The sequence below is a fragment of the Phalacrocorax aristotelis genome, chromosome 17, assembly GCF_949628215.1.
Source record: "Phalacrocorax aristotelis chromosome 17, bGulAri2.1, whole genome shotgun sequence".
NCBI classification, from domain to species: Eukaryota; Metazoa; Chordata; class Aves; order Suliformes; family Phalacrocoracidae; genus Phalacrocorax; species Phalacrocorax aristotelis.
This window is the reverse complement of record NC_134292.1, coordinates 10,238,380-10,380,558: the sequence shown is the minus strand read 5'-3', so window position 1 is coordinate 10,380,558 and position 142,179 is coordinate 10,238,380. Positions and strand designations below refer to the sequence as shown.

Genomic DNA, 142,179 nt, shown 5'->3' with positions numbered 1-142,179 from the left:
CTCGTAACTCCGGCCTTTTATTGGGGCACCGGTTCCTCAGCCAGGCATCTCATTTACACCCTCGGGTTTGAGAGAGCTGGTCACCTCTCTGGGTTTATTTTGGTCCGGCATGGTCTGGTCCAGCACATCTCGAGTTACTGGTGTCCCTCCCCCAGCTCCACCAGTACCGGATTCCTGGTGACACTGGATACACGGGGCTCAGGCACTGCAGTCCCTTCACAGGTCACGCTCGCTGGCAGTTGTACCAACGCCGTTCGCACATGTACGCCGCAGACCTGCTCGCTTTCAAGCCATTTTCCAGGACCAAACCACGGGAGTGACAGCCCAGCTCACAAGGGCAAGCCTTGCGTTTGCAGTGAAGGGTTTTGCAGTGAGGGAAAAGAATTTGCCCCATTAATTCCGCCCCAAACCCACCTCCCCTATAGCAAAGCATCCCCAGCAGCTTCCAGAGGCGCTTCCTTTGGTTAATTCCTCTCTTATAGTAAAATCACCATTAAAAAAAACGCAGCACGATCAAGCACCGAGCAGGTGATGGGATTGCCACCGAGGGGGCTGCAGCCTTCACCCAAGCGCATCGGGCTGCCGGCGTGCAGGAGCTCCTGGGGCAGCACCTGCCGCTTCCTCCTGTTTCAAACCCAGACACGCCAAGAGGAGCCGGGCGGGTGATCGCACAACGTTCTGCTCCTCTTTGGGGGCTGGCGCGGCTAACGACCACGGACTCGCGGGAGAAGAGCGAGCGCAGGGAAGGAGAAAGCCCGACCGCCGCACAGCTCGCCGGGAGAGGCGGTGAACCACCCACGGAGGGAGCGGGAGCGAGTCTTGCCCCACCGTTTGTCGTTAGCAACGCCCCACCTCGCCAACACCGAGCTGCATTTTCACAGCCACGTGCCACCCGTGCTCACCTTCCCCGCCCTGTGCGGCGCGGGCTTCGGCTCCGGCGGAGGCTGCAGGGGGCTCTGGGGCCGAAGCAGCGGCAAGCCTCAATCCTGATCGCTGCTGAAGAGCACCAGCAACGCAGCTCCGGGCCGAAAGCGCGATTCTCCTCTCAAGAGCCGACAAGCACTTCATCGGTTGCAACCCATCCTGTCACTGATAGCAGCACTTCTTAATTTTTAAGGTGTGGATTTCTGCCCAGACCTGCTGTACCAGTTTAGGTACAGAAGTACCATTATCTAATGACACACCACGAGCTGCTTTAAGGGGTTTGTTCCGGTTTAAATTTAAATTTCTGGAGAGCCAGACTTTTGACATGTCCTGCAGCCTGCTGCTAGGCTGGGCTTTAAAGTAAATCCGAGTTAGGGGCCACCTAGCACCAAGAAAACACCAGCATTTCATAACACCCCATTTAAAATCCTGTGCTAAACAATAAGCATTTAGGTGTCTCATCCTTCACGGGATGCAATGAGTATTGCTCTGAGCTCCTCACCGGCCGCTGTAACATGTGTTAAACAGGCTGCTGGCAGATGCTCTTCCTTGCCCTGCACATTGTGTGAAAATGCTAATAGCCCCACCTCTCCTTCAGAGGAACAACCTCGCGCAGCTACGCTCTTAATCGGTTGCCTCTAAGGCAACCACACGCGCGTGGGCAAGGCTCGGAGGCAATTCCCAGCTCGTTGCCAAATAGCCAGCAGCAGCACCGGCGCTGCCCGAGCGAGAAGGGTTTCGCCATGTGCAAGTAGCTGCATCCCACTGCGCCGCCAGCTGCTATTTGCTCGAGCTGTTTTCCTTAATGAGGGTTCCCTTGTTGTGGAAGAAAAGGCTTCCAGTTTATCAGTCAACAACCGTCACGATAAATCCCTCTTAAATGGCACCGGTCCGTCACAGGGGATCACCAAGTTTTGTTTCACGCAGCCCTTGCCGTGAATCTCACCAGCGCAACTTCTGGAAAATGGAGGAAATAACTTCCAGGTGCAAATTCAGCTACTGAACCAGGATTTTCTGCCCATTTCCCTACAGGTTTGTTGACCAGCTATTAAATATCTTACTATGAGAAACAATTCTAGCAGTCTGCAGATACAAGGAGCATTCATAGAATCCCATGAACCATGAAATCACAGGATACCAGGTTGGGAGGGACCTCGAGGACCATCCGGTGCAACCTTTCTTGGCAAAAGCAGGGTCTAGACGATGACCTTGAACGATGTGGGTTCATAAACCTTTGCTGCTCCTGAAAATGACATTTCAGAACACCTTGTAATAAATCAAAAACTTTATTTTGAAGATATATTATAAATTTACAACACACATAACATCGGCCTCTTCAGTGTGTATGTGCGAGCAGGTTGAGAGACTCAACATTCATTCTGGTCTCGCTCGTGGGTACGACTCCACACGCTACAGGAACGCAATCGTTGCGGTCCAGACAGGTCTGGCTCTGCGAACAGCCCCGATGACCCCCAGGACTGTGTTTCAGTAGACAACAGGGAATGCTTAAAAGGGTAACAAATTGGTAGCATTTCTTGCCTTTTTTTGCCTAGAGGGCTACTGTACGAAGCAAGAGGAGAGGGAGAGGTCAGCGACCCACGCGAGCGTGTCCAGAATGAACCCTGAATTCCTCAGGCTCAGTGACGTCCGCCCTAGTGAAGCTTCATAACAGTAACGGTACATCTCAGGAACAGCTGTGCATGCCACACACCAGTGTCGGTGCCATAGAAAAATTCTCATACGCTGCACCTAATTATTTTATACACAGGTGAAATGAAAAATGTTAAGTCAGTACCTCGCAATATAATTTTACTGGTGCTGCCTTGTGGTAAGTGCTGGATAGCGAATCACATTCTTGTACAGTTCATTAAACTATGATAAAAATACGCAAATTAAGAATCTCTACAGGCCTCTGCTACCTGCTGCAAAGACACTTTGTTTTGCGGGGCTTAGTTTAAAACGTGATCTAATTTCTTCCCTCTCCCCAGAGCGTGATATAAAACCATACCCAAATTCCGTAAGAATTTAATGCATTTACATTTACTGAAGTTCACATGCTGCAAACTGGATCTGCATTGAAGATCATCAAATCTAGGGCAAAAAAACCCCTTCTGTTATACCTAGATGTCAGGATGCAGGTGCGAACCACCACAGGAGAGCACGGTGACGCAGACTAACATACACCGCTTGCTGCTTCCTCTGCAGGAAGGCGAGGATCGCCGCCCCGGCCCAGCTCACCGGCCATCCCACCTCCACCCCCGGCCAACACAGATCCTTCGGGAGACTAACCGGCCCAGAGAGGAGGATGCAGTCAGTGGTTTGATGATGCCTCAAAGCACAAGGACTTGTGATCGGATGGAAATAGCCAGCTGCAAGCGCTGCTATTCCGCTAACTAGTAAAAATGCTAGTTATTAAAAGTAGAAAAACAGGGTATTTACTTTGGATGAGACACTATCCTGCGCAGGCTACTTTCATAAAATAGCCACTGAAGTGGAGATCACTGGTAACCTCCGTAGCTCTTCTACGGGCAATATTTGCTGACAGTGTTACTATACATTCATTTGGTGCAATGCTTATTTAAACAACTTTCAAAATACCTTAAAAGATCCTCAGCCCATGAATCGCAAGGCCTTAAGAAAAATGATAAGTCGTAACAGTCCCAGCTAAAGAGGATTTCAATAACCACTTAAGTGTTTCTTGGATATAAAGATCAATCTCCAAAAGACAAGTTTGGTTCCAGACGAGCGAGGAAAGAAATGGGGGTCAAGGTTGTGGGACGCGTCTGTGAGGCTGCGAGCAGCCAAAAGCAGCGATTAGCTGGAGGTTCAGCGCTCTTGCAGGGGCGAACCTCGCGCCATCCCAGCAGAGCAGGAGACGCCGACGACTGCTTTAGAAACCGTGCAAGTTAATTTTCCAGCTGCACGGAGAACAGAAGCGTCCTTCAAGTGGCGTAAAGATCAGCGAACTGTGAAGTTGCTGGGTAATCTTGTGTGACCCTTTCCATAGGGTGATGCAGCAATCTTAAAGGAAGACTCACGCCACTCTCACAAGGAGAGAAAGACTGGCAGATCCTCTGGACTGGACCAGACACCAGAGGTTTATTAGGAGAGTTACGCTAGCTCAGCCTCACAGGTCGAGACAATCAAGGTCCAAGCTGTAACGTGGTCACTGGCATTTTTCCCAAATACATCCCTTTAAATGCAACCCCTATAAAGAGAGTATAAATACCAAGCCCTGAGAACAACCTTCCATATATTACATTTCTATTAAAAATATCAGTGTTTTGATGACAAAATTATAAGTTACACATATTTAAATAAATAGCTAGCTTTCAAGAGTCATGTAACATCAAAAGGCAGAAGATTGTCTGTATCAACTGACGGGGCGAAGAGCGAGAACAGTAAGAAACAGTCACTGCGCTCTATGAGCCACCTACCACCCCACTTCTGTACTTCTCCTGGATTTCACAGGCTTCCAAATATTCCCTCAACCATGTCTGAGACACTTAAATACGACAAGTCTTTGCTAACTATAACTTGAACACCAGAGACACAAGCACAGGACTTGAACCTGTAAATCCTTACTCCTGTGAGCAGTTCTTTCTCACAAAGACTTTTTTAAAATCAAAAACTTCTACTCCCATGTGCTTTGGGACCTCTCCCTGGCCTACAGACCAGATCCACCAGTCCTCTACCCTTCGGCCACGGCACAGGACAGTTGATCACCAGGCAAAGCTCTTGCCACACACGCTCCTGCCTGGAGACCCGTCTGCACATTCTGACTCAGCAGCAGAGATCTTAGCTTTTTCACAGGTTTTGTAAAGACTGGGATAATCAATGCCTTTGCACAGTGGAGTTAACTCCCCCCTCCATTTACTGCGACGGAGTAGCAACACACCCCGGTGTGACGGGGACACACAGCTCCCTAGTCTGCTACTAATTCGTATCCTAACACCACCACTGATGGCTCGATCCATTCCTCAAGTGCTTGTTTAAACCTCAAGGGTAGTTTTTGTTTGGTTTAAATCAACTCCACTGCTTTGCTGCAAACAACATGCCTCTGAAGCTCTGGCCTCTTTCAGCTATTGGCCACTGGCAGTTCTCGAAAGGCAAGCAGGACTATGTTAAAGCCACACCAAGCAAGACGACTGTTTGGTAGATCAGGAAGAACAGTGTCTCCAACACTTCAGCTGTGTAAGTGTTGAGCTCTGGAATAACGAAATCCAGGAATAACCACGTATTCTCAAGCCTTCAAGCATTTTAAAGACGCAATATTCCTTTATCCGCAAGGCCTCTAACCGCTGCTGCCACATTGGGTTGTGCTGTTGAACCCGGGCATTCTTACCTCCTTCTATTACATAAGCATGATTCATGTTACTGATGCTTTTTCCTCACTTCATAGAAGGTTCAGTGGCACCGATTTGGTTCTGGCATACCAAGGGAGGCGGCTCTGACAACCTCTATCACCCTGATCAAACTGATGCTGAAGAACATGCACAGTTCTGTAGCAGGTCCTGGCCGTATCATGCTCTGATCCTGCTGCTGTGGGGCTGATGCAGAGATACACAAGCAGCAGAACCTCTACCCTTAGAAGCACACAACTCTGCTCCTCCGAAGCAGGTCAGACACCGTGTATCAGGAACGCGCCCAGCTTCAACCCCCTCAAGGGTGGGGAGCTGGTTCAAGTTCCTCACCCACGTTGCCCTGGCCGCAGCAACAGACCGTCCTGGGGGCAGCTCCTTCTGTGCCAGTACAGGCAAGAAGGGTTGCTCCCTCTTGCCATAAGGCCAGCCCCTAGGTTCTGCCAGAAAACCAGATGCCAAACTTCTAGATGACTCTAAAGTGGACAGACGGTCCTTGCCTGGTCTGTCTGGAAGCCCTACAGCCACTCCAGAGTCTGATCACGTATCACTGAAATCAGAAGAACCATTTCACCTTCACATTCTTCAAAGACCAAAGCTGCTACTGAAGTATCTGTTCGATAAGTCTGAACCTGCACTTATTCATACAGAAGCCAGAAAACCCCCCCACCAGACTACAGGGTAGTTTTTCCCAGCTTTGTCTTCTACAAAAACTTATTAAATGGAATATTTACAAGAATCCTGACTGGTAGAGAAGGACATGTACCTCTAAACATTAAGAGCCTCAAGTAACAGTGTCTTCTGGTAGTATAACAGGCAAAAAGCTTCAGGGAGTAAGAAAAAAATAGAGAAAATAATCAAAACTGTTCATAACACTACAACATTCAGTCACAGCTACTCAGGAGTAGTGCTGAACTCACTGGGTTGCAGGGTCAGGTTCCCAGCTCTTACAGTTATAGGACAAGGTTACAGTTTAACGGTCACACTGTCAATGCGTTCTTAGCAAGAGTCCAGGAAAATGGCTTTATCGTCCAATTTGAACAGAAGAAGCATTGCTATAAAGCTTGGAATTTCTAAACGTAGAAGATCTTTCAGGAGTCATGAACTGGAAAGCTTAGAATGAACTTATAAACGTAAAAAAAAAATCCTGGGATAGTAAGTCAAGATAAAATCTCATGCTGTTTTGATTTCCCCACCCTTCATATTAATTATGTGAAATTGGCAACTTCGGTGCCTTGACTGCATAACAGCTTAGATTAGATGCCAAGTTCAGGCCAAAACTTGTTGCAGGGTTTCGGGTTGCATCTTGTTACATTTTTGTTTAATAAACCCAAGGGCACAAAAAAAAAAACAACCCAAGCCCCAACATCCCGCCCCACACTTAAAGGTGACTTGCAGAGCTCTTCAGGACCTCCCTACTCGACAGAACACCTTTGTGCTGTTTAAGGACGGGGTCTCCATCTGGTTACTCTGCGTTTGAGAGGCAGGTCTTGCCCAGCCTGCCGCTCCAAAAAAGGGCTGTGAAACACGAGACAGAGCAGGGATTATGGCAGTGTCAGTCATGTTTCACTAACTTCAAAACAAAACCCATTTTTGTTCAGACTGTTAAAAAAGTAACCCCTGCAGAGCCTAACCCTAACAAAAACCAGCTGGATATTCACCAGCGAGTTCTGTTCCTAAAAGCTCACAACTCCTGTCTAAAATCTCAAGTCAGTCTTCTAATAAAACAGGAAAAAGGCAGCCCGACATTCTCGGTATTTCCAAGGTGAAAATAAGCATCAAGAAAAACCACTTCTACCTCAAAGAAGATAATTTCAAGCGTGCTTTTAAATACGTTAAGCGAGATAAAAACCTCAGCGGTTTTGCTTTTTACAGATCACCAATGAAAACCCCATGCAAATTAGCTGCTGGTTTGTAAACCGTCTGAAAGGAAGTCAAGAACCACAAAGATCCCCCCTTCCAAAACCGTGCACATAAAAATGGAATAACCCCCACTACGTGAATGCATCCCTCCTTGCACTGGGATATGGCAGAGTATGAACTTACGAACCGCAGCCTACTTGAGAATCCATGTCCTGGTGTAGCGAGTTCTGTCGTGAAAGAGATACTGCACCTTTAATGTAGCTGACAGAGAATCTCCTACAAGTATAACCACTGTGGGACTGCAACGACACTAACGCAGAAAATAAATAGGAAAAAGTAATGCTATTTATTAAAGGAATTCCATCTCTGAATTGTTCTGTTTAAATTATAACGCAAGATAAACAAGGTTGGATAGAAATGTGCTTGCTCTCCCAATATTTGGACTTTTAAAAAATATTTCCTAAGAATCCATTTTAAAAAAGCATTTTATAATTTGATATAGCCATAAATTAATACTGTATGGAGATGATGAATAACCTAAGCTAGTGGTCAGTGACCTTTTGTAAACACTAGCCAGATGCTAGCAAAACTGGCTAGAAAACTACTGCCACAGGCCTTTTTAACAAGCATAATCATATTTCTTTCCAACAATCAGATTCTTAATTGTTTTCACAAAACCTTTTCCTATTTTTTGATACACTTTATTTTAAACCTAATACCTGAAAACAGAAACAAGTCTTCAAACCTCTTCCACTAACACTAAATCCACAAGGCAATTTAACTTCAGTTGGCTGTAACTACATAAGCTCTCGTGCGAGACACCCGTCCAGGCAGGATCACCCCCGCTCCCCTCCCCTCCGCCCCCCTCCCCAGACAATCCATGCACCCTCCCTTGGAGGAGAAGGTGAAGCGAGGGGCAGTAGGAAGTGGCACAGTGGACTGGCATTCCTCTCTACGTGCGATTCAGCGTCTGGAAGATTCGAGAGATCTGTAGCATGACGGGCCCAGTTTCCGGGTCATTCATCCACTGAGTGCTGTTCAAGGGGTTTTCAAGCATATCCTCGAAGGCTGCCAAGAGATGGAGATTGCAACACTCGGTTAGTCCGCTAGCCAAAGGCTTCAGTGCTTGGGATGCTTCAACAACAGAACAGTTTGGGCAAGCGTCCCCCAAACATGGTGGAAACACACGTCACACATTTACCATTTGCACTCCTACGTCTCCACGGACTGGGATGCTACGGGCCCTTACGCCTTCCCCATTCCTCAGCATTAAATTCACTGCAGACAGAGGCTGATTAAATACTCAGCCTGGATCGTAGTCCATCTTACAAAACCTCAGAGACATGGGTTTGAAGAACTAAAGCCTTAGCGAACGTCCACACGCAGTAGCAGGGAACATGCTACGCAATTCATCCATTTACGAAAGCCCATCTGAGAACTGGGTCATTTGCTGCCAATACTCCTATGGGAAGACTATTCTACAACTCCAGTCCTCTGATCCAAGATTTTCTGCATCCCAGCCTAGATTTCTTTATAGCTAGCTCTTTTGCACCACTATCTTTTCCCTGCGTGGTACTTCACCAGGACAGTTCACAGAAAGCACCGTCACCCCCTTGCCCCCGTTACCTCTGCTTTCCTGTGCCGCACTTCGGCTGTCCTATGGCCACTCTCTCATAACATCTCTGGAGAGAAAACTAAGCCAGCAAGATAAGAAACAGGTATACCAAAGGCTACCCAGGAATAAGCAGCGGAGCCAGCAAAAGTGTAGCCCCTTAAGTCTCAAATCTCAGAGCTCTATCATTTCATAGAGGTCCCTGGAGCCAAAGGGAAGCAGCATCTTCCCTCTGAGCAGCGAGTGCTTTCTCCTTCCTGTGTTTAGAGAGCTGAGGATGTCAGGGAGGCAGCCAGTTCCACCTGCCTAGACATAGGCAGAAGGGGAAAATCTGTCTGTGCAGAACAATTACCTCCATTTCTGAACAGCGACAGCAATCCAAATATTTGAGTGTTTTTTCCTTTCTACGCACAGCTGTCTTTACAATAAGCTTTGTTGTTTTGTTTGCTTTTCTTAGAAAAGTGAAAACTAGCACATTTTTACCTATGCTGAAGGAACCAGACAGCTACTGCAAGAGCTAAGCTGCAAATTTGGCAGAAAAATGGTCCAGGCAATAATTTATAAGCCTTATGACAGACACTGAGCTGGACTACTGGACATTCGGAGCAGTCATTACGGAACAGGACAGAAAAAAAGCAGTTGCACATCTGACCTATTCAGAAGTCACCAAAATGTCAGTGTTGTAGGAGTCTGGCAGACCGGCACCAAGGTCAGTGTCTGCATTTTCCCAGGAGTGTTAAGTGTACGAAGCTCCAGCTGACATCAGTGGGAGCTGTAAGTACCCAGCACCTCCGAAAGGCTCATCATTAATACCCTGCTCAAGGTCATGCAGCATGCCTACAGAAAGCCCAGAATAAAGTACAGATCTCACTTTTCACCACTTTATTCTTTTACACAGGCTCAAGAGCTTAAAACTGAAGATTTATCAACATTCTGCAAGTATCTAATTAAATACAAACATTCATTATTAGAAATCTGTGACATAAGCAATTTGCAGATGTGTCATTAGGAATATATTCTCTGGTGTTCATCCAAGCTTTACAAGCACATATAATGGCATTTCATTTTCTATTTATATTCTGAGCTGCAGTGTGGAACCCTCGCTGGAAACGAAGAGACCATTTGTTCAGAAACCAGGGTGGGAAGGTTCTGCTCTTGGATTTTTTAAAGGCTTGCAAACTCTCCTAATTACATTTAAAGCAATATTTTTAAACGCTCTCTTGAAAGAGCTGCGCGTACACCCTTTATTTAAAAGCAAGTCTTCAAATAAAATTTTGAAGCCAAAGACTAAATGCAGAACGTTTTATATACATCACAAAGCCAATGTCATTCTTCTGTATTGTCCTCCAGCGTCAGAGACACCAATTCATCAGAGATTTATGCTTCACTGTCAGGCTCATCAGCTGGGCACTTGCTGTGCTCGCAGCCTTCCTGACCATGAACACGCAGACTTTACCACGGAGCTGAAACTCAAGCAGGGGAAGCGTATTTTCACACAGGTTATCTCAATTTGATAGGCAAGGCCTTAGCTTGGACTTCTTGTTTGGTTACCCTTCCACAAGTTATCTTCCGTCTCAGTGATCAGGCCTCAGCACACAATAAGCTGTGCAGCAGGAGACAGCCTTGTTTTTTCTGTGAAATAATCAGAGTTCTAGACAGACATTCCTGATTTTTCCCCTCGTGGCCAAAGGGAGCACACAAAAGGTCTCCTAAATCCACAAAAGCATCGCAGCCAGCAGCTATTAAAGTTCTGAGTTCACCAAGTGTAATCCAATAGCTTGGGGAATTAGTATAATTTCTGGGACAGCCCCAAGTTCTGTGCTGGCTTTAGCTGAGTTGCAGTATGAAGCCAACAAACAATACAGCTGCTGAACGCGAGGAGAAGGGTACGGAGCCACACCTACCCCAAAGTGTGCTGTGACCATCCAGTCTCTACTCTTATTTGCTAGCAACTACAGAGACAGTGTGTGTATATATATATATCAGGAATCCAAGCAGGACTTACCTAGTAGAGTTTTAGGGTTGGTTAGTCCTAACTGTACCACTGGGTTTTCTAAGATGGCTTGGAAGAGAGGGCTATTGGTGTCAATTCCCTTATCTAAGTCCTCTGGAGAAGGCTTTCTGTCTCCCAGCAGCCATTCACACTGAAAGAAATCACCGGGCACAAGAGATTTAATGATTGGGTCCATCAGATTAAAGCGTCTCAAAAGTTTTGACAATGTGGCATGTTAAAAAATATTTTTTCCTCTCACAGTAAAGACCAAGCTATACATTTCACACCGGGTCACTATCCAGCTGTGTGCTGCTCCCACACCTTTAGTTCAACGGAAACAGAGGCAGTGCCTGGTACAGTAATAAAATTATACCAGCTTTGGATGTTTCAAAGCCCAGGGAAGATGCGCGTTATCCTACTTATGCACTGACTCAAAAGAACCCCGTCAATACGGTTACAATGCGTCAGCCTGAAGTACCATCCAGCCCGATATCCTCTAACAGTAGCTGGCACTGGATGCTCGAGAAGGTTCCTTGCCTGCCAGCTGTGTCCACATAACTTCCCTTAACATATCACCCACTAGCCAGGGACAAATGAACGTTTGAAAACCTTCATATTTTTTGATTCCATAACCTGTGGATCACATTGCTGCAGAATGGTACTTTACATACTGCATGGCTTGAACCTCTTCCTTGATCGTTTATTCCTGTCCTTTAATCAGTCATTTGCTATTGGGAATACCTTTTCCTTTCTCATGATAGCATCATCTCTTTTACAGGCTCTAGTGAGGGAGTTTTGCAAAGGCTTTTTGAAAGTCCACATACGCTATCCCAACCAGACCAGCCTCAACCTCATTCACGCTAAATTCCTCTAAGTCTAAAACCTTTGTATTCTAGCTGCGTGTCTAATTTGGAAGAGGCACAGAATATATAGTACTCATTTCACCTCCAGCAACAGTTGGGCTTTATGACAGATCAAACCATCAGCCAGTTCAACGGTGAAAAGAATCAGTTGAGCAGACTATTACAGCAATAAGGAACAGAAATGGCACTGTACTCACGGCTGCATTTTGCTGGTTGTTGTTTACTCTGAGTGCATCTACCACTTCTTTTTCATCAAATCCCATCTCCATCAGGGCAATGACAGCCTGTATCAGATTTGCAGTTTAACAAAAGTAAAACAAAAATGAGAACAATCACATCCTTTCACCTCCTGTGCCGGAGCTTTTAGTGGGGTAAAAAAACCCCATTGTTTCCATTTGCAGACCACTAAGTAACCTTAGCTACAAACTTTTCAAATACTCTCTATCAAAAGTGCCTTTATTCCGGAAGAATAAATCTTACGAGTGAAGGCGGTTCCTATCCTCAGCCCTGATAGCTGAATGCAAGGCAAAGAGCAAGCGTACCTGGGGTAGAAAGGAGAAGAGCAGGATAGAAACACCTTATTTTAGAACCTCTCTCATGTCACAAAGCTTTTGTTCACATCTTACTGACAGCTCAAGCTCCAGGTTCATTTGCTGTTCTATTCACTCAATTTAATTTTACTTCCTGGATTATTATATTGCTAGTGAGCATTACGCATTTAGACAAGCGTACCCAGATATTGTTATGAGAATGTTTAATCATTTAGAAATTGTACCCAGGTCATCAAATACATTGGCAGCTTTTGACCGAAATCACAAGGAACAGCTACTTGTAAAAGCAAAGCGTTGGACTCTAAAGAGCACCTCCTGGTGAATTACAGTGTGATAACAACACATATTTTCCCTTCAGCTAATACTGTGTCCTGAAAAAAGGTTAACTTCTGCATTTGCTGCAAGACTTAAATCTGCTGGTGATACTTTTCCTCGCTCCCTGAATACAATAACGCTCTTCTGTCCTTTTCTACAGCAAAAGGACCTACTCCTGTCCTGCAACCTTTCCTTCCCAGACAGCAGTCATAAAAAGCAATGCCAGGAGCCTGGCAGCTCATTTCAGTCCCACCGGTTAATTTTCAGGTGCAGAAGTAACAGTGTCAGTAGTTTAGACACTGTTACCTGAAACAGCGACGCATTAATTAAGTAATATCCCTTTCAGCAACCTAAATTCAAACAGTCCCTAAAGACTTCCACTAAAATATTGTCAAGGCAGCATAATAGCCATCTACCCAGATGTCCCATTTCGTTTATTAACTTAACATTTCTTTCAATTGCATGATGCCCACACGGTCCCTTCCAACCCTAGCAGTTACATAATTAAACAGCACGTACCCGTGGGTCTGGACGAAACTCTCTTTTCCTCCGGATCTTCTTGAATATTTCTGTCAGCTCATCCTTGGCCTCTTCCCCACCCGCTTCTGAACTGGGACCCGCAGTTGCTTCAGCAGAGGATGCACCAGCTTCAGCTGTGGCTTCTGACGGAGTCTGACCGGGCAGCGGAGCATCCACTGCAGGGTCATCTGCGTGTTCTATCAACCACTCCATGGCCTGTGTCACTGACATACTGAAAAGCAAATTAACATGCAAGGATGAGAAACACTCCAGAGGTACAGTAGTGTTCCACACACATTTGCCTTTGCATTTATTCCCTTGGTATCCTGACTTGCACGTTAATTAGTATCTGAAAAGTCATAAATAAAGTTTTGGAGCAAATCTCAAAGCACCTTAATTTTCTGTGCATTCAGGGCAGCACAATCTTCTCTGAAGCCAGGAAGACAGAGGAATGAAGTCCAGCTTGGACAGCTGCAACCCAGATTTTAAAAGGCATTTCTGAGGGAGTCATCTTATTCTCCACATCATCTGCTTTATTTCACAAGAAACACTATCTGCAACTATTGACAAAACCGCAAACTAAGCACGTTCCAAGTTTACGTGGAACCACCTCTCAGAAGCAAGCTGCTTTGTTGCTTCAGGAGATCTATCTCAGCCATCCATCCAGTGATCAATGAATGCCATTAAAAACCACAAGAAAGAAAGAGGGTGAAAACATTACATGTGCGCAGTATGCCTTGAGAGAGCACAAAATTCAACACAGGCAATTGCACTTGGACACGTACCAAGAAGTCGCCTGTGGTCCCTCAAAGGAGAGGCCAGGCCAAGGGAACAGAACACCACGGTCATAACACGGTCACCTGCTGTCCACTGCAAGTGCTCTGGCTAAGGGCTCTCAAGAGCACCCCAACACATCTCTTCCCAATGAATACGGGGGGAGGAAAGATAACGATAGGGCAACCGAACGTGTGATTTTGTTTGGTGCACGGGAATTACTACATGTTCACAGAAAGGAGAGGAAAGCCTTTGCCTATTTGGCTTTTAAGTTACAACATGAAAGATGGAGGACATCAGGCGAGAAAGTCTTTCCGAGCCCAAAGGGAGAGAAACTGGAAAAGAGTGACAGGAATATGTTGTGGATTCTCTATCATTTGAAATTTCAGAGAATGGCCTAACAAACCCCTCTCAGAAGTAGGCAGTACAGCTGATTCTTCTTAGAGCACGCAAAGAACTACGTTACCTCTTATTTTCCTGCAGTTGCTATCTGGACTTTACAATATTCCTTGAACGTTTTAAAAAGATGCGCACAGAGTATTTTTCTACAGCTGAAGCACCCATGCGGATGGGCTAGGTTTGCTTTTTCCTCTGTAAAACCTGAATTCTAAAGCGGAAGAAAGCATGACTTTAAAACTTGGAAATAGCGCCAGCCTGGCAGCCTTGTGAACCGCAGACGAGCTATTCTTTCCAGAGCAAGTACAGCACTGTTTCCCCTTCCCTGTGCCACCTGCCCCTGCGTGCCGCCCGAGGCAGCGCTGTTCTTTGAGTTAACGCTTTTTCCAACCTAGTTTTAGGTGACCCACATACAGAGGCTTTAGAAAAAAAAAGTGATTTTTTTTTTTTTAACTGTATCAAGTAGTTTACAGGCAGCGTGCTGAGTACACTTACTGATTTAATCGAAGGGCTTTGACAGCTCTGCTTTCTGGAAACCCCATTTCTGTAAGCTGTCGCAGAGCTATCTCATCCACTCTGTCTTCCTCATCCTCATCCAGCATGGCTACACATACACAAACAAAACAATGTTCAGATTGACTTCAAGCTAAAATAAAACCCTTTCTCAATGGAATGGCATGTGTTAAGTTCAAACCCCATTCTTCTCTTCCATCCCTGCTTTTGTTTCTGCCCCAAATTTGCTATCTCATCATTTGATTTGCTGCACGCAGCTTGGTCAGGCTCAGATAGATACTTCCAGGACAGAGATGATGTCCAGATGTGTTCAAGATCTCAAATGAAAGACAGCTAACTCTCACATTATCAAGGTATTGCCACACAAGTAAATACATAGGAGATTCACTGAAGATCTGTTTATCATTTATCTAGGAAGTAAGTTGGATCCGGTTGTAGCAGATCTCAAGGGCAAGTATTTCCCACAAACCGAATCAACAGCTACACCTTCTCCTCATTTTACTACCACTTGGGCATTTTCAACTATTTTTACCATCTCCTTGGGTATTTTCAACTATTTTTTACCATCCCTAAAGCGCAACTCAAAGTTTTACAATTTTTTCCACTACTAATGGAAAGATGTCCCTGCTCACTGCAGGGGGGGTTGGACTAGATGACCTCTAAAGGTCCCTTCCAGCCCAAAGCATTCTATGATTCTAATGATTTTATTTTTAAATGGAACTTCTCACCCATCTCAAAGGGACCTTATAAATTCACAAGTTTTTTTACAACCTACACCCAGAAGGCGAAATCTTTGCCACAAAGTTTGCAGTAGCTTTGCAGTTACATTAAGGTCTGGACTTCACTCCGCAAGCCCACTCTTGTGCTATGGAAGCAAACAGGTTCCCAGGATTGAACTAGTAACTATAAAGGTATGTTCATACCATTTGCCTTCTTAAACAGTTCAACTGCATCTGGGTTCAGTGCTAGCAATTTCTGTGCGACTTCTATGAGAGACACTAGTATCTTTCGGAGCTCTGTCTGGAACTGGAAGAAAGGAAACTGTCAAAATATTTAGACAGGAGGTTACCAGGCATCATTAAATCTTAATGTATCTATTGTTAGTGTCTCAGCAGTAGTCTGGCCCCCAGTACAGAAGGTTGCTTTATCAAGGCTTTATTGTCATCATTTAGTCTCTCAAGAGCACTGGGCCTTTCCTGTGAAGTGCTCGGCCCTGGGGAGGCCCCACCTTGAATGCTGGGCTCAGGTTTGGGCCCCTCGGGACAAGAAGGCCCTTGAGGGGCTGGAGCGTGTCCAGAGAAGGGCAGCGGGGCTGGGGCAGGGTCTGGAGCACAAGTGTGCTGGGGGGCGGCTGAGGGAGCTGGGGGGGTTTAGCCTGGGGAAGAGGAGGCTGAGGGGAGCCCTTCTCGCTCTCTGCAACTACCTGAAAGGAGGTTGTAGCAAGGCGGTGGTTGGACTCTTCTCCCTAGTAATAAGTGATAGGACGAGAGGAAATGGCCTCAAGCTGCACCAGGGGAAGTTTAGGTTGGATATTAGGCAAAACTTCTTCACCAAAAGGGTTGTCAAACATTGGCACAGGCTGCCCAGGGAAGTGGTGGAGTCTCCATCCCTGGAGGTATTTAAAAGGGTAGATGTGGTGCTTGAGGATATGGTTTAGTGGTGGACTTGGCAGTGACAGGTTAGCAGTTGGACTCGATCTTAAGGGTCTTTTCCAACCTTAACGACTCTATGATTCTATGAAAGGCTACTGGGCAGAAAGGTCCTTTTACCTCTGCCACAGCTTGCTGCCCAGCACCACCACAAGATGTGCAGCGCTCAAGAAAAGTCATTGCTTCACAGAAACGCTTTGACTCCAACCATGCAGAAACAGTGTAAGATGACAGTCACAGTAGCTCTGTACCAGTGCTACTTGCTTTCTGTGAACCAATGAGCCCTCCTGGTCTACCACGTCTCATAATCTAAATCTGAACAACATAGGTCAAAGCTATTTTCTAAACCGAAGCATCAAAAATTCCTTTCAGCTGGACATTTGTTTTTTTAAAATGCCACGCTCAGTAGGTCATGTTGGCCATTAAACAGCTTGAACGCCAACCATCCCCTGTAGGTTACTAGTTAGGTAACTCTGACAGTATGTAATATGTAGGCAGACTCACTTTTTCATGCCCCTGCTAGTACAGAAAGGTAAAAGTAGTCCCCGCACTGCTGAAGACAGTTAGAAGCATTACAGACTATCAGCACTCAATTATTGAAGTCAAAATTTATGCAGTATTTCTCTTTTCAAAACCACAGAAGAGAAAAACCACGGCAAACACTTGAACTATTTAAGACTGAAGAAATAAAAAACCCCGACTTCACATTGGCCAGATCTTGGATATGTTTGCTGAGGCTCTCCCATGGACAAATAAAACATTTAGAATCATAATTTAGAACATAGTGATTTATTATCATCACTAAATAGTATAACCTGTGTCTAAATCTTAAGCTATCTACGTAACAAACATTATATACATTTAAATTTCTCTTATAGAGAAAAGAAAAATCACATTTGCATGTAAGAAAAGGTTATACAAGACAAACGCCTGCTGGGATGTTAGTGTGCGAGTTAAAGAAGTCAAGTCTAATACTTACATCCCTCATGTTGTGATGGGCCACAGTGCGGTCTACATTGCGAGAGGGCAGATTTGCAGTTGCTTTGAGAATAGCATCCTTATCAGGAGCTTTCTGTTCTTGTTTCCTCTGAAGGATACGAAACATGATCAGGTTTCATAACCCATTATCCACAGAACAGAGAACACAGCATAGCTAAGAGCAGTTCCATATTCTTCACCAAGGTATCAAGCAGTGCTCTGTAACTTGCAACTAAGAGAAACAGCAGTCTAGCAATATGATGGATTAATAGCACCAGTATAACTTTGCAATTATAGAGCAAAACTGGACCTGTTGGGTTGCCCCACTTTCACTCCTTACACCTTTCTGTTACCTCAACGCACAAAGAAATTCCAGCATAAGGAGGGAAAATGATGTATCAAACCCAGAGGGACTTCAGAGGCCTCAGTGCTCAGGACCATATTCTGCTCCACACGGCCTGCTCATTGCATGCTCTCTTCAAACCCATGGTTTGTTGGGAGATGTACCAGTGCCGTACACAGCCTAACACTTATCTGCTTAACACTGGAAGTGCTTCACTGCTTGCAAGTATCATGCAGAGATATACGGTGCCTTGGATTTTCAGTACATGCTTATAGTCCAGGATAAAATATAACAGGGTATGAACTACAAATATTTCCCAGTCTTATATCTTATGCTCTTACAGTGACATTCTGCACAGCAAGACCATACTGAGGAGAGAGACATACACCAATACCTACAGAAAGCAAGAAGAAACAAAGCTGTGCAAGTGGAGAGAGCTAGGAATTCACAATGTCAAGCACAAGCATTGCTCGAAGTGTTTATGCTATAACATCAACTGCACTACCCCTCGTGCATAAGCGTCACCCTGGGCGTCACTGACCCTCAGTAACAACTACATTACAATAAAACAAAATAATAATAAAAAAAAGAATAGTAAGGGGCCAACACTTCAGCTCTAGAGACCTGGTTAGAGGGTGACAAGCCACACATAGCTCAAGACAGAAGTCAGCCTGACAGCAAGTTGACATATTTCTATTGTGTTTTCAAGCAGAGACAAAGCAAAGCACCAGCTGAACTATACTTACAACGGTTATTAGACATTTGTTCAAAGATCAAATCTATACCACTTGCACAGTGAATCTGCGTGTCTTATTCTAAGGGAAATGTTCTCACAAAGTTAAAAATGTAAAATTAGCTTCCTCAAAGTTTGGAAGAAATATGAAGTAATTTCCCTAGAATTTAACTGGCAGCATTTGTCTCTACAAGCAAGAGGAGTACACCGCAGTAATCCTTCCCCATATCATTAATAAAGCAGTTAATCAAAACAGCCGAGCCGAGAAGCCTTTCAAACTCACTTTCTCCTCTGCTGACACGTCTGCCATTTTGGGGAGCGGAGGTGGCGCACGCTTCTTTATCAAAAGCAAGACATCTAGAAAGAGAATGATACTGAAATACATTACAAAGTAACGTGAAAACAGTTCTTGCAAGATACTTCACACATTCAGTTTTTCCTGCAGGTGAATTTTGTACTGATTGCACTGTAGGATCAGACCTTTTTTCACACTTTAAAACCTGTATGGCTTTACATGCTCCCCTTCAATGTTTGCAACTTCTTAGGCCACAGTGAATTCAAAACATGGTCCGTTATTAGTTACACTTTGTTTCTGGTTTCTTCTCACACCACCACCGTTAAAGAAAGGGTGTTACAGGCTCCAGTTGTCTTGTACATTAATAGTACAGCAACTGGCTCATGATAATAAGAAAACATCAGCACTCCAGTGCTTCTACTGAGAAGGAAGCAGTAGAGACAGGCCAGGGATGGCTTTTGGTCTAAGTTGGGGTGTTCCAACTGCAGCAAGGCAAGCACCAAGCTTCAACAAGAACCTCCAGTATCGGGCTTCAGCACGCCTTTGTGTGGGAGTGGCAGTAGAGTGATTCACGGTCTACAGCAGAGATGCCTCACTGGTAGCCCACAAGGGCAAGTCTCGAGGGCAACAAAAAAGCCTTCAGGCTCAGATATCCCACATCGCCTGGCATGAGCTTGCTTTGGGCTTTTAAGACTAATACTTTCCCCTGACAGGGCACCCTTTTCCTAGAGATCATGTGATGCTTTACAAGTTCCTAGCACCTCAGTCACTACCACACACCTTCTAAGGGTGGAAAGATGCAGACACACTGCTTAGAGCCCAAAACATGCCTGCACAGCATCTGCAGTCCTTCAGCCAGCTACGGCCTGACGTGCAGTTTTAGTCCATTGTATTAAGCAGGTGAAAAGCAAACAAAGCATGCTTGCACAACAAGTTTCCTTGGTCTGGCTCAGCACTTGACAGCCAAGAGCAACAGCTGGTGAAGGCTGTTAACCCTCATTTGTCCAGCTGATCAGAATGCAAAAGGATCCACATGCTGACTCTTGGCTGCCCTGTGCAGTCAGCTGGTGGCAATCAGCTGTTGGCTGTGATCTCGTCTCCCTGACAAGCAAGGCACATGAAAGGTAGAGCACATTGCAGAGGGAAAAGGAGTGAAGAAGCATTCGCGTGACAGCTTACTATGACTACACAGTTAATACCGCTTAGCCGCTGCAAACTGCGATTCAAAACTCCGTAGGAGCCAGCACCTCGCCTAGAAATAATACACCACCGATCAGCAAAAATGCTGTCCCTCGCCTTTGCCTAAGATGGTGCTTCTCAGCTCCTGTTCAGCTCTAAAGGTGATAGGTGACACTGCCTTGGAAGAGAGACCAAATGGCTTGTGTTCACGGCAGCAGTTCTCCAGCCTGCACGAACTCAGGCAAAACCCAGGAACTCTACTCGTGCTGAGTTTCTGGTTCAGACAACATTTCAGTGTCCAGCAGTCCTGCTTCTCTCACTTTCTGCACCACTGCCCTTTATCTCCAGAAGGCACCATTAGCTTAATCTGACTAGTAAAAACAGACTCCAGCTATCATCTTCAGATCTTCTGTTGTTCCACATTAATCCTTTACACCTTTAAAGTTCAGTAGCAAATACATACCTCACATACTCTACTGTAGCCGGTGATACCATAGTGTGATGGATTCTGACCTATGTTTGCAGAGCACAAAAGGAGATCTAAACTGCAGACACTTGGATACACTTCAGCAAACATCCTTCTGCCTGACCTGGAGGCCTCAAGATATCCCCCAAGGGCACCGGGGTTGTTTGTCTTGGAATACTCAGCCATCATAACTATTTTTGAATCATTTTGAAGGATAAATGGTGCCCTGGAGGTTTAAAATATTCCTTTAAAAAGAGATGACGTAACCTGTTTAACGTATCAGCTTAATGAATACTCCTAATTCCTTTTCAACTCTTAAAAGGAAGAGTGAAGAAAAGCAAAGTGCTCAAGGTGCTTTCTCAGCGAGGGAAGTCTTTTTTCCTCTTCCTTTTTGCCACCTTATTACTTTCTTATGTCAAAGCAGAGAGCAGATATTAAAAATGTTACTGTTTGGAACTCGCCGAAGAGTTCAACACAATCTCATGTTTCCAGGCTGACAGGATTCAAAAACCAGACAATCTTACCTCTGTCTTGAATGTTTTCCTCCAACACTGTTTTTGTGTCTGTCAGAACCTTCTCAGAAGTAGCATGTATCAACTTATGATGTGTCACGGTTTTTGGATCCTCCAAGCTCCCAGGTAGACACTACAGAAGATAATAAATATTGAAGATCAGGAGACAGAAATAAGCCTGCTGCATGAATCACTGCACTTTGCACTTAAGATTCTCCACATACACACTCTGCCATCATTTACAAGCTTCTTAATAGCTTAAGTAACAGCGCAATATGCTAGAGGCCAGTGCACAGAACATATTTTGTTAAAGAAACTGTGGCTTGAATTGTGCTGTAACGATACTGACTGTGGTAGGTTTCCACCTGCATGTCCAAGCTCCTGGCTGGGAAGAATAATCAACTAAAGGAAGGATTCTGGTGTTTCTTCCTTGATGCTGTGAAATTAATAACTACATCAGGGAGCTGGACTCGATGATCCTTATGGGTCTCTTCCAATTCAGATATTCTATGATTCTATGATTTCAGTTCCAACTGATTAAGATGCTCTAAAAAACTTCTTTAAATAGCCAGTTTCAAAGACCTGACGTTACAGCCCAATTGCCCCAAATGAGCCCTTCAAGGGCACCAGCCTTTGTGAGCAGGTTTATACTTTCACAGTACAGTGCATCTCTATCGCACTTAATTCTGAGTCCTTGGTCCTACACTCAGGCCTATGGAGATTCGGAGCAAAGCCAGGAGGCTCTAGGACCCACAGCTACATTAGCGCTGCAGCACATTGCTAAGGTCACTCACTCTTAGTGAGAAGTCTGGGGGTAGCGATTAACGTCATGAACTAAGAATGCAAATCTACGAAGAGTACCCAGTGTTTTTACAGGGGAGGCTATAATAATGCAGTATGTTCCTCATTTGTAACTAGTGTCAAAACAGAGGACAGACTTGCTGCTTCATCTAATAGTTACTATTAACACATACTGTTGGGCTAAACAGGCAACTGCCAGCAGTGATTTTGGTACACTTGACCTTAAACTGGGAGGGAAACAGCAGTTTCTGCACTTTGTTTCAAGCTGAAATCCACAGATTTGGCTGCTGGAGTCCTAACCTGCGCCCTGCTGAAAGTGCTGAACAGAAGTTACATTCACAACTTTTCTTCCCAACCATAAATATCAGCATACAGTAGATTTTTTGTATATGAATGTTGTGCTCAATTCCTTATTACAATTCTAAATTATAGGTCAATTAATTCACTAGGAAATCAAGTTCAAATCCTCCCAAAAAAAAGAGTGCATGCACACACAGGCCTTGAACCGACTCATCTTCACACCAGAGTGGCTCCCAGATCCACAGTGATAAATTTCAAGTACATTACATCAGTGCATCTAGAGGCTTCTAATTTGTTTGAGTGGAAAAAGCAAGCATAGCGGCTGCAATTCCAGAAAGGCAAAATTAAAAATAACAACCTACCGAAACCTCAAAATTGACGCTGCTGTTCTCGCCACAAACCAGGACACTTAATACTGACCTCACCTGCCCTGCTCACAGAAAACAGCTTTTAATGACACTTCTTTCAATACACGTCTCTACCAAGCCACTTCTACCGTGTCTGCAGAAGAACACGTCCACCTTTCACGTAAGAGCCGTTTCTAGAAACCCCACTGAAATCAGTCCTTTGCTTTGATGTAGCGTTTAGTCCTGCTCATCGTAATATGCATCACCAGCCTTCCTCAAAGGAATCCTTTTAGTCCATCATCACCTTTTCTGTTGCGACTGCAACCGATGGAAAACCCAGCTACCAGCCCTTTTTCCAGACATAATGCACTTGTTCTCCACACAGATCTTCAGTTCCTCATACGAACTTCTGCACGGTTCTGATGCCTCAGTAAGACTGACGTGAGAATGTTTGAGTCCTGCTTTGTAGAACAGTAGCTTCTTACTAATCCCTCAGCATATTAACTGCTGAACAAAAGCCAAAGAATGCATTAAAGCCTAGAAGCAGCTGGGAGTACCTCCTGTAATTGATCCGATAAGTTACCCAAAATGTGTAAGAGTACATCAGCGGAACATCTCCTCTCCCAACAAGCCCAAAATATCACTGCTACAGATCCTCAGAGTCAGACCCCAAAAGGAAGAACTTGAAAATGGGAGCTGGGAGGTGTATGTTTGGGATGGGATGGGACACGACACAGACCTATTATCCATTTTTTCCCTAGCACATATAAGGGGGGGATATATGTGTGTGCAATAATATTTACTAATAAGATGAAAGTGTAAGCAAAAAAATGAAGTTGCTGTTTTAAAAAAAAAGTCCTCTGAACACCTATTCTTACTTCCCCTTCCTCTAACCACTTTGTTAACAACTGCACAGAACAATAAGGCATATGTAGACAGTACATATATCTAAGGGACTGCTCAGCGAAATACTTATCTTAATATTTTAACATGCCCTGGAAATAAAGGCCATCTTAACAGACAATGCCTCTGCTAGCTCTCAGCAGCCCACCAGGAACTACCACCACTAAACATCAGATCTCACTGTGGAATCCTGCTTCATGAGCACCATGTCTGCCAAAACACAGTATTTTTTTATTAGATACAATGCTTTAAAGTGTAACTGAAAATATCTTCCTGCCCAGAGAGAGAACAGCGCTGGTGATCCACGGGAAGAGAAGTGAAGAGGAGAGGGATTCCCTGCACAGTGCAGAGGAAGCATCTGTCATGCAAGTGAAGCCCAGAACCCAGGGTGCACCGTGAGGCCCCAGGGCATGGCTGGGGTTAAGGAGCAGCACTCCCCCGGCAATCAGAGGTGCAGCATGGCAGGAAGACAAGCGCGCTCTCATCTTTTTGTACATAAGGATTGTAAGGAGAGGATCTGCTGTTTCATCATTTTGCTTCCAGCATAAATATTTGCATTTTTTTTTAACACTGGAGCTTACAGCAGGCTGCTTTGCCAGGCAGGTGAGAAACCTTTGTTCGCAGATGCCTGAGCAACTGCTGAAATTGTAAGCCTTGGTGATGCTAAATGCTATTTGCAGAGCCTGGAATCCTGATAAACAGAAAGCCTTGTGGTTTGTTTTTAAAATAAGAAACACCATTTTTTTGTTTGCTTTTATTAACAGAACATTTGAAAATAGCACTGACACTCCCTGCTATACTAAGCTTGGGTGGCTTAAACCATCCGCACCCCTCACAAAGTATGCAAAACATGCCCAGGGGCAGGAACCTACCTTATCTTGGTACTCTGAGAGCTAGCACCTTGCATCTCTGTTCCACAGATACTCCTTATCATACCTTAAAACCCAGGTGAGTATCACTGGCAGCTTAAGGAAAAGGGGAACAGAAGCACAGAAGCATTAAAAGCTTGCCCCACACTGCCACGAAAATCGCAGGTAGAGCTTATGTACCCACACAGCCCATATTTGTGCTTTATGGGTGCATGACCACAGTTTACATCAGTATTTCAGAAATACTGCTGAGCCTCAGCGAGAAGCAACCGTCTCTTGCAATGACAGCGTCAGAACCAGGCATGTCTGCAGCACCAAGGCAGTGCTGCCCTTCGACTGTCAGCGCTGGGCACAAGAATTGTGGATCATAAAAATATTTAAGTTAAGCTGGAGTTTCCGTGGCTAAGGTGACCCTTCTCAATTCTGAGTCTGAAATGAACAGTTGCTTTTTATGAAAACCACAGGAGAGCTCAGGGCTGGCTCCCGCTGTGGTGGCGGGGCCTGGCGCAGGGACAAGCGAACACTTTGATGGTGAAACTTGAGTTAAAAAATAACTAGGAAGGGAAACAACTTATCATCAGGTATTTCTTTACAGACTACATAGATAGCATTACTGAAGGCAGCAGTTTAACAACACATAAGCACCACTAAATTGTTAGAGGTCAAGACATAAAACTAGTGGGAGGGTTTTTTTCTCTTTGTCTCTAACAAAAAGCCCAATATAAAATTCAGAAAAGAAAAAAAAGACATCAGGAGTGACACCTCAGAGGCCAGTAAGCATTTGAATGCTGTAGAGGGAAAAGCAGCCACTTTCCTAGTTCAAATCTCTTACAAATATTATTGTCCTCTGCTTCCTGAAAGAATTTTTTCACTTTAGGGAACATAATAATCAGCATCTTCCAAGAGATGGCTGCATAAATTATCTCAAGGTGCTATCAAGATTCATTGCAACGTACCCACGATCAGGAGTCATGATTCTTCCATTTCTATTTTTCCCCTCCATAAAACTATATATTATCCATAATGGTTATGCAAATCCACACCATTAGCACAAAGCAGCAGAGAGAATGAAATCAAACATCATGCCAAGTTATCAATTGTCTCCTGCCCTGACTCGCACTGCAATGCGAGCATCTATTCAATTAAGTTTCCTGATAATTAAAGGCCTTGCAGCCCTGCACACATGCATGTAATCATTACCCCACCTTGTTTTGGCAGCCTTCGCACCACCCTCCTGTTTAATCACTCAGCTGCACTGGAGGGGGACAAGAGGGGAGCACTAGACCTCTTCCAGGACTGTACCTGTGTGGGGAGCCTGCGCCCCACTGCTTTCAGCAAGGCACCCTCATTTGCCCTCAGAAGGATCGCACCTACCTCAGGTGAAGCAAACCCAAATGTGGCCCTTCTCACCCCTAAATCAAAAAGCACTTACAAAGTCTACGGGACAAGAAAAACCAGTGTGTGCTGGGACCTGTAGTTTCCAGGGGTTCTTGCTGAAAGCAACAACTATCAGGCCTGAGGCAGAGGGCACCTGGGCTGCCAGCAGCCCTCGCTTCACAGCATGCTCATTCAGAAAATAAAACCTTTTACCCATCAAATGGGAGTTAACTAATGACACTACAGGTACGTTCTCCTATTGCAACTGCATTTTATGAAAAAAAAAAGTCTTTGCATGACTTTGAAGACAAAAAAACCACACTATTAACTGCAGTTTAGTAAATTGCGCTCCCAGAGACGGGAGTAAAGGCTCCTGCTTTTGTTACTCAGAAGTTACACGCCTTTCAGAAAAGCTCTCGGCAACAAATCCAGTGGGTTGTGGCTCCAGCTGCCAGACCACGCCGTGCTGGTTCCAGAACGGCAAGCTTCAGGACAGTCCTGGTTGTGGGTCACAACGTTACACGCTGTTGTTGTCAATCATGTTTTTGCTTTCAAGTAAAATGCCATTACGGCAGATCTTCAAAATTCAGTCCAATAGTTTTGAAACCACTGGTTTTAACGTTTAAGACCCACAAACACACCAGTGGTAATTGAGCATGTGAGTACAAAGAGCCCGTGCTTTCCAACTCAACTTATACAGGCTGTGCCTGGGTGTTTTCATCTAATTTCTCTTCCAGGCAGTGATTAGTAACTCACCTTTTGGACACATCCATTAAGACCTTACTGCTCAGCACACAGGGGGAGCACTAGAAGAACCTATCATCTCCTCACCAAATATCCCACTGGCTGCTGTGCCAGCACAGGGTAGGGCTGTACTAAGACTTCTTCAAAAAAGAGGAGTTCTCCACCACAGTTACTACTTTCCTTGTTTCTTAACTAGAAACGAGAAGCAAATCAGGCTACAATTTCTGAAGTGAAGCCGTCAGAGGTGAGTTCACTAGTTCATAAAGCGCGTGCAGGAGCTGGGGATCTCTAACACTACTGCAAAATATACGCCCAATTCTTCCAAAACGAGAGGTTGCAAAGTGATTTCCCTCCCTCCCCTCAGTCGTCCTTCTCCAACACACAAAACTCTTGAAACAGGCATTTTTGTTGCTATATGGAACGGCTTTACATAATTCGGGGGGAGGTGGGGTGGTGGCAGAGACGACAAGCCAGGTGAACCAGAACGCAGAAACACTTGTTTACTTGAGCTACTTTTTAAAAATATGATCTCCGACGTTTACAGGGCTTTGGAAAACCCAGTTTTCTCCGCAGGGGGCCCTGCCTGCCCTACCCCGCCCGTGGTCTGCAGCCCCGGCCCGCAGCAGGAGAAAGCGCAGGTATTTCGGCGCCTTCCCTGCCCCAGAGCCGCCCCGGGGGCCCGGGCAGCGCCGGCAGCCGGCCGGGGGAGGCGGCAGCCCCGGGGGCCGGGCCGGACACCCCTCCTTACGTGCTTCAGGCACCGCTCCTTCAGCTTCTCCACCGTGGTGTCCTCGGGGACCTCCTCCAGCCACTCGGCGCCCTCCATGGTGCACACATGGAGCCGCAGCACCTTCCCCGCGAAGATCTTCTCCTCCTGCACGAACATCGCCCCGGGCCCCGCCGCCGCCGCCGTTCCCGGTCCCCGCTCAGCCCCGGCGACGCGTCACCAGGCCCCGGGCACCGCCGTGCGCCGGGCCCCGCGCTACCGCCGGCCCATGAAGGTGACCCCGCCGGGCCCGGGGGGGAGCTCGGTGGGCCCCGCCGCCGCCGCCGCTCCTGTCACCGCCTGGCCCCGCCGGTCCCTCCGAGGGGACGGGGGCGCTCCCGCGGCCACCGGAACCGGAAGGGTGTGGCGCCGCGGTGCATGCTGGGAGGTGTAGTTTTTACCCCTTACGACGGCACCTGCAGGGATAGAACCCCGGGGTGCGGAGCGGAGATTTTTCAACGTCTGTTACCGGCTCCGCGGTGGGCGGGGCGTCCCGGTGTAGAATAAATAAAATAAAATAAAATAAAATTAAATTAAATTAAAAAGCGGTTTTGCCCAGTGCGTTGTGGGAATCGGAGTCGCTCCCTCCGCTCCGGAGCACTGTGGGAAGTGTAGTCCTCCCCGCCCGGTGCATGCTGGGAGTTGTAGTCCGGAGCGCCGAGGCCTCAGCCAGGCCTCTGCGGCCGGCCCGGGGGGCGCTCGGGCTGGCGGCGGCTGGCCGGGGGGGGCCCGGCGGGAAGCTGCCCTCCGCCCCCGGGCGGGCGGCCGGGCCCGGGCCGCTTTCTCCCTTCCGCCGTTAGAGGGGGGCCGAGAGCCGCCAGCGGGGCCGGGGAGGCGCGTCCAGGGCGCCGGGCTCGGGGCGGCCGCGTCGCCGCGGGCCACCGGGGCGGCCCCGGCCGGCAGAGGGGCGGCGGGGCCTGGGGAGCGGAGGGGACTACGGCCGCCCTCGGGGGCGTACCGAGCGCGGGGGGGGTCCCGCGGCCTCTGGCAGAGGAGCGGCCGGTGAGCAGCAGCACCGGGTCCTGGCAGTCTGTCTGTCCGGGGCCTGGCTGGCTGTCCCGGCCTGGCCATCTGATCGGGGCCTGTCTGGCTGTCCAGGGCCTGGCCATCCAGGCCTGGGCCGTCCCGTCCGGCTCTGAAATCAGATGCCCGTCTCCCATCGTTCTCACGTGCCCCTGGGTGCCGTAGGGTGCGGAGATTTGCCTCCCAGGGCCTCCCTGCAACTGCCTGAGAGGGGCTGTAGTCGGGGGGGGGGGGACAGTCTCTTCTCCCAAGTCACTAGCGATGAGAGGAAACAGCTTCAAGATGTGTCAGGGGAGGTTTAGACTGGATATTAGGAAATATTTCTTCCCTGAAAGAGTGGTCAGGCATTGGAACAGGCTGCCCGGGGAGGTGGGGGAGTCACCATCCCTGGGGGTGTTCAGGCAACCTGCAGACATGACACCTGGGGACATGGTTTAGGCCTGGGGGTGTTGGGCTGGCGGGTGGGCTTGATGACCTTAGAGGTCTTTTCCAACCTTAATGATTCTATAATGACTCTGAAAAATTGATACCTACGACTAATCCCTGGTGGAACCCTGCCCGCACACTTTCTACACACTCGATATGCTTTGGCATGTTTTCCCTGCTCGGCTTATTGCCTGCAGCCTGACGGGCAATGGGGTCTTTTGGTGTTAAATACACTGTTAAAGGAAGCTTGAAATGAAAAAAGGCCACTGCAGCTATAGCTGCTCGATTTTTATGTATGTATTAAATGGAGCCGTACTTGTCTAGAAAATATGAGGAATATGTCATTGCTTCATCTCTGAGACTGAGCGCTGTAATATTCATGTTACACACTCAGTCTGGAGTTGGTTGGTAAAGCTCTCTGGAAGAAACAAATCCAGACAGAATTAGCGGACCCAGAAAAAATAAAGGCAATAAAGTGTTATGTGAGAAGGAGCTGAGAGCTCTGGAGAGCCAAAATTCGATCCCATCAAAAAACATTTTGTTTTGGGTTGCCAAAAACAGTAGGTACCGCTGAAGCCCTGACCCAGGAGTGCATCTCGGGGGGTCTTTATGCTTATATTGCGCTGTGCCGGCAACTCCCAGCGGCCAAACGGGAGATTTTCTTTCCTATTTTCCAAGATGGGAAGGAATCCCATCCCTTTCTGCAACCATTGCTGGCGTGCCGGGCTCAGATACCAGCTCCCAGAGCCCACGAGAGGGAGCAAATTCCTCCTCAGCAAATTCCCTGCCAGCAGCAGCTCCCTTTGGGGACAGCCTGGACAAGTTTCCCCGCCACAAGTGTGGCCCTGGAGCCGTGGGGAGCCCACCGGGGCTGACACGCAGGGACGGCACAGGTCGCGGGGGCACCGGTGGGGTAACCCCAAGTCCCGCCCTTGCGAAGGGCCAAGGGGGGAGCCCTGGCTCCAGCCAGCTGCTGCTCGAGGCCAAGCACCAGCTGCCCGACACGGCCCGGCCACCGAATGAAGCCACTCTTCGTGGGCACCGGTGCGGTGCTGGGTGCCCAGCCGGGGGAGAACCGCTCCTTCCTTCTGATCACCGGCGTTATTTGCTCGCTGCAACTTTTCCCGCTTCATGGGGGGAGCTGAAAGTCCGGACGCCGACTGGGGAAGGCGACTCTCAGTGACCCCGGCAGCCACTCTCTCTGTGGGGGAGAGCAATGATAACGTTTTGCCAGGAGATATTTTAAAACAGCAAAGAAACATTGGGTAATTTCACGGCAGGCTAAATTCAGTTGTGAGCTCTTAGTGTGGGGGGGGATGCGTGGATGTTACACAGCCATAAAGGGGGCTCTTAGCAGTCACTGCTGCAAGTAGAAGCAATATTTGGAGATGACTCTGGAGCTGAGGCAGAAAAAAAGGAGATTTCTGCTTTCTGGCCATATCTTGTGTCGAAACAGTGCTTGCCTAACACAAGTGGAATACTTTATTTTCATGCTTTGAATGCAGCTTCTGTGTGCTTGATAAAACGTACCCATAAAATTGCAAATACAGAGCAATTGGACTACTGATGGCTAATGCATCATAACGCTAAGGAAATGCGAGCATTTAAAAATACCCCATTTAAACGTCGGGCATTACCTCCGTTACTTGCAGTACAGCAGAATAAATAAACAATATGTGCGTATTATGTTAATATTGTCCAAAGCAAAAAAAAAATACGAGTGCACAATGTGTTACTTGCTTTTTATGACTGATCCATTATGCCCAGAGACCAACGTGTGAATGAGAAAAGGGGGAAATCAACAGCTCTTTTCCTTTGAGAAATGGCTCCTTTTGTTTTACGTCTCCAGGTGAATTACGTTCCATGATTGCATCTAGCAGCAGGAACCTCCTGCATTACTGAGGGTGACTCGAGTCCCAGGGAAGAGGGTTGCAAAACTCAGTTGATTCGATGATCGCAGGCATTGGCCTGGGGGCTGCCCCGCGTTATGGGGGGGGGAAGCAGACCAGGGGAGGGGGGACGGAGCCCACCCGCAGTCAAACACCCCGCATTCGGGCTCACTGGGCTGTGCTCAGGGAGCAGCATAACGCTGCGAGGACCCGCTGTTGGCTGGAAGCGCTGACTCCAACAAGAGCCGAAGAGGAGGGGTGCGGGAGCAGGCACCGCTGCCTAGGGTCTCCGTTGGTACAAACTGGAGCACTTTGGGGACTGCTGTAACATCTGCAAGTTGTCTGTGGCCCTCTAGGGCGGACGTGGGTCTGAGGACTCCTCAGCACGCTCAGGATGCTGGCTGTGCCTCTCCTGGGCCCATTTCTTTTGCCACAAGGACTCCAAGAAGCTCGTTCCAGACCAGCCAGTGCTGGAGGAGTGGGGACATCCAGCTCAGGGGAATCCGCATCAGGGACCTTCCAGCAAACCCATAATCTCTTTTAATTTTCCAAGAGTGGGAGGAATAAAAGAGAGTGAAAATTACACATGCCCCCCCCCCCCCAGCTTTTCCTGGGCAATCTCAGAATTTATTGAGGCAACTCCTGTGGGATGCTACATCTTGTCATCCAAGACTTGTGTATCGACTCTCTTTTCCTGCATCTGCTGAGTGAAGAAATATGATAGCAGGAGGCATAATGAAGCAGACATGTTTTCTTCAAATCACACCAATTCTCTCTTAAGATGGGATAAAAGGGTAAAGAACTTTCCCTTCGCGATATTTTTCTCAGTAATGTCTTTTGACAATTTAATGTAGAAGTCATAGAGTAGCAAAGACAAAGTCACCCGGTGGGTGGACATCGGAGAGTTCAGTTGCCTTTGTGATGAATTGGTGATAGTACAGAGATGACAAAACAACACAGGGGGACAAGAAGGAGGCTGGCAGCACTGTCGGCAACAAGCACAGGATAAATTGAACACTACACTTCATCCAGGATCTTCAATAGTCCCAGGCATCCCAATATAATTTATGAATTGCAATTAGCATTTTATTATGGCTCGTGCTTGAGCTTGAGGCCAGGTTTTGCGAGTTGCGGAGCGAAGTTTTCATAAGTTTGAGGTACCTGTTTATTTAAATTAAAGCAATAAATATGCTCAAGAGGTTGCTTTCTTGTTTTGAAGCTGCAGAGGCTGAGAGTGTGGATTTCTTGCAGAGGCTTCTTGGGGCGCTGGCTCACATGTCTCTCCTCATCCGGGCTCTGGCAGCACATGCACATCCTGCTTGTGTTTGGCAGCCTGTCCCGGGAGTGCCGCGGGACCCGCGGCGGGATTGCCAGGAAAGCAGCCAAGGAAGCACCAGGATCTGTCTGTGCCCAACAGCTCCAGTACGGGATCTCGGCTGTGTTCATCACACCGTACCGTGGAGGAGCCGCCGCTCTCCCCGGTCTCTGAGCTGTCTCCACGTGCAGCTGCTGAGCCCTGTGGGAGCCCAATCCTGATGCTTCGGGGCCGATGGGTCCCAGATTCATTTCTCTTTTTCCAAGACATGGAAAATTTTTTCTTTTGCCCCTTATAACCTCCCCAGGCAGAGAGAGGAGGAGCAAGAACTTCTCCTGCTCCCCTCTCCATCCCAGCTGGGGGAGCAGCACCCTTCTGCTTCCCCTCCCCTGCAAACAGAAGATCATCTTAAAAAACTTTGGAAAAAAGAACGTCCTAAGTTGGAAATATCCATCAGGCTGTCATTGCCGGCGCTGCTCCAGGACCCACAGCACCCCGGGACCTCTCTGCCCCGTAGAGCTCTGCCTGCAGCAGCTGGGGCTGATACACCAGAGCAGAGACGTGCAGAACTGTTGTACAATTTAACTCCGGAATCACTCTGAAGGGCCCCTGACTGTGCTCCAAACCGCGCTGTAGGAGCCGCTTGCAGCACAGTCACAAAGCTTTTTGTGGGGATATTCATGAAATTCTATCACCGCTTACCCTGGCTGGTAATGGCCTTGTTTATGTATGGGCTCTATACCTAGCTTTGCAGCCTCTCCAAACACAATTCCATTACCGTGTTTAACTGCTCTATCAGTGTAGTACTTAGCGCTCTCTGCTTTCCAGCACAGCTCCTTAACGGCCAGGGAAGATATTAGGCACTGCAGTTTGTGAGTATTCAAAAGAAAGTTCAAATCTCACGATGTCTTTATTTTAAAATTCATGGAATTTCTAAGTACCAACTTCTAAGCCATGACCAAATAGTCATTTCTTTCTTAAACAGCCTTTTATTTTCCCCTCTCTCCCCCCACCAGTTACCTTGCTCTCACCAGCTTTTGGGACCCGCAGCTCTCTGGATGCCAGTCCCTGCCCGGCTCACTGCAGGGACCCCTATGAGCTCGTCCCCTGGCTCTGCTCGCATGGATCAGGTGGGCATCGTTACGGGGGCTCTTGGGGAGCAGGGGGTCACTCTAGGGGTTTGTCGTGGGGCAGGGGAGCCCCTGTGCCCTCCCTGAGGAGCGCCGGGCTGGGCAGTGGCCGGGGGAGCAGAGACAAGGGGGAAAAGAGAATTAGAAATCAGGGAGGTATTTAAAAGGATGTGACAGTACCTGTGTGGGAAGGGTGGCAGAATCAAGCCACTGGCGGTGCTGGGGGCGGCAGTGGTGCAATTCATCCTTCGAGTCGTTCCTTGTAACCAGTGCTTTGGTTTTTGGTACTGCATGGGTCCAGTTCACATATTTCTCTCCTAAAGGGTAAAGAAAAACCTTTCATACTTAACTTCATACTTAAAGCCCTGCTTCCCACACAACACTTGGCAGAGAATGATGAATGTCCACATCCACCCGCCGCTACCTCGTCCATCAGGTGCTGTTTTACCCGCGACCGTCACTGCCGCGTCCGGGTGGCAGGATTTGCCTCCTCTATTCCAGCCGATCGAGAGCGTTTTCTAGTTTCCTCGTACGTTTTGGCAGGATGTCACAATTTAATTGTTGGAAACGAGCAGGAAATATTAGCAGCACCGGCACAATAGGATTTTAATTTAGCTTCAGGATAGAAATGGGTCTCTAGCAGAGTGCCAGGCTCCAGGATTGCCTGTGAGTACGAGGAGCCTGGAGTTTGCCTAATAGTTTGCACAACTGGGGTAATTCTGTAGGGATGCAAGGGACTTAATTGGGCTCATGCTTAAACATCCTCGTAATGCGAGGCACACTGCATGCTCTGAGCATTATTATTAAACAGCCCATTTCCCTTTTTAATGATCATCTTGGATCAACCTAACAATGATCGGCAAATAATCCTGGACAAATAAACATCTGTCTTTGGCGTTTCCACAGCTGGGGCTGCCGCCGGGCTCCAAGTGTGGCTGGGGCAGGGGGAAAGCTGTGCCCCCAGTCCCATGGGAGCCCCTCATGTACCCTCTCCACCCTTTATCGGGCCGGGGGGCTCAGAGGTCGCAGTTAGTCCTCAGCACCACGTACCCCTTGGGACACCAACGTCTGCCCCAAACGCTGCCGGGCTGCACCCACGGGAGGCGTGTCACCGCCCGCCTTGACATTGAGGTAAAATATGGGGCATCGCTAAATTATTCAGTTGGTGAGAGGGGCTCTCAGCATGGCGTGATGCTCTTCTACAGTGTAATTAATAGTCTTTAGATTAAATATGAAATCATTCCTAGTCATTAATAATTTAGCCGCAGCGTGGCGATCTTTAGAGAGCAGCAGCACTTCATATTCTTCTCAAGTACGTTGCCTGAAACGCTTTGGGGGAAGCCAGCCGCCCTTTCATCCATCTCAATTACAATTGCTGGCTGCTCATTTCCTTCTTGAACATTGTTTTGCGAAGGTGTAAAACTCTTCCGCTTTTCCTAAGTCGGTGTTTAAAGCATCAGCGTGTCCTGGAAACGACGGGCTGGAGCTCTACAGCACCAGCGAGCCGCTGTAGCGTGGAGGTGAAGACCTCCAGCGCTTCCCAAGGTGTCCGTGCTCAAGACCCGACAGGCACCGAAAAAGTTTCTGGGTTCAGTTTATCTCAAACGCAGCTTCCACCACCCTCACTGTGGGACAGACAGACCGGCCGTGGGCCCCGAGAGGGGCCTGAGCATGCCGCTGGCCCTCGCCAATGTTGCAGAGGGAGGTGGTGGGATGGAGAAGAGCTTCCCCTGGCTGAGATGCCTGCACTGCCGCCCTGCTTTTGCCGCAGTGCCGGTAACCCCAGCCACAGCCGACCCACCAACACCAGTCCCAGCTCCACAGCACAATACTCTGGTCCCTATAATTTCCAGAAAACAGGAGCTGATCCACCGCTGCTCTGTCTCTTCCAGCCCCCAGGCCCTGCCGCTGTGCATTTTACGGGCAGGACGGTGATGACAGTTTTTGCTAATGCTGACAACTACCATAATTTAGCTTTATGCCAGCACTAAAACTGGAGAAAAAAATTAATGTCCTGGGACATCTGTGACACAGTTGCAGCTGATGGCAGATTTATGTGCAGTCCCGGTGGCTCCCAGCAAGGAAAGCACCCCGGTGCAGATGGAGAGGTGCAACAGCCCCACTCCGCTGCCCCCCAAAGCGGCTCCGACCCTGTTGGCAAAACACACGGAATCGGCCATCCCGCTGCAGTTCCTCATGAGGACAAACCCCTGCTTCACCTTAGCCCAGCACAATCAACGGGAAAAGGGCAGGGGGAAAGCCCCAGCTGCACCCTGTGACACTGGGGGGCTCCCACGCATGTGTTGGGCCAGGAGGGCGCGCACTGCCCCGCTGCGCTGGTGCAGGGGTCTGAGGATGCCCTGGAGGGAGCAGGGATGCTAAAAAAGCAGAAAAAAGCAGCGGTCTGTGCAGAAGCGTGGCTAAATCCCTCCACAGCCGGGCTCCCGCTCCCCGGCCTGCGATCGCAGCTCGGCTGCAAAAGGCCACCCGTAGCAGGAGGAACGTTTTGGAGCACCGGAGCTGCAAGGCTGGGGCTGTGCTGGCTGCCGGCAGCGGCTCTGGAGGGACCCTGCCTTTCACCGAGTGCCATAATTCCTGTTTCCAAACAGCAAACAAATGTTAGACAGCTGCTGCAGTAAAATTTGAAATCAAAGCCAGGTCCCGCAGGGATGCCAGCAGCGGCTGGGCGAGGAGGGGTGAAGGATGAGGCTGACCCCGGCACAGGGCAGGGAAATACAGACCTGGGCTCTGCAGGGCAAAGGCAGAGGCTCTGGGGGTCGCAGCGAGTCCCTCAGCCCCAGCAGACACAGGCACGAAATGTCACATCTCCCAAGGAGCCCTAAATACCCACGCAGCTGCTGTAACCTTTATAGAGCCCTCCTGATTCACGCATTAGCTGTTACAATAGGATAAACTTGTTTGCACACCTGGCTGTGTTTTAAATAGGTTTAATTCCTTTGTGCCTCTCCACAGTTTCCTCTGATGACTAAATGACTTGTCAGCTGTCGAAGACTGAATGCTGACAGCTTCAACTTGCCCCCGCACCGGGGTGTGTGTCCCCCTCCCAGCAGCATCTCCTGGGACAGCCGTGCCGCAGGGAGCCGGAGCTGCCTGGGGGTGGGTGGGCTTGGCCAAAAGCGCGGTGCTGGCCCCCAAGTGCTGCTTTCTGTAGGGTGGGAGGATGTGGGGTGATGGGGGCAAAGCGACAGCGAGAGGCCAGTGACACGTTAGGGGGTCAAACAGCCTCCAGCAGAGCCCCACGGGATCAGGCACCCCCCCAGGAGGGGCTGGCTCCCGAAGCCCCCATCAGTCCCTCTGCCGAATAACGGGATCCCCACATCCTACAGGGAGAGCGGCTGGGGCGATGGGCGAAGGCACCGGTCTGGTGCTGGCAAGGAAGGGGTGATGCTGGGGCCGGATCCATCCCCAGATCACCCCAAAGATGCTGGTGTCTCCCTGCTGCCAACCGGGGCGTGAGGGGGGGCTGGGGCAGCCGGGGCTGGTGGGACCCCGACATCCTCCCCGGCGGGGCCGGCGGGTGGGACGCGAGCGGTGATTCCTGATTAAATCAGACCCAAAAGCGGGAGGGCTGACAGAGCGGATTCCTGAGACCTGGTTCATTTTGGGGGACCGGTTAGTGATAGCCCCCCTGCATGGTACAGCGGGGGTATAAAACCAGGACCGTAAGGGAGCATATTAATGAATATGGAAACCTTCTTTTCTGGTATTGCACACTCATAAATGAATCCACTTTATAGAGCCATAGCAGAGAGGAAATGACTATTCGGAGCCTGATTTATCTGCTCAAATGCTTTGTAGTACTTCAGATTAATAAAAATATTTAATAAAGAATCAAGATGGTTTATCTGTAATGCAAAGAGAATCACATCCCCTGTATTTTTATTACTGAAAAATTGGAAGCGGGAAGAAATAATGATATAAGCTACTGTATAAATGACAAAAATACCCATTCTAGTTATATGCATTGCTGTACAATCTTTTTCTATCCTATAAACATAATATATTCTTATGCCTATTTCAACTGATTCAGTAGTCATATGCTGCATTGTGCAGTTTAATACCATCCCGTCCTCAACAGCTCTGGCAAGTGATTAAATAAGAAATAAATTTTGCTGTCATTGCATTTAAAATCAAATCAAGGATCATTTGTTACCCCAAACGAACCAGTTATCCTTCTCTGCTCGTAAGTAGGCTGCTGTTTGCTGAAGCATTTAGAAATGTATATATAGTAAACTCTTTGCATAATGGCTTGTACTGTAATATGATCTTTATGAGCCTGCCGCTCTGGAGACACTCGGAAGAACCAATAAACAGTACATTGCTTTTTTAATTTAAAGTTATAGGTATGAGCCATTTCATATTCTCCTTATATTCATCTGAGCCTCGTTGGCCGTGCCGTGGAGCCGAGGCCAAAACTTCGCTTCCCACCAGTGCCCCCCAGAGCCGGCACGGCCCCGGCACCGCGGGGCATCGCCGCGATAACCCCCCGGTGTCGCCGGCACCGGCCCTGCCCACGCAGCCCCGCCCGCCCTCTCGGGGGTCCCCGGCCCCGCCGCCCCCCGGGGAGAAATACGGCAGCGCCGAACCCCGACCGCCCGCCCGGGGCCGTGCCAAGGAGGGAGAGACAAACTGTCCCATTCGCGAGTCCATTAAATTTAATGTCGCCGCCTCATTAACAGCCCCTCGCGTTATAATGTGTAATATAAACTTACAAATTAATTGCGATACCTTCTAAAGCTTCTTTAACCGCTGCTGAAACGAAACCTTGCTAAGAGCCATAATTCTGAAGTCCATTCTTGTTCGAAGATTGTGTCTGACCAAATTTCTTTTGTTGCCTCATTATTTTAATTTCTCTCCTTCCCTCGAGAGTTGCCGTTTTTCGGCCACCCACCCATCGCCGGGATTTACCGGAGCACAGCTGCTGTTTCTTATGGGCCGCCTCATCGATGGGCGACCCTACAAAACTCTGAGGAACAGTCAGCCTCGTGCTCTGGCTGCGTGACAAAGCCCACGATGGGAACCTCTCTTCTTAGAAAGAAAAAAAAGGATATAAAATTTCGTTTAAAAAATGACCATTGTAAGAAAAAGGAGGTTGCCCGGGGTGCCCCACGCGGCGTCAGGCATCACGGCTGGCTCCCAGCCCCTCGCCGTCAGCCCTGTGTCTGCCACGGGCCCCGACAAATCCGGTGGGTAAATTATTTGTTGCAAATTATTTGCTCAGCTTTAATTATCAAGTTTTGGCACCCATTAGTTAAACCGGTTAATTTTATTACAGAGAAAACAACAAATCACATGGCTGACAATAATGAGGATGAACAGGCATTTAATTATCCTTGTTCTAGACAGAACAATTATTAATTTTAAATTGCAAAAACTCATTTGAAAAGTTTGGAGTCTGGAGAATTATCGTGGGGAGCGTAATATTGCTGCGGGAGATCTATGGTCAGCTCTTTCATTAATACCAGTAAATCAAGCAAATCAATTCCTTCACCAGCCTCTTCCTCCCCGTTGTAAAATGCAGGAATAAAACTCATAAACTTTTGTGCCGGTGTCTTTGTTAAAAGAGGCCTGGTGGCCCCAAACAGGGCTGGTCCGGAGTCCCTCTCCCAACTGCCGAGCTTGTGCCACACCCGGAGGCGTCTGCAGCCCCTCTCTGCAACGGCATTTTACCCTAAAGCAGGGGAAGGGACCCCCCCACCCTGGCAGGGCAGCCGCCGGCCCCCTGGGCGATCCAGCCGCAGCAGGCACCCACGGGGGCCCTTCGGGGTGAGCGCTGCGCCCCGGCTGCAGGAATCACCGCTCGCCCCGAGCACAACGTCCCCAGGTGAGGATGAGGAAGGTGGATGTCCCTATGTGTGATGACTAATGTCCCCAAGTGAGGATGAGGAAGGTGTGATGTCCCCAGGTAAGGATGAAGAAGGTGCAATGACCCTAGGTGTGATGTCCCCAGGTGAGGATGAAGAAGGTGTGATGTCCCTAGGTGTGATATCTCATGTCCCCAAGTGAGGATGAGGAAGGTGCGATGTCCCCAGGTGTGATGTCCCCAGGAGAGGATGAGGAAGGTGTGATGTCCCCAGGTGTGATGTCCCCAAGTGAGGATGAGGAAGGTGTGATGTCCCCAGGTGTGATGTCCCCAAGTGAGGATGAGGAAGGTGTGATGTCCCCAGGAGAGGATGAGGAAGGTGGATGTACCCAGGCAGGATGGGAGCAGAGGGATGGTGCTTGCACTCACCAGGGCGCAGCGTGGAGGATCCCCACGACTTTGGGACACTGCAGTTCCTGCCCCTCAGGTCCTGCCCGGAGCCTCTCAGCATTGAGGCAACCTGGGAGGGAACCTATGAGGCAAAGGGGAAAAAACCAAACAAACCAGCCAATAACAAAAAAAAAAGTTGGGAAAAAGAATCTGAAGCTTGAAGAAACAAATGAAATCTCATCATTTATCCCCAGTGGTCAGTGGCACAGATAACATTTTTCAAAGTGTAATTGCAGTCAATTGTACTTTCCCCCCAGTGCCCGTCAGCTCATCTTAGCTGGCGTGATAAATGTTAGCTTTTAAGCAAGAATGGATTGATTATTAATAGCTTAGATACCAGTTACAGGAACTGCAATAAAACTAGATTTTAATTTCCCTCTCTATTAAGGAATCTCATGTTTCATTCAACGTAGAGAAAATAGGGGTTTTTTTTTTTTTTTTGCAAAGATATTAGATTTACTGCCACTGTAAAAGATCATTGATGTACCGAACTCTGGGTTCTAGTTGACCAGTTTTTCAACAAAAGGCAGCCTGGTGGGTCACCGAGTCTCCCCTGCGCCCGGCTCGGCCCTTGCCGGCAGGTCCAGGCTGGGAGGGGATGCTCTGACCAGCGTCAAGGCATTACCTTGAAAAAACCCCGTGCTTCAGGTGAGCAGCCGTCTCCTGTGCCAGGGGAGCTTGCTGTTGGCGTGGGGGGAGGCGGCACCCCGGGGCGCCCCATGCCCACCACCCCTCCCCACCCCGGGCAGCGCTCGGGGCCCCGAACCTCCCGGGCACTGGTGAGCAGACGGTTTCGACAGTGTCTTTGATGGCAGCGGAGCCTGGCACCTGCTCCTGCTCCCTCCCGCGCGCTCCTGCTCGCCATTAAAACAAAAATCCCTGCAGAAAATCACTTAATCAGGGTAGGGATGTTTCGGCTGTGATTTGTGTCTAAATCAGGAGAAAAAGCATAAAAGCTGCCTTGACTGAAGAACATAGTTGTGCATTTTAATCTCTTATAACTTACTTTTATGATGTAATTCTGAATTATGTTATTACATTTGTATTTAGAGAGCACACCAGATGGTGCATGCAGTAACACTTTAAATTAGGGTTTCCCAAATACACATTAAATTTAGATTTAATAAGACAGTTATCACATGCGAATTAAATACCAATTGATTATTTATAAAATATCACAGCTCAGCAAACAGTGCGACTCGGCCGCCTTCTTGCGCCGCAGCTGGCGCAGGGGAGACGCACCTTTAGGGAGCGACTGGGACTCCTGCCCCAGCTCCTGCTGGGCACCCACGGCCACTGGCCTCCCCGAGCCCGTGCCACCTTGTCCACCAGGATGGACGCGAAGGAGGGACGCTGCCATCCTCCCCCCGGCCGGGCCAGCGCCCCGGCCACGCTGTCTATCCCAGTGTCGCCCAACCTGGAGCGGTGATGCCCAGTCCGGTGGCTGGAGGGGCTCTGCCACTCAGCTGACGGCTGTTTCAGACCAGTGTCACCCCTCGGCGCATAAAATCACGCCCCTGAAGGCACCTGCAGCCACATCAACCCGTGCACGTCCCCGTCGGCCGCTCACAGCCATGCCCACCGCCTGCAGCCCCGCGCCTACGCCGAGCTGAGCGCGTCGCTTTCGGGCAGGGAGGTGCTGCTGGCAGCCGCAAAGCGGCCCGGCCCCTGCAGCGGGTCCTGGGGGCACAGGGGTCCCCAGGGGCACGGGGGTGCCCAGGCACAGGGACCCAGCCCTGGCTCCGTGCCAGGCAGCGATCACAGCTCAGTCACCGCCCGAGCAGTTCCGTTCCCTGAGAACATTTAAGATCCTTTGCTGCCACTGATTTTTTTTATTATTATTATTATTCAGAACTGCAATATGCTGCTCATATACTCTGGGTAATTTACTTTTCTAATCAAATTGATTTCCATTCAAATGAATTCTCTTGTCCATCTCTATTCCAGTAATGTTATTTTAAGCATAAGCTGTGTCTTGGTACAAATGTATAATCAAACGGGTAGATGCAGAGGGCATTGTGGTACTTTATGGTGAATCAAATAGAAGTGACATTATAGAAGCTTTTAGGCGCAATAATTTATGTATTGTAACTTCTGCTTGGGCCCAGCAAGTGAGATTACATTCCCCTCCTGGATTTATCTGTCGTCTTGCTTTGTGGCTCGGCATTTCTTCCCTTTTTTTTTTCCTTTTTGTCCTTGCATGGAATTAGACTGATCTAATTCCTCTCCCAGAGGGAGCAGAGCCCCAGGGGGATGAGGGCTGCCGACCCTGCGGGACCCTGCGCAACCTGGCAAGGACCGGACCCCACCACTGCGGTTTTGGGGTGCTGCCCTGCTGTCATTGCCTCCATCCCAGCCCCAGCGCATCAGCCAGGGCCAAAAAATCAAGTCCCTGGCTCGCTTAGGCACCCTCCCGCAGCGCATCCCCCGTTAGCTGCTCGGGGGGCGGCCGCACATCAATTACCTACACGCCGGTGCCAGCTTTCCTGCGGGAACGTGTTAACAGCCACCGTGACACTGCCACCGGCGCTGGCTGGTGCCGTCCCGGTGCGGCCCCGAGGACACAGCCGGCCGCCATGCTTACACCCCAACCCGCCCCTGCCACCCCCCACCATCCCGTCGCCAAGCCCGGGGCATTATCGTTACTATTTTCATTATTACTCTTAAGCTACCCTACAATAACACTCCAAAGACCCTGCCTGCAGCCCTGCTTGCCGGGGCTGATTTATGCGCCCGTGGCAATCTTAATTCAGTGCCGGTGCGGCCAAGTCAGCGCCGCAGAGCAAGGCGGGCACGGCGGCGTGCATCGGGAATGATGCAGTTCCTACCCTTCACCCTTTATTTGTATTTTCTGTCCTGCACGATATATATCAGCCATCGCTGGTGCTGGAGTGCCGCTCCACAGTCTATTATAAAATGGCTTGGTGCAAAAGATGCATATAAATAAGAGAAGCCATGAAGTGTTCCTCAGCCGCCGGTGCAGGGAGCGCTCGCGGCCGTGATTTATAGCATCTGCTCGATCGGCCTTTCTGACATAAATCTCGCGCTCCTTTCACATGCACAGAGTTAGGGAGAGGGAGTGGCGGCACCCCAGCACCCATGGGCGTGCGCCCTCCCCGCCACCCCCCCTGCGCCACCCTCCCGGGCAGTGGTCTTGGGGAAGAGGAGGCGAGCAGGGATGGATGCAGCCGTACCGGGTGTCTCGGCTCCGGCCAGGCGCAGCTCTTGCTCTCTCCTCTTTCCCACAGAGCGGGGGTGGTGCCGGGCTCACGCAGGAGCTTGGTGTAGGTGGAGCAGCGCGGCACTGGGACACCACAGTCCCCAGCATCCGCTGGCCGCCTGCCAGCATCCCCCAGCTGCAAAGGCAAGTACCAACACCGTCAGCAATGGCCAACGCCTTCTGCAATGGGGCCAACGCGTCAGCAATGGCCAACGCCTCTGCAATGGCCAACGCCTTCTGCAATGGCCAACGCCTTCTGCAACGGCCAACGCCTCTGCAACGGCCAACGCCTCCTGCAACGGCCAACGCCTCCTGCAACGGCCAATGCCCCTGCAACGGCCAACGCCTCTGCAACGGCCAACGCCTCCTGCAACGGCCAACGCCTCCTGCAACGGCCAACGCCTCTGCAACGGCCAACGCCTCTGCAACGGCCAACGCTTCTGCAACGGCCAACGCCTCTGCAACGGCCAACGCCCCTGCAACGGCCAACGCCTCCTGCAACGGCCAACGCCTCCTGCAACGGCCAATGCCCCTGCAACGGCCAACGCCTCTGCAATGGCCAACGCCTTCTGCAATGGCCAACGCCTCTGCAATAGCCAACGCCCCTGCAATGGCCAACGCCTTCTGCAATAGCCAACGCCTCTGCAACGGCCAACGCCTCTGCAACGGCCAACGCCTCTGCAACGGCCAACGCCCCTGCAACGGCCAACGCCCCTGCAACGGCCAACGCCTCCTGCAACGGCCAACGCCTTCTGCAACGGCCAACGCCTCCTGCAACGGCCAATGCCTCTGCAACGGCCAACGCCTCTGCAACGGCCAACACCTTCTGCAATGGCCAACACCTCCTGCAACGGCCAACGCCTTCTGCAATGGCCAACGCCTTCTGCAACGGCCAACGCCTTCTGCAACGGCCAACGCCTCCTGCAACGGCCAACGCCTCCTGCAACGGCCAACGCCGATACGTCTGCCCAGGGCTGTGCTGCTCCCTGGCCCTCCCGGATGTGATCCTGGCTTTCCAGAGCCTCCTGCTTTCCCCCATTTGCAGCTCGTGTCTACATTTCGGGATCTATCCAGGCACCCAGGAGCAAGTTCCTGGCCCTTTCGGCTCGTCCGTGTTCGGTTGTAGCTGGGTGGCCTCACCTCCTCCGCCGCGGTGGGTGACAAGCTCCCCTTCGCCCTCCTGGGGTGGTACGTCATCAGGAGCCGGTGCAGAGCAGCACTGGAAAAGATAAACTACAAAAAAATTCAAAAAAGCAGCATAAATCTGCAGCCCAGCGGGGACTGCAATGAGTGGAACAGCTTTCACCCAATCTGGGCTTTTTTTTTCCTGCAAGGAGAGAGCTGCTGGGCACTGTGAGAGGCCTGGGTGTATTCTCCCCCCGGCCATGGAGGGCGGGTGCAGTGTCCCTGCTGCCCTGGGGCTGGTGTCCTGACCCCCGCGCCCACCCTGGCCGAGTCCCTGGGTGCCCATGGTGGGGACAAACCCACACCTGCGACAACCCACACCCACGGCAGCCCTGTAACACCCAAAAACCAGTGGATGAGGAGGTGAAGAGCCAAATCAAGGGAGTTTGAGCGGGTGCAGTGCTCCGGTGTCTCTCCCTCTGCAGCAGATCCTGAGAAAATAAAGACAGGTTGAGTCTAAAACCCAGAGCTGCCCCCCAGAAATCAGCTGGGATCCCATACAGCATCAAAAGAATAGCCATTTTTTAATGCCCTGGGGAAGAGCGCACCCATGGGTGCACCCATCGCCCTGCGGCTCAGCCTTCTCCCTCTCACCCGGCGGGCGCTGCCGAAATCAGGGCCAGGCAGAGGGAGACAGGCTGTTTTATAACAATAGCAATAAAAACCACAACATTGACACGAAGAGGAAAGCTTTCTCCATCCGCCCCACGCTCACCCCACCGGCTTCCCCGCACGCCGCGCCGGCCCCTCTCGGCTGCCGCAATGCGAGGCACGCTACAGCCCGGTCCTGCCCCCCCCCACCGCCCCCCGCACGCTTTCCCTCTGCACATTTCTACGGCAACGTCGTTTACTTGGTTAAATAACTCATTTATCTTTTTATACTCTCTGCAGATCATAATACACCCACTCTGACAATACCGCACACCAAAGACCTAATTTTAGAAATGGTGTTTATAAGTAATCAGTTTGAAATATTGGAGCGGTCGTATGATGGGTTTTTTTTTTTTTTTTTCCCCCTGAAATACTGACGTTTGCAAGAAAGCTGCTCGTAAGGAAAATTCTGATTATAACAACTCATTTAGAATAAATCAGTTTGAAATGGTTTATATAACATGGCGGTATGTGCCGTACATGAGCATCCAAGTTTCTGTGTTTTTCCTTTCGGTAAGATGAGATTAAATGAAACCCCAAATGCAAGTGGTTTTAGGCACTTTTTTTTTTTTTTTTGCTAAGCAGAGGAAATGCAGCTTCTCAGCAATTTTATGGCCAATTGGGTTGGGGGAAAAAAAAAAAAAGATAAAAATTATGGAGAGCGGAATTACCAGCCTCACAGCCCGCCCTGCTCCCAGCACCCCGACACCCCCAGCCCTCCCTTCAACCTGGGGGGGGGGGGGGTCCCTGAACCCTGCCCCGCCCACCTTGCAAGGGCACCTCAGGCTCTTGGGGGCTTTGCCACCCTTTTCCCCTCTCCTCATCCCAGAGACAACATCACCTCCTGCAACAACCCCACCCCTGGGCTGAGCCCGAGCCTGGAGCCCTGCGACAAGGCTTGGACCTCCCGGCGCTCTCCTACGGCCTCACCACCCCAGCACCTTCCCTCCCACACGCCGGCACCTCATCCGCCAGCAGCAGGGGCGGCGAACGCAGCATCTCAGAGAGCATCCTCATCGCGCGCCGGCCTCGAGCCCCCCACTGCCCGAGGCCTGGCAAACTCATCACAGGTGTCCGTGGGCTGGGTGCTGACTCCCACCCTGGAAGCGGGGCTGCCGGGCCGGGGCGCAGTAGCAGTAATTTACCTGCGTGTGTTTTCGGAGCCTGGTTAAGGTTCTCCCTTGCTGAACAAGGCAGAGAGGGCGCAGCGGCGCGGGGAAGCGGCGGGTTCGGCTGACGCTGCATCCTCCAGCCTCGGCCCTGCTCGCTGGCAAAGCGCCCGAGCGCCGGTTCGGGGGGCTGCGGATTCAATTTAAAACAATAATAATAAATAAAGCAAGCACAGGAGGGAGGGAGGGAGGAAGGGAGGTGTCCAGGAAAGAAAGCCCGAAGCCGCCGAAGCCAGCTCAGGTGAGGTGGGGGGAGAGCCCAGGGCAAGGCTGGGACCTCCGAAAACGCCCAGATTTGGGCAAAACCAGTCAGTTGGCCAAGGCTGGGGCTCGTTTCGCACCTCAGAGCGGAGCCTGGCCCCTCGGGGCGGCACGGGGCCGTGGAGCCCCTGCCGCCGCTACTAACAACCGCTTGTTATTAACAACACCCACCACACCCCAAAAAAAAAAGAAAACAGAGCGAAGAAAAGCTTTTAATTTACTTTATTATTTTGTAAATGTGAATTTTACAAAGCGTTTTACAATTAATGATCACATTGGGGTGGTTTGTTTTTTTTTTAAATGGATTTTTCATCATATGAAAACAGCTATGAGCACAGTTCCAACTCGGGGGTCTTAATCTTTTCTCTTTTTTTTGTTGTTTTTTTTTTTTTAGTTACTGATATATCGTGTCAGCCATGGCTACAAAATAACAGTCTTAACTATACAGAGTAAGAGCACATAAATACTAGTGAATAATGCACGATAAAAAAAAAAAAAAATAAAGAAGCTAGCATCGTTCGTGGCTGAGACAGCTGAGGAACATAATTCAGTGGTACTGTGAGATTTCCTTACAGCACAGAAAGTATTTTTAACAGTCATGAATTACAGTACTACTTAATACCCTATGAAGACACTTTAAAAACAACCTTGTACTTTAAGTCCTTTTTTTCCCAAACATTCTGTCCAAAGGATTAATGTTCTATTTGAATCAAGTGCCATCCAAATGTTCAAGTCAAAAATATTTATACATTTATATTCAGTTGTTATTTATTTATTTATTTATTTATTTATTTATTTTTTTTTTTGTCTGCTAAAAATAGTATTGCAAGTTTTGGCTTTTACCTTGACATAAAAATCTCAATTTTGTGTGCAAAACGCTTAACAGTGGAAGAACCTCATCGGAGGAGTTGAGGGGTTTCCAATGTGAGTGCGTTAGATGCCGGCCCCCCCGGGGCGAGCGGGGCTGGGGAGCTCCCCGCTCGCCTCCCCCCCACCCCGCGCGCTCGGGGCTCGCTTGCTGACAGCACGACCGATTCAGACAGCAGGAACACTTTGAACAGCAGTTGAAGCCCAAGATGGCTGCGGATTGGTAATGTGGTGGAGGGGATTTTCTGCCGGGGGGGGCGGCCGGGGCTCCCCCCGCTTTCCCGGTGGCCCTTCTCCGTTTGCGGCGAGCGATTTCCAGAAAAAACAAGTGATCTGAGCAAAACCCTGGTGGCAAAGGGCTGAGGGGAGGCGGCAGTCCGCTGCGTAACACCACGGCTAGGATGCTCCGCTCCCTCAAACGCCGGTTAAGCCATGGGCGATTCCAGTTTTGGGGGGCTGCGTTGGGTCGAGCCCCTCGCCTGGCCGGAGGAGGGGAGCCCCGGTGCTCCCCGCCACCAGCCCCGCACCCCCTTGGTCCCCCCGGGGGGAATTTCTAGGGCGAAACCACAGTTAGAAGAATTAAACCATCAAGGTGGCAAAAAGGACCCGCTCCCCATCTTCTGCTGGCGAGGCGGCAACGCCGGCGTCGCCCCTTCTCCCGAGCCCCCCTCCACGGAGCTCCTGCCCGCGCCGGCGTCACCGCCACCAAACCGGTGCGGGAACGTCCCCGGCCCGTGGGACACCGGCGGCGGGGGGTGGATGGCCGCGACCCCCCGGCCAAAGCTGGACCCGCAGGACGCCGAGACGCGGGCCCGCGGGGCGGCAGAAGGTCGTGCGGCCCCTCCGCAAAGCCCCAGCCCTCGGGATGGTGGCGTGAACTGGCGCTGACGAGGAGGAGAAGGGCTGGCTTCTACACTATATGGCAGCTGCAGGTAACTTGTATGCTTACACTCCGTTTTTCTTTAAAGGTGCTTGGTATAACTTTAGATATATAATATACATGTAATATTGCTAATAGTCAAGCATAAGAATAAAGGTGCAGACATACCATAAATACTGATGCTTTGATTTTACACTATCAGACCTAGATGAATGCAGATTCCTATTCACATTATAAAGCAGCCCCAAATTCTATAATTTAAAATAGTGTCGTAAACAAAGAGGAGGAAGGAGTCGGTTATGATCTGATCTTCTTAATCTGTTTCCCTTGGAAAAAAATGATCAAAAAATTCTAAGGCACTCAGGAAAGCCGCATACAATCGATGGACTGCTCTGTTCTCACCTTACATTCAGTATTTTAAAGGGGTTACTTTTTTTTTGTGTGTTTTTTTTTTTTTTTTTTCCAGAGGAATACAATCATTACCATATAACATTTTCAAACATATCATTAATCCTCCACACACAGGAAACATTAGTGCAAAATGCTTGCCCTCATCTACCAGATAAGGAAATAAACCCAACGCCCTTCACATTTTAGAAGTTTGCCTTCCTAATAATAATAATTATTATTAAAATAAACAAACCCAAATCAAGAAAAAAAAAAAAAAAAAGGAAAAAAAAAGAAAGAAAAAAACCCCAAAAATATACAGGAAGTTGTGCTAGGTATAAAAATATATATTTTCACTGTGCAACTTGACTCTCTTCAGACTCTCTGTCCTAAGCCATTCAAGTACTTCTGCTGCTGCCCCCCCCCCCGGGGTGGCCCCGCCGGCCGGGGCCGTCTCTCTGGGCGCGGGTTTGGTCCAGAATTAATACCTACAGCCACCTGCGAACCCCGGCTGGAGGGCTCGGCCTGCTCGCCAAACCCCAGCAGGTGCCAAAGAGGAGGAGGAATCCTTTGCAGTATCTTTAAAATATATAGATAGGCAGATATATGCACACAGACACACACAGAAGGGACGACCTCTGATCTCCCGGATCCGCTCCCAGCTTGCCTCAACCTTTTGGCAAACCCAAACTTTCCGGGGAGGCGATGGGGGGTCGGGGGGATCCTCAGCCAAACCCGACTCCCCAGGCCCCGCCAACCCGGCCGAGCTGCCCAAGAGCTGCAGCCCAGCAGCCGCTCCCGGGGGGACGGGGACACCCCCAGGGCCGAGGAACCGAACGGCTCCATCTCCTCGGGGGTGGCTGGGGAAGACGCCCACCCCAAGCTCAGCCCCCTGGTCCCCCCGCTCAGGTTTGTCCTCCTCCTGCGGCGCTGGACGAGCTGCACCCGGCTCCGAGCTTCGGCAAGAACGTGAGTTTTGTTTGCTGACGTGGGTAAAGTGCAAATAAGAGCCCCCAGCCATGCTCATCCCCGCTCCCCTGCAGCACCGCGCGCCTCCGCACCGGCTCATCGCGCCGCCACCCGCACCGGCCCCCGACACCGCCGCCGGCAGGGCACCCGGTCCGGCGCATCGCGGTGCGCCCGAGCCAAGCCGTGCCAAAAACCGGGAGCCGTGCAAGGCGTGAGGCAGACACCACCCCACCGTCGATACTTGTTTTCCTCCGGACAAGGAGCAGTGGAACAGGCTAAGCGCCAGACAGCTTCGTTATTAGGATGCAAAAAAACCTGCTTCAAGTATCGAAGAAAACAAAACAAATGGCCAAAAGTTGGGTTGTCCTCTCCCCCCTCCCCCTTTCCCAATGGAAATACAAAGAAGGAAGAAAACCCTGAGCAAAAGCGCTGTCTGGATTCAGGAACCAAAGCAGGAAAGAAAAGAAGAGCACAGCCACAGTAGCCTTCAAAAGTGACTCTCTGTGCACCTTGCACTTGTTCATAGTCCCAAACTTGTCAAAAACAAGCTGTAAATATCATTAAAGCACGCCGATAAGTCACAGTAAAAATAATAATTGAAAAAGAAAAGGAAAAAAAAGCCATACTCGGCTTCCACGTCACTGCCCCCGTCCCTTGGAGGCACCCGGCCTCAGCACCCCCGCGGGCGCCCGGCATCCCCCGGCCCGGCCGCAGCCCCCGCGGCGAAGCCGCAGCGAGCGGGGACGGGCAGCGGCTGCGCCCGGAGCCCTGCGGCAGCCGGCTCTGCAGGAAGGATTACGGCCGCTTTGGGGGGATTTCTGAGGGCGAGAGGGCAGGAGGCAGCGAGCAGGGGGTGAGCTGGCACCCGCTGCCCGGCCTGGCCCCAGGGGCACCCGCAGGTCCCATCCCAGTGCCTGCACCACGGAGCCGAGGCCAGCCAGGGCCACCAAAGCCAGCACAGCCTGGGGACATCAGCTTTCAACAGAAAAAAAATGACAAATAACTCAACATTGGGCTTCTCCCCCAGAAAGCCTTGTCTGGAGGATGAGCAAGAGGCGAAACGCTTCCTCCTTCCCAAAACCTCTTCACAAAGGGCAAAAAAGCTAATTTTTTTTTTTTTTTTAACCTTTTTGCATCCAGTACACTTCAAATTATTAAAAAGCGAGAGCAGGCTGCTGCTGGCCCCGGCGGAGGGGAGGGGGCAGCGGGTGAGCCCGGCACGCCGGCAGCTGCACCGTGCTCTGCCTCCGGCGCGGATGCTGCCGGGAGCTGATGCCAGGAGCTCCCGGCTCCGTGCCCTTCGGAGCCAGAACACCACACTTTCCGTGCTCGGATTCCTCTCCAAAGCCCTTCGCAGGCGGCTGAGGGGGGGCTCCTCCCTGCCACGGGAGGTGGCCCCTGGACTTGGTCCGCCTGCCTGCACGCCCCGGTGCCCCGCGGCGATGGGGTGCAGTGGGGTGACGCGAGCCCAAGAAGCGGGTGATGTGAAGGTGCAAGCAAGGAGAAGCAAACAGAAAGAAGTTGCTGGGAGGGAGGGAGGGAGAAACCAAACCCAAAACCCAGCCGTATTGGGAAAAAAACCCGACAACAACCACTACACTGGCCAGGGTCTCCACCTGCATCCCACGCAGTCCTCCCGACACGTGCAAGCCTCAACTCCTGTGGAACCATCCCTGCTCCGGGGAACTGGATAAAACTCCCCGAGACAACGGCACCGAGCCCCCGCCGGCGGCTGGGCACCGCGGCACGCTGCCCTGCAGCACCCTGCCCCGCAGCACCCACGGCAAGGGGCTCCCTCCGACGCCAGAAGCCTTTAACGATCTCCCCCACCCTGCCCCACTTGGCTAGAGCCCTTCTGCTAGAGACAAACATCGCCAGTCACAGCACTTGTACCCTAACACACCTTGCTTTCCTGTTAAGTGACGGTAAAACTTTCTTTAGAGGACAAGGTTAACGATGGCTTTACTTCTGAGCTGAGTAATGGATGGGGTGGTGATGACGGGGCGTGGTGGTGGTTGGGGGGGTGGCTAGCTTTTCTCCTCCCCTTCTTAAAAGGAAAAAAAAAAAAAGGAAAAAAAAAGAAAAAAGCTACAATCTTATAGACTAACCTCAGGAATATCAAAAAAGGAGCCCAATATTTTTTTTTTAAGTAGGTCGCCACAGACCTAGTCATTTACAGTATAACGAATGCGATTATTTCCTTCATAAATTTTAAATACAAGCAGAATAAAAATCACATTTTTTTCAGGCAACAGTAGCAGTTCAGTAGGTAAGTGGCTTGATCACATTTTTTTGTTTTGTATTAGTAATGCATGCAAGCAGCTTTAGTATTACAGATCCCTTATAGGTCACGAAACGTTTGCTCTCTTTATAAAGTCCCTCCGTAAGTACCATCTTGTCTTCTCACGGGAGTTTCGGGCCGGCTGGAGGAGCCTGAACCTTGTTCGAAAGGTTGTGGAGTGCTTTGGGTATCCGATGCCATAGCATCTGTGGCAGCTGCCTCCTGTATCACAGAGCCAGCCCCTTCGGCATCCTCGCTCTGTTCGAAGGACTGGTTGGAACCATTGCTTAGCTCTACGTTCACTGTGTTAGTTCTCAAGGCTACTATAGTTCCTGAATCGCTCCTCCTTTCTGCATAGATTCGCTGCTCAAACACCTGAGCAGTGTTGGGCTGGAATTCAGGATCCAGGGGGACACTGTTTGTGGTGGAGCCCATGACCGTGCGGTACATCTCCATCCCTTCCGGCAGCATGGACTTAATCTTCGGCAGCCAGCGTTTGCGGACCCGGCGGGCGTTGGTGCACATATCGGCTGCTATAACATTCATCTCGCTTTCCTTAAAGCTCGGGGCAAAATTCTGACAATACACTGCAAAGACAGGGATACACATAGCTGAGGATTGAGAGAAAGCAACACAAAGGTGGCACAAAGGTGATCACAGCCTCTGTCCCGTCCCAGAGACCTGCCGCAAGGCTTAGCGTGGCCTGATGCCACGGAGCGGAGGTCTGCCCGTGGGCCAGAGCTCTCGCAAGGAGAGACTTACAGAGAAGGACTCCTCAGCTCAAAACAGACACAACCCAGAAGAGATAAAACCAGAAGGCATAAAAATCCCAGGTGGCACGGGGGAGGGGGCTGGAGAAGGACCACCGCTCCCCAGGAACCCAGAGAGCCCCAGAGGTACCAGGCTCCTGCCTCCAGGACCTGGCCTCCAGCCGGAGCGCGGCACCATGGCCAAAAGCAGCAACGGGCACAGAAAAAGTCAACAAGAACTCCTCAACAGCAGATCCGTTAATGGCTCTTAAAACCACGGAGGTGCAGGCAGAGCTGCAGGGCTGGGAAATCTCAGAGCTGCTCTCGACCAAGCGGCGGAACCCGAAGGACCGTCCCCTGCCCATCCCACACCTCGCGCCGGCCACCGCAGGGCCAACCAGCACTGCATGGGCCACTGGCCCGGCCAGCGCGGCTGCTCCAGGGTCCCACCAGTACCCTGGCACGTACCCTGGAGAAGCCGGGCGATACCTTGGCTGCAGCCCTGCTCCTCCATGGGGGCCAAGCGCCTGATGCTATGGAGCAACATCATCACACTGCCGCGGTGCGTAATGATCAGCTAAAGCTTGTGCATGGGATATTTCTCTGCAAAATTCAGGCAGCAAGATGTCGTCTATGCCCTGACACGCGACAGAGTGTTGTAGGCACGGTCACTAGACAGCGATGCCCTTCCAACCTCTGAAACTCATTGCAAGCCTCCGCGAGGACCAAGGCTGGAGGGTCCGGGGCCAGGGCTCTCCAGGGCGAAGCTGCGAACAGAGAGCTGTTCCAGGAGAGCACCACGCACAAGCCGGGGGCAAGCACCAACAGCACAGTCTAGTGATTTTGTCTTTATGTATCGAACATCTGCCATCTTATCCCTTTTCTCCGTGTGCTACAGATCTCAGAGGGTGGCTGGAAGGCCCCTGGAGTTCAGCAGCACGGCAACAATTAGGGAGAGGAATGATTTACCTTCCAAATCTTAAAAATAAAAAAATAATTTTAAAAATTGCTTAGAGTTTCATTTTCCAGCGCAATAATATTTACATAAAGATTTACTATCCAGCATCCAGCGAGGGTGAGAGAACGCATTGCTTTCCACTGTGTATCAAGCCCACGGTAAACGCTGCACAAACCCATCAGGGTTTCCCACACCACCCAGCTCCTCGCTCACCAGCAGGCACCTTCTGTCCTTGTGTTCAAGGGTGACTGCAAGAGCCAAATATTTAACCATTTATTTCTGGTGCCTGCCATAAATAATTAAACTACCTTGATGGAAGTAACAAAACTCTCCTTTCTTGTATAAACACCAGACGTCGGGCACAAACATGCAGAGGGAAGGGCCATCCATCAGGGAGCCCTACACATCCCAGCCCTGGCTAAAGTTAGGGTGTCGTGTAATCATGCAAACACAGGGGATCTTACCTGCAGGAGAGCAGAAGGGGTGTTAAACAGCTGAACCTTTTGTACCCCCAGCTCTGAGACAGAGCTCAGCGGCTCTACAGACTGACCAGCCGAGCCACGCAGCGTGGTGCAGGGCTTTGTGTGGAGTTCACATGTTAAAAACAAACGCCCCTGTTGCTTTATGCAGTCTTTTAACAAGGCAATTATTTGCAGCAGGGCTCCCATTTTACATATTGGTTTTTTTAAAAAAAAGTTGTTTACAAATTATATACAAGGAAATAGACTGCAAACCTAACAGAAAGGCTGCCAGCGAGATGGCGAGCAGACCCTCCCACGCTACCAGAGCTGAAGCAGCCAGTGGATTCCCTGATTCCTGGGGCACATTTACTGCTTTGGAACCAACAGCCCCAAAAGCCCAGGGCACTGCAAAGCACGGCCGCTCTCGGGCACCACCACGGCCCGGGCACTGCGGGGCCGGCACCTCCAGGAGATGCTCAGAGGGTGTCTCTGGGAGGTGGATTGGAGCTGTGCGCTCTGCTCCTGTAAACCAGGGGATCTGGCAGAGCCCTGCTCTCAGATGGATCCGAATGCAAGCCAGAGCCCTAGGGCGTAAAAGCCAGCTCACGGAGACGGCCTGTTTCAGTGGTATCAAGTTCTGAATGGTGCCAAAAACAATTTCCATTCCCTGTTTAGAGCATCTTTCAATAAAATAATCTACTGCAAAACCGGTGCTTTAAAATATGGCAAATGAGTCAATAGCAATTATCTTTTATATTAAGATACTGCCAAACAAATTAAAAAAAAAATATTCACTTCACCTCCCCCAAATTATGCAAAATAAAAGACAAGTTAATTTTCCTAAAAGGTAATTTCACCATGTATAGTTCCCATATTACTCAACAGAGAAGGCCGTCCCTGCTTAGGTTTCGCCTTTGCTCTCGGCATGCAGTAAATCTCTCTCCTTACATTTGACTGCATTAAGAACCCTGCTGTCCAGGGGCTTCCTGCTGGGATCGCTCGTGGAGGACCGGATTCCAGTTCCGCAGCTGTTGGCGAGCGTGTTCCTGCAAGAAAGGCAAAGAAGGACCCTTACCCCGGGGCCGGCGGGGAACAGCGCATCGCGAGGGGACACCCTCCTCTCCCCTTCAGGTTCTTACGGAGGGATCACCACGTTACGTGATTTTAAGGCAAGGAATCGGAAAAATGGGTGCTCAGGTTCAAGCAGCATTGAGAAGAAGCACAGGAACTAGCGCGGCACACACGGAGGACGAAGCGCTCGTGACACATTATCTATTAATGTGGTTAAAACATCAGAAAATAAACTGAATCCCTTGGGAGAGCACAAAGAGCACGTACCGATCAAAGAAGGTGGCCAGAAGACGTCTCAGAAGGACCTTGTGTTTGACACCGGCACATAAGTGGCAATTCATCAGCTGCCCCCGGGTGATGTAAACACCTGAGCCTGGAAGAGTTGGAGAGGGAGAATTCTAAATTAAACCCTTGCCTCGCCGGCAGCACCGCCTCCGAGCCACGAACAAACCGCTCCTCCCGCGCTGGTCGGTCCTGGCGGGGGTGTGACACGGGAGCGAGCGTGTTCTTCACGCGCCGCTACGGAAGCCCGGCAAGAATGGCAGCAATTTTGGAAAAGCCTATCAGGGACCGTGATCACAGTCCCTTGGGGTCTTGGCAAGCCCCAGGTAATAATAATTCCTCATTTTATCTGTACGGAAAGGAAGTCTGTGGAAATCAAATGAAAGGACTCCCTTTTTCTTTTTTTCTTTTTCTTTTTTTTTTTTTTCCAAAGACACACAGTGCAAGGCTTTGTTCTGTGATTTTATATGTACGGATCAGATTATTTGTTCTTTCTGGAGGAAGAAAACCCCAATCCATTTGGCCTTTTCTTCTCTCAAGTGAAAGACTGTAGAACATATGATCAGAAAGAAAGGAAAAAACCCCATCTAGCACAGGAAAGGTACTTGGTTACACTACAGATCTAACAATTTCCAAAAAGCCCCAGCCCATCACCTCGTGACACTTCTGGTGAGCAGGGAATTTTACTTCTAATACACAGGAACTGCTGACTTTGAAATACCCTGCCTTTAAGGATGTTCTCCGGAAGAAAAAGGAGCTCCTGCCAAAGCGGCTTCACACGTCCAGGGGCTTGGCAGGGCTTTGCAGCAGGTTTCTTATCAAAACACGCTAACTTTGTGCGTAGCTCACACAGACCAAACCGCTCCTGCCTCAGCATCGCCTCGCAGGGGGAGGTTATCCTATTTTTCAAGCGAACTGTTATACGCGAGGGTTTTGGTATTTGCTTTTAATTAAGTCTAAATAATGGGTTGTATCTGGATCCAGAACACGCTCTGTTCTCAAGATACAAGAACATCTACTGGAGAAATAAAATTACCCCCTGGATTTCCAGGATAGCCTACAGATGATTGTCCCTGACCTTCTGGATGAAGGCAGAGCTGCAGAGCAGCCCACGCCAGCGGGCTGTGCCGGGGCCGGTGCCCAGCAGCTCCCCGAGCCCGACCCTCTGCCTGGGGAAGGCAGCTGCCGGCACCCTCCCCGCCGCCGCCGGCAGCCCGGGCCACCGGTCCTGCCCCGGAAAAAGCCAGCCTAGCTCCGGATCTCCGAGCCGTCCTGCTTCACCATGCCCCCGGCTCAGTAACTGCCCGCCAGATGCACCACGGCGACCACAGGGCTCGCTGGAGACCCTCTCGCAGACGGCCGCTTGGAGTTTGCAGAATCAATTATGGCTTGAAAACTGGGAGACAAAAGGCGAATACGCCAAATGGCGAGCTGAGGAAAACTTGCTGCAGGATCCGCAGCGTGCTCTGGGGTCAAGCCCCCCTCCCAGGTCTTGCCAGGTTTGAGACAGCGATTAGCTGCGGAGCCTTTCTTTGGCAGCAGTATTTTGAGCGATAAGCCATCAGAGGGAACGCCATACGTTACCGAGGGTAACTTCACTTTAATAAATAAAAAATAACTGAGGCCGCTGCTATCGGTTAGAGATATTAATCTACTTTTTTTCCAGATTGAAAAATGTAAATCAAGCGGAGCTGCCTCCAGCCAATTTGCAGCTCTCACTGTGAAAATAACCTGTACCACTTGATGGTTTTAAGAAGTCACACATAAAATGTAAATGGGTATAAAATTAACATTCCAAATACAAAATAAATACTTGTGGTTGTACGCGGTGTTGCGGCGTGTGTTTTTACTCCTGCCTTCCATCAAAGAGCCATCCTCCATCAGATGGAAATTTTTCTGGGCATTCCCTGAAATTCAGATTCCTTCAACAGACTGAAAATAAATCCAGGCTACTCGCCAAGAGACAAATGACCAGAAGGGAAGGGCAACCGATTTGGATTGATTGCGCTGCCACATCCCCTTTTCATACCAAGGGCTTTACAGGTATTAATTAAACCTCCCCGCCTGGGCAGCAGGTGTGAGCTGCCGAGCAAAGATCGCTTCATCTAAACATAGCTACGTCCAAGGGAAAAAAACGTCACGACACTATAAGCTGAGAGGACCAGTGCGGCCAACTGAAGCTGGGGGGAACCTATAAAAGCAGAATATAATTATTTAAACTGGGATTTGATCTGGACACCATCAAACATCCATCTTCTGTGCAGTGCTTGTGGTACCTGGGCACGGCCGCTGCTTCACAGCTACTGGATTTCTTTCTTTATCCAGCTCTACACCACCAGTATCACTAAAAGCTAAACAGCACCACCTTCCACCTCAGGTTGGCCATAAATCCTTTCTAGAGAAGCAGTGAATTTTCCCAATATTGTAAATTCCCCCAAAAATGAAAATAAGGCTAGAGGAAAGGGCCGAAACCAATTCTTTCTCTTCCTTCCTAGTGCAGTGTTTGACCGTTTAGTAACACCCCCAATTTTAAAAAAAACTTTTACAGGTTTTTCAAAGCTTGTTCACTGACACAAATTTTATCTCCGTTGCTTTGTAAATCTTATAATGCAATAGGGTTTTTTGTTGGTTTTTTTTTTTTTTTTTTAGATCTGTGCATCTAAATCAAACGCAATTGTGATGCAGCCCACACCAATCAGGAAGAACACAAGCTGGAAAATTCAATTAAAATGCTAAATTAATTCAATTGAATAAATCCTGTTAATGACACATTTTTCTATCAGCAAATTAAAGGAAACTTTGAACTTTCAGAAGATGATTGGTGATGAATAATCCAGAAAGACACAGCAAGGGCGCACAAGACGCACGACTCCCGCAATGGTGCGGGCAAGATGAAGAACGCGTTTCAAGAAGGAAAACATCAGCCACCTCCAGGCACGCTCAAGCAAAGAGAAGTTACCCCCTTATTACCTGCAACAAGCTCAAGTTTTTCTCCAGGATCTCCCTCCGAGTAGAGTTTTGGGTGACAACGGTATCCGATTTGACTGATAAGACTGGCTGGGAGAGCAACGAGATCCCGTCGTATGAGGACGCAGGAGCGGTTCTCCAGTGGGATCTGCTCTGGCTTCTCTTGAGCAACTTAAAAATTAAAAGGAAAAAACATTAAAACAGTTAATTATGCAGGCACAACAGTAACAGAAGGTCAGATTTTGACTTTTTCAGGTAGCTCTTGGAAATATTCCTCCCTCCAGAAACACAGCCGTTCGCCAGGGCTATCGAACGCAGGGCAGATGCCGCCCGACAGTGTGGGAAGATGCCCTGGTCTCCCCCACCACCTACCGCAGCAGTCTCGTATGCGCAGTCGGGTTCTGCAAGAGGGATTCTTGGAATCTAATTATGCTTTAACTTTTCCTAAGTTAATAATTTACGAAAATGGGCAACTTTGCACAGCTGGCATCGTTCTGGAAGTGCAGCATACGGAGCTGGCTTCCCCAAACCCTCCCTGAAGAGCCACAGGTTACTTCACCAGGGGTTTCTAAAACAGGTGATAAATTGCCCCAGTTTGGTAAATATCTGCATCAGTACCATAACCACTTCTCTTGATGTTTTTTTTTCCCTGCAGAAGTTAAAAGTCAGACTCTGCAGACACCCACTGCACCGAGAAAGGTCACAGCAGCCTCCCCTGAGGACGGCACCCACCAGTCTCCTCCTGCAAGCTCCAACTCACCCTGCAAAGCACCTTCTCTTATTCCACCTTTTGCAGGCTAACGTTTCCCTCAGTAACAAGAGAGACCCCAACCAACAAACCAAAAAACGTTATTAAGCTGTGGCTTCCAAACCAAATGACTGGGTTTTGCCAGGACGGAGCTGTGACTTGCCCCGACGCACTGCCCCTGGAGCCCACCGCTGCCCATCAGCAACCGGTAACGTCAAAAAGCTGAACCTACCGAGCTGTCCTCCCAGCACTGTGCACATCTGGGTCTCGTGGGCACACAGAGGATTCACTTTCTAAAGCTCATTTACAGCGCAAGTCCACAGGCTTGCTTAAAATTACAATTTTTGACAGCAAAATAGGGCTGACACGGGGGTACATCAACTCCAGCTGCACTGGGACGTGGCGGGAGCAGCCACAGATCTGAACGGCAGCCCAGCTCTACAACGATCCCACTTTTTTCCCCATAAAAGGTTTGATAACGTGGCAAGTGCCACACAGAAAATCAAACCCAGCTCTGTGCTTCAATATCTATAAATACAGAGAGAAGAAAAACCCCAGAAATTAGCGTTTCTGGACTCAAAATGTCTCCTACTCAAGAGGTGTCTTTCCCTGCAATTATTTCGGTGTTCTGGGGGCCATTTTTCCACTCTCTAGATAAAATAACAAGTTTTGCAGACTTGTTGCTGCAGTAACCGAAGGGTGATGGCTCCCGTACAATGGGAGCACTGTTCTAACTAGGACATGCCCCGCGCCGCCGCGCTGTGCTGTGGCATCCTATCGCAGGCACGGGGCTGGAAGCATCCCCACCCTCACCGCTCCCTCCTTCCCTAAAAAGCCGGACTACCAGGAGAATAACCCCTGCTTGAGGAGCTGCACCGTGGCAGAGCAGCATTTCCTTACCTGATTAAGGACCACCAGCAGCAGAACAATTCGCACGATGTTTTAAAACTAATTTCTCTTGCCATCGCGGCCCGATTATCTACGTAAAGCAGCTGGGCTTTGTGGTGCTGATGTCCTGGTGACACACAGAATTTTCACCAACTGCAGTATTTCCCTATTTAATAACACTCCCAAGCACCCGGCACCCTCTCCTTGGAGATGGGAGTCGTCATCTGCTCACAGAAAGGAGGCATCTAAAAGACCTGATGCTTTCAAACAGCGATAAACAGAGTATGCCCACTTAAATACTAGTATTTTTTTTCCAGCTTAAACAAATCAAAAGCAGACGGGCACTAGGTATGGGGCAACCAACACCCAGGGAGGGGCCGCTCTGCTGCCCTTCGCAGGCTTTTTGGCTCCGGCAAGGCGTGCTCACCAAGGGCCGCTGCAAAGTAAATGCGAATCTCGAGGGGAGAGGAGCAGTGGGTATGGAGGAGGACGCCACCGTCAGCTCCCAGCCAGAGTCCTCTGCAGGTTACACACAGGCTGAACTAAAAGGTAAAATTATATAAATGCCATATATGCCCTATTGTTCTGGTGATAAATCCCACAAACCAGAGCGGGATGTTCTCCTCTCCTCTCCTCTCCTGGCGATGAAAGGCAGATGGACGATGCTATTAGGGGTAGAACAGAATTTTGGCAAGTGCTTTTTGTGCTAAACGCACGTCCCTGAGCCATCAGGCGACAGCACAGGTGAGGACGAGGCCGTGCCCGGCGCAGGGCTCCTGCTCACCGCAGGCAGCTCGTCAGGGCGAGCGCTCCCCAGCGCCGGGCTCTCCACGGAGCCACCGCTTCAGCTGCCTGGCACGAGCAGGAAAACCATCGCAAGCCCTCACATGCTCAACCCTCTGCCCAGGTCGTGTAAAACTGCATTTTTAACTTTTTTTTATTTTTACTTTTGACTAACGGCTCAGGTCAAAAGCACCCACGACGTTCATCCCCACCGAAAAACCAGCAGGTGTTAAGCTGCTGAAGGGAAGCTGGGCAGACCGGTACGCGTCCTCAGAAAGCTTCTTAGAGGCCTCCGTTATTTTTTGAGTGGTATAAAGGCTGCGGGTCTCCAGGGATTGCAATCAATACCTCAAACAAGACAGGGCTGCGAGCAGGAGTGGCAGGGAGAAGGCCCTCGCAGCCTGTGACCCAGCATTGCTGTAATGGGAACAGACGGGAATTCAGCCTGGAACGGCCATCAGCCATGCCCTCCTCCTGCCCGCTCCTCCATCAAGGCTGCTGTCACTGAAGGAATTGAACACCTACAACATCCAACCGACAAACTACAGCGGACAAGGACAAACCTACCTGCTCTACACCGCTTTCCACAGGCAAACGCTCAATAAGAAAAACAAATTTTGGGCTAATAGAGGCTACGGTAGCAATAAGGAGACAGGCAAGAGAAAGATGAGCACAAGCACTGTGTCCACGCTACCCTCCTGGAGAAATTTCGAAGGGTTTGGTGTCAAACCTGTTTCCTGAAAGAAAAGCGGCTTTTCATGAAGAAAAAAACCTCTGCCACACTGAGACCTGTGCCGAGGGGTCGGTGACAATCCTGCCTTCAAGCAATTCTTCGCTTTTGAAGACATTTCATTTCCTACCATCGAGAAGTTTACGTTTCTTCTTGTGAAATCAAATACTTCATAAAACAAAACTAAAATTTGGGCTAAAAAGACCTAGCGTCACTCAATCTACTATTCTATTTCGGTTACATCTGTCCTTCTGGCTCGCTGTCTATAAATCTCTTATTAAACATGAGCATGAATCATTTTTGGGCTTTGTTTCCATTAAAGCATTAGCACAAATTCAACAGTACTAAACAAAAACAACTGAAGATTTAGGCCTTTCAGTGCCACCTCAGTTCAGCAGATAGCAACTGGTTATGTAAAGAAGCAGGATACAAGAGACACTTTGGTCCCATGTTTTCAAAGAAAGCCAGTCTGTTTGGCCTTTATGCTCTGAAGAACAGGATAGTATTTACTTCTAATTAATTTGTATCTTCGGAGGGCAGCGGCTCCTTCCCTTTGAATGAAAGGGCAAACAATGTGATGTATTGTTTAATACAGTTTTGTTCTTGACCACGAAAGCAGCCTACCAGCTAGCCGAGAGGGCAGGAAATCATTACAGAGGAAGCAATGAGAGCTGCCAGCCAAACACTGGTACATTTTATTTATTCAGATATATGCTTTCATCTCAAACTTACATGGACACTGCAGCTGGCAACAAGTGGTCCAGAATGGGAAATATCCCAGGTTTTCTGGCTGAAGAAGCAACCTCAACCCAACTCACCGGTCCGTGCTCGGAGGAAAGCTGGAGTCGCGGGCATCACCGGTGCTCCACGGCTCCAGGCTTTGCATGCCAGGGGTACGCGTCCTCCTTGTCCCTAAAACGCACTGTTCGCCTCAGAGGTCCGTTACACCACCGTCTTGCTGAGCCCATGATGGTTTTGGTGATGCCAGGATGGTTGCACGTCCCACCCAGGGTGCCTGGGACCAGAGGTGCTGAGCCCGCACAGCTCCCGTCGACCCTCACCTGTGATGGGCAACAAGCTGCTCGGGTGAGTGCCTGAGCTCCAGCACCGCTGGGAACTGCTGGCCACACACCCACCTCCACTATTCACTTATTTCCTTAGTTTCTGACAATCCAAACACCAGGGCTTCAAAATTATTCATGACCTCCCAGTTCCTACTAGTCTGGGTTCTCCTCTGGACCACTTACTGGATATAAACTTCGACATACCCCCATGGGTAAGAAACAACTATTTCTGTTTTAGCAACGAGACTTTGAGATACAGAAAGATCAGAGTGATGGACCCTCACCCAAAAGTTAACATTTACAGAGCCCCAACATGGACCCATAAGTCACAAGCCCTGGTCCACCTCAATGGCTACAAAACCACCTCCATCTGCTCCACCACCAGCCACCACGTAGGCAAACACATGGCTATTTCTCCGCTGTTCTCTACACGGCGAGAAGCTTCTTTTCAAATAGCAATATTTTACAAACATTTTTATCCCATTAGCCTATTTTCCACTGGCAGTGGGACTACCCCAAAAATAGCATCCCTGCTGCAGCCCCAGCATCTGCCTGCGTATGTAAACCTGTACCACAGAGGACACACGCACGCACCACCGGACAGATATATGATATAGTCCCAACCGGGATAGTTTACATTTTACAAATAGTATATTTATAACAACGTACTGGAATGTAGAGATTTGATTTGTGACCTATTTATACAGGGAAGTAATCTGGAATTAGTATAGGAAAAATATTACTGGTTTATAAATACCCCTATCTTGCCTTCGCTTCAGATCTCAGCCAGGAGTGAAACATCTGCCAGCCTAAAATTAAACATCTGTGTTTTACGGTGAGGAAACCGGGACTGGAAGTTTAACGCCAAAAAAGGCGAGGGGCTCTGCCTTCCTCGGGCCGCTCAGCACCACCGGTCCCCGTGCCGGGATGGGTGATGCCGGCGCTGGCCGGCTCCCGTCGGCACACCGCGCGCTGCCAGCAGCGGGGCTGTCTGCAGCCATGCACAGGCCCTCAACGACAAGCCAAAGGAGAAGTGCTCCGGCAAATAACCGGGGCATCCTCTTTTCACCACTTTATCCCCTTAAAAAAACCCCACCGTCTCTTTGCTCGCGAGCATCCCACTGCGCGCAGCACAGCGCCAGAGCGGCCACCGCACGGCACTGGTCCTCGCGGGATCGGATCACCATTCCCGCAGTTAGAACCAGCTACTTTATTACGGCTGCAATTATCTGGCGTCACGAGCTGTGATTTACATCGCTGCAGCGCGCCGTTCCCAGGCTTGGTTCAGGATGCTGCACGGGCTGCGCCGGAGCTGCTCATTATGGATTCTGGGTTGTTTCTTGCCCTCTTTCCTTACTGTCAGGAATCAGAGGCCAGGAGAGAAAACTATTCTCTCAGCTAATTACCACAACTATTCTATAATGGCTATTTTAGATGAATTTTTAATGAAGTGTGCTCTTGTCAGTTCGGGATTTCATAACTTTCAAGTCTAGCCTTTACATTCCAGCCATTTGCTGCATAAAGATCTCTCCTCTCCCCTGCAAACGGCGCAGCAGGAGCAGGGGAGGAGGATGGACCCTCGCGCAACTTCGCTTGCGCCTGTCAAAATTAAATTAACTGCATCTGCTAAGCAGCGAGCTTTACGAGAACGCGGTTCAGTGCAGAAAAACGCCGAGCATCTGCAAGTCCTGCTGAAACCCACTTCAGATCAGGCCCACGACGCTGTAATTAACAAGGATAAAAATACTTTGCTTTTGTTTAATATTTTCTGGAGTTGTGCAGTCCTCAGATCAGATGCTAGAAACCTCATTAAGTCTCACTCGTGTCCTCAAGGCCCACATGTTCTTGGCAACCAGACCTAGTTATAGAATAAGGAGCCATTTTACCACGACGCTCCCAGCCTGCCACAGCAGCAGGCGGGCGCGGGGACGCTGGCAGTGACACCACGGCCACCAAATGCGGCCAGAAGCAGGTGGAAGCTGAGGCACATTTTCCTACAACCCCTGCAAGGTGCCACCCTCTCTCCTGACGCCTAAACCTAACCCTCCTGTCGGCCCGTGTTTAAGACTGGGCTTACCCTTTCATTTCTCTGCTGCTCCTTTTGCAGGTCCAACTCTTTCCCTGGTCCATCACACCAGTGCCACCGCTGCAAGAGGCACATCATTTAACCAGACCTGCCCCTCGCTCCCTCTACCACCATCAAACCCCTGGTCAAGGTGATGATGTGCTCCTTGTCCCTCTGATCTCAGCTTTGGAGATTCAGGGTGGTTCTGACTATAAAAAGGGGTGCACAAAAACAGATAAAAAACCCCAGCCTCAGGGCAAGAAGAGGTTCTGTGACCCTCCCCGGGCTCGGCGGGGTCCTGCCGAGTGCCTTCCCCTGCCCCGTGCTGCCCCTGGCCTCCGGAGCGGTGGGTGATGCTCAAGGGAAGCGAAGAATATCAGCCACGAGCATCCCACCACACACTCGCCGGCGTTAGCTCAGTCAGCGCTTCAGCCGGGGAATGAATAAGTGGAGAAAAAGGAGGAAAGAAAAACAACCTCTCTAAAATTCAGGGCTTCATCGGCTGCGCTCTGCTTCGGCTTTGTTTTTGTTTTGACAAACGGGGTTCTTGGAAACCTTGGCAATCAGTATTTTAAAGGGCTCCCCCCTCCCCCAGGCCTTTGTAAGGCTGTCGGGATTTACATGCCAGGAGCAGGATTAGCTGCTTTCTCTCTTCCATCTTATGGTTTTATTATTCTGCACCTTTTGAGGGTACAGTTTATCCCAAGTAATTAAAACACAGTTAGCTGTACAAGTCCAAACCATAATGGAATAGCTTAGGTTTTATTTTTTTAATCTCTTTTTTGTGTGCCCTCTTTTCCAGGAAGCCTGATACTATAGCTGGCTTATTTAAAACAGGAAAACTCCCTTGAAATGGGCTGGTGTGGAAGAGATATTTTAGCAGAAATGTGGTATATTAGAGCCTTACAGCGCGGCCGGGCAGCGCCGTGCTCCTGACCTGCCTCCTCCCTGCATGGCCTTTGCCTCGGCATCACGACATGGTTCAAGTCTTCCCCCTACAGAAACCAAGTAGGAAAACTTTGCTGCGAGATGCCCGGCTCTGCCGCGAGGGCTGGACGGCTGCAGCATCTCCAGCGACGCCCGAAAAAGCTGCTGGTATTTTCACTTTTCCAACTGGGATGACTCCCTCACCGCAAGAATTACGTACAGCCTAACAGTTGTCCTGGGGCTGGTCCTGCCCTCATCTTCTGAATTTATTTTGCTCTGTTACTGCATGAGCTGGCCCTGTGACAGCGAAGGAACACACCGTGTCCAAGGGTATAATCCCCTTGCTCTGAGGAATAATGCTGCGAGCCCAGGCGCTGAAGGCAAACCCACATTACTCACCACATGCTCTACAGCGGGGAAGTGCAAAGCAAAATAAAAACAAAACCAGCGTGAGGGAAAACAGCCTGATTTCTCTTTTCTCTTCGGTCTCATTCTAACAGCAGCTGGGGCACGGGGCCCTGCTCCTGTCGGGTGGGCGGCCACGGAGGAGACCCCGACCTCTTCCACATCCCCTGATCCCACTCCTCCTCGCCCGCCCGGTACCAACCGCCGTGACTTGAAGCGCGGCAGAGAGAGCAGACAGGCTTTTGAGGCTCATTTTCTACAACTGGCTTGTCCACTTTTCTCAGAAAATATTTTTAATATTAAAATAGTAACAATGCTACCAGTATGCTTCCCCGCTGTCACATATGGCTTGGTAAAAACACTTGGAAAATGTTGCTTATTTGCTTGCTACTTGGCAGGGGGACATGCCAAGGGGATGCTGGGCTCCCGCTCTTTGGGACGGGATGGGGATGAGCCAGTTGTCAGTACTAAGGAAAGCCTGGCTGGCTTCAGGTAATAGAAAAGGCCATATTTGTCAAATCTTCTCCCTTGCTTAAGAATAAAATCAAACGGCTTTGAGGAAAGCACGCCAACTCTCCAACCAACGAGAGTCAAATATTTGCAAAATTAGTCCAGCAATTTCGGGCAGAACTGTAGCAGGAAAGTGGCTGCAGGCGAGAGGATGCTCCGCGCTGCCAGAGCCGGCGGGAAGATGTCCCTCCCCGGAGAGCAGCTGCCGATCAAAGCTGCCACCACAGACACCTGCAGCTCCGACGGGGAGGCCACTGCGCTGAGGCCGAGCCTGCGGCGGGGTGCCGCGAGCTCCATCTGCGCGGGATGCAGGCACGGCAGCGACGCAGCCGGGCACCTCCCGCTCCGGTCCCGAGCCCCCGGCTCCGTACCCCCCACCTGCCCCTGCTCCTCCACGGGGTCTGAGCCCTGCAAGGTGCCCGGGGGCACGGGGCGCGTGCCCGAGGAAGCCCTCTGCTGCATGGGAAGCGAAAGGGAAGGGGCCTCGTGCCTCCGCACCCGCCCCGGGGCTGAGCCGGCAGCTCCCGGCCGAGCACCACCAAAGTGAAGCCACCTCCTCTCTCTAAGGCACGCCCAGGGACTCACCTAATAGAGAAATAAAATACTATTAAAACGCCCCCGAACTGCTTTTTCCTTTTTGACAGCGATGCGCTGGGCAAGGCTGGCGAAGGGAAGGGGGGTCACTTCAGGCAGCGGGCAAAAAAGTCCTTCTTTTGTTTTTTTTTTTTACAGATTTCCTAATTAATATCTATAAAAATGATTTATTTGATGTTTTTCTCCCTTCCTCCAAATGTCATACATTCATCACTTTTTAAAAAATTTTACTCTAAAAGGGCAGGACAGAGGGAACGTCCATTGCACCTCGCCAAAGGCTGACTCCCAGACCGACCATCTAACCTCCGCCGGGCTGGCAAGGGCTGACGCTTCCCTCCCCACGGACGGCCATCGCTCTCGGCCGACCCACGGCAGGTGAGCTCAGCCATCGCCGCGGGATGGGCGTCACCACCACACCAGGCTTGTCGGCAGCCTCGGCCAAAAAGCGAAGGGCTAAGCCAACCGTGGCGGATGGTGCGGCCTCTCTTATCTGAAGAGCCTCTCAGCTGGGGACACAGCCCATGAGCGATGGCACGGGGGGACGTGCCCCGGCCGTACCCCGACACCAGCACCGAGCCCACCACGTGCGCTGCCTTCTGCGCCGTGCCACCTGAACAATCAAACGAAGCCCCTGAAGACAAACACTTGATGAACAAGGCCAAAACTACCCGCGCCGGCTGAGGAAGGACCAAGCAACCACCGAAGGAGAGCAGAAAACCCAAGGAGAGAAGACTGTCCATTACCAGAGTAGCCTCCCGAGGATTTGATGTACATCTGCCCGTACTGCTCCTCCACCATGGTGTCGTACGCCTCGTCGTCCTCCTCGTCCTCCTCGTTGTGGTAGGAGGTGGGGCTGTCGGTGGTGGGAATGCTGCTGGCGCCGGGGCTCGTCCGCTCCCCCTGCGAGTACTGGACCTGCTGGACGTTGGGGATGAGGGTGGCCAGGTTGGGCATCCCATAGTAGGAGACGCGGGAGAGCTTCAGGGGACCGGCGTTGGGGCCGCCGCCGCCTGCCCCCTCCCGGGCGCCGGGCTCGAGGGGCCGCTTGCCAGGCAGGCCGGGCAGGGCAGCTGCCTGCAGCTCGAGGTTCTCGTGTTTGACGCGCGTGAGGAGCGGGATGGGCATGGAGGGGGACATGACATAGGGCGCCGAGGCCGACTGCAGCTGGTTGCAGGGGCTCTGCGGCTCCGAGCTGGGGTCTTCGATCATGGTGGTCTGAGAGTCACAGTGGGGAGAGCTGACCTTGAACATCAAGTCCGTCCCTTTCTCCACGATGTGCTGGATCTGCAGGAAGCCCGCCGTGTACATCACCACCAGCTGCTCGCTCGCCGCCATGGTCAGCTTCCCGGTGTAGCAGAAGGAGAGGATCTGCTGGAAGCAAGCCGGAGGGACGGTACCCGGCAGCTCAAAGGCGTTTTTGCTGTTCCCACTGAACAAGTCTCGGAAGTAGAGGCTGCTGGCGGCCAGGACCGCCCGGTGCGCCTTGAAGGCTTGGCCCTTCACCACGATGGAGACATCGCAGTACAGCCCCAGCAGCCGCTGCTCGTTCAGGCAGCCCAGAACGGTGTTCCCAAAGTTGGGAATCTCTATGTGCAACATCTGCGACATGGCTCAGGATCGGCTGGAGCTCCTCAGACATTCAATGCAGGAATATCCAAAGTAGGGCACATCTGAAAAACGGAGAAGGCAGGGAGAGAGGCACAGCGTTTTTAGACAGTTCACCAAAGCAGAAGCAGAGCAACCCACCTCACCCGACATCAAAGGCTCAAAGCTAAGCTCTGAGAGCCGATGCGGAAAGGCGACCGCTTACAAAAATTACTTATCGATGTTTTCAAACAACGTTGGAAACGCTATCGGTGAATGAGAAAGGATATTCCAAAAACACAAGCGTTTTCTTCAAGTTGTGGTCTGTTTAAATAAGCACCACGGATTTATTCCCCCGGGGGTTTTACTTTATGCAGGAAAATCTGAACGGTAATGGGAGAGGAGTGAACAGTAAAGCAAACGTAAGATAGTCAGACAGATCTCGGGTAGCATTATATAAGAAACACAACAACCAGCAGCTCTGTTGAAACTACAGAAAAGATATTTATAAAACAATGTGCCCTTCTGCCTGAAATAAATACAGGATTCTGCCGGAGCGATAGCTCCCAGGAAAAAGCACTTTGAAAAGCAATCTTCCCATTTGCACCAGAAAGAGGGAGCATTTCAACAGTTAAACCCCTTCTCAACAGATTTATCCTCCAACAAAACGAGGCTTATCTCCAAATTAAGCCAGACATTTGAGCCCCAATAAAACAAACCAACGTGCCGCAGCGAGCCGCCTACCAAGTTGTCTTCTTATTTTTCTCCCCTAAATCCGAAGTGGGGCAGGGGGAGCCCCAGCCCAGCCCCTCCTGCAGCCGGAGCCCCCGGTCCCCCCCAGCCCATCGCCCCCCGGCGGGGGGTACCGGCCCCAGCCAAGCGGCAGCGGGGACCCTCCGAGCAGCCTCACATGGAACGGGCTCAAAGCGACGACGGCGATGGCTCCGGCTTTGCATCCCACCGCGGCCGCTCTCTAAGGCCAGCTGTACCTTTTGGCCACGGGGATAATTCCTCCTTTCAGCGACCAAATAAAGCCTTGCGCTGGAAGGGACCTCGTCCACAGACCCCGTGCAACGGCGGAGCAGGTAGCGCTAGTGCAGCCCGTGCACGGAAACTCCAGCGAAGCAAATCACTGCGGATTCACCGACACCAGCCAGAGCCCAAACCCCCCCGTCCCCCCTCCCCGAGCTCCATGCAAGAGTCCAGGAGATTTAAAATCCTTTTTGCCTTCAATACTACTGAAGAAAAACTATGGTTAACTAGTACTGAAAGCTCATAAGAACAATATATATATAAAAAAAAAAAAGGATAAAAAAAGAAGTTTATCTGAGAAAGATTTAAAAAAAAAAAAAGAATCTCTGAAAAGAAAATAATAAACCACAAAGAGCTGCTCTGTTCCCACTGCTGGGAAAAAAAAAAAAAGTCCTATCTGCAAGGCCACGGGGTAACAGGAAGAAAAGGGAACACACTCGGAGCCAATTTAATTGTATCTGCATGGTTAAAAAAAATTCTTCCGAGTGAGGAAGTTCCTGGTCCCCTCGCCTGGCTGGGAGCGAACGTACCTTCAGCAGCGCCCGTCCCCAGCGCGGCCGCTCGCCGGAGGGGCTCCGCGTCCCTCCGTGTGGCCCTGGCCGCCGCGCTATACGCAGCGGCGACGATGGCTCAGGGGAGGGGGGGGGGGAGAAAAAAAAATATATAGTATCAAACCCTGGGTTTGTATCTGCTGTAGCTCAAGCTTTTACCAAGTCAAATCTCCCCGGCAGCGCACAGCATCTAAATGAATAGGCCGGATGCAGATTAACATTCAGGCTGCTCTCTGCAATGAATAGAGCCCTTTGATTAGGGACCTGAAGTAAATGCCAGTTTCAAACCGAAGCTTTAAAAACAGAGAAATATCAGTGCCAGAGGAATGCTCTCAGTGTTGGTACAAGACAGACTTTTGATGAGTCACTGCAATGCAAACAAAGATGGCAGAAATACTGTACTGTATGCTGATGAAATGCTTAGTGGTGCCACGGCAACTGAGACAGGTTTTAAATTTATAGTGCAGTTTTGCATATGAATGACGCTGTAAACTGCCTCCCCTGCCATCTAGTACATCCAGAGTGTCAAAGCATTTAAACTATTCCAAACAGTCTGCAGAGCTGGCACTGCTGCTGGTTAACTCCTGCGGCCGGAGGAAGGCGCGGGGCGAGGGCGGCGAGCATCCCCCAGCATCCCCCTGCGTCCCTCAGCATCCCCCTGCATCCCTCAGCATCCCCCGCCCCACCCCAGGGGCTCCCCAAACCCGCCAGCCCAAAAGGACAGCTTTGGGAATGCTCAAATCTGCCCAAAATAAAGGTGCTCTGTGGGCAGCCACAGTTCTGATCCTCCCCCCCCAACTCCCCCACCCCCCCCAAGAAAGCCTTTCAAATGCAGGAAAAATGTTTACCCCTTGGGGAAAGCTTCTTTCAGTCTGTGGCTGAATCCACTAAAAGCAAATCCATTTGCTTAAGTAATGAAATCCTAGTCACATTGTCTCCTGGATTCAGATTTTAAATTACCTTCGCATTTATTGAGCATGTTTGGTGCTTTTTTCTGGGAAAGAGGGTGGGGCCTCACTTTGCTTACTTCTCTCTTGCCCAGAGCGTTTTTATTTCTGCTGTTGCTCTCGGATTTGTTGCAATGGCTCTGCTCGGATGGTCACACACAGTTAAAATTTAAGAGATTAAAGGCGAATCCATCCTCAGAAGCGGATAACTGTAGGGAGCGCAGCCGGGGCCGGTGATGCTCCCTGCTGGATCGTGCGCCACCTCCGCTTCCACCATCCAAATAGATGTTTGGTGCATTAAGTTCAACTCCACAGCAGAAAGCTGCTGCCACTCCCAAGCGTCTGAGGCTGGCCACCTTCCCCTGCTCTTCCAACAACCGGCACTAACACATCTGCTCTGCTCCCCACGGGACCTGCCGCCTCCCGGCGCTTGGCAGAGCTGTGACGCTCCCAGCCGAGGACCTCCAGAACCTCCATGCATTGGGAGCTCCCAACAGGTTAATCCAAACCCGGCGTAGAGGTCAATGACATCTCTGCCTGGTGTTGATGAGGAGGCTAAGGCACCGAGAGGGGACCGAGGTGACAACCTGAGAGGAGGTCAGAGAAGACATCACGACAGCCAAGCCCAAGAGCCCAAGACCTCTTCCAACCATGCCACCACCAACCAGTCTGGCCCTGGCAAATACAGATCCTCTCTGGATCTGTGAAAACTACTGAAATTCATTGTGCTTTACAAAAACATAACTTTGCCATTCAGGCACCTGAAGGAAGCCTTGTCCATGCGGATGGTGGACCGTGGTTGGAGAAGGATCTCCTCTTTCCTAACAGCAAGAGCTCCCTTAGAGCTGGAGGGGAGACCAGGAAGGCACTGGACAGGTTCCCCTTGGACTTGCTCTCAACCCGTCCTGAAGAAACGCAACAGGGCAGGATGAGTGGGACCAGCCAGGGACAGGTTGGTAGTGCAGAACAAACCAACTTAAAACAGATATCAATTATTAATATTGCTTAGAATCTGCTCTGTAAACAAGCCAGGCATGCCAGGAGGAACCCATGCCTCTCTCTAAAAACACCAAAATTGTGCCGGTTCAGGATAGGTTAAAGCTGGTGAGAAGCACCAGAGTGCCCCAGCCAAGCAAATTATTGGCAGATATCATTTAAAACCTCCCATGAGACATGACAGTTTGAACCAGGATGCTCCACGCGACCAGCCCCTCCCAGGGTATGCCTTCCCCAGGACTGCAGCCTTGGCCTGACCACCCCGAAGGGATCCCACCCCAAAACTCCCATCACTCCAGCTCCCAGTGGCCTCTTCTCCGATTCCAGCAGGTTTTTGTAGCTGCTGGTCACAAAGCTGCTGAGCGAGTGGGCGAGCTTGCCAGTGGCACCCAGTGACTGTATAAACCTCCAGTCTTCCTGGGAATAAAAGGCCCTGAAACATGCTCGCAGGGAAATGGTGAAAAAAAGTAACAGTGTTTGGTCTAGAAACAGCACCGAGGAACGCGAGCAAAGCCGTACCAGTGAGCTGCAAGAGCCCAAACCACTTCAATAAACTGTAGGCCAGGGGTGCTGGATTTTTGTTCCTTCCTCCCCACTTTGCCCCTGCCTTTTTATGACCAGACTATAGAAAAAACAAAGCAAAAAAAAAAAACTCAAAAAACAAAACACCAACAAGCCAAAACCCCCCAAAAATTCAAGAAATAAAAGAAGGCGGTCTTGAAAGCCAAGGAGAACCTGCTCACCACGAGACCTCACATCCCCTGAAAACAGCAACAAAATATTACTGTGACTAGATAGTGAATGCCGTAACACTTGATAGCTTCTAACTTAAAATTCTCCTCTACTACATATGCCTTTTTTTTAAAAAAAAAGCACAAAGCTACTTCTGAATGCTTTGAAATGGCTCCAGTCCATTTGACACGGGAAGAGCTGTGCTGCAGGAGAAATGACCTTAGCAATTACAGATACAAACTGTATTTTGCAGTCTTGTCTCCCAAGCTGAGCTGTGCCCCAGGGTGCAGGAGGAGCCCCCGGCGCCATCGCCACCCAAAAAAATCCCGTCCCCTTTGGGCTGCCGTGTCCTACAGGTGACACAGCATCAGCCGGACACCTCCTACCAAACAGGAAAACTTGGACTAAACTGGATTAAAACCAGCCAACCCACCCCGTTCCCCCCAGTCATTTGAGATATGTGACCATTCAAGCAAAACATCGTTTTGTTTTCCAATGGCAGCCTCTCTTTTCCAGCTCTTGGACGTAGCAGGACGATTTGTACATGTCTGCATGCTTTTTGTAAAGTCATAGCCTTTGTCACAAGATGTTCATAAAAAATGCAGCTGTTATTTGATACAACTTCCATGAGAGTTTGAGAATTCTCAGTTTCTGCGTTCACATGCTATTGGGGGGGGCGGGAAGCAGGTTTGCTCTTTTCTGAACTATTTCCCTGCTCCAAGGCCTGAAAGGTCGGGGCAAGGCGACAACAACAAAGGAAAAAAGCATCGACCTAGAAGAAGATGCTGGCATCAAAGCTCCCTCGGGAGTAATCAGAAATAATTAGATAATGTATTTAAATTGTCTTTTTCCTTAGCCAACATACAAAGAGACTTGGAGACTTCACATCCCCCCCATCCCCCAAATCCCACCCCAAAACCCCCAAAGCCCTACGCAGGGTGCGCGGGGCAGCAGCTGGGGCAGGACAAAGGCAGCAGGACCAACCGGGGGTGGGAGACAAAGCGGCCAAGGGCTTTCACCCCCACCCAGCCAAAGCCCCTCGAAAGAAAAGAGCTGAAAAGTCTTGCCCTTGAAGGCCCCAAAGGGTCAAAGGAAACTTCCCTTTCTTCTGTAAATGAGGAGAGAGGGGGAAAATTCCACCCTTGGATTTGAGGCTGGCAGGGGGATGTCACCCAGCCAGGCAGGGGCTCCCCAAAGCCACCCACCCATTCCCTGCCCCAGCCCAGGGGTGCCACCCGCCCAGCTCTTGCTACAGGGTTTTGGGGTTCCTCCCCCCACTTTAATGAAAAGGAAATGCACTTTTTACATAAGCCCAAAGGAAAATACGCAACAGCTAACTGCAAAACTTGGTGGCAAAGTACCATTCCCCGAGCATGAAGCCGCTGTAATGCCTTAATGAAAAGAAATAGTTAAATAAAGTCAAATAAAATGCACTTTGGGTCCACGCTGTGCATACCCCGCATGCACCACAGGTCGCTGTGGCAGGCAACTGAGAAGCAAAAGAGAAAAGTCTTTGCACCACCCCCCACCCCAAAAACGCGACTCCCCTCTGCCCGCGTCGGGGTTCGGGGCGGAAAACCCGGGGTTCGGAAGGGAGAGGGATTGGGGCACAAACGTGAAACGCCATGAGTGCCTGCACGGTTTAATGCCCGTCTTTGGCAGGGGAAAGAAAACAAGGTTAACTTTGGTAATCAAATGACAGTCATGCCGAGACTCCTCTTCTCTTCTGCAGCATTTGTTTCCGCAGCTCCAAAGTATTTATTTTTGAAATGCTGCAAGTGGCAAGCGGCGAGCAGTGCTAACGTCCCCTATTTTTAGTGTAGCAGCCAGTGGCAATGGGTGAAAGAAGATTATTTCTGCCTTATTAAGATAGAAACTGAATTTGCAAATGTTTCTCAGTAACACATAAGCAACACACACGGAGCAGACATGCAGCACGGAGCTACGTTTGCTTTATAACCCTAAAAGTTCACACGGAAAGTAGAGACCTGGAGGCTCGGCCAGGGGAACGGGGGAAAAAAGATGGAAAAAGTGAATTAAATTAACGCTGATGATCCAGCCCAGCCAGGCAGCCGCAGCCCCTCTGCCAGGGCAGCCCGGGGTTGGGGTGCTGGGGGCTCTGCCTGGGGAGCCAGCACAGCTGCGGGAGCTCTGCCTGGGGACCCCAGCAGCGGCGGCAGCTCCCCGGGCTCTGCCCTGCTGCAAGGTGAGTCACCGGCAGCCTGGGCGCTCCGCCGCCGCTCGAGGTCACCCACCGGCAGGCTGCTGCCTCCAAAAAGTGCAGTCATTCAGCCAAGGCGAAGCCTGTTATTGCCATTATTTTTTAATTAGGTTTTTTTTTCCCCCTTTCTTATCTATCACTAATTTTAAAAGCTCCCAAAGCAAGGAGAAGAAAAAAAATAGAAAATGCAACATATTAATTTTTTTTTTTTTTCAGATTGCTGCAAGGAAAAGGGTAAGGGAGAGACATGGATAAAAAATACAATTATTCTGCAGAATTTAATCTTTTTGCAATCTCATAAAAGCTCAAGACCCCGACTAAGTTACGTCCACCAGAAAGCACACAGCACCCCATTACCATGCCTTCTGCAAAGCGTGCATTGCCTGCATCCCATCGCAAACATTAATTCACATCCGTAACACATCAAAAAGACAAGTGCCATGCTCAATTGTATTCTCCTCACTCCTAGTACACAACAGCAGAGCTAGCAATATATAACATGCATGACTCAGTTCTACCATCGTGCCACTACGGAACAGAAAGCCTTAAAATAAAGTAAATATCTTAAAAGGTCAATTAAAAAAAGCTTACAAAACATCAGACGCTGCTTCTTGCTAGAGCTCATTACCTAGTATGGTGGAGCTGCCTGTGTGTTTTTTTTCTTGTGCAAGTTAGTCTGTGAGTCAGCATTAACACACATGAGAACATCAGGAATACTGCCTAGTTCTGATGCAATGGAGGTTGTAAAAAAAAAAAGAAGAAGAAATCGCGCTCCGTTTGGACAGGAGCCTGTAATTCAATTGCCTTTACTTTTCAATTACTGCATAGCCTACCCTGACCAACCTGCAGAGGGGAAGGAAACTTTGCTTACATCTCTGTCTTAAAATTAATGACTTTTTACTTTTGGCTACAGCTTATTCTCCCGGCTTTAAAAGCAAAAATAGTAGGCATAATATAATTAACCCTTCAAGGGCAGCTGAGCCCTCGCAGCTATCGGGATCTCCATGTTTTTGTAGAAATTTCAGCACTGGAAAACAATACTGCCAAAAAGTTCTGGCGAAGGAAGACATTTATACATTAAACTTTTAATACTCTATAAAGCAAAGCATCTGAGCTTGATCCTTAATGGAAATATAAGCTTGCAGAAAAGGAAAGCTATATACTGCAGAAATCTTAACTCTGTACCTCCAGGTTTACAGAAGCAAATACTAGATCGCACAGGGCGCTTTTCAGAACTGAGCTTTCTGATCACTGAGCAAAACCCCCCGAGAAACCTAAAATTTGTGACCTGAGGTGGTCACCTCAGCCTGATGCCTGACTTCCCCTGGCCGATGGGGGCAAAGCAGAAGACCCGCATTTTTCATATGTTGCATTTATTGCGTACGCTTCAGCAAACAGTCCTCTCTCTTCCTTCTTCCCGGGGCGGGGGGGGATCTCCCTGCAGGCTCAGCTCCCACCCTCAGGATCGCAGCACCCAGGCGGGAACGTACACGAGACTCAACGCCGCCTTTTCATTTCTGACCTCTCTGCTCTTGCAACAAAACCCTTCACCTGTCCAACAAATTTTGCCCAAAGCTTCAGAATGTGCCTATTTCTGTGACGCATCCTAAAGCGCCCCCAGACAACTCTGCAGCCCAGAATATTATATTATACATAGGATATTATATTACATATTATATATGGTCAATATATTCTAGTATATCTATAACATTATGAAGTTTTTTATATATATGTATGTGGTCAAGTACGTCTTCAGAGCCAACACCAACATCTGACAAGTTTTGTGCTGCTGTGCCACAGCCGAACAGCCAGCGTCCCCGGGACAGCCCCACCGACGCACAGCTCTAGCTAAAGCACAGGATGCGTTGCTTAAATCTGGGGGTTTAACAGAGATCCAAGCCTCCCCATGCAGCAGCGGAGGGTCAGAGCCTGGAGGTAAGAAAGTCTCCCCAACGTTCACAATATGCCGCAGACATGGGTTGCGAACACGGAGCCGATCCCACAGCAACGAACACTGATCGACCCAGCAAAACAAGCAGGTATAGCTAATGCACGTGGATTAATAATCCAGTGGATCACAAGCATATTCGAAATCCCAGTTTAGTTTGCTGGTTGTTTTCATGAGTAGACACAAGCGCTGCAAAATTCTTTTTTTTTTTAAATACACACACATAAATAGTTATTAATGCTTATTAACCGGCAAGGAAACCCCCCAATAATATTAGAGACCAATCACTTTGGCAACTTCCCTCGCACACAAGGGTCTGTCTCAAAGCAGTGTGAGCCTGGTGGGTTTTTTTTTTTCTTAAGCGTGTGGGATACTTGAATACAGATGAATTGAGCTTTAAAGGGAAAAAAAAAACCCAAGCAGCAACTTCTGGGCCAAGTTCTTGTGTGCCAAACTTTTCAACTGCCACAGCACAGCTCGACAGTGTTTCAAAAGAATTTAAGCACTGTTTTGAATACTGCTGACAATCTTCCTCATCAAAATTTGTAATTTAAATACCTCATATCTGAAAAGCACGCTCCCTGGGGCATGCTTCATTCTCCCTCCCCTCCACCCACCCTCCCCAAGCCCCATTCGGCACAAAATCTGTTGCTTTCCGTATCTGGCTGGTTTCTCCCCCACCTCCCGCAACCCCGCATCCCCCCCAGCATCACCCCGCGGCATCCGCTGCATCCCGCAGGGACCCCAGTGCTCAAGGAGAAGTTTGTTCTTCAGATTACCCATGGATGAAATCTCTGTACGCACTGCAGCGCCCCAAACCACTGTTACCTTCCTCTTTTATAACTATGATGTTGGTTTAGAGATAAAACCGTTTACTGGTTTAGAGATAAAACCGTGCTAACCGGGCTGCCCAGGCTCCTACGGCAAGAAAGGGTTAATGCGAGGAGCCCTGCTTCCCAGCACTCTGCTACCCAGCAGATAAGATGTTCCTTCAAAGGCCTTCGGATATGTCAATAAACCCCAAAATAATTCTATGTCAATAAGTCTAATTGGTGAGGAACGGCAAAATTAATTTCTTGGGGTCTATGTGACGTTACAGGCAGCGGCTCCATTTTGGCAGGAGCGTGTTTAAGATTCCCTCCCAGTGCTGCAAAGCACCTTGAAAGGTCGACGAGCACTTTCATATTCTCAGATCCATCTACAACGCTGCAGCAGATGAAACGGATTGACCTAGACGAGAACTGAAACAGTCTCTGTGAAATAATCCATCAACACCCTTCGCCAGCCGCAGCCGCCTTTGTCATGGGCACGCTTGGAAATCGCACCTACCTACTGCAGCCGATGCGGGGCTCGATAGGGTTTAAATCACGGCCCCGCTCTCCTGGGATGTAACCAAACACGGCATCGATAGCTGCAGAGCCGCGGAGACGGCACACAACATAAAATACCTCCATATTAAAGTGTGTGCAAAGCCTGTGCCCATTACCGAACTCATTAAAGACAGTGATACTTTGTAACATACTCTAATCTTTAATATTCATAGCTTGCTTCATTTGCATATCATGCCATAAATAGTTGAAGCAGAGGTAAAACACAAAGCGCTCTACTTGCATTTCTAATTATGCCTAAAATCAAATGTAAATCACAACACATCCAAGACTCAGAAAATACTAAATTTGCTGTCTCTCAGTTAAAAGTCTTTAAAAAAAAAAAACCACCACACGCACAAACCCCATTATTTTTTAAAAGAAAAATCGAAGGGGCTTATGGGCGCGTGTAGGGAGATGACGCTGGTTTAAGAGGGGAGCTCACACGCTCGAGCCCCAGCCCTGGTGATGGACCCCAGCAGCAGCCCAGCTGCAACCCCTCGGGCCAGCGCTGGCACCAGCTCATCTCCCCAACCCCTAAAAACCCCTGCCTTCACCACCGAGCTGCGCTGCAGCTGCTCATTTAACCTTGGCCTTTAAAGAAACAACAGGAGCCTTTTCCTCCGGGGCAGCCGGGAAAGCTGATCTCCAGCAAAGGAGGTAAATTTGAAGAATCAGCTTGAATGTGAACTTCTGCTACGGCACTGGGCTGGCTGGTGTTGGTGCTTCAGCACCGCGACCCGGCGCGGGAGCCAAAGCGTCCCCAGGGCTGGAATCTGCTAAACCCCGCGGTTCAACAAGAAAAGAGGTGTCCTGGGGCGCTCGCATTCAGCAGCTCCCAGTCCAAGAGAAACAGATGATTTCCTGTTCGTAACCCATCGAATCCGTGCCGAGGCAGCACGGGGTGTTTTTCTCTGCTCTGCTTTTTCCTGAAACATGGGAAAGCGGTCGGAGCTGGGAGCTGCCCCGTGGTGCTCCTGCACCTGCTGCGGCACCCACCTCTGGCACCGGCACCGGCACCCACCCACACCAGTCCCACGGAGGAGGCTCGAGACCCCATTCAACGGCCGGCGATGCCGTCCAACAGAAAGGCCCGGCGTTACGGAGCCGGGTGCCCTCCAGGCGCCTCCCGGACATTATCCCTTACTACAAGAGCTAGAGGAAGTTCTCTGCCTCCTCCAGAAAGGGTACTGGGGAACTGGGTGCTGTCCTTAATGGCTCGTGGGACTTCATTCCTCAGCCACCCCGATCCTGGAGGGCTGGTTTCCACAAATCTCAGGTTATTGATTTCAAGGAAAAGCGTGGCCCTGGTGCGGCACAGGCAAGGAGCCAGGCTGTGGTCGGGGCTGGGGTCGGGAGCAGAGGCGAGGCCTGGTGTCCTCACCTGTACAACCAAATTAACCATGCTTCCCCCACTCCACAGGGGCATCAGAAGACTTAACATCTGTAAAACAACTCAATATCCTCTGATGAAAAGTATTATTAGCACATTGCTGCCCACGGCATAAATAATTTCCCTTTAATAAGCTTGCTTCTGCGTCAGGCACTGGGGTCCCCTTGATTTTATGGAAGTCCATCACCACCAACATGTGAAAATGCACGTTTTTAGTTCAAGAGCGCTGGCAGGGGCGTGGTGTGAGCTTGCCCGCCTGCTGCTCCCCGCAAGGCAGGTTCCTCGCAGGCGTGACCCACACGATGTGCTGTAGCCCCAACCCAGCCCTGGCCCTGCTGCCGCACTCCTGCCCTTCCCTGCACCGATCTGACACACTGCTGCTGCTCCCAGGACGCTCAAAACCTTCCTCTTCTTCATCCACCTCCCCCCGTTCCTCCTCTTCATCCACCTCCCCCCGTTCTTCCTCTTCGTCCATCTCCCCCCGTTCCTCCCCTTCATCCATCTCCCCCCGTTCCTCCTCTTCATCCATCTCCCCCCGTTCCTCCTCTTCGTCCATCTCCCCCCATTCCTCCTCTTCGTCCACCTCCCCCGTTCCTCCTCTTCGTCCACCTCCCCCCGTTCCTCCTCTTCGTCCACCTCCCCCCGTTCTTCCTCTTCGTCCACCTCCCCCCGTTCTTCCTCTTCGTCCACCTCCCCCCGTTCCTCCTCTTCGTCCACCTCCCCCCGTTCCTCCTCTTCGTCCATCTCCCCCCGTTCCTCCTCTTCATCATCTCCCCCGTTCTTCCTCTTCGTCCATCTCCCCCTGTTCCTCCTCTTCGTCCATCTCCCCCCGTTCCTCCTCTTCATCCATCTCCCCCGTTCCTCCTCTTCATCCATCTCCCCCGTTCCTCCTCTTCATCCATCTCCCCCCGTTCCTCCTCTTCATCCATCTCCCCCTATTCCTCCTCTTCATCATCTCCCCCGTTCCTCCTCTTCATCCATCTCCCCGCCCCTCCTCTTCATCCATCTCCCCCCATTCCTCCTCTTCATCCATCTCCCCCGATTCCTCCTCTTCATCCATCTCCCCCGTTCCTCCTCTTCATCCATCTCCCCCCATTCCTCCTCTTCATCCATCTCCCCCTATTCCTCCTCTTCGTCCATCTCCCCCCATTCCTCCTCTTCATCATCTCCACCCGTTCCTCCTCTTCATCCATCTCTCCCCGTTCCTCCTCTTCGTCCATCTCCCCCCGTTCCTCCTCTTCATCCATCTCCCCCCATTCCTCCTCTTCGTCCATCTCCCCCCATTCCTCCTCTTCATCCATCTCCCCCATTCCTCCTCTTCATCCATCTCCCCCATTCCTCCTCTTCATCCATCTCCCCCCGTTCCTCCTCTTCATCCATCTCCCCCCGTTCCTCCTCTTCATCCATCTCCCCCCATTCCTCCTCTTCGTCCATCTCCCCCCATTCCTCCTCTTCATCATCTCCCCCGTTCTTCCTCTTCATCCATCTCCCCCCGTTCCTCCTCTTCGTCCATCTCCCCCCGTTCCTCCTCTTTGTCCATCTCCCCCCATTCCTCCTCTTCATCATCTCCCCCCGTTCCTCCTCTTCATCCATCTCCCCCATTCCTCCTCTTCGTCCATCTCCCCCCGTTCCTCCTCTTCATCCATCTCCCCCATTCCTCCTCTTCATCCATCTCCCCCCGTTCCTCCTCTTCGTCCATCTCCCCCCATTCCTCCTCTTCGTCCATCTCCCCCCGTTCTTCCTCTTCATCATCTCCCCCGTTCCTCCTCTTCATCCATCTCCCCCCGTTCCTCCTCTTCGTCGATCTCCCCCCGTTCTTCCTCTTCGTCCATCTCCCCCCGTTCCTCCTCTTCATCATCTCCCCTGTTCCTCCTCTTCATCATCTCCCCCGTTCCTCCTCTTCATCCATCTCCCCGCCCCTCCTCTTCATCCATCTCCCCCTATTCCTCCTCTTCATCCATCTCCCCCGTTCCTCCTCTTCATCCATCTCCCCCCGTTCCTCCTCTTCGTCCATCTCCCCCCGTTCCTCCTCTTCGTCCATCTCCCCCCGTTCTTCCTCTTCGTCCATCTCCCTCCGTTCTTCCTCTTCACCTCCCAAGAAGCTACTCACAACACAGAGGCACAGCAGCCACGGTACTCAAATTAGTGCTTTACAGATTTATGCCCAAAGATTTAATTAAAATCAAATGAACCAAATTTTGCAAAAGTAGGACAAAAATCGCCCATTTTGGGAAGCCGTAAGGCGCGCTGGCCTGGCAGAACGTGGAGCGAGGCAGGTTGGCTGCTGCACGGCGGGGCCCCGGCATCCTTTCCCACTTACTCCCTTTACCGCTGGGACTCCAGCTGCATAAACCCACTGTATCTTAATGAAAGGCTTTTGCGGGTGGCTGTCCCCAGGGAAAAATGCATTTTTACGTCACTTGAACCAAGGCTGATTTTGAAGAAAGAGCCAGCCAAATAGCACCAAAGGGAGTCGGGCACCCAGCAGTCGCCCCGGCTGGGAGCATGGCTCCGAGCCATAGCCTCTGCCTTATTAGATTTTTCCCATCTTACAAAAGGCTTAAAGAGACTTCTGAGAATGAAAAGCTGAAAGGAAAAAAAAAAAAAAGTGTGTATCATCGCCATGTTCTGCTCATACGCCGGGTTTCCAGGGTCCCCAGATCCCATTAGTGAGCGGGTCCAGGGACTTGTGTGAGGGTCCCCCCGGGCCCCCCCCCTCCCCATGCTCTTGTCCTTCCCTGGCACTACGGCTCCTCCCGCTCCCTTTCCAGACTCATGTCCAGCTCAACAACAATATTGCATCCGTTCTATTAAAGAGTTAAAGGATCTTTTCTGCAATATCGACTTCCAAAGAATTCCATAGATGTCATTAAATTTAACCCCAAAAGGTGAGCGTTTGCTCCGTCCCCCCAGCCCGCGCCGAGGGAGAAGTGAAAGCGAGCTGCTCACAGCCTGCAAAGCTTTTCTGCTGTTCGTATGTACCCTGGCATCTTGCCCGGACCTATTTTTAAGCCCATTTACTAGAAATCCCACAAATTAAAGGAAATACGGATAATGTTGTAAGAATCCTTTGGGCCAAATAAAAGCTACACATAATTTTCCTTGTGCATCAGAGTAAGATCCTTAACCACAAAAACCAGATTTCCCCAAAGCTCTTTTGCAACAGCGAGAGAATCTTGTTTTGTAAAAAGTTGCTTTGATTCACTCCTGGATTACAGGGAGCGCGGCAGACACCGCTGCCTGGCCAAACCGGGAGAGGTGATGACTGTTACGACACAGAAAGGTGTTAGCAGAACACAGACAACTTAAACATCTCTAGCTCCGGAATGGTGACTATTAATGCCAGCAAAGCATGCAGAAGGTGCTCTCGAGAGAAGCTGTAGGATGGTTATTGGGGTTTTTTGCTCTGCATAGGACTGTTGTGTGTTTTTATTTTCTAGCTTCTTTCAAACCGCGTGTTCGTGGTGCTCATGAAGGGCCAAGTGCTGAAAAGCCTCCTCCAGCACACCGTCATCCTGGGCAAATTCCTGCTTGGCGCACCCCAACCCCTCCTTATCCCAGCTCCGAGAAAACCCTGATAATCTTGTCTTGACGGTCCATTGTATGAAGAGACCAAACTCACCTCGCTTGTCCTCATGCCAAAAGCTGACCCGTTCCAGGCAGGACGGTCACCACAGAGCTGCTTCTCCATCTCCCATCTCCAGCCCCCATCCCTAACTGCGCCCCAGTGCCTCGGCACAGCTGGGGGTGCTACCCCCGCACCCCCAGGACGGGGACAGGGAGACGCCGATGCAGGCTGTGCCTCACGCCAGCGCCATGACGGGGCTCCGCAGCATCTCCTCTGGGATTTTATGTGAAACAGTGATTTTATGCAAAAATAAATCTACACGCTGTATCTCTCTAGTTATACAGTTACAGTGGGGTCTCTCGTGGGGTGAGCACGAGGCAGGCGCAGCACAGAAAATAACTGATGGATCCATCTGCAGAGAGCTCACCCACCGCTCTGGAAATCTCCATCCTGGGCGAGTGGGGCCGGTGCTCGGAGGCAGAAGCCCCCCCGCTGGGTGTCAGCCCCCCGTTTCCCACGGGAGCCCCTCGCCTGCCACCGCAGCAAATGGAAAAGGGGCGAGCGGCACCGATGGCCCTTCGCCTCCGCGCACTGGCCTGGCTGGAGGAGGCTGCTCCCTTCCCTTTCACCCCTTGCCCACACTAGTTAAATAAAGGGGCATCCGACTGCAGCGCCTTCTGCACCAGGGCCACTGGGAAGCAAGGAGAGAGCCTGTGCTTTATACAGCGTCCACAATTTTAACCATACAAAGACTCCATCGTATTAAATAAACTCCAGTAACAGCACTTGTATTTTGGTAGGATTAAGAAGAAACTAGCAACCAGATACATGTTTCAGTAAAACTCATAAGACCAGCAGAAACAGCCCCCAAATACAACGGTAAAAGCAGCGATTGTGGTTAGTCCTTGTGGGGAGGGGATGAGGAAAAGGTGCTTAATTTCCAACAGTGATAAAGCAAAGCAAAGCAATCATCATTAAACCTGACTCTCCCTTCACTCTTGTTCATCCCCAGCAGTCGCTTAAAATGTCTTCCTCGCAAACATTTCAGCTTCCTTTTAAAAAGAAAAATAATTATGCAGGGGAATAACCACCTCTATTCTACAAAGGCACAGATCTGAACAGTTAAACACGCAACTTCGGGAACTTTTCCAAGATTTATATGTTTTGCATGGAAAGCAAATGTTTTTTTTCCTGCCTGGGAAAATATTTAAGTGCTAAGTTTATGAAGCCAAGTCCATTTATTCCTGGTTTATGTTGCTGCTCGGATGGAATCTAATTAGCGATTTAACCAGCAGCGTAGGGATGCGGCGTTGGCCGATGCCACGAGCCCCCGACCCGCATCTGTGCCGGCACACAGCCCCGGGGGCTCTGGCCCAGAAACAGGCTTTCCCCATGGCACAGGACGGCGGGACCGGCTGAAGGAGGACTCCATGGCCACCCTTCCCTGGAGCATCCCCAGGGCGAGCAGTGCGGACGTGCCCAGGAGAGAGCCTGAGGTTTCCTTCCAGCCCCGCCAGCCGCAGTTTCTCACCATCACACTTTTTGACACAATAAAAGTCTTTTTACAGTGATGCTCTTAGAAATAGCAACACCTGATTTGCATTTTCCTGCGCACCTGCCTTTCTTACTGAATTGCTGGCTTCACTGTGTGCCGACTGAAACTCCTCCTTCTCCTTCTTGCTCAGAGCAGCTTCCACCTCCACCAGCCCCGGGTGGGACCAGTGTCCGTGAGCCGAGGCAGCGGTGAGGAGCAGTCCTGCCACCGGCGGCTGAGATGCCGGCGGGCAAGACTGGGGACAGGTGGCTTTCCCCACCAAGGTGGCATTACGTTAGCGAGACATACGCCGTGCCCGTCGTGGTACGGAGCTGCAGGACTCACTGCACAAGTATTATCGAACACAAAACAACCCCATTTCTTAGTCCAGGCTCTGTTTTCACCTGCACCAGTACCTTCCACAGATGCATTTCATAAATGCATGAAATATATCTCCTCTCCTTTTATCACTGCCTGCCAGTACAGCTCCCCAGCTCCTGGGGAGCCGGAGGAGATGCAGAGCAGGAGGACTGGGCGTGGGGTGCTGGCGGTAGCCACCTCGCTTGGCACCAAATTGGGGAACCCAGAGAACAAGCCTCGGTCCCTTCTCACAGGCCAATGTAGGAGCAGGCGTGGGAAAAAGCCCCAGTGGGGCTGGGCGCCACGCGCATGTGAGAACAGGGGTGACCCCAGAGAGTAACCCCGGCTCAGCAGCATCGTCCGGGACGAGAGCAGCCCAGGCAGTCCCTGCAGCACCCGGACACTCGCCTCCCAGGACAAAACAAGGGAATGGGGCCCATAAAGACTCTCCATGCTGAGAAAGAGCTTCCACATGGGAGCTGGGACCCACCACCTCCCGAGGTCCCTGCCCTGGGAGCGGAGGATGGTTTGCATGCTGGCAGCCTTCCCCTCCCCGTGCAACAATCCTGCAAACACATCCCCATTCCCATGAACTGGGAAGGAAAAACATCCCCGTTCTTCCAGGGAACTCTTAGCCTGGGAATTACTTGTCATTTCTAAGAGGGGCTTGTTCTGGCCTGCCCCAAAGCAACATCAGTCTTTCATCAGTTCAAAGATGATAAAACCCTGAGATGTGTTCAGCCCCGAGTCTCAACTACTTGCTCAGACACCTGGAGACTTTTCACCCCAGACTTAAGGCCCTTCAGCTTTTTCCAGCAGCACAGCAGGTGATTTGCCTCTATTCTTCCATTTAGTTTTGTATTTTTGAAAAATCTTTCTGGCCAGTTAAACCAGAACCATCGCGATTGCGAAATCCAGGAAATTTGCTGCAACGCTCTGTAACACTTGCAAGGCAATTAGCCAAAACCTCACACAAATAAGCTTTTTTGCCACACCGTTCTAACCACCAAGCATTAACCCATTTTCTTAGGAAACAACATCTGCTGAAATAACTTCCTAATCTAGGAGCAGGCGTGGAAGAAAAAAAAAAGCCACTGCAAGTATCTCTAGTCCATGATAAACAAAATTTTCAGGCAGAGTTGTTCCACTCGGCGGGTACCGACTCCAAGTACGGGGGCTTGTTACATAGACCCTCGCCTTGGAATATTTATTACCTGGTCAGGAAAACCGATAGGGTCGAAGCTTTTCCTATGGCACTGATAGGCTTAAGAGACGGTGCTTCCCCAGAGAAGCCCGTGGCAGAGCAGCCTGAGGCTTTGGGGCATGAATTTGCACCCCTGAACGCCACTGTTGTGGGGCCTGAAATCCTGGGAGCTATAGCAGCTGCAGCCTATAGCTGTAGGAATAAATCACGGCACAGGCAGGACAGCTCCTGGGTAGTCGTTGGTAAGAATAAAGAAACCACTGGGCAATAAAGCAACCATTTCCATTTCCTACCCCTGCATTTACACAGCTTTTCTTCCTGGGAAGATGTCAACACACAGCAAAAATTAAGCTCGCGATTTGCCCTAGGAAACAGTTATCACGTACAGACAAACTGAGGCAGAGCACGATAACGTAACCAACGTAACCCCGCAAACCAGTGCTCGCAGGCAGCAAGACAAAATCACGCTCAAGACCTTTCCTTATTTCAGATTCAAGTTGCAGCTACGCTTCTGTGCTATTTGTTATAACCCATTCCCTCCCTTACTCTCTGTCCCGGCTTTCTCCCCCATCCTGAAAAACCTATAAAATAAAATAAAAAGCTTCCTTTTGGGAATGCGGCGGTAATAATACTGCTACCATCTGTTGATAAGTCCAAGGACCTACGCAGGGAGGAAAGAGGCTGCAAAGCTGAAAGGGAGTCAAGTGTTTGCATGGTTTTATTGAGAAATGAAATCCAGCTTTAAACACAGTTAATCGGAGACTATTCTGAATCACCTCTTGAATTTTTTAATGCTACTCCTGGGAGCACTGAAGGTAAATATGTTAATTTGACTTCAATCATGGTGCAGGGAAAAAAAAAGCAGGCTGTATTAGTTTAGGGTACCAAGTCTTAAAACTATTCATGCATTTCTGCATATTTTATACTCAGCAAATAAAGTTCCAAGGTTCTATAAGGAGGCTGAGAAATTATTCTGAGTAAGCAATAATGAGGTGTGCATTATATAAGGCTGATACTAATGGTAATCTATTATTAAAATTTAAGAGCTAAAGCAACTACATTTCAAACAGTCCTAGAGCAGTTTTTCTTCTCTAGGAAGGGAAAGCAGCACCTGGAGGAGGGAGGTTGGCGAGACAGCGGGTTTCGTATGTGGCACACGGGGTAACGGTCTCCGACTGAGTCGTACCCCGGCTCCTTGGGGTAATCTCTCCGCTATTTCTCTAATTAACTCTGCCACAGCGAACCACCACGGCTGCGGCGAGCAGCCTCGTCCAGCCACTCAGGCATGGTCACGAGTCATGGCAGGTTCATATTCCCAGCGTGTTTAATTCTCTGCCTGGTGTTTCAGCCTAACAGACCTCCCAAAATGCATTAGGCATTAAAAAATTAACAGGGTTCCCAGTTTGTACATCTTAACGATCCTCAGGGCTTGATTTCAGCTGCGATACCCCACTTAAGCTGCAAGGACAGGAACGTGACCAGTAAAACCCGATGTGCTTTCCCTACCGGTGCCAACGCTCCTGCCACATCACCTCCAGGACCCTGAGAAAAGCAGCGTCACGACATCCAGGTCGGGTACATGGACCACGCCAGCATTCAAACGCACCACGGGAAGAGTGCAGCATCGCATCCTAGCGGTGCTCGTCAAGCTCAAGCCAAACTTTGCCTGGTGCTAGTGAGAGCCGGACCTGCTCTGCCCCACTCCCAGCCCCACTCCTTCCCAGCCGGATGCTCTCCTGGGGACCGGCCACTCGCCCCGGCGGGGAATCGCCAGGCGCCGCAGGACCCATCCCAGCAAGCAGCGCAGATTATAAAGACATATCATCTAGTGCAACGGCACCTCTCAGCACTGCCGAGAGAGAAACAAACAGCAAAAAAACCCCAGAGTTTGGCTCATTTTCCTCCTTCCTACATCTTTTGGTGAGAATCAAAAGGAGTCTCTGGGGGCTGTAAATCTGTATCTGACAAGCCCATACAGAAATAGGCACATCGGGGAGGGACCAGGCGCTGCAGCAATGCCATGTGTCTCCACGTTTAACCTGTTACAGCTCCGTCTCGCAGGGCTCACGGACCCCGAACATGTGCCAGGAACACAGTGGTGTTGCCGCATCGCCTGCCCCTTAGAGGAAAATCCCCCCTCGGCTTGTATGAAATGCAAAATTAAATTTTAGCTGCATTTCAGAGTGTACTGCTAGTGTGCAGCCAAGTTCTTTTTTTTTTTAAATGAAATTTTTTCAGTAAGTTTAGATCCCAAAGGCAACATTCTGCCCAAACCAAAGGATAGCGAAGCATGATAATCTCAGGAGAAACAAACTTAGTCTGAGACCTTTCTGCACTGAAAGGGATCTTAAATAGCGATGAGCCCTTTGCTCTCCAGGCTGGACGGGCCACTGGGAAGCAAACCAAAGCAGAAAGGATGGAGGGGGAACAGAGCGAGTGGGCGTTTGCCGGGTGTTTATGCCACCCACCCGCTCTGCCTGCCCATTCCCTGCGGTATCACCACCTACCTGGGCCGAAGGAGTTAACAGCTCTTCTGGGACAGCGTAACAGGAGACGGGAGTTAGTCATCTAGGCATGTCCGGATCGGTATGAACCCGGAGCCAGCGTATGAATGAAGTTGCCTTGGAGATGCAGCTAAAACCAATGACCAGATATTAACTTTTCACAACGGGCTGCCAAGGGAAGCAGAACATGCAAAACCAGCAGGACGACAGCTTCCAGCGGAGGCAGGAGCATCCGAATATGATGGGAGGGACCCCTGAGCCCCCCTGGAGATGTAAACCCCTGCATATCTTTGATCAAGAGGCAGGAGAAATTTCTCCTTGCAAAGCCAAGCAGGCCAAGGGCTAGCAATGAAAGTTGGATCTTGGACCTTATGGGGTGGGTAAATGACGCCTGGATGCGGGACACTGCCTACCCTTGGTCTAATTTTGAAGTTGATGATATAGACACCAACACCCAGCTTCTTTCTTCTTTCTGGAACCGGCTTCATAAGCAGAAAACACAGCTACGGGCACCTTACACAAGGCAGCCGAGACAAGATGTCATTAAACAAAAATATTAACAAGTAATTCAAAGGCTGGGCAAGGATTACACGTCAGCAAACATCTCCCTGCCTATCCCCAGCGCTTCATCTCCACTTCCAAGGGCAGTTTTGGAGGTGGATGAGCGGGAAGGAGTGGCTGCTCCGGCCATCTGCCAGGCTTCTCCGCTGGCAGCCAGCGCAGTCACTCTGCAGGAGGAAGCTCAGCTTCAGGCAGAGGTTTCTCAATCTCAGCTCAGAGCAGGGTAGCTTTCTCCGGGGCATTTCTCCCGCCCTGATGAAGGTGGTCAGCCTGCTTCCCAAGGGGTCTGTGCGAGGAGGACACGGGTGACCCGTGAGAAGGCTGCACCAGGAGGACAAGCATCTGCTAAAGCCCGTGGGTGAAGACCACGGGCAAAGCTTGGCTCACCTAGCCCTCACCTCCCTCCAACCTCACCAGAGCACTGACCCGTGGATAGAAACAGTTTTTCAACCGCGACGAGGCTTGCGCTGCATGAGGTGAATCGGTGCATTGTTTGCACAACCCCTGGGCAAACACCGCCCGCCACTGAGGGACCCACGCCCCCGGTTTCTAACCCAAAGTCCGACCTCCGAAGGCAGAGATGCTTTTCAGGCCCCGCAACGTACCTCACTTTGGCTCACAGAGGGAACGACTTGCAGGGGAGGGTGGGATGCGGGACAGCCACGACCCCCGCACCACCGTGGCACCGGGCACAAGACGCAGCCCGCCCCCCCCCCCCCCCCCAACCTCCACCGCCCGGCCAGCGACGGACGGGCTGCAAAACCGCACTCCAGGCTCCGCGGGACATCGCAGAGCCGAACGGCGCTCGCCGCCTCTCTCGCTACGAGAGCGCGAGATGAAACGGACATATTTGTATTAGAGCCCGAAATGCAGAAAGCTCCCGTTCCGATCTGCACACCAGCCCCTTGATATTTTTTCCCAGAAGGAAAAACAGAAGATGCTTTCCATAAGCAGACGATTTCAGCAGCTAATTTTACCATCACTTATGGTCGACTTTATGACTAAGATTTCATGCTGACTATATTAATCCTGTCAAATTTCAGAGTGAGAGAGAAATGATACTGTATATTTTATGGCCGCAATAACTTCTAAGCCATTAGACATGCATGCTGACATGAAAGTAATCAAATTGATTTTTTTCCTATTACAATGAAGAACTTTGTATGAGCAAATAGTCTTTCTGGCACAGGAATGAAACCCCAAGAAGCCTGTGCTCACTCAGGAAATTAGGAAATCACCACAAGCCATCGTTCAGAAATTTGGGTGTTCTGCTTACTCACATGTCATTGTCACCAAAGCTGACAGGAACATGTTAGTCAACCAAACGATCGACAAAAGCCAATGTGAGGGATAAGCGGAGGGTTTGGAAGCAACGTTAGATATTGCAGAAGTTGCAGTTAGTTGCTCTCCCAGCATCGAAGGCTCCACCGTGCCGTTTTTAACCTCATCAGGCACACCGAGCCCCTCCACGGGACAGCACCTTGCCGGCCACTTCGTCAGGTGTGGGGTGTACAAGCCAGGAGAGGTCAGAAGTGGTTTAGAGGGCTTCTCAGCTCAAGTCCTGCAGACCTGGAAGGATTAACGGCTATACTAGAGGTGCCAAGACGCAGGGCTGAAGCCGTGCGTGCGTGTGGATGCCGAGGCAGCAGTAAATGAGAAAGCCCGTGTGCCAGAAGGTCAGCTGAGAAAACCAGCTTCGTTTTCAGCTCAGCCTCTGCTCCCTCCCTCTGCAGAAAGCAGAGAAAGACAGATCATCTAAAAGGATTCTTTAAATGTAAATAGGCCTTAATGACAAATTCCACTTGCTTAGTGCTTCATTGGGTTTTTTAAACCCAACACATACCTACACTTGAAACCAGGAACTTTAAACCTTTGACTTACAGCAACTACCTAAAATTCTAATTTAAAAACCTTTAATTCAACACGTTTGTAAAGTTCTAGAGAAAGTGGGGTCAAAACAGACCCCATGAAGAGCAGGACAAGTCACAGGGCAGAGGTGACAGTCTGGGGCATCCCCCCCGTGTGCGGGACCCCCCGTGCCAGGGCACCCCACGGCCCAGGGTGGCACGGATGCTGCTGGGACAGGCAGGGGCTCTGCAAGCCAGGCCTTGCACGGGAAGGGGGAAGCTGTCCGCGCACCTGCAAGGTGCAAAAACCCGTGAAAACCTGTTTTCTTCCTCTGATCTGTGAGCGCATGTCAGGTGTGAGAGGACAAGACTGGCTGGGCTCAGAATCTGGAAAGACGTGGCAACCAGAAGCAATTAAGCGTAGATAACACGTATAATGGTGTAATAGGCTTACACAGCACCCTGACAGGCGTAGTCACACCTCTTCTATAGCCAACAAAATTTAAGATTTAAAAAAAAAAATTTAAATACGGCTCTCATAGGTTTTTGTACAATATTGATAGCAATCATCAAATAACATCGGATCTTTCACACCAAGTAACTTGACCATAAAAAATCTGCATATGTATGTGCTAAACCTGTCTAAGGCTCAGATGAAGGGGGGGTGTGTATGTATGTGTGTATGTATAGCTTCTTCCGGCTCGAAAAAGAATTGCAGATTTAACATGCATTTAGTTGCAAATCAAAGTGCTTTAACGGCTCTCTATCAAAAAGCCTTATTTTTGGTTTTGTTTTGTTTGTGTTGCTTGGGTCTTTCTAAAACCAAAAAGAACTTCGAAATACAAAACCATAAACCCACAGCTGCATGGATCACCTAAACCAAGACTCGCTAAATGCCAGTTTTAGTGCATTCATTAGTCCTACTACACAACGTATTTGTAAAGTCACCGGTGTTGCTGCTGCAGTGAAAATATGCGAGAGGTTTCCATGCATGTTACTAAACAAAATGAACTAACTTTCTGGATCACTTCCACACTTTTTCTTTTCTAATTTAGCTGTAATTCTAATTTAAGGTCTTGCTGCGCACCCATGTAGACGCACTTTGTTATCAATTCCTTACCTTTCAAAACCCGAACCAAACCATCCTGTGACTTTGCCATGATCTCCTTTAGGAGAGGAGAGCTCTGCCCAAGCAGCACTAAGCAAACCTCCCTCTGCCACTTCTTCCAGTGTTTACCGTTCACATATTTTTTACATGAATCCCCTCCCATCACGATCCAGGGAGTTACAGCCCAGCAAGGCATTTATTCCGTCGCCCGCATTCCTTTGCAGTGACTGCAGCACTCAGCACCGTCATCGCTCCCTGCGCGGCTGCAGACACGGAGGGACGGGACGGACGCGGGGTGACACCCGCCAGCCGTGCTGGGGGACAGGGGCAGCTTGGGAGTTCCTGTCGCTACAGCTCCAGCCAGCATCACCTCCCGGAATTAAGAAAGCAGAGTTGGTTTGGGGTGGTTTTTTTTGGTTTGGGGTTTTTTTGTTTCGTCTTGTTTTTTAGACTGCATATAAGCAAACCCTTGACTAACAAAACCCAAGCCAGAGCCCATCCCACCACACTGAGCACCATTAACCAGCGCTCACCAAACGGGTCCCCTCCGCTGCCCCGGTGGTTTATAAGGATCCCACCTTCCAGAGCAAGCGTGGCCCACGTTCCGGCTCGGGATGTGGCGAGCTGCAGCTCCCAGAGGAAGAGGATGAGTCAGTAGGCGTGATGTGAGCCACAGCCCACCATCAGCATCACCTGAACCGCGGCGCTTCAGCCACCCGGTATGAAACAGAGAACCCTTTTAGCCAAATCGTTACAAAATTGTGCTTTAAAGTTATTTCCCAAACCCCCCAAATCCATAGTTTTGCAAAGGTAGGAGAGGTCTCCCGGGAGAGGCGGCGAACAATATCCATGAGTTTCTCATGACCTTACGGAGATTGCCATGACAACACCGCTTCGATCCTCCAAACACGGATATATTCATTTGCACTAGTGTGATTGAGAATAATTAGAGCGAGGTTCCCCGAGCCGGGGAGCCCGGGAGTCACAACCATACGGCGGTTCACAGCAGCGGAGCCCAAGTTTTGAGGGAAGCAGCCTCAAATTTAAATGTAAAAAAGAAAACCAACAACACTCTTTAGAGCCGCGTGACCTAATTCATTATAAAGAATGTCAGTTAGCAAACCTTTTAAATAAAACATTAAGCTAGAGGTAATTTGAAGCCTTGTGGATTTTGTTTTACTCAATTATTTTCTAATGCTTCAACTTCAAGAATAAATATGCAGAAATAAAAAAAAATATACTAAGGGTTCCATTTAATACTTTTTCAAAAGAAATTAAGACATTCACACTAAACCAAAACACCCTCAATTAAGCCGGATTTTTTAATTAAAACTCTTACGTCCTACAAGATTCTTCAAGGTTGTAATATCTGCTTCCACATCCGGGAGCTGGCATCACACCCGCAGAACCCGTGTTATGCATTGGTATAACTTATTTCCAAAACACATACAAATTAAACCCGGTTTGAATATTTTTTTTAAACCCTTGCCCATAATTTACATAACCAGTTGCAATTTTCACTCTGTTTGTTGGGAAGAGTTTCCCTCCAGCAGACACAGAGGCAGCAGAAGGTCCCGCTGGCCTCTGCTTGGGTTTTATTAATGCATGATGGTAAGAACGTGGTTGTAGTGAGGCAGGTAGGAATATGAAACCTGGTGAAGAGCAGCAGAGGATAAAAGCCGCTGTTGATATGCGGGGCCTAATATGAGGTTAATTGGGAAAGGGGGGAAAACAAAGGGAAGAAGCTTGGTGATTAGTGCTGCAAATGCTCTTCCAAGAAATACTACAAAACCCAAAGAAATTCTATTTCTTCATACTGCAGCCCTTCCTAGACCTTGGGCTTACCTACAGAAGGAATAAATTAAAGTCTAAATAATTTCACTCTATTTTAAAAGACTCTGAGGTCTTTCTTCAACCTGGACAAGTTTTCTGAGTGTTTTGCCCCCGCGCTGGACAGGTTCCCAAAGGCGAATACGTGACTCACGTGAAGGGAACAGGGTGCCCTGAACGGGCGCCCAGGCACTCTCCCGGGGGTCCGGGTGCTGCTCGCGACACGACCCAGCTCCGGGCTGGGGTCACACCTCAGCCCGCTTCTCCTGATCTTTGCATTTACAGTCCTTCTCAAAATAAAATAAAAAAACCCAGCTATTTATATGCACGGCTTGCTTTTGGTTTTTTTTTTCCATTTCTTAACTGCTGCAGCAGTTCAATAGAACTAAATTCGCTCTACCCCATCGATAGGGAATATTCCCAGATATATCTCCAACTGGAAATACGAGGGGAACATGGGAAAAGAGAAATCAGTTGCCCAGTGTGAAAGGTAACCCTGCTGTCCTGGCTAAACCCAGCCGTGGGCACGCACGCAGCGGGACCGGCAGAGCCAGCGACGGCAGGGCCCGCAGCGCAGCCCACCCCCGAGGACGAAGCCCACCCAGGACAACCCAAGGAGCGGTCACGGCAGCTCTGCCAGCCCCATGCCCCCCGGGATCTGCAGGGATGGAGGCTCTCAGCGGGATGGCTGCTGGCCACTCCTCAGCCCTTAGTCTGGGATAAGCAAATACAGTCAGAAGGAGGGAGTCCTTGGGAGCGTAGAAGCAAAAAAAAAAAGTTTAGAGCTAAATATTTGATTTTCATTTGGCACCATCGCCATTTTCAACAGGATACCAGAAAGAGGTTTGCAGAAACTTGCTTAACACCGCTCCGCTAGCAAGCCTGCACTATGAAACAGTCAGGAAACAAAGAAACCCAGAAGATAAAAAGACCCCTTTCCGCCACCATGCTTAGAGTAAAACACCTCACTGCTTTGATTCATCCTTCCCTGCAATCTTTAAAAAAGACACTGAAAGTCATCCTTTCCCAGTAGTTCACTCAGTGGTTCCAGCGCGCACCTCCCGGCTCGGCCAGCGGTACGGGGGGGCGAGCGGGATGCCAGGAGGTGCCCAGGGCAGAGGCAACTCTTGTAATCGCCCCCCCCACCGTAATTATCACATCGCAGCCACACCCTGGGGCCACTTCTAGGGTATCAGAAGTTCTCCTTGCGGTGTCTCGCGTTGGCACAAGGCACAAACGGCCGTACCCAGCTGAGCACCGCCGTGCACATCGCACAGATAAATGCCAGGGCGCTCCAACCCGGCTCTCACCGAGGGCTGCTTCTAAAGATCGAAAACTACTGATGAATCTATTTCTCTGCAGCAGAGAATAAACAAGGATTAGTATTCACCCGTTCATAACAGGGAAACCCTGCAGCTAGAGGTGGAGCCAGTCAATGCCTGAACATCCAGTCTAAGTAGCTTGACGAATGCTAACTACGACTTCCAGCTTATTTATCTGATTTGGTTTGATTTTAAAATATTGAGTTATCTACCCAGGCACAGAAAAAAGTCTGAAAATTTCCCATGCTAGTGAAAACTCTCTCTGCCATTTTATGACGCTATAATTCATATATATCTCTGAATATTACTGACTTTGCTCAATCACATTTGTCTTGAGAAATGCCTTAAAAAAAAAATCAGAACAAAGGCTACAGTTTTTCAAAATTATCTTAAGCGCCTGAAAAATGGGGTTCTAGTGTGAATACGCCTTTGCAACTCTGACTGCGATCCGCAGCCTGTAAATATTTTAGTCATTTAAGCCAGTTACAATATTTATTAGGGTCTGGTTTTGTCAATCAGTCTATAATAAGAGCAGAACAGCAGACACCTATGAAACAATCCCCTCCATTTGAGTACAGTCTGGTGTCTGTACTAGGAAGGGGCAGCTCTGAGCTGATACAACCAGCTTCTAACAAAAATAAAAAAAAAAATTTTTAAATGGAGGAGTGATGAAGGCAGTGGCAAAATCCACAGCGACTTCAGCCGGGGCCAGGAGCTCCTCCGGGAACGTGCTGATGCTCAGAGAAACCCAAAGAAGCCGCCAAGGCTGGAGCGCCTCGGGGCAGGCCCACCCGTCCCACCGCAGGCGTCCGTGGTCCGGCACCCCGGCAGCACCCCTCATTCAGGATGGTTTTACTGGTACCAGCGGTACAGAGCCGTAACAGTGCAATAAATGCCTAATATTGGACGTTCGGGGAGTCTGACGCTGCTAAGTGTATTTAAGTCGGGTACCTACAAGCCGCCGCTCATGGCGGAGGCGATGCTGCGCACCCCTGCCCGCGGGAAACATGAGACACACCGCCAAATAATTTCAGAGAGCAACGAATAACTGAAAACTAACAGAGCCCATAGTGCCGATCCGTATGGATTTGAAACAATGATCTAAACGTGAAAAGCCTCCCTGTCTATTCCTGAACCCATGAGGTACAATATTCTCTCCCCCCACAACCCAGCCCTCATTTTAAAATTCATCCTTTATCAGCTTGAGTTGAGAAAATCCAGTAGAAAGGCACAAATGGATTGTGCTAGTAAGCAGAAAAACTGTTACATCTTCTGAATGTAATTTTGCCAAAAGCCTCTGCACAATTTTTTTTGTCACGCTTTGCATTATGAAGGAAATTTCTTTTTAGAAGAACAGGAGAATGATTTGCATAATATTCTTTGCAAGTTAATATCAGCCTCTGATAATGATCTCTGCATAATGCAAAAACGTTTGAGAAGACTGTTACAACACTAAGTAATCATATTTTAAATTATGTTTCCCTTTATAGAAAGGTGTTGCAAAAACACACAGACATGAAATCTGTCTGTTGAAGTCCCAAGAACCACCTGACCATCTTCCCACTATTCTACTGTTACAGATTGCAACACTGCCTTTCAAAATCTTACAAAACAAATTACGCTGCAACAGTCTGGCTTCACAGAAGGCAGAGCTTTTTCCTGTGCTGATGCTCCAGCACATTACATTTCACAAGAGCTTCTGATGTACTGCGCAAGTTAAGCAAGGACCTAGAAATTAAGACGTGATACAATTAGACGTACCGCAGCGATTAAGGTGGATTCTCCCCTCCACACTCGCACCAAGCCACACCACGCTGCCGAGCCGCGAGGTGACACCGAGGGGAGGTGGCATACCCTAGTTGCCACCAGGTACACTGGCGGCACCGGTTTACCTGGGCAGCTTCTTTTGCCCGGTTGGCTGCGGAGCCATTTACAGCGCGCTGGGAATTCAGACCGTGCCACCGCTGCCATGCCCCCACCACGCGAGAAGGCGTCCCCTCCGGCAGCCAGCAATCTTCCCGAAATCTCGCCGAGGGATTAGGTGTTGTCTGACGCAGTCATGAGATCTCCATCTCTGCTAACGCCATCATTCATGCCTAATTAAGTCGGGAACTAAACATAAAAAGAGAGGTCCAGGAGGAAGCCATTTATACCGGCATGCTGAGCAGCATCCTATGAGATGTGGGCACCAACTATTTCCCTCAACCCATCTCAAACGGGGGATGTGGGTGGGAAGCTAATGCACTTGGATATTGAATGCTTAATATGTCACTAAGACTTAACAACCACAACCGAGTAGTTTAAACCTGAGCTAGCCTTCCCCCAACTAAAATAAAACTGCAAAAAGAATTCAGAGAGGTTCTTGCGACAGCCCTTGCACGAGGCAATAAAATACAGGAGTCGTACACTTCAATGAAGCAAAGAAAGACAACACGTTCAGACCAACCTATTTCTCATCACACAAATGATTTGGAGGAAAGCATGAGGCAGGATCCACGGCGTAGGCTGTGCTCCCGAGAGCATTGCCACGCACTGCCAACACCGGTATGTGCCCCAGAAAGCAAGTGTCCCCAAGCCTCTGCCCATAGCATCCTCAGGACCACAGAGGAAAGTACATATAGTCCAGCTAGCGCTACCCACGTCTCTAACATACACAACAGGGCATCATTCAGCACTGAGGGTGGGTGGTTTTTTTCCCCACCTACAAAACTAAGTCTGAAATTCAAATACCAGATCTGTGCAGTCAAGGCACGGAGAAAATAGCCTCCCGCATGTCAGAGCGAGCTCGGCGAGGCAGTTGTTTCTGCTCAGCTGCTGTACTTGGTACAGAAATCGTAACAGAGGCCTGGGATCGTTCCACTCCCCTACAAGTTCTGCTAACTTGCAGAATTTGTCCAACCACATTCAGCAACAGGCAGGAGAACAACCAGGGTAAGTTCTCAGACCATAGACCGGCTAGAAAGTGTTCAGGGGAGCATCTTCACAGACGCTCATCTCTGGGTGACGTTGGCTGTCGCCGCGTCAGCAGCCCGTGTAACGCTCAGGGGTCTGCGCTGGGCCTTCGGCGCACCGAGTCTCAGCCAGCCGGCTGTACCTACAGGCGCCCTGGCACTGTGGATACAAACCCCTCCGTCTCCCTCCTGCTGCTCAGCGCACCGCGGGGCTGGGCGCTTCTGCAGGGTATTGCCAGGTCCCAGCACACGCCACCTGGAAGCAGCCCAGGCTAATCCTCTAACAATCCTCTGCTCCATCCCATCCTCTCCTTTTCATACCTTGTAATGAGTTTCAAGCAGTCCCTTTGCTACATCTCACCACAGGCTTCCTCAAACGGGTTTGCAAACGCCTTGCCCTGTCACCTCCACAAACACCGACGCTGAACCCGCCAGCAGCATCCTTGTCTCTGTGCTGGAGTCGGGGCATCAGGATCCTCCGCAGCTCCAGAACTCGTATAACGGCGACTGAAATGAAAACCAGCGATGGATGCAACACTGGGAGAAGGGAAAATCAGCAGCTGCCCCAGGCTCTCGTGCTCCAGCGCAGCCCGTGCCCGCGGCCGTGGCACACGCCGAGCGGCAGTACAGGGTCCGGCTGCTGGATGCTGCAGACCTGGTGCTGGGCACAGAACTCGTTACAACTCTGTAATGAGCAGATTTAAAATCAGCTGACTCTGTTTGTGGAGATGCAAACCGTGACCGTGGCGAGGAAGCCTGGCCACCGGCTCGCAGGGGATGCAGTCGCACAGAAAGCCCAGGAAGAGGCGGCCACCCCGCGCACAAAGCCACCACCATCTCCAGCCACATCCAGCCGTGTCTCCAGCAAACTTGCAGAAGAGTCTCGTGAACAGCAGCGTGGGCATGAGTTTGCCCACCTCTCCGAGCACCAGATCAAAACTGGTCCTTCTTCATGATGCTGCAGCACGGTGGGTCCTGGGGTGAAGCCCCTAATGCCCTGACCGCTCAGGGACACCGAGCAACGCAAGCAGCATTGGGAATTCTTTCAAAACTTGCAAGCAAATCTCTGCCTTCCTTCCCCAAACTGACATACCCATCCACACCGGTGGGTGGTACCACCAAACGCAATTCACATGCCCCCTACCCACCTCCTGCGTGCCTGACAGCCTTGACCTGGGCGCCAAGAGGGGAAGCTTCTCCAAAGTCCCCAGCAAACACCGCAGCTGTCGGCACGTGTGCTTGGGGGATCACCAGCGTGTGGGAACCGCCTCGTGAACTGCCTGAATTGAATATTTCTATTCCTAATGCTGCGCGTTGTGTTTTACACAACATTTCTGAGACACAGAGGAGGAGGTTAGGAGCCTGCAGGAGGGTGGGGAGCGGACAGCCAGCTTACCGACCGCCTGCGAGACACCCCAGTCATTTCAACAGCACGTATCCGTGCTGCACAGCCGAGGGAGGCTGCGAGAGCAGGGCTGGCGCTCAGCATTAATTTGTGTTGCTTTATAAATATACTGAACTGCTTTAAAAATCGGTGTGGGGGGAAATACCAGTTTGGCGGTGCGAGGGCTGCATTTGCTTTTCAGGGTGGTATGAAATCATGACTTTGACTATATAAAACCTTCCAAAACAGTAGTAAAGGCTATTGGAGGGGTTTTGTTCTTTAAAAACAATTAAAAAGCAACATGACGTGCTGCAGACAAAACCAGTGGACACGTACCACTGTAGCAGTGCTCTGTATTTTGTTGGTGGCCAAGCAGAATAAATAACGCCAGATGCTCTGCCGAGCTGCGGAGGGGTGCAGGGCCTGAACAGGAGACACTCAGGCTGCAGGTTCTGCTCTGGATGCAGGCCATGAGCGAGGTCTGCCCAGAGCTCATCACGGTGCCAGGCAGGTGATCTCCGAGAGCCTGCAGGAGATCTTTTCTCATCTCTCAGGCAGCAGCTCCCTGCCTTCAAGCCCTTCTGCAGGGGCTGGCTGGCCCAGCAGCGCTCGGGTGAGCACAGGCTGGGTCTTTCTAAAAGTATCCATTGGAGTTTGGTAAAAAAAAATAATTAATGGTGTCGGTAAGGTCCGTGAGCCTCGGTAAAAAACAAACAGCTCTGGGCTATCTGCAGAAAACACCCATCCATGCAGTGCAAGTGCGGCCAGGACTGCTCAGCTCCAAGCCCTGCCGTGCACGCGACTGCTGCCTCCGAGGACACGCAGTGATTTCATCGCTTGGTTCTCCACCCCGTCCGAGCTGCACTGCCCTCACTGTCCCACCGCCCCAGCCTCAGCTCCCTTCCAAAGAGCAAAAAGTTAAGTTCTCCCTTCTGCGTCGTTTCTTGTGCCGAATCCAGATCAGTCAGCAAGTACTGCAGGATACACTTCCCCTAAGGCCACTCACAAACAAGACAACAGCCCGTTTGGGATCTTAAGGGGAAGATAAATGAGGAAACTTCCTAAATTTGCTTGTAAAAATATTCATGAAGGTACCAAGTGGCTTGAGTACCTCCAGCTGCTCTCTGCAGAAGTGCCCACTGACCCCAAGAAATCACACAGGCACTCGTCCAAGCCCACAGCTGAGAAAGGTCTCCAGTGGGAACCTGCATAAGCCCGGGGAGCAGAGCAGACACCAACACAGGTATTACGGACAGTGAGGTATCCACCGACCTCAGCCTCAGCTGTAACGGGCTCTGAGAAGGCAACGGCTCGAGACGCGCCCGGCTCCCGTGCTCTGCTCCAGGCTGGTGCCCGCTGGGGAGCAGAACGGGACAACCCATCACAGGCTCCTCCCCAGATCAGTTCATGAATCTTCAAGGACACAGGGCTAGAAATCTTAATAATGCCATGCAAGGACATAAAAGCTACCCATGTGCTGAAATCAGCGTTGCAATCTGGAAGGAGAAGCGTTGCCACCATTAGGGGGGTCTGAAAACCAACCCAGAGCCCAGCGACCCCAGCTGGCAACATGGGGTCTCTGGCCCTCGCCGCCTGACTCCAGAGTAAGCCAGCCTTGGGCTCGATGCTTATGTTGCAAAACCAAAGCACTACATGTACATTGGCCTCAATCTACATTTTTTACAATTGCACAACAAAAAAAAAAAACCATTAAAAAAACCCCCACTCAACAGGCATCTGAAAGAGAGGTTATAAGATTGCTTGAAATGAGTTGAAATTAAATTCCCACAGATTTTATTGGACTACTCAGATATTGATTCTGGTGTGCTGCTTGCTCAGTTTGTAGCACAGAAAATCACCTTGCCAGAAATCCCACCTGCGTGCTGGGCCAGGAGCACACATTTGGGAATATCTGGGGTTGCTTTGCTTTGCTCCCTCTTCCTACAATTGCCGGCGCACATCAGTAAAATAAGCCAGGAATCTCAAACAGTAATTTCCTTGTTCCCTGCCTGCACGTCTGCCACCATGCTGAGATGGAAGAGCACGGGAAGCCTCGATGCCCACGCAGGAAAAGGATTGTGCAACACAGACGCTGCAGCTCCCGTCTCCATCCCGGGTGGTCGTCTCTCTGGTGGTCGTCACCTGGCTGTGTCTCCGAGGGCTTCTGGAGCCCTTGGGAACCTCCCAGCCCTCCCGCCCTTGGGAATTCCCTCCTCGTGCCGGACCCCCATGCGACCGTAGGATGGGAAGGCAGAGATGGAGGTCGAACACCCCAGGATATTCTGCCGGTCTCATCGTCGCTCTGGTGGGGTGATTTCCCTCCCCATCCCCAAAGGCAGTTTCACTTGACTGGCATAAACGCCGTGGGTTTTGCCCACGAGCACAAAACGGCACCCTGGGCTACGCCCGTGCCAGCAATACGCCCCCAGTTCATCCGCCCGGCGGAGCTGGGACACGGACAGACCACACTCCAGCGAGGTCTCCCCCATCCCTGACAAATACAATGATTTTGGATTCTCATCCCAAATTCTCTCAGGTTATAAATTCACACGATGCCTAAACCCTTGACACAAAACAACAACAGTATAAATTACTTTTTTTTTACCCACATAAAAAGGGAATAAAACAATTAAACTCCAGCCTCTGCTGCGTGTGAATAGCTAGTTCAGAGCTCCAAGAAAGCGCCTCCATCGCCCCGGCTGTCCAACGTCCCAGTGCCTGTGATGAGGTGCCAGCAGCACGCTCTGTGCTTCACAGCTCGCTTCACAAGCCACGAACCCAGGCCCGAGAAACTGCCATCGTTTTCTCCCAAGCCCTGCAGATGCTGCAGCTGAAGCGGGCCTCCCGGCCGACACACCAGCATCCACTCCCTCGGTCGCCTGCCCGCGCAGTAAAGCACCGTGCGACGGCACGGCGAGCTCGGAGGAGAGCAGAGCAGCTGAAAGCTGACAGCTCTGCGACTTCCAAATTTCTATTTAGCTTTTTCTTCTTTTTTTTTTTTAATTTTTTTTAATTCAGGCTTGCGGCATAAACGCAAGCTAGGCTGGTACTCCCCTCCTCCCTCGTCGGGATGTGCTCATCCTTCGCCTTACAGCTCAGCCACTCGCGAGCTGCCTCACTGCCTCGACAGCAGCACACCCCCCCTCTGACCTCGCCAATGCCCGTCCCGGTCCTCGCAAGGCCGGTCGCGCTCTTCACTAAAGGGCCTGCCCTTCCCAGCTCTCCAGCATCCCACAGGAGGTGCGGGAGACGTGAAGCTCTTGGACAGCCCAGGGCAAAGCTCTGGAGGAGGCATCCAGAAGCCAAGCGAGTCTAAGCCTCGAGCCCAGCGGCACAGAGTGTTCTGGACGGGCTGGAGGCTGGGCGAGGCTGGAGCGGCCGAGCGCAGCCCGCGGCCCTGGCGGAGCCGTGGCACGGATCCTGGGAGCTGTCTGATGAGTCAAGAAGTCCCGTTGTTCGATTCACTACACAGCCTATGAATTAGCCAATCCTCCTCTTTCGCCTACCCGGCAGGCTGGGGGCAGGGGGGGCGGACTGGCCCCCATCCAAATATTGTGTAAGCTGCAAAAAAACTATTTTAAAAGAAAGAAAAGCAGTTAATCTGTAGAAATAGCATTTTGGAGGAAAGGGGGAAAGCTGAAGCCATAACGGCAAGCGATTGCTTGCTGTTCTCCCACTCCCTTCCTCCAAGAGCCTTAAAAAGGCTTCCCACCATCCGGCTACGGCCCTTCTCACGTTACACTCGGATAAACCGAAGAGGAGCGTGGTGCTCGCGTCCTGCCCAAGGTCATGGTGACAGCAAGCTGCCGAGGAGCAGCCGAGCCCAGCGGCTCCCGGGGCTCTGCCCCAGCCACCGCCGCCGGCGTCCCGGGGCTGCGGAGCAGCAGTGCATGGGCAAGGCGTGCCCCGGCGGGGAGGGCGCGGGCAGGCGAGCGATGGAGCCACGAGGCTGTGTTCTCTCGGCTTCGTTCCCATGGACCCCCGCGCAGGAAGCCAACGCAACCTTCCCAACTTCTACTTTTTTTAAAAGGCTTTTCTCTCTCCCTCCTCTTCTTCCCCCCAGTTTTTAAAATCCAATTATAGCACGACTCTCTCAGCAGGGGTCAGTGTAGAATAAGAATCGCCCGAGTTAATGGACGTAAGACCAAGAAAGATTAATGCCCAAATGGTTTCAAAAGTTGTATGATGCCGATTTCATTAACATTTTAATTGTAATGTATCTTTTTAATCTTCTTTCACACTAACAGTTTTATATGCTTCAAAAAAGAAAAAACTGCTGACAACAAAAATATCAACATACCAAAATTAACAGACGGAACTGAGTGCTGTAATGGGAACTGAACGACACGCAGAAACCGTGTTAATGATGCATTAAGAGCAGGAATTGTACTCAGGCAAGAGTCAAAAATTCAGCGCTTCAGTTGCACGCCCTGTCTTTGCCTTCCCCAGATTCACCACGACCCCAGAGGTGTGTCTTTCGGCGGGGTCGTGCTGGAGCTATGACCCAGGCAGCATTACCAAATGCATGCATAGATTTATCCCAAAAAAGTGGGCTTTAAGCCTGGCAATTCATCTAATTTAATCAGGGTGATACACCGGAGCAGCGGATTCACAGGAGGCTTCTGCTGCTGTTGTCCATCACCCTCTTACTGAAAGGCACCGCCGCTGCCGTCACGGCTCTGCGGGCTCAGGTACCGTGGCCACAGCAGCCCTCACAGACGTGAAAGATGCAGTTACAACCAACGCACGAAATTCTATTTTACTTCTTAATTAGAAGACAATTAAACCTAAGCAGTAATGTTTCATTAAGCATGGGCATGTATTGATGAAGTTAGCAAGTATAATCGGAGGGATGCACAAAAGGGGAAGGTAATTGCACAGCAGCCAGATGAAGTTTCAAACAACTTTTCTTTGTAGAAATAAGTGAGCGACACAGATGCTTTCACCCGCCTGTGAGGCTGGGCTGCAGCTATAGGAGCGATGCAGAAACCGCAGCGTTTTACTTCACAGTCCATCAAAATTCATTAGAAGGGAGAAGATCTAGTCAGAGGGATGTAAATCCTCCACACAGTCGTTAGCAAACCATAAAACCCCAAGTTTGCAATGAAAGCGTGATTCCAACCATAACTATAACTGAACATAGCCAAAAAGCACATTATCCTACTCAGATTTAGTCCTATGAAGGTCACTACAGCCGGTGCAGCATTGAGGCCGGCTTCCAGTGAAGGGGCACCTATAAATTGGGGATACCCCTCTCTGTGGGAATTCCGTCCCAGCGGGATCTCAGCCACGAGCTTCGCATCCAAGAGAAGAGCCTTTCCCCAGGAGGGGTCCGCGGTGCACCAGGGCAGATCCCGTCCCGCCAGAGGTCTCCCGCCCAACACTGGCCAGGCCCATCAGCCTCTTCCCTTGGAAATCAAGGGATTTTAACCACCTTCACATGTCTAAAACCTCACTCCCCATGTCTTTTGGGCACCCGCCCATTGCCTTCTGCACGCCTTGAAACGCCAACCCTTTACTGATACACCTGCGCGTTACAGCTCTAAGCAGCATCAGCCCCTCACAGCGTAGCGCCCCGGAAAGCACCGAGCACCGGAACATTACCGCTCCTTTGCCATGTCATCACTAAACAGCATCTTCCACCACATCTCTGCAAGGAATCACGTTATTTCCAAGCCTAACCCTGTTTTCCTAATGCTTCGTATGATCAGAGCGTAAATGTTTGTCCTATGACAGAGAGAGCTGGCATGTAAAACACGTACCCCCGCACAACATATAGAGAGAGATATATATATACCCGAGGCTGCCATATGCTTCCCCAGTGGATATCATGACAGGAACGCACGCGTGGAGCCGAGCCAGCGCTGGCACCCGAACACAGGACCCTTTCCACACAACCGCTCTGCCACCGAGCCCACGAGCCTGAGTAAGCAGAAGCTCGGTCACATTTAACTTGCAATTCTTCGCACACGCTATTCTTCACCGCGCTGCCGGAATTCGGTCTCCAGACACCCAGGGATGGAAAACATCTGGCTCCTCTCCCCAGATCGATAGATCCAGAAGAGCCCTGATTGCTACAAATGAGATGCTGCAAAGAAAAGAGGATTTTTCTTCCCCTGTTTTTGCAAGTGATTAATAGATCCTGATATTGGCTTTATTGCTGTGGGGGCGACACCGGGAGGTGAGGTATTTAATCTCATCCCAGTGACTATATATGGTCACTCTGATGGAGTCACCTCCCTCCCCTCACGCTCCGCTGCCCTTCGCTCCTGGCACTGGCCGCTGAAGCAAACCGGCAGTGCTTGGGCACGGCGCCGGCGAGCCAGAAGTCAGCAGACTCCCCACGTTACTATGCTCTCACTCCCCCTTTCCCTATTTTTTTTGGCTTTTGAAGATCTTAAACTGGGAGGAAAAGAGAGAGAATACAGAAACACTCAGGAGAAAAAAAAAAAAACAACAAACCATTTTAAGAATACTTTATAGAGAATAGTTGCACGGGGGAAAAAAAACCCTGTCAAGTTATTTGTTTAAATGTACAGTTCATAATCACTTCGAAGTTTTGTAAAAAAAATAAAATCAATCTTTTTGTGAAAAGTATATCAATTTATTCAGCCCACACACCCCAGGCTGTTATTGGAGGGTAGTTTGCGGCTGCCGAAGCAGTAGCAGCGGTTTCTGCCCCCCCCACATCCACCCACCTAAGGGAAAAAATGCACTAAAATTTTTGTGTTCTACTTCCTAAGAAGACAAATATGTACTTGACATGCAAATTCTTCTTAAAAACTCTGATGTGACGACCTCAAACAAGACCGAAGCCAAACCGCGACGCCTGCGAACAGCCCCGGGAACACATACAGCACAAAACGCACGCCAAGTGCTATTTATCTTCATTTCACCCCATTGAGCCGCGAGCTTTCGGAGGGTCTCGGTCACCGCACCAGACAAATAATTGCTGTCGTCACCACCGGCCCCAACGCCTCCTCCGGCGAGGAGCTGGTGGCGTGTACAGGCTGCAAATACCAGCCCCCCATCCCTCCCCGTCCGTCAGTCCATCCGCAGGGCAGCCTCTGCCCCAGCTGAATCCGGGGATGAGGAAGAGCGTGGTACCCTTAAGCGGGCTGAAACCCCCTGCTAGGGAGAAGGAGGAAGAAGCTCCACACGCTCCTTCCCTCATCCAAGGCTCTACGTGGCAGGCTCTGTCCCAGCAGTCCGATTTTTATTACCTCCGTCCCCATTTAGGAGTAACCACATGACAAAACCGAGCGCAATCCTGCGCAGCGGAGCTCGCCCGGGGATCGTGCCTCCCTCCCTGGGGTCGCAGCGTTTTAGCAAGTTTTCCCTTAACAGCAGCATTTACGGATACAAAGACTGGAAGATTTAAATTTTTTTTTTTTTAATTTCTGTTCTGCCTCCAAACATTTGCTTAAAAACAAGTTGAACTTAAAAAAAAAAAAGCCAACGCTAATGAATCACAGTTCCTAGCAAATGAGCAATTGCAGTTGACACAATGAATTATGCCTGAAGCAAGCTGGGAAACATATTTTGCAAATGATCTCATCCACAGGCAAACCTGGCATGACACTTGATTTGCTAAAAAAGACACAAAGCCTGTCAAAATTCCTGTCACTTCGCAAATAAAGTCAGGTAGAGAAAACCAACAGCCTCACCCTCTTTTGAGCATGCTTCACCTGCTTCTCAGTTGCTCTACAGGCTTGGTTTAAAAAAGATAAATTAAAAACACACCCCCCACGACACCCGTTTTAGGTGTGCCCATCCCAGGTGGGTGCTGAGGGCTATGGGATCCGCTTCCACTTCCCCAGATGAAGAAGAGCTGGGCTGGGAGGCGGCTCTTCGGATGGCAAACGGGGCTCAGGCTCGATTTGAAGGCTAATTGCAGCAGGACACAATGCTCTCTCTGGCCATTAAGTATGGCAGGGAACTTACAATTCTGTTTAATTTCCTCCAGCTGAATGCCTGTATTTTATTTCTTCCATTGCATTCAACTAAACTCAAAGAAATGTAGGAAAAGAAGGAAAAAAAAATAAAAAAGGCGATTAAAGTGCAGCCCTCCCCTGCTCCTCGGCATCCCCGAAGCTCTCCAGGACCTGGTCCTTTGAATCCAGCACAGCCCACCCGATTTCCCCACCTAAAAAGCTGGCTGGCTCAGAAAACCTGGGAAAATACAAACCCATGGCTGAAGGCTCCTTCTAACCGCATTTTTGTCAGGCCTGAGTATTTTTAAACACAGGCATCGCTCAGAGCAAAGCGAGAGCGGAGTCGCTTTGCCCCAACCGGCGCCGTCCTTCCCCGCGCGCCCCAGAGCCACGCACCAGCTCAAGCACCGGCACGTCAATAAAGCCAGCTCCCGGCTCCAGCACAGCCCTGCAGAGCTCCGCGGCCCGGCGTGAGCCTCCGGAAGGCCTGCCACGGAAAGCGGACTGTACAAGAAGACAGTCTAAAATAAATATTTCCACTCCAAGGGGAGATGGTTTGCATCCCCCGGGGCAGGTAGGCACACGCCAGCCAGGGGGATTCTCTGAAGCAAACGCGGATCTCGCCGAGTCGAGCGGCGTCTCGCGGGAGATTTCTTGGCGCTTCTTCCCCAAGCGCCGACCGGCAAGGCCACCTCGTGCCTGCTGGCGCCTCGGCTTGGGATTCGTACCAAAATCTAGTCCAGAGAGGGCTTACCCGGGCTTTACAGGCCCGTTCCTTCATGTTGAAGGAGAGGGGAGTCTCCTTTCTGGACCTCCTGGCAATGTGGATGCTCTACGCCTCCCCGGACCAGCGGCACAACCGCCCCGCGGTGACGCTGACCTGGCGCCAGCACCTGGCGAGAGGAACCGAAACCTGCCCCCCTGCCCCAAATCCAAGGAGAATCCCTCAGGAAAGCACAGAGTTACGGCTCAGTGAAGGAAAAGGCTTTCACATTACAAGAGGGCACCAAAAACATCACTTCCAGAAGAACAAGATAGAGCATCAAGGCACAAGTCTTAAATAGAGGTGTCCATCTTCTAGGAGCAAAGGAGGACTCCAGGGAACACCGCGAGGAGACCCAAACAACCCAAACCAACCGGTGCCGGCAGCTCCGGACCGCGGCGAGCGCACCGCGCGCCCCAGCTCGCGCCCGAAAGGGAAGGTTTCCCCAGGGACTGGTTCTTGGCCAGCGGAGAAAGCGCCCGAAGGGCGAGTGCCCAGGGAGGGGGTCGGAGGCTGGGAACCGACGGCACAGCCTGGCCAACGCACAGATCGCACGTTTCGCTCCAGCGGGTCCCTCCGGCCGACGCGGGGACGTCCTGCCTGGGCGCTACTGACTCGCATTATTCCGCAAGCCTTGGAAGTTTTCTCAGACAAATTTTAAGTTCTATAAATCCATCCCCCACCCATTAACGTTCGAACATTACACTGCTCTCCCATGAAGCCTTAACTATAAGGCCACTCCAGGAGGAAGAACCCCAAACCCTCAGTACTTACAGCCACAGAAGGACATTTATTCTCAGGAGGAGGAGGAAAAGATCCCTAATTGTTTTCTATGTGCTGCTGACTTCAGATCAAACTGTTATTACCTCCATTATCCACACCTTGAGGTCACAGACTTATTGTCCTAGGCTGGGCAAACAACATCAATTCAGCTAATAAGGAAAGGCTCAGCTTTATTCTTTTTAGTCAAAGGGTTTTATTTAATAGCAGGCTATGAATAAGGCAGGTAATTTGGGTTTAGCTGTGCTCAAACGCCACCCTTTTTGAGCGGGACCGGTCAAAAACCAGGGACCCCACGGGGTTTGCGGAGCTGCTGCCGGACCGGCCGCGGCTACCACCGCCGAGGAGTCAAGGTACCACCGAGAGGGCGGCAATCACGGCGCTTTTGTTTACCGATTTCAACTTCTCCTACTGTTTAATATTTCAGCTGGAGAAGGTAAACCGGCAACGCCAGCCCCTCAATTACGCGGGGCGCGAGGCAAACATTTGGCAGGCACGAAGCGCATCAAGCTGCCCGAAGCACACATCAAGCTGCCCGCAACCTCGCAAATGCCTCCTGAAAGGGGTGGGGGGGGAATAAATAAAAGGGAATATTTAAATTAACGGCCCAGCGGGTAATGGAGACAGCTGGAAGCGATCCTGCCCTTTGCTGTCGGTCGGTACGGGTGAGCCCGGCGGAGCGCGGCACGCGATGTACCGCTGTCGTTTTTATTTTCCTACAGCAGGGAAGATGTTTGGAGAAGTCCTTGAGCACAGCAAACGCACTTTAACTACAGCAGGCTGCAGACTGCAGCAGGCAGGGGAACGCGCCGGCGCTCGCGAGGCGCTTACCCAATAAAATCCCAACCGCTTACCCCAATTTTTCCCTTGCTTAGACACCCAGGAGCAGACGAGCACCCAGCCCCCTCGCTGACATGCAGGTCCGGCGTGCTGGGATGGGGGAACGGCCGCCCGTCCCACGGCGAACCCCCGGCCGCAGCCACGCCAGGAGGGTGCCGGCCACCCCAACGACCTCGGGGATTCTTCCTGAACTCCAAATTTAGGCGTTTGGCCGGGTTTTGGGGGTTAATATCTCCCCTTTCACGGTGTTTTTCTCCCCTGGGAGAGAAAGTACGAGCCTGCGCCTGCATTTAGCTATTAAAAAAATCAAACATCCAGCCAGCCCCGCAGCCTCTTCAGAAAGGTATTTCTAATAATAACCCGATTTTCCACATTCGTGCAAGGCTTCAAAACACGGCAGGAACTAACCCACTTCATCCCCAAACCCCAATTCCCACGGGGGGGGGGGGGGGGCGATGGCACCCCGGGGCACCCCTTCCTCCCCCCCCCCCCCCGCCCCAAACCACCCCGCCGCACCCCGCTTTGGCTGAGCCCCCCCCCCACCCCGGCCACCGCAGCGGGATAAGGGAGGATTGAAGATTAAAGGCGCGATGTGCGTCTCCCCCCCCCCCCCCCCCCCCCCCCAATAAAAAAGGGGGAGCTGAGGCGTGTTTGTGTGTTGCAGAGCTTTCCCCGAGTTTGAATATTTGGGGGGGGGGGGGGGGGGGGGGGGTGTACTTATGGATATCTAGAGGGGGGCGGGGCGGGGCGGGCGCCCGCAGCGGGGCCCCCCCCGCCCCCCCGCCCCGCCGGGGCCCCGGGGGCGGCCGCGGCGCTCACCTGCGGGGCGCCGGCCCCCGAGGCTGCCCTGGGCCTAGCGGCGGCCGGTGCCGCGGTCCCGCGGCGGCAGCAGGAAGTGATTCCAGCCGCTCCTCACATGGACTTTCCCTGACCTCGCCCAGCAGCGCCGGCAGCCGCGGCCGCCGCAGAGAGCCGGCCCCGCCGGGAGCGGGCGGGGCGGGGCGGGGCGGGGCGGGGCGGGGGCGGGGCCGGCCCTCCCCCCCTCCCCCCCCCCCCCCGCGCACGCACCGCGGCGGCGGGACCGCGCGGGGGAGGGACGCGCGCGCCCCCCCGGGACCCGCCGGGACCCGCCGGGACCCCCGCACCCCCCCGGCCCCGGCCCCGGCCCCGCGCGGAGGGACACGGGCCGGGCACGGCGGGGAGAGCCTCCTCCCATTTCTGTTGTATCTTATTTGTTTTATTTTTCTTTTATTTCATCTTATTTTTTGTTCAGTTTTATTGCTTTATTAAGTTTTATGGTTTGTTTCATTTTATTTTTCATTTTATTATTTCTTAGTTCTTTTTAATTATTGTATTTCTTTTTAACTTTATTTAATTTTCTTACTTTTCACTTAATTTTATTATTTTTATTTATTTTATTTACTTTCCTTTTATTCAATTATTTACATTTTTTCATTTTATAATTTCTTTTTGCCTTGTTTTTTTTAATTTCTTATTTCATTTTATTATTTTTCACCTGACTTTATTATTTTTATTTACTGTTATTTTATTATTATAATTTTTAAATTTTATTCTTCCTTTCTGTCTCTTTATTTGTCATTCCATGTTATTATTTTACATTTTCATTTCGTTATTTTATTTTATTTTACTTTATCTTATTTTATTTTACTTTATTTTATTTTATTTTATTTTATCCTATTTTATTTTATTTTATTTTTTTTACAATACAATAGAACAGTAGTTCAGTTGCAAGGGACCTACAGTCACCATCTAGACCAACCACCTTATTGTTTCATTTTATTACTTCATTTTGTTATTTCATTTTTCTTGGTGTTTTGGGGGTTTTTTTAACATTTATTTATTCCCTCCGGGATGGCACTGGAGCCGGCGGAGCCCCCCAGGGCCCCACCCCACCTCCCCGCTGACAGCGCGCCGTGGGCTGCCGTCCCGCCTGGGCCCCGCCGGGCCCGGCCGCCTTCGCGGGCGCCTCCCGGGTGGGGGCGGTGGGGGTGCCCGGGCGCTGGGGTGGGTGAGGCGGGGGGGGGTGGCCGGGCACCCGCAGCCCCACGCGACAGCGGTTACGCAGGCCGGGGCGCGCCGCGCTGGACGTGCCTGTGCGTCCTCGAGCGTCCCAGCCCAAGGCCTCGCTTTCGCCCCAAATTTAAGTAATCTCAGAATCTTGCCTGAAACGGTGAATGACGTCACCTGGCAGCTGCGTCACGCGGCTTTCCCGGTGCCCAGCACCCCAGCAACATCCCCAGCACCCGGTCCAACAGGAGGCACCTTCACCCGTCCCTCTCAAAGGTTCCTTCAGAGTCTTCACTAGGGACAGAGAAGACGAGCCAAGGGGGGTGGAAGTTCTCATTTCCCGAGCAAACCCCTCTCGGTGCCGCCCCGGGACCCAGCGACGACGCGAAAACCCAGACGACGCGTTGGGCAGAGCCCCCGGGGGGGCAGCGGCGGGTTCCGGGCCCCCGCGTCCCCGTTGGCGTTCCCAGCCCACCCCGCCGAGCTATCTCCTGCGCCTGCAGCTCCCCCGGTTTATTAAAGCCAACCGAGTGGTTTTCCAGCCCCTTATCTCTTTTATTTGTGCAATTAATGAGATCTCGCCGCCTCCGCCTTCTCGCCTCCGTTTGCTGCTGCCTGGGCGGTCGCCAGAGTCAGTTCAGCAAACAGTTACTCACTCGGGCCCAGGTTTTACAAACTCGGTGCATAGGCTGAGCTTTGCGCGTTGGCGAGGGGACGGCTCCGAGGGCACGGGGCATCACCGAGTCCCACGGGCTGCGTCCCGAGGGATTCCGCGTCCCGAGGGATTCTGCTTGGAGTCACCGTGCGCAGGAGCCGCTCTGCTCAGGGAGGGACGCGCGAGCTGCAGGGTGAGGCAGGGTGAAGGGTGTCCTTTAGATTTAAACCCTTGAAGTCGATCAGGAGATCGGCTCCCGATCAGGCTGCGGGCTGGCTGGGGTGGCTCGCGGCTGCGGGGGCTCCGGCAGCCCTCCTCCACCACCCGCCGCACATGGTGGGCACGGAGGGGAGCCCACGGCGGCACCAAGCTCCCGTTCCCAGCGAAACCCAGGGGAGTTGTGGTTTTTGATGGTCTTGCAGCGCAGATTTTAATGTCGGAGGAAGATGTTCCCCCGCAAACGGAGCCCCGTGCTGCCCCCAGCTCCACTCTCCTCCGTACCCGTCTTCTGCCATAAAAAGCCTTTCCAGCATTACCCACAAAAGCCGAATTACCTGAGGTGGGACTGCTCGAAACTTGTGGGCAAAATTTCATTCCAAATTTCATCCTACAGCCTAAAAAGAAAAAAAAAATTTCCTTTCTTGCTTCTCTAAGCCCGAAATATTTCAACCAGCGAACCTATTTGCACGATTAAAGCGCGCAGTGTTAGCCCTACGTCTTCTAAATAAATTTCAAAGGAATAACAAAAAAATCTCTTTAAAGCACGAGCCTCTCTCTGTCTGTTTTGCAGGCAAGATTGTGTCAGAACTTCTTTGAATCTGGAAGTTTCTTTTCTCTCGCACTCCCGAACATTTATCATTTCGAGGCTGCCTTAAAAATCTGCAGCAAAATATCCCCATATTTTAAAAATCAACGTTGGATGCCTAGAACTGCTCAAGGCTGAGGAATTTCATTAGCACTTGACACTTTAAAAAACAGTGCCAGGTCAGGACAAGCACATTTTCTTTGCTGCACAAGATAAAATTGGGGTTTTTTTAGAAATGATGCATGGGAAATATGTCCCAAAACTGCATTCTGAGCTAGAACACTCGCACTACCCTCACAGTGTGACGTTCCCCGCTCCCCTCCCTTGGTTTTCACTGGAGCATCTCAACATGATGCTACGAACCCTTCAGCACCCGCACGGACACCCACTCGCCATTTCACAGAGAAGGGAATTGGGCAACGGTGGCCCATTTGGCCACTTTCTGGACAGAGGGAGCCGCTGAGTCTCATTCCCGTGAAAATATGTGAAATATGGGAAATATCTCCTGCAAGGAAAAATGTTTTCACTGCAAGAGTGGTCGGGCGTTGGAACAGGCTGCCCAGAGAGGTGGGGGTGTCGCCATCCCTGGGGGGGTTCAAACAGCGTGTAGACGTGGCACCTGGGGACATGGTTTAGGAGGCCTGGGGGTGTTGGGTTGGTGGTTGGACTTGATGACCTTAGAGGTCTTTTCCAACCCTAACGATTCCGTGATTCTCTGACTCTAAGAGCTCCCCTATCGCAGGAGATGCTCCGGGTGTGCCCGGCTGGACACCACATCCACCTCCTGGGGCCGGAGCACTGCTCCTTGGGGGCGAACACCCTGGGGGGACAGCCAGCACTGTCCCTTTGTCCCTCCTTGAGGGACCACAGCTCACATCAGAGCATCACCGTGTTGCAGATGACGTGGGGACGCGACTGGAGTAACTCGCATTGCCCCGGGACGCTTCATTTACTGGCTATGTTTTCCAGCAGAGCTCAGGCTCAGCTCAGGGGTGGGAGTCGGTGGTGTGGATTTCGGAAGCCCCCTGCACCTCTCCAAGCTTCACGGGACATCCAGCCACCTCCTGTTCTTCCCTAAGTGCTTAAGCGGGACAGAAAACCGGAGCTCCGTGACTTGCCCGGGGCCTCCCCCATCTCTGAGAGAGCAGAAAGCCTGCTAATGCTTCAGCCAAGAGAGCATCTTCCCTGCCTTCAGTCATGGACATTTTAAAAATGTTCTGTGATGGGGAAAGGAACATTTCTTAAGTACCATTTGATGTCTCAGAATGGCTCCAGGGCTACAGAAAACATGTTTATTTACTACTATTCTGATTTTAATGCAAAAGATTGGTTCAGCGACTAAAGGAAACAAAACAGGCAACGTTTTCCATAATGTCTGCAAAGTGTTCTCGGGCTGACAAAAAGATTTTCTTTCTCTCTCTCTTCCCTGCATTTTTTTTTAAAATCTAGCACTTCAAATTGAAGAATGGCTCGAGGGCTGAAGAAATCACTTGATAAAATACCCAACATTTACATCCTTGCAGGAGAAAAGCTAACTTTTTTCTTTTTTTTTTCATCTGAACAGTAGTTTAGCGAAGCAGAAGAAACAATTCTGCAGTATCCCGCGTCCGTTTAACCCTCTGGCTGCAGCTCTTCAGCTAAACATTTGCTGTTCAGTGCAAAGCTTTAGAGATTTTGTTCCTTCTCCAAATTCCGGGCTCGGAGAACACTGAAGATGGTTAAAATACCCTTTGCATCTTGCCTCCCAGTTGTATTTCTGAGCGCTTGCGTGAGGGAGCCGGCCTGGCTGGGTACGGGGCTGGAAGGGACCCCACGGCAAAGCACCACCGCACCCATCGCTGATGAAACCAGCGAGCAGAGGACACGTCTATTTTGTGCAGAGACGTGACTTTCCAGCAAACTCAGTAACGAAGAAGACCTGCAAGATCTTTCTGATCCTCCTGCCTCCAGCCGCGCCGCCGCGGGGATGGCCGTCGGTGCGGCCGAGGCGTGCCCCGGCCCAGGCTGGGCTGCTCCCCAGCGCTTCGTGGCTGCGGGAATCACCGCGCACGCAGAGCACAGCAGCTCCGGGCTGGAAGGGGATGTTGGAAAAAATGCCAAAATTAAGAAGTCTGCCTGAGAGAGTCATGTTTCTGAAGCAAACCTTCAGAGGACTTTGCAGAGCAGATCAGTTGTCGTATTAGAATGAATATTTTTGTAACTGGGACAGTTTTCTTTGGAGGTAGAAACAGTATTAGCTACCTAGTCCCACACATGCAACGGATATTTGCATTGTGCTGTGAACTACAAGGCAATCTGGTAGGGAGAGAAAATTACCTGCTACCAGAAACCTTTGCTTTGATGGTACATTTAGCGAACACTTCAGCGTAATTGGTATTCATAGGAGAGAGGAGGGGACGCAGCAGCTATATTACAGCCGTGTAAAGTTCATGGGGATTAACATGCCATCATGAATAGCAGCAAATGACAACACAAAATGTATCAAAACCCCTCATTTACATACTTGATTTATTTATGGCAGAGGGATTTGCCTTTTCCTCTCCCCGCCATACCAGCCAAGTGAACTTTGCCAGGCGATGGTTTGCTTGTTGTGCTCCAGCCCGAAAGAATAGAGACAATCTTTAATGTCCTTGTACAAAACTAAAACACTGTAAGTGAGGAAAAGAGTTGGTTCCTTGGGGGATTTGTTGTGGTCAGTGTCGCAGAGCTGAGTGGGGTGGGAGGATACATAGGTTCTGGCCATATAGAGCAGGAACTAGTCTGGGTGCACACCTCCCAGCCACGAAGCTTGAAACGGGCCCGGAGGTAGGTATTACGCCTGTCTTTCCCTTTGGAAAATGGAGATAAAGAGGTTAAATGACAACCTGCGACCATCCCAGGAATTTATCTGCTGGCTCTGCCTCATTAGTCTCTTGCTCCTCTGCTCCTTGACCGCTTTGTGGTGTCTTCATTTCACTTCCCACTCTGGAATTACACTCTGCTCCCATTAGGGAGCCTTGCTGGCATGTATTTCACTGGGAAAGCTTTAACCCTGCTGCAGTAAATCTCTCCTGGGTCAGGGGGGGTCTCATTCCAGCCCAGCAGTGTCTTCATGTCAGCCCTGCCGAGATCTCCCGGGAGGCCCAGGGCTCCGAATCGGCATTTTGACAGTGTCTGAGCCCTCTGAACCAGACCGTGACCCGGGGAGATAACTGCCGTTGCAGCCCATTTGTAACGTTGGTAATTGCGATTGCCGGGCGCGATCAGCCCTGATGGGACAACGACCGGCGTGGTCACTGCACCTGGCTGTTACCCATCACGCCTGGGGAGGGACGGGGTGCAAACACCGCGTTTTGGGACAAGCCCCTGAACTCTTCGCTCAGCCAAAGCTGCAGGACCCAGCGAGGCAATTTCTTACCCAAGAAAGCCTTTCGTTTGTTGTCTTTGGTGGCTGCTCAGCTCAGTTATTTTTTTCTCCCCGGCGTATTCTCCTTTCCCACTTTGGACGTGGTGCGACAGCCCCAGCTATCCCAACCCTCCGTCTGCTCCAGCTCCCGTAACACTGACCAGAAAACGGTCACCGCTAGCAGGCTCCGCCACCCCACTCCTCTGGGCAGGGCTTTCCCACGTCAGCATCCCCGGTACCACGATGAACTCACTGATGGGATAAGACGCCGCTCAGAGTGAGCCAATGTGATGAAATCGGGTGTAAGAGTTGTTATTTTTTATATATAAAGTAAATAAAGTTCTGCGTGCTTTACAGGAGACATCCACGCGAGGCTCGGCACCCGCCCTACGCCACACAGCTGACATGGTGCACACGGTGGTTATGCTGACTGCAGCCAGGCTTATTTGCTTTACATTAAAATGATTAGGAATAAGTTAAACCCAAAAGAAATGCGAGTGTCTCCAAGGTGGCCGCGCTGCCCTGACTCAGCTGGTACAAGGTCGTTGTGTAAAAAGGCTTTACTTGTTTGTAAATACAGAAATCCTTCAGATCTTGCTGTGAGAATTGCTGCAAAAGAGCAAGGCACCGCTTGTTTCCAGCTGGGCCTCCCACGAGGTGAGAGTAGGACAATAACAAAAATAATGTATCGTTGGCCTGTTTTAATAGTTATTTATTACGTAATCCTACGGCGACTGCGCAAGCAGGAGAAGAGAAAACCCAGTCCCGGGAGGCATTTTCACTCTGGCTGTTAATTCCCGTGCAGGGACTAAATGCCCTGCCTTAGCTGAAGCTGCTGGGCTCTGACACTGGAAGGCTCCTGACCCTCCCCAGACAGAGACGGCAGACTTTTTTCCCAGGAGCAGCATTAAAACAAAATTTTCAGAAAAATATCTACTTTCACCTTAAAAACTCACCGTGTTGGTGGATAGAACCTCTTCTTGTAAATGATCTTGATATTTAATTGCCTTTACAGCTCAGAAACTGTGTTTAACTTGAACTGGCACAATTCACGGGACTTTACAAGCCTTTCTCTGGCTGACTGCTCTCTCTTTAAGCTCTGGCCATGGTTTCTGCTCCCAGATGCATCATCTTTCACTTGGCTGTCTGCGAATACGACACGCCAGCACAGGAACCACTGTACCAGGCAACCTGGGCGAGCGCGAGGACTCCCGTTAGGATCAGCCCCTGCTGCAGGGCGTTGCATTGGAGGTCACCAGCTTGCCTTAAAGAGTTTTGAAACTCGGGAAAGGAGCGTCCCTTTCTGGTTTAGCAGCGAGGGTGAAGCTGGGCTCCGTGTGCTCCTGGTAACGTGGAGGGACGGCTGCAGCCAGCCTGGAGGTTTTGGGGACCCAGCAACACCCTGTGATGTCTCTCAAACCAGAACTCCCTGCAGACTGTCCCGGGCTTGTCACATCGTATGTCTCATTGTTTTTTTGAAACACCACCACTTTTTCAAAGTATTTCTTGGATAATAATTTTAATTCATTTAAAGTTGACTGCTCAGTTGACCACTGAGCAAATAAATGGTGTTCAGCCTCTCCCTGCAGATTCCCTTCCCCCCCTCACCATTTTGTGATTCAGATGCACAGAAACACAAGCAAGATGCCTTAAATCAAGGAGCTCAGGTCACCTTTGGAGGGGCAAATAACTCTGGCCAGGTGAAAGAGGACCGGGTGGCCATGTGTCTGCTCTGCGGGAGATGCCCTCAACGAGGGTGTGAGACTGCCCAAGAAGAAGTCAGGCATTTAATTTTCCTAAGCTAAGCATGTGAATGAGAGACCGGCATAATCGCTCTGCATTTCCCCTTCCTTTCCGTAGAAGAACATTTCGGTTTGAAGTGTCTGTGATGTGACTGATGCAGCAAGTCACTGTTGTCAGAGCCATGATTCATGAGCTGATGCTGCAGTGCTGCAGGTGGAAGCGGGTAACCTTGGCTCCCCGCTCCTGCTCTGCCGGGAGCCCCGGATCTGGTGTCACCAGCAGGCGCTGCTGGGAAGTGGCTCTTTCACCACCGGAAAAGGGATAATACTAATAGTGAGACCCACTGAAGATTTCCTCTGTTAACGTTAGCATGTGGACAGCTGAACCAGCGGACCCGGGCTCCTCTCTTCTCCAGTGACAGCTCCGTGAGGACGGGCCGGGGCAGAGGGGATGGAGCAGCTCGGCCTCCCTGCAGCTCTGGGCTTGACCCAGATGTCTCCTGAAGTACTGCTGCTGGACATGAGATAGTCTGGATTTTTATTCTGAGCGGTCAAGGTGATCTTCTGAATTATTAAATAATAACTTAATTCATGGTAAGAATTTTAATGTCTTATGACTGTGAAATTTCCTAAATATTTAGCTCCAACATGCTGTGAAATGTCCTGAGAAAACAGTGCCCGACTGTCAGCTCCTCTCCCACCTCTGCTGCCCACTCAGCCCAGCCTCTCCTGGGAGAGGAGAGGTGGGAACTGGGAAGAGCTCAGCAAATTACAGGATCAGGCCAAACATCTGCCCTTCGGCAGTGAAGCACGCGGGGCAGGGAAACGGCGAGGGGGGAAAGCACCCTCATCGTGGGGTGCCTTTTGCACTCGCGTAACGATACAGGTGGAGGACGCTCTGCAGGGGCTGGCGGGGGTAAGTAACAATAAAATGTGGCACAACCCCCCAAGTACTCAGAAAGACAAGAGGAGCCAGGTATTCGCCTGCTGGGCCGTTCCCCGAGCCCGCTGCCGTGCGCCAGGGCTGCCGGCGGCACCGTGGCCGCGCTGGCGCTCCTCTCGGGCAGTCGCGCCGCACTTGGACGCTGCACCGTCAGATCAGGAGCATCCAGCGTAACGCAGGAGGTTCTGAGGAGAGAATTGTGTGCAGATTTTCAGTTCTTTGCAACGGTGGCATCCCAGCACCCAGCGAGAATGGCTCCAGCAGCCCTGAGTCCCATCAGAAAACACCTTTTCATTCTCTTTTCTGCTCTGGAGGAGCCTCTTGCTGCTCCGGTCCCTGCCAGGGCTGAACTCCTCCGAGGAGATCCACTGAACACACAGAGCAGCCCCTGAAGCACCGCAGATGCGGCCGGGAGCTCGTGCTGCTCTCGGCAGAACAAAACTGACGGCTGACTGTCAGTTCCAAGCGAGGTTTTGCTCATTTTTTAAACTCAGGCTATTTTTGTATCTCTTTTGGCAGAAATCGGGAGGGGAATAAAGTAAAAGAAAGTAAATTTATTGTGTTTGATGCCTCCCTGTGCTACAAAGGAAAAATGTAAATTTCTTGGGGTGACAACCCTGCCTATTAAAGTTATCTTAGAAAATATGTATAGTTACAATTGAACCAACTTCTCCCCAGGATAAATGATCCATGTAATTTGTTCTGCAGAGGTGATGGAAGATTTTAATATGGCAGCTACGGCAAAAAGCAGATCCTGAAGAGGACCTCTTTATGAGGTGGGTGCATTGCACACACAAGGTTTCCTAAACGACTCCTGCTGCTGAATTCAAGCCAAAACTCTTAATATTTCCCACAGAACCAGAGTGTGACCTTATCATGGGAGCCACAGTCAAAGCCCGTGCATTGGCACAGCTCCTTCGCTATTGTTGAGAAAGTCTCGATTAGAGAAAATTTAGAGTAATAATGATCCCTCCCAAAGCACAGTATTACTCTTTATTCTGTATTATTTGCCCTGGCAGCTCCACCATTAAAAATGGAGAGGGCAACCCGAGAAAAGCCATCGCTTCAACTCCCTCAGGACAATGTTTTAAGTGATGAGAAAGAGCTTCACCAGCCAAAGATCTATCAGAAAGAAGACTTCAGCCTATTAATTCTCCAGGTTTCCCACAACAGGTTTGAGAGCTTTTGTTTCCCATTGTTATAAGACAAATTTCTAATCCACTCTTCGTTAGGAGCCCTGCAGTGACGTGACACCCTGCCCGGCCCCCAGACTCATCCATCGCTGCGGGATGTCTCGCACCTGCTCCGAGGTGCTCCCCGCTCCTGGCCGGGCTGGGCTGGGCTCACTGGTGCCAGGCAGGAGGAGGAACTGGAGCACCAGTTCATGCACACAAAAACACGGAAAAAACCTACTGTGATTTACCCACACAGAGTTCAATAAACATTAGATCTGATGGCATTCATCGCTTTTTCATAGCATGCTCGATTACTGCTTCAGTTATTGCTCAGATGACATCATTCCTGGCACAGGAATTGATTGATTTTTTAATGAATATTCATATGGCATTTCAGCCAGGAGTAGGCATTAATATTCTAAGAAAGAAGAATGAAATGTACATCCTAATTTACCGAATGATTGTAAATATGTATCTGATGGATAATGTGACGATGAGCATTTAAAAAGGCATCCATAGTCACCTCGGAAGCCTTCCTGAGGAACAAAGGGGCGACCAGGATGCAGGCAGGGCAAATGGGGCAAGGGAAGAGGAGGCACCGGGTCGCCCTGGCAGGCTGCTGCTGCCCAGCTTTTCACGACACGGATCTCCTGTCGCTCAGGTCGGGGTTCTGCACCCAGCCTGGCCCGCACCTTAAATGCCCTGAGATAAATCATTTAATTATTAGTATTAAATCGATAATGCTTACTGACCCCGGGCGATACTGGGGCTGCGGTGGTGTAAGCACTGGAAAAACCACTGATGAGAGCGAGCTGCGAAGCTCTCCACGAAGCGGTGGGAGATGAACAAGGGAGACATGAGAGCGCACCCATGTCCTCCGTGCCCACTGGGTGCCGGGCACCCCTCCCGTCCCCCCCGCCAGTGGCCCCCGTCCCACCCCGTCCATCCCAGGGGCTTCTTTGAGCAGGTCCTGCTGAGGCAGGCAGGTAGAGCATCTGCTCTACCCTCCGTGGAGCTCTGTCATGTTCAATATCCTTCACCCTATTACGAATTCAAGGCTCGCGGTCCCCGAATGTACATATATTTGTCAGACACTCTTAAGATGCCTCCCTGTTCTGAGCACTGATCCTTTCTGACGGCAACAGTTGTAGCACTTAAACGACGACAGCAGGCCCAGTTGTCCCCGCCTCACACCAGTCCCAGCTCTGGAAAGCGCTAAAACACGGGCTTAGCGTGTCGCTGCTTAGAGCCTCTTAAACAGGCGTTTAATTTAAACGCGTGTTCAGTCCCGTGGGGAGAGCAGACACCTGAAGCATCTTCTGGACGCAGGGCTTAAATCAGGGCATCGCCATTAAAGTCACCGAGGTGACAGGCATGAAAGGCTATTTATATCCAGCGGCTCTCTATTGTGCAAGGGAGAGAACAGGCCCTTCTGCTGACAAAGCAGAAACGCGCCTCATCCCCACGTGAAATGCAAAAAGTAATACCCTAAATTCACTGCAACCTTTGCAGAATCGCAGCCAGGACCGCACTGAAATCTTCCCTGCATTGAAACTGGGAGCACGGACCCCAAAGGATACAGAACTTGGGGGTTTCTTTTTTCCCTCTCCAGTCAAATCAACCACTTGCTACTCCTCTTAGCGGCTGGCAGCTGGCAGGGAAACAGGGTACCTCTGCAGGCCAGCTCCTGCAACTCTGCCTTGAGAAAACAGGGAAGGAAAAGAGCTCTCCAGCACCCTGGAAGAGCAGCCCTGCAGCCAGGGCTCTTGTTTGCACATCAAGATGCGTGGGACTGAGTTTGCCGATAAAAATATATACAAAGCTATGCTTGGTATGGAACAAGCAGGCAGTAGCTGCTGAAGACTTCCCAACATCCTGCTTTTGGCTTGCCTCCAAAACACCAAAACAAAACAAAATTCAGTTGGCATCTCTGCAGATTGAAGCAAGTTTTCTTTTTGCAGCAATTGCTGAACAAACGTTTCAATACTGTGCCACCGCCCCCGCCTCTGCTTTCTCCCCCGAATCATGTGCTGGAAGGATGCAAAAGATGTTCAAGGTCATGGCAGGCTGTGGAGGGACCCGGCCATTGCCCACCTCTGTCCTCTGTGGTCTTGCTGCGCTGTGACAACCTACAACACGGAGCGCAAGCCGGGGGAGACGGGTGAGTTTGCCCAGCGGGACCTGCAGCAGCGGGGTGGTTCCTCCAATGGGCCCGAGCCACGGGGGTCAGCCCTACTCGCGTCTTATTATGCTGGGGGCTTTCGGACCCCTCCCCAGGGAGGTGCAGCCTGCACACCTGGGCTGAACTCAAGCCCTTGTGCTGGCCGTTCACACAGGAAGAGCAAACCCATCACCCCCCCAGTGGTCCCATCCCCGCGCTGCTCTCAGAGGCAGCGGTGTTTCTGTGCAAGCCGGGAAGCACGGCAGCAACGTGGGAGCTACAACGGCAGCAACGTGGGAGCTACAATGGCAGCAACGTGGGAGCTACAACGGCAGCAAAGTCAGCTCGGGCAAAAAACCCGCCGCAGTGGCGTGAAATGAGAGACTTCAGGATTTGACCTCGTATTTCTTGTGCTACACACAGACACAAAGCAGCGTACATCTTCTGCGTGTATGCACGTTGCAACTTGACCTTATGAGCATCACTTTCAAATGTTTTATTTATTTCTCCAAGAACAGGCAGCTTTGTTTGAGAAGAACACAAGGTGAAATCCTGACCTTGCCGAAAGCACTGAGAGTTTGCCATTGACTCCAGCAGAACTAGACGTTTATCCAGAGCTATAGCCAGGTTACAGGTCTTGGTCTTGCTTCCATTCTTTGTTGGTGCTTGATGCTTTAAAGGAAGAGACCAAAAATCCTATAGCCCTTTGATGCAGGCCCAATGTTCCCAAAGAACCAAAGAAGCGGCATCAGTCCCCTGCTGCCCTCTCTGGTAAGCAGTTACGGTCCTTGAAGCGTGAAATTTGCTTGCCCGTATTGTAGCACATTGCTATCATGTTGTTACCGATCATAAAAATTATCCTGTGTTTTCTCAAAAGCAGGCACCGCATTCATCCCTTTCTGAAGGCGTTCACAATGTGTGAATACAGGCATAATTTAAACAACCAACCTCTGCGGAAACCGCCCTCCTGCTAGTGCAAAGAGCAGCATGCTCCCCTGCCTTCGGACAGCCAGATTTCAGAAATATATGTATTTCTGTGATTTTTTGGCCTGGCTAGCACTGCAAAGCCCTAACCACAGCCCCCTTAAGCACAGCAATAGCTACTTTGCAACCCAGCCTTCCCATGTACCCAGAGGAGCTCTCTTTGTATAGTGTCTTAATCAGTACATAAAATGCTTTCAGTGAAATGCTGCCTTCTTCTGTTTATTTGTCACAACTGATGCTCTGGTGAACAGTAAATAGGAAATTTGTTGGCAAATCAGCACTACCAGCTTGGTTCATTAGGAAAGGCTGGAGTACGAGACAACAGTGTGCAAGTCGCCGTTGCGACTCGCGCCGGACCCGCAGTCCTTGAAGCTCAGCAAGTTGTACAAATCCTGAAGGCACATAAATCTCTCCTAATCCGAACCTGGCAAAACTGAGACAGCCCGTGTTTACGTAATTCTTAGCCATAAGGACTGGGTTATCAAAAGGACGTTGGCTGATTAAATCAATGTACGCACAAGAAGAATTCACCATCGGTTTTGCTAAGAAGACCTCACATCTCAGCCGTGCAAGCTGCTCCCCCCTCGCCTGCCTCGCCCCCAGCCCCGCTGCATTGCACAACGCCGGGTTTCATGTTTGCCACCAGACAGTTTGCAGTCAGCCTCACATGGAAAAGAAGGAAGTAACTGCCTACATTGCACATAACTACAAGCAAACGCGTTTCCAAGAAACTATTAAGCAGTGTTCATTTGAAGTTTAAATGAAAAAAGAAAACAACAAAACCTTGGAAGAATTTTTTCTTGGCTTGGAGCTTTTTATGAGATTCAGATTTTAAGTGAAATGTGTCCAGGCAACATCAGTAATGCAGCAAAGGCAGGCTGCATACAGTGATGCGGTGTCTTGGGCTCTGATGGATGAAGCAGGGATCCAAGTCTTCCCCAGCGCCAGCCGCCGCCGGTCCCCCCTCACCCCCGGGCATCGTCCCCTTCCGGCAGGGCTGGCAGGGAGGGCCACGGCCCCGCAGCCCCCGCGGCACAGCCCAGCACCTCAACGCGCTCCCACCCCGGGCAGGAGTTGCGACGGGGCTGGCAGGCGCGTGGGCACATGTTCCCGTCTGCAGAGCCTGTGGCGAGGCGGCACCGTCCGCCCCAGGGACCGCCGCCGGGCCCGGCCAACGCCCTTCCCCAGCCAAAGGCTGCTCCATCGCCCCCCCAGGCCCCCTCCCCTGGCTGGGGTTGGCTTTGGCCCCAAATCACAGGCGGCGTTAGGGTCAGCCCCGCGCTCGCCCAGCAGGGCTGGCTGGGGACCGGGGGGTCCCGGGGCTGCGTGGGTCCCCGCGCCCAGGGGTGCCGGCAGGAGACTCGCCAGGACACGGCGGCGGCTCCGTATGAAATGGCTCCTTTGTACACAAAGCCGGGCGTAGCACACAGCAGCAATTGTTCCTTCGGAGGTTTGCGTGGCCATGGCCACTGTCCCCCCAGCAGCTTCAGACACCCTTGATAATAAACGAACAGCCATCATTAAAGTAACCGCATTAGGCTTTTAAAATATACATTGCTGCAATTTCTTTCTTAAACCATTGTTCATTTTTAGAGGCAGGGAGATAAGACTCCTCTGAAAAAAAGCTCTTTGCCCATCTAAATTCTCCCCATTACCGAGCAAATGGTTTGCAGCAACAAATTTATTCCGCAGCGTCTCCTGTGCTCTTTTTTGTTTGAAAAAGCCACAAACAGATTGTGATTTTCTCTAACGGATTCACCATCTGGGAAATTTTTCATGCAACTCCTTTCCTCACTGGGAGCAAGTTACTCAGAGGGGAATTCCCAGCAGAGAGCAGACTCTGAAGGGATGGGTGGTTCATTTAATTAGCATGCATAATCTTGACGTCCTTACTCAGGCAAAACTCTCACCAGGACCAATGGGAGGTTTATTTTATTTTTTTTTTTAAAGAACCAGCTAAGGGCTTTGGTATTTGTCTCTTGGTGTTACATACAGTATTTTCCATGCAGGGGAAAGCTGGCTTTTGGATGTGTTAGAGACTGTGATTTACTACGGTCTTGTAGTAAGGGTCAGGATGTGGCCCTTGCAGCCTCCGTCACACGGCTGAGCGCGGGCAGGGGGAGAGCCAGCGGCAGAGGAACGACTCCCTTTCGCCCACTTACCCAGTCTGGGGAGCATCACGCTCTTTTGGAGCACGCTCTCTGCAGCCAGTGGAGTGTGGGCTGGAGGTCAGCGGGGGAAGAGGCTCTTCAAAACCCGACATGCATCAGCTCAGAAAAGCGTTGTGTTTATACAGCCCTTGTGCAAGTTATATGGCCTTTTTTTTTTTCCCCCAGTAGATGAATTTATTGTTCAAGGAAGAAGCGGGAGATGCAGGGATGCTCCTTTCAGCTGTGCTAACTTAAAGCTAATCCTACGGTAAATGAGCACACGCAGCCTTGACTCCAAGCCACCCAAGCAGAGAGCCCAGAGCAGACCCCGACCCCCCAGCTCTGCTCTCACCTAAGCACAGTTTTGATAGCTGCACAAGAAGATCTTACACTAAACAATTTTCACTGGCTCATTACTGGACAAGACTTCGCTTTGAACTGACATTTTCTGGGCACGATGACTGCTTTGAAGCAGGAAGACAAAATTAGCGCAGAGAGTTGGCAGGTGAAGGAATGAGAGGGTTTTTTTTTCCTCCCCAGCAGCAGAGCTGTCCAGGAGCTATGGAAACCTTGTTTGGCTAAATAAAAATGCAGAAAGATAACAAGGCTTCCTATTTTCCAGTAACGTCCTCACTAGAACAGCATGCTATCTGTGTGTGCTAGAGGCTCCAGAATAGCCAAAGCCACTCCTGAAAGCAAACGTGCTGTGTTATGTTCCGCAACTGGTGGTAAATGCTGTCTCCTACCTCCCCAGGAGGGAAAGGAACAAAATCAGCAATTTAGGAGAACCCTGGGAAGAATTACAATGAGCTTCCAGCCCGGTAAGGCTCTTTAGGGTTAAGGGACTGGTCTCTTCTCCAGTCTGTTCCCAGTGCCTTTTTGATTTACACCTGTAGATCGGGTCAGAACCTGTCCCCAGCTTGCTTTTGTGGAAAACGGCAATCCTGATGCTAAAGCTGTACAGACACAAGCAAAAGGCTCAGCTTTCAGAGCACACCCTGGGACTAAGCTGAGTTTGCTGGCAGGGCACAGTGCCTGCCTTGGAGGAACCCCGAGGCCGTTCCCTGGGGACACTTGGGCTGGGGCACTGGGTCATTCGGCTTCGCAGCCTGGGCCAGTTGCACTGGCACCGTGAGGTACCCACGGTAAAAGCTCACTCTAGGAACTGGGCAAACAAGTTCTTCCCTGGGAGATGGCACAGGTTCAAGAGAAGTATTTAAAAACAACATTAATAATAGAAAACGCACTTTTATATAGCACATTCCTGAGCCTTTTACTGTCATTGTGTCCAATACTCCACAGCACTCAACCAACTTTGCCATCTGCCATTGTGCTAACAGCACCAGCCACGGTTTTGAGCATTGCTTATGGTTTCCCATGCAATACTGAAAGTGAAAATACATCCACCCTTACCCAAATCATTCTCTCTTTTGGAAACCTCCTCCCCCTTTCTTTCAAGTCCTCCACCGTGGCTCTTCAGCTGTTAAGCTGGGATAACAGAAAGGAGCATCTCATACACGCACGGGGATGCAGGCTGCTCTATCCACACAAATATTTATTTCTCCAGGTGTTCACCTCCAGCTCGGTCTGCAACAGACCCCTCCGTGCTGGTTCTCTGAAGCCTGTGCCTCCACTGGCTCCAACCTTGCCAGGCACTGGAGAACAAATCCTGTCCAGCATCTATTTTGGGGTTTTATGCTGCTGCACAACACCGCAGTACTTTCCACAGAAGAAAAATAGGAATTACAAAGTCCACCATAGTAGGAATATTCTTTATTCCCAGAGAAACCATCACAACCGTCTTCTGAAACAACACAGCTCTGCACTGCAAGCTCAGCTCCATGCAAGGAAAGGAAGAAAGACAGCACCTTCTAGTAATTAATTGATGTGCACCTCAGTACGAAGTGACGGTTCCTTCAAATCACTCAAATGCCCGTGGTGGGCAATCCAGTCTGGTTACTAGAGCCAAAGCCTAGGAGCCAGAAGGCTGTGCTGTGCTCTTGGCTCTCCTTATGAATCATTGCTGAGTGACCCCTCAAGGACATAAAAAGAGGTATTTTACCCAGCTCTCAGGGCCTGATTCTCCTCTGCCATGCACTTGCTCTGACTATTTGCACCCGTGCAAACAGAGAAGAGGATCTAGGCTATTCCCCCCATCAGAACGATACCAGCATCGCTAAAACAAAATCCTTCCTTTTTCTTCACAAGCAATCAATCCATCAACATGTTAAAAAAAATAAGTTTAATGTAGGTGGCATGTTTCATACAGAATTTAACAGGCACCCAAAACACCAGCTGGTGTCACGTTCTGAAGAGTTAACAAGGTGAAACTCCAGCACTTCCGCCTCGTTCATACATTCACAGGCTAAACAACAGGCCAAGGCAGCTCTGCCACCGCACGTACCGCCATCCCTGGTCTTAAGCCTGTACAGCACAGCGGGGCCCCGCTGGCACCCAAACACCTGGAAAGCTCTGGGGTGAGCGGGACTCACGGGGGAGGTTCTCCAAAGCAGTTGCCATGGGTCTGGGATGGACACACTCTCCCAAATCAGTATTTCCAGTATTTTTCCCAATTACTCTTGAGGTCATTTTTAACCCAGTGAGTATAACAGCAATATTTAAAGCCCAAAGATGGAAATAAATAAAAAAGAAAGACAGGGAACAAACCAGCTGCTCTCACTGTTCAGGATGGAATCGGCATGAAGGGATGCTGAAATGAAAATGACAAAAGATGTCAGAGTTACTGCCATATATATGGTAGGAAGGGAAGACTTAGCGCATTTTGGAGCCTGATCCATCCTTCCCAAAATCGATGAATTTGGGAAGAGTACAAAAACTCCAAAAGAATATGAACTTCCCCGATGGGGCACGCTCACAAGTATCTGCTCAACATGAAATATTACTGGCAAACGTCATTATAAGCCACTTGTCTGACTCTGAAAAGCAGAAAGTTCAGCCTCCCCTGTGTCCTCACTTGGTGTATTCTACAAAGTTTGGTTTCCTCCCCTTTATTAAACATGCCAGGTTTTTCAATTAAAATAAATAGGGGAAAAAACCCCAAACCACCCAGCTTATTCTCTGCATATACTTAATATAACATTTGGTCTGCTTCTTCCTCCCTCCCTCGGCTGTGGCTTGGCTCCCCTTGAGCATGTGAGAAACTTTTAGAATCTCAGCTCCCTGAGAAAAAAAAATATTTCGGCAAAGTAATCCTAAAAGCTTTAAAAAAGAAAAATCTCAAATTTAAAAACACTGAATTTAAATTCTGAACCATTACCAAGATCTTACTTATTCTGCAATCTCCTGGGGATGTTGTGAGGTTTAATTAGCTCCAGTTGGAAAACGCTTTGAAGAGGAAAAGCGCCATAAAGGTGCCAAATACTGCTCCACTCATGTAGATCTAAAATGTTCAAATTATTACATCATAAAACAAATCATTTGAAAATTAATTCCTCTTCCTTGCCAGCATGACTTCAAAGGCACCTCACTTTCCCCACTACGCTGGTACAATCACACCACCCAAGGACTGCAAAGTGTCCAAGGGCTGGTAATGACCATGGAGGAGAGCATTTTGAACTTCATAGTGCCTTCGAGGCCGCCTCCTCAATTATTTAATCTTGGGGTCGTCTATCTTTGTGTACAATTGCGGACTTGAGATTCAGGGCGTTCTGCCAGTAGGGACTTGGAATCACTTCCTGCTGTCTTTAAGCAACTCAGCCTCAAGGTCTCTCTCGAGGAACATCTGGGCACTTGGCAAACGTTACTTTTTGGTGATTTGATAAGGACGTGTGCTTTTTCCTCGGTATGCACCACCGAATCTGGATGCGAAGGGCTGATGGGAAGTCTGTGCAGTAAAGCAATGAACCGCAACACAGAAGCCCTTGTTTGTTCAACTGCCGCTGCAGGAGTGTCGCGGAGCAGATTTGGACTGCTTGAGGAACCACCGCCAAAGGTAGCATCAAAAGTGGTTTTATTGAAGTACGATGCTGTAAAAGTGAGGCTTAACAAAGTCCAGTGGCAAGGTTCAATCTATTACTTACTGCACAGAGGATATAATAATGATTCAAAGTCACCAATACAAGATCTTAATGCCCTGCGACACAAGGTTATGCGCAGTATCGGTCACTTACCAAAGATCTGCAGTTGGTAAGGGTCTCTCAACCTCGAGGATAAACCTTGAGAGGTGTCCCAGCACAAGGGGAGGTCGCTGCCACGCAGCCAGCTGCTTAGCAGGGAGAGCTCAAAAAAAAATAAAGCTCACTCAGGCTGTCATATTTATGGAATAAAGCGGTTGGCTCGTAGTCAAATTACATGCAATGGAAAAGGTTAGTATGAGACTCCTTGTACCCACAACCTCCTTTGTTCCTTGACCAAATTAGTCTTGGAAGAACCACCTGCTATTCATGTGTTAATTGCATGATCGGTGTTCCGGTTTCCAAGCTCATACACATCAAAGCTCACTATGTCACCCTGTTCCTGTGTGGGTTTTCAAACAACAGGTTGGAACTAGAGAAGTTCATGACCTGGTCACAGCCTAGACCTTTATTTCCTTTGGGGCCTGAACCAAACTACCACAGGTTTGGTCGAGCAGTCAAGGGTATCCGATGCAAAATGCACCCACCAGCTGAAGCAGGCACGGGTGGGGGGCGCAGCAGCGCCCACACGTACCACAGATCATCCTTTTCCTCATCACTATAAGGAGTACTGAAATACAGCCACTCCCAGGTGAAACAAGGTCCTACCATCCAACCTCCAACCAGCCTCCATGCCGTGCCTCCTGCGAAGGGTGAGGGAGAACTGCTCTCAGCCCTGCCTCGCTGGGGTCCCGGCTGGTCTCTCAGCTCACACCAGGGCTGTTTCCTGGCCACCTGTAACATGTTTGCTGCAGAAATTATTGAGCACAGCCACCCCAGGAGTCCCGCAGTCTGCACACCAGAGCTGCAACGCCCCAGGCTGACAGCCGTACTGGGGAGGAAAGCCCTGGGCTGGGAATTACTGGGAATGCTCTCTGGCCAAGGAGCAGGCTGTAGCTAGGACATGCAGGACACTGAGGACCTGCAGTCCAGAGAGCGATCCCAGCACAAAGCTCTGGGGAGCTCTACAGTGAGGAGGAAACTTCCAGACACCGGTTTGTGACACATACGACACTACATTTTTCCTAAAGAAACAGCCTTTGGCTCTCGTGGGGCTAATCTAAAGTTCACACCACCACGGCCTGGTATTTATTCAGCTCTGCGTGTTCAGTCTGCATTATCTGTAACACTTGATAATGAGATAATTTCTGGGTTTGCTTTAGCTGTGAGCTTCAGACAGAAGCTTCCCTATTTTGCATCCATAAGCCTACAAATCAAAGCATGTCAGCAAAAGACTGCAACGGTCACAAGCTGAAATATAAAGCATCCTTCCCTGTGTGCAAACTGGCTTTGTTCTCAGCCACATCCGTATCTCAGACCAAAGAGATCATAAAAGAGTCGTCACATATTTCCAGTTGTGCTTACTCCATTATGATCGACTCCAGTGATTTCAGGGGAGGGGAAAAAAAGTCTCCATCACTTTTATCAACTTGTTTTTAAACACTTCTTTAAAGAACACAAGGAAAAGAGCGATACTCCACTATAATGAAAAAAAAACTAACAAAAGAAAATAAACTTTAAGCCAGCTTCTGGGCTCAATAAATAGTTACTTGACTGACTGCAGAGGAACAGTCTGAGATCTTAGATCAAGACCAATAAAACTAAGCTCAGTGCTTAACTCCCTTCTTGAGCTGTCAGTAAAGGTCTCCAGTGACCCCGCTCTCACTGCTGCAGAGGTGGGGGAGAGAAGGTTTTCTGTAATTGCAGAGAACAATTACTGCCATTTCAGACTGTACTCTGCTTTCAGTCTCTCCTAGGTAAGACAGTCTCACCTCACCATACTCTGTAAGACAGAAGTACCTCTGCGAGAGAGCTGGAACTAATCAGTTAAGGGAAAAGTAGAACCAAATGCCAAGGTCTAAACACTAAGGACCATTGCAATGAGTTGCCTTAATCACTGCAAAATGATAACATGTTTGCCGTGACCGGGAATTTCAAGAGCACATGATACGAAACTCCGCTCCCATCGCTCCAGTGGATTTGTTCTGTTAGGGTAAGAGTCAATTACTCAGCACTAACTGCCTGAAAAGGACAAAGCCACTCAAAGCTATATAATTACATTAAAGTGAACAGAACAGTATAGTGGGTCAAAAGCATTTCTCGCACAAATCTAAAAATAAAACAGAAAAAACACACCCAACCCCCAAACCCTACGCTCTGTTGAATTTGGCCCCATATTCTCAGCGGGGAATGCAAAACGCAAACTGCGTAGAGAAAGGGTAACGCTGGTCAAGGAGGATACGTATTTCATTTAGAAAAAGGGTGAAGATGGATTAAGAGTGTGGGGTGCAAAGTTATCTGGCTTCTGTCCTTCAGATCAAATCACCGCCTTTTTCATGCCCACAGGAATACAGGAGCAGCAGCATGGTAGGCTCCTTTGGACTAGAAGAAATTTATACTAACTTGCACTGTGCAAAGAAAAAAACACCCAATGAAGTGCTGCGCTTTGATAATCAAAATGGCACCTCAACCCTCAAAAAGATACAAATTCCAGAGACAAGTACGTCAATTCATCAGTAAAAAGTAGCACTGATAAATAAATTAATTTATATAAAAAAGAAAATAAGATATTGACACATTTTGGGGTAGAAGAAAAGTCACCTCGGCCCACATGCGCTTGTTTTATTTACATATCCACAAATACCATGAAGCACCATCCCAGCCCCCCCACTAGCAGCATGGTCACATGAATTCCATAGATGAGAAGTTCATTCATGAGGCTGAAGTCTACCCGCCTTCGCCCCAGTAAGAGGAGGATGATGGAGAGTTTGTACTGGAAACGCAGAAAGATCCGGATGCCAAGGTACTGAAGGCAAAACAAGATAGAGAGTGCCACCCAGAGGATGGAGGTAAACAGGCTGCAGCTGAAGTACAGCAGGAAACGGATGAATCCATACATCCATCGGGATTTGAGATAGATGTCGAAATTGTTGTACTTGGTGCGCACCAAGTGAGTGGTCCTCACCGGGCCACAGGCCGAATGCAGGCAGGTCGTGTGGGGGCCGTGGAACGAACGGACCCGGCGGGGAATGGGGATTACAGGCATCAGGCACCCCACCGGTCACAGAGTCCCAGGGCAGGATTTACAGGGCACATATCAAATGTTATCCATTAACATGGAAGAGATCCAACAGCCTGGGAATGCTAACTCTTTGCTGAGTTTCCAGGAAGGAAGAGACCTGCAGGAAGGCAGAGAAGGAAAACACATTTAAGTAGCCCCGGGAGGAGGAGAGGCAGCACGGCAGACACTCCCGGGCTTGGCAGTTACTCACAACTGCTTTGCAAAACCCAACTTCTTCGCTTAAAACAACTTTGCTTTGCTTATTTGCTTATTGTTCACCAGGCAGACAAAGAAATACAATTCTGCTTCTATCATCACCGAGTCAGACTCCAAACAGCTCCCAAGGAGCACGCAGTGTCAGCACTAGCCATAACCCGTTACAGGCTTTACGGTGTTAATGCAGGAAAGATTCTGGAATTACCCTGGCTAATTCACAGATCCCTCTTAATCAAACACCAGTCCTGCAAGAGTCCACCCATGCCAGCAGTAATATTGCAATGTAGGTGTTTGCACTGGATCATACCTTTTTTAAAGAAAAACTAAAAAAGTTCTCCAAGTGCTTTTCCAAGTGAATTCTACAGCCCAGGCAGAGCAGTGATTCTAAATTTTGGCTCATTTCAAAACTTGGCAAAGCTTCACCAAATAAACAAACTGAAAATAATGGAAGGTCTTGCAAGAACAATGAGGCAATCATGTTTTTCACACTCTACAGGATGCACCTCCCCTTGCTCGGCCAAGCCTTGCGGTCTCGCTGTCTGTGCACCCAATGGCAAGGCAGCCTTTCAAAGACATCTACTAGTTTATTTCTCCCTTTGGGACCCACAGAGATAAGTGAAATATCTTGATCTTCTGCAGTGTTTAGTATTTATAATCTTAACATCCTTCCGCGCACCCATTGTTGTTCCGTGAGTGATGAGCAGCAGCCTGTTAGCTGCTCTCTGCTTCACCCCAGGCTTATGATGTGCCAAATTCCGGGAATTATGAAATGACAATGCACTCATCAGATAATGCTAGAAAACAACGGGGACTTCCAGCCTCCTCGCACACCCAGGCGTTCAGGTCTGGGCAGATCTTTCCTTTGTTGAACAAGAAATCCTATTACTCTTAAAATTAAAACTAAAGTCATTTAAAAGTTACTTCAGGAATTTTTTACTTTGTTACTAACAAAACTAAATCACAGAGTAAATTATAAGGCTACAGGAAATTGTACTTTGATATGAAAAACCTTCTCTGATACACTGTGCATCACTGGGTAAGTCTCTTCACTGCTTCCTGCCTCGAACTGCATGTCAATGGAAAGAGCAGCTCTGGTCTCTTCTGCCTGGCCCCAGGTTCTAATTACTTTTTGCCGTTACAGAAATTTGCAAGCAATCTATTGGTTCTACATGAATCAGGGACTAGTGAAAAGGAGCATGGGTTAACTCACGATTAAGGAATTAAGGAAATTGAGGTCTGTTCTCAATTATCAAAGGCGTCCTCATAATTTTAAGTGTCTCTTTGCCATAATTTCCTGTCTGTAGAAAGGAAATACTGGGCAGCTCGGAAGCGTGTTACAGGAAGGTATTTTGCAAGACATCTAAATTGGTCAGATACCAAACCAACACTACAACATAGTGTTGTGCCTGGAACATGCAACCGAACATGCTTCTCACATGCTGCGTATACACTGCTCAGTGTTTGTTTTCAGAGATATTTTTGGAGGACTAAATTAGCAAGATAAGTTAAAATTCACAGAGTCTAGATTCAGAGCATTCCATACCTGATGAGGCAGTCCCTCCTTACCTTTTCCACTAGGACACAAAAACCAACTTATCATTTTCCAGCAAACTCTTACATAGCTCTTAATCCCTGAGCAGCCACAGGGAAAGCAGCTTGCTCGCTGTTAGAGCACTCAGCAGGACCACACCTGAGTGACAGAGCACAAACCCCGCTCGCATAAGCTGCGGTTTGTGGGGGTAACCTCAACAGACCGGCTTCATGTCTGAGCCCTGCTTTAGATGGGGAGTTTTCATTCTGACAAGACCTTCAACAGAGGAATCGAAGAGAACCACTCAAGCGGCTCAGCTACAGAGGCTCAGTCTGTGAGCAGCAGCAGCTTGCTCCCGTTTACTGTGCCCACCACGTAAATAAACAGCCTTCGGTAGGTTCGTGCTCTTTATCTAAACTCAAATATCGACGCTGGAACAGCCACAAGCAGAGGGACATTGTGAGAATGAAATAAACTTGTTGAAATATTACATTTTTAGTGGTGCTGCCATCCACTCAGCAGAAGGTCGGTAATGCGCTGCCGTTTCTGGACGCCACTTAATTCTTGTAACAAAAAAAGTGAAGTTTTCCTGTGACACCTGGCCTTCTAGGAGGAGTGAAAGAAACTGCTAAGGTGCTTCATAGACTCACAACATTCTACATATGAGTTGATCTAAAAGATAAAACGAGAGAGTAAGTTTCAATTTGCTCATTTTGTGTGTTAAAAAAATGCAGAATTACAAGGTTCCTCCCCAAGCGCGAATTTTTAATCCCATAAAGATTCTAAAACAAATCATGCACTCAATAATACATGTATTACAGCTCACTGATACATGCTGGAAAGGAGCAGCTAGCTTCTGTTCAATGCCATACACAAAGACAGGAAAGGGAAAATCACAGATAAAGAACTCCTGTTCAGTCACCTGCTCCTATCACAGCCCCATCACCGTTCGTCGAGGGCGTATGAAGCACGATGCAGAGGGCGTGCACAGCCACCGTTTTCCAAACGGAACACGGAAGAGCAGGCTCTCAAACCTGCGTGCTGGCACATCATGCATAGAAAGAGATTTGGACACCCTCCTATTCCTCAAGATCATTTTTTGGGGCCTTTCTGTTTTAAAGTGCATCGTTGTGTGGCTGGAAAGCTGAGTCAGTCTCTTCTGAGTATCATCCTACTGCTCAAAGGATTTTAATTCTAAGGCCCAGGCAACTCGATGTCAGCCATGCTGCCCTTACCCCAAGCATCACAGTAACGATGGCCTCATCAGGGAGTTAAAAATACGAATAATTCTTTGCTGCAGTGAGTTTTCACTCCCCCTCCTTTAAAAATGGAGCATACGATGACAAAGCTACCAAAATACTTCATCTATCACCCGTTCCAGGCAGGGCCTGCCGGTGCTCAGGGTACTCATAATTTGGGGAAGAGGAGGGACGACAGGAAGATCGCAACGCTCGCAGACAACAGGACCATCGGTCAGGCCCAGCGGGACCAAAGCCTTCCAGAAGGAGCCGAACAAGGTTAGGGACAATGACAAATAAAGGTTAGTGCTGATACCCGAAAGCAGGGAGCACCGGCGGGACGGGAAATTCCAACTCCTCCTACATCCTACCGCATCCTAAACTAAACGGCGTCGACCTGGGACAGGAACCGAGGGCGGGAAGCTCGGCCGGGGCTTCCCCGTGGCCTGCGAGGTCCGGAGCCCGGCCCCGCCAGCGCGGAGCCCCGCACGGCCAGCGGGGCACGGCTGCGGCTCACCCCGGGAACCAGAGCCCCGCCGGGTGACACCGGGCCCGCCCCGTCCCCACGCCAGGCCCAGACCGGCAGGCCCGGGGCCGCGTTCCCCCACGCCGCCCCGCGGACGGTGACCCGCCGGGCCCGGCGCACCCGCCGCCCCTCGCTGCGGGCCCCGACGCGAGAAGGGCCCTGTGGCGGAGGCGGCTGCCGCGGGGCGAGGCCCGGCCTGCCGCCGCCGCCTCCCCCCAGCCCCTAGGCGCCGCCCCGCACTCACCGTCCTGCCCATGGCTCCCCGCCAGGCGGTGGCCGCCGAGGCCTGGCGCCCCGGGCCCGGGCGGATGGCGGGCCCGGGCCTACGGGCAAGCGCCGCAATGCGCATGTGCGGGGGGGCGGAGGGTGGGGGGGGGGCAGCGGCGCTCCGGTTCCGGCCGGCGGCGGCGGCGGTCAGGGAGCGAGCGGGGAGGCGCGCGGCGATGGCGTCATCGCGCCGCGCCGCTCCCCCTCGCCGCCGGCCGGAAGCGGGAAGGCGTCGTGTTGCCCGGGCAACGCGCCGGCGGCGGGCCCGGGCCCGGGGCTGGACCCAGCACGGCGGGCCCCGCTCTGCCGGCAGTGCCCGGGTCCCCCTCCTGCGGCCGGGCGGGCAGCGGGGGCGGCGGGCAAGCCTTGCAAAGGCAGGCGGAGCGCGGAAAGTTTCCGCCAGGAAAACCTGGTGGGTTTCTGTGATGGAGTGACCACATCGGTGGCAAGGGAAGAGCTACGGATGTCATCTCTCTGGTCTTCTGTAAGGCCTTTGGCACGGTCCCCTCAGCATCCTCCTCACTAAACCGGGGTGATACAGATTCGATGGGTGGGCTCTTCGGTGGATGAGGAATTGGCTGGATGGTCACATCCAGAGGGTGGTGGTCAATGGCTCAATGTCCAGTGGAGACGGGTGATGAGTGGTGTCCCTCAGGGGTCTGTACTGGGACCGGTACTATTTGTTGTCTTCATCAATGACACAGACAGTGGGATCGTGTACACTCTCAGCAAGTTTGCAGGTGACACCAAGCTGAGTGGTGCAGTTGACACGCCGGAGGGATGGGATGTCATCCAGGGAGACCTGGACAAGCTGGAGAGGTGGGCCTGGGAGAACGTCTTGAGGTTCAACAAGGCCAAGTGCAAGGTCCTGCACCTGGGTCGGGACAACCGCCAATATCAACACAGGCTGGGGGATGGAGGGATTGAGAGCAGCCCTGCAGAAAAGGACTTGGGGGTGCTGGGGGATGAAAAGTTGGACATAAGCCGGCAATGTGCGCTTGCAGCCCAGAAAGCCAACCATGCCCTGGGCTGCATCCCCAGCGGCGTGGGCAGCAGGGCGAGGGAGGGGGTTCTGCCCCTCTGCTCCGCTCTGGGGAGACCCCCCTGCAGCTCTGGGCTCCTCAGCACAGGAAGGACATGGAACTCTCAGAGCGGGTCCAAAGGAGGGCACAGAAATGCTCCGAGGGCTGGAGCACCTCTCCTACAAGGACAGGCTGAGAGAGTTGAGGTTGTTCAGCCTGGAGAAGAGAAGGCTGCGGGGAGACCATATTGCGGCCTTCCAGTACTTAAAGGGGGACTGTAGGAAGGATGGGGGCAACCTCTTTAGCAGGGCCTGTTGTGACAGGACAAGGGGGAATGATTTTAAACCAAAGGAGGGGAGATTTAGACTGGATATAAGGAAAAAAATTTTTACTATGAGGGTGGTGAAGTGCTGGCATGGGCTGCCCAGAGAGGTGGGAGGTGCCCCATCCCTAGGAACATTCAAGGTCAGGCTGGACGGGGCTCTGAGCAACCTGATCTGGTTGAAGATGTCCCTGCTCGCTGCAGGGGGTTGGACTGGATGGCCTCTAAAGGCCCCTTCCAACCCAAACCAGTCTATGATTCTGTGAAAGTAATTTCCAATGTAAACCAGGCTGGTAGCAAACACTGCTGAGGGGACTGTGGGTCCAGCTGGGTTTGTCCCCACATGCAGGGGTTTCAGCTGCCCCTGGCCTGGGGCTGTGCCTAGTCCTGAGGGTGCTGGAACATCGCCAGTAAAAGAATCACTGGCCGAGCGTACACCATCGCCTGAAAGGAGAGCGCGGCAAAAGATTTCTCCGAGTCAAGGGAGGGATTGTCCCACTCTGCTCTGTGCTGGTGCAGCCTCACCTCAAGTCCTGCGGGCAGTTTTGGGTGCCACAGTATGGATATAAAGCTCCTGGAGAGTGTCCAGTAGAGGGCCATGAAGTTGGTGAAGGGTTTAGAGGGGAAGCCATATGAGGAGTGGCTGAAGTCACTTGGTTTGTTCAGCCTGGAGAAGCGGAGGCCGAGGGCAGCCCTCATCGCCGTCTGCAGCTCCCTCCCAAGGGGAGGAGGAGGGGCAGGTGCTGATCTCTTCTCTCTGGTGACCAACGCCAGGACCCAAGGGAATGGTAGGGAGATGTGCTGGAGGAGGTTTAGGCTGGGTATTAGGAGAAGGCTCTTCCCCCAGAGAGTGGTGGAGCCCTGACACAGGCTCCCCAGGGAGGTATCACAGCACCAGCCTGGCAATATTCAAGGAGCACTTGGACAAGGCTCTCAGAGACACGGTGTGAATTTGGGGTTGTCCTGTGCAGGGACAGAAGTTGGACTCGATGGTCCTTGTGGGTCCCTTGCAGCTCAGGATGTTCTATGATTCCATGAGTCGCTTGGTGGTTGGACCTTTCATGCCTGGGCGCGGTTTTGTGGCCAGGCGGTCACTCAAGGGTCGGATCCAGGCTTGCTGAGCGGCTGGGGCAGCGCAGGCAGTTAGGCATTAGGAGTCGGTGTCCTGGGAGAGCCCGTGGCACTCCTGCCTCTGCTCCCAGGAGGGTCCGTGCTGCTCCCAGGGCCTCACCCCGCTGAAGGGGCTCAAACACTTTTAGAAGAGCAAATGTAGGAGGCCCAGACTTCTGAAGAGGCTTGAAAGATCCAAAAAGTTTCTAAAAACCAAATAGGTGGAGGGAAATTGAAAAGCAGTACATAAAAATAAGGAAAAGGAACTTCCTCTGTGCTGTTTTCCCTTAGATTTAATTAGGAATTACTTTCCGTAATGGAAAGAATACAGAACTTTGTCATTGGCTCCCTGCCCTGCTTGCTGTCTAGGCACTACCACGGTGGAAAAACATTAAATAATAACAACTCAAGCCATCTGCCAATACTAAGAGCTGCAGCACTGCACAGGCAGTTGAGGCACGAGGCCAAATACCTCCCAGCGTCCCAACGGCCTCGCCGATGCACGCTTGGATTTGGTTCCTCCCTGTTCCCCTGCGGTAGTGCCTGCCCTGCAGAGCAGTTTTATTCTGCAAATACAACGAGGGGCCTGAGGTGCAGGACGTACATCAAGGGGAAATTATGGGTGAGGTAATAAGCAGCGGTGCGCTGCTAGCAAATTGCCGTTTCTGTGTCTCCGACATACCTTCTGGTGGGAGGGAGAAGGGGAGGTGCGAAGGTGATACATTTTCCCAATAGCATGAAACTGGGAACATCTGTTCAGTGACTAAGAGAGGCAGGAGAGCCACGTTCCAATTATTTCCCTCCGCCATTGCCTGGGACTGGAGCCACAGCCCAGAGATGGGAATTTCAGCCCTGGCAACAAAATTATGAAGGTACTTTGGTTTTCCAGCTTTGCCTTGGAGGATTATGGGGATGCTGCTGGATGCGAGTGCTGCACAGGGGGGCTCCTGGCATCCTGCAGGAACCCCTCGGGGTGGGAAAGGTCTCTCTGAGCCTCCAGAAAACCCAGGCAGCTCTACTGAGCAACGCCACACCTTAAACACGCGTGTGCAAGGTTGCGATGCAGCAGCATCCGTGCCAAGACCAACACTTTTAATTTCTTAGGTGAGGATGAGAAAAAAAAGCAAGATGACACTATTCAGTTTTCTGCCTGAAATATTTTGACCCCTTTGCTGCTTAAATGAATGTGCATCTTCCTAAAAAATAAACTGTCCTCGGGTCAGGCGTGAGTTGAAGCTTTGACATTCAAAGAGGTAAGATCCTGAAGGAGCGCGTGTGGCTCAGCCCGAAGGGAACCCGCCCACCACGCTCCGGCGGCGCCCTGGGTTGTATTTCTTTCCTGTGCTAATTTTACTAAAGACACAACTCATATTCCTGTTGATTGAACAGTTTTGTGTTGACAGCGTTGAAGATTTGTGATGAAACTTATCATCAGCCCAGAGAGCGGGCCATTAGTACTAGTCACAGCGGCCAGCTAGTGCTGATATATTTTATGGCACGCTTCGAAGACAAACATACACATTTATATGTCACTTGTTGCAATATAAATGCTAACTTGTACTTCTTTCAAAACTTTTAATGAATTGTATACATTTTACAAGATTTATAGGATGAACCGAATGGCTCAAAATATTACTTTAAACATATTTGTCACTTTGGCAACAGAACAAAAAAAATCTGGAAGATATTGCGTTTAGAAATAAATCATAAATATATGCATCTTAAAAGAGTTTATTTCGGTCATTAATAGCTGATGGGCCCCCCCCCAGTGCAGGATTTAAAGTTAAATTATGCAAAATCAAAAACAAACCTTATAATACTTAATCAAACATGCATAAAACTGTCAGGGCCAAATAAATTCTCTCAATTAACTTGCTTCAGATTGTGATTGCATCTACTAATTTAATCAACACTAGAATAATTTGGAGACTGGGTAATGATGAATTACTGTGGTGCTGCACATGAAGGGCCGCTAAGGTAGTACGCTGAGACAAGAAGGCAAGAACCGCCTTCGAGGCTGAGGGCAAAAAAGTAACAGCTGAGTCGTCACAATCATTTTATAACGGAAACATCTTCTTATTCCCATTTTGGGGGGGGGAATTTTTTCCAGGAAAGAATTTAAATGCCCGTCATAGATAGACCTTGTCTGGTTGAATGACTTCAACATTAGCCCACGGAGTCAATCTCATTTCATTCACTCTGAGATGAGCAAAGTCCAACCTACGCAGAGATTCCCACCACATTTCTCACTCCTTTTGTGACCGTGCCCTTCTCTGAACGCAAGGCCAGGAACCGCGACTTCCAGCCCTGCTCTCTGGCACCGACTCATGCTTTAGTCTCGGTCAAGTCATTTAGGCTGGCGCTGGAATAACAGCCCCGTAATACTGAGATGTCCTTTAGCTCAATCCTTTTGCACTTTGAATGGCTCTGCACTTACAATAAAATGGGTCTGACCCTTGTCTAGAAAAAGCTTTCAATACTATTACTTGTGGAGAGCTAAACAGCTCATTTTTGCAAGCGTAAGCAAGGTTTTATGGAGAGGTTCTTGTTTACAGGTTCACGCGAAGGAGGCTGTAAGGTATTCAACCCTATAAAATAGCTGGACCTCTGAAAATCAGACCCTTATTTGATCTTTAACCTTTCTACACCTGTTTTACAAAAAATTACAATGTCACTATAGCTGCTGTAGAAACGAACTTGCCATTGCAAAACCCTCCCTCTCTTTTTTTTTGTCTCTCTCTCTGCAAAATACACTTTCCAGAGGCTAACTGACCATTTTCACCGCCTTTTATTTGTGCTTTATAAATGTAGAGCACCTAGCACTGTTCGGTCACCGGTAGAAACCAGTTAATAAAAACCTGTGTGCTGAAAAGCACAACCAGGAAGACAGCTAACAAGTTTCCTTCGGTGACCCAGAAACAATGACTTCCACAGTAATTCTATAGCCATTAGATAGCCATGATTGTTAAGGTCTTAAAGATAATAAATGCGTTAACATATTTTTCAAACTAGCATTCACTGCCGCCTTCCAGTCGCATCCAAAACCACCATTCAAAGCCAACAGCATCTTGTGCGAACTCCCTTGGGTTTTGCTGAGCCAGCCTGTAAAGCTGAAATATAACGAATTAAGGAATTAATTCTTTCCTTTTCCTTAAAGGAGATTTAGGGTCAAGTCTGGGCCTTAAATTTTAAATGTAATCGATCCTCCCTGCAAATCTAAAGTGCAAAAGCTTGTGAAATAATTTTTCGTTATTGCTTCTTTCCAGATCTCATCTCTTAGCTGATATGTCAGCTTTAATCAGTTTGGAGAGATTTGCATGTGGTAAATAATAATGCAGTATATTAGACTAATGAAATAAAAATATGCGTAGCAGAAAGCGGAACTAATT

General features: G+C 50.3%; 3 protein-coding genes across 10 annotated transcripts; all 3 read right to left on the bottom strand.

Moving 5' to 3' along the window:
* Positions 1-7,471: 7,471 nt before the first annotated feature.
* On the bottom strand, positions 7,472-27,274 carry UBAC1 (UBA domain containing 1). Of its 4 annotated transcripts, none has more exons than XM_075112194.1 (10): positions 26,929-27,274; positions 20,852-20,972; positions 18,671-18,744; positions 17,313-17,420; positions 15,608-15,710; positions 14,667-14,775; positions 13,002-13,233; positions 11,814-11,900; positions 10,766-10,904; positions 7,472-8,216 (listed from the first exon to the last, which is right to left on the bottom strand). In XM_075112194.1, the coding sequence occupies exons 1-10, from the start codon at positions 27,064-27,066 to the stop codon at positions 8,101-8,103; spliced, it is 1,227 nt and encodes a 408-aa protein (XP_074968295.1). In that variant the 5' UTR covers positions 27,067-27,274; the 3' UTR covers positions 7,472-8,100. The 4 variants fall into 4 exon arrangements, with proteins under 4 accessions (XP_074968295.1, XP_074968294.1, XP_074968296.1 ...); XM_075112193.1 differs by having other exon boundaries at positions 15,608-15,725; positions 26,929-27,199; XM_075112195.1 differs by lacking the exon at positions 7,472-8,216 and adding an exon at positions 9,627-10,392 and having other exon boundaries at positions 15,608-15,725; positions 26,929-27,199.
* Positions 27,275-45,696: 18,422 nt separating this feature from the next.
* On the bottom strand, positions 45,697-110,324 carry NACC2 (NACC family member 2). Of its 5 annotated transcripts, none has more exons than XM_075112187.1 (6): positions 110,156-110,324; positions 66,819-67,745; positions 57,365-57,532; positions 54,380-54,485; positions 53,990-54,087; positions 45,697-51,460 (listed from the first exon to the last, which is right to left on the bottom strand). In XM_075112187.1, exons 2-6 carry the CDS (start codon positions 67,681-67,683, stop codon positions 50,961-50,963), a joined length of 1,737 nt encoding a protein of 578 aa, XP_074968288.1. In that variant the 5' UTR covers positions 67,684-67,745; positions 110,156-110,324; the 3' UTR covers positions 45,697-50,960. The 5 variants fall into 5 exon arrangements, with proteins under 5 accessions (XP_074968288.1, XP_074968292.1, XP_074968289.1 ...); XM_075112191.1 differs by lacking the exon at positions 110,156-110,324 and adding an exon at positions 97,957-98,090; XM_075112188.1 differs by lacking the exon at positions 110,156-110,324 and adding an exon at positions 74,730-74,804.
* Positions 110,325-132,075: 21,751 nt separating this feature from the next.
* Positions 132,076-132,671, bottom strand: TMEM250 (transmembrane protein 250). The gene has a single exon (XM_075111912.1). The coding sequence runs from the start codon at positions 132,541-132,543 to the stop codon at positions 132,124-132,126; it is 420 nt and encodes a 139-aa protein (XP_074968013.1). The 5' UTR covers positions 132,544-132,671; the 3' UTR covers positions 132,076-132,123.
* Positions 132,672-142,179: the final 9,508 nt, after the last annotated feature.

Excerpts from the sequence above, each read along its gene's own strand:
- TMEM250 (XM_075111912.1), bottom strand. The coding sequence starts at position 132,543 with ATGCCTGTAATCCCCATTCCCCGCCGGGTCCGTTCGTTCCACGGCCCC.
- NACC2 (XM_075112187.1), bottom strand. The coding sequence starts at position 67,683 with ATGTCGCAGATGTTGCACATAGAGATTCCCAACTTTGGGAACACCGTT. Across the intron at positions 57,533-66,818 it reads ATCCTCGGGAGGCTACTCTG|TTGCTCAAGAGAAGCCAGAG; the intron begins GTAATGGACAGT and ends TTAATTTTTAAG. Across the intron at positions 54,486-57,364 it reads AAAACTTGAGCTTGTTGCAG|GCTCAGGTGTTTACATCACC; the intron begins GTAATAAGGGGG and ends CAACTCTTCCAG.
- UBAC1 (XM_075112193.1), bottom strand. The coding sequence starts at position 27,066 with ATGTTCGTGCAGGAGGAGAAGATCTTCGCGGGGAAGGTGCTGCGGCTC. Across the intron at positions 20,973-26,928 it reads AGGAGCGGTGCCTGAAGCAC|TGTCTACCTGGGAGCTTGGA; the intron begins GTAAGGAGGGGT and ends TATCTTCTGTAG. Across the intron at positions 11,901-13,001 it reads AGTTTCGTCCAGACCCACGG|GCTGTCATTGCCCTGATGGA; the intron begins GTACGTGCTGTT and ends AATCTGATACAG.